At 48.5% G+C, this 143555-nt stretch overlaps 1 protein-coding gene across 1 annotated transcript; it reads right to left on the reverse strand.

Moving 5' to 3' along the window:
* Positions 1-944: 944 nt before the first annotated feature.
* LOC118700292 (netrin receptor UNC5B-like) lies at positions 945-62839 on the reverse strand. Its single transcript, XM_036404681.2, has 17 exons — positions 62714-62839; positions 21767-21988; positions 15006-15149; positions 13066-13169; positions 12374-12554; positions 11271-11438; positions 10264-10428; positions 9547-9579; positions 8855-9049; positions 7589-7984; positions 6930-7017; positions 6677-6845; positions 5942-6175; positions 4575-4724; positions 3591-3755; positions 3316-3503; positions 945-2194 (listed from the first exon to the last, which is right to left on the reverse strand). The coding sequence occupies exons 1-17, from the start codon at positions 62793-62795 to the stop codon at positions 2029-2031; spliced, it is 2850 nt and encodes a 949-aa protein (XP_036260574.1). The 5' UTR covers positions 62796-62839; the 3' UTR covers positions 945-2028.
* Positions 62840-143555: the final 80716 nt, after the last annotated feature.

The raw sequence follows: 143555 nt of genomic DNA on the forward strand, positions 1-143555 counted from the left end.
GCTTCTCATCCCTCAGAGAGCCCCATGGAACTGAGACAGGAGCCCTCGAGACCACGGGCAGCTGGATTGATCCACTGAGTGTTTATTGCTCTCCAAATTTGCTTTTTCTTCCTTAGCCCAGAGGGTCTCAGAACTGGTCAAATGCAACCCAAAGGATGGATAAATCCCTTCCCATGTGACACAGGAGCTCTCCCAGCAGCAGTTTTCCCACCCAGCACAAGGGGAAAAGATCCCTTCTCTCCCACAGCCTTGAAAACCCAGCAAGAAGTGAACCCCAGGGACCCCGAGACACAGCAGGGAGCAGCTCAAAGCTTTCCAGCAGGGCCTCAGGAGCTGCCCACAGGGATCCTGTCATGTCCCAGCAATACTGAAAGCTCCTCCTGAGCTGCCCTGTGCAGGTGATGCTCTCCAGGCTCCCTGGGTGTGCTTCTGTGCCCAGCACTGTGTGGGATGGCACAGGCACTCCAGGACACTGCAGCCCAGAGCAGGACATGCTCCTAATACTTCCACAGATGGAGAATCCACAGCCTGGCCGTGTGACCTAGTCTAATCCTGAGCTTACCACCCCCTTCCTATTTTTGTATTTTTTTTTTTAACAGACAAATTTCTAAGATACAGCACTCAGTGAGTAACTATTTCTACCTGCAGGCAGCCTAAATTTTTTACCTTCATCAAGACACCGTATCTGTGTGAGAAACCTTGGTCCTGCCTACCACTGGATTACTTTCCTTTCACCCCACAGCTTCCCCATTGCAATAAAAACCCTGTTCCAGGGAAAAGCAGGAGCTGCAGTGAGGGGGAAAACCTGAGCACTCCTCATGTGAAAATGCCCAGCCTGGTTGGCAGCTTGGGAATACCAGAGTACCCCTCCCTGAATCTGGGCTGGAATACTGCATCAAAATCCAGGCAGGAGCGCAGGGACCTGAAGTGGAGGCAGCTTGAAGTGGCCACATCCCAGCCCACCAGCCCCTGCTCTCCCCTGACCCCTCCACACCCCCTCATCACCTCCCTCTGAGCCCCAAGCCCAGGTTTGGGGTGCTCACTGCAAAATCCTGCTGGCTTTACAACATCCTCCCCTTTAGCCTCGAGTCCAGAGGTTGGTGCAGGACTGAAATCTTTGGTTTGTACTGAACTTGTGTAAATGAAGGCGTAGCCATCCTAAAAAGCTCCCCCAAACCATGCCAGGGAAGAATTCATTAAAAATACCCAGATCTGGATGCACTCTGCCCACCCTGAACCCTAAATCCAGGGCAGCATCCCTCATCCCTCCTTGCAGGTGGAGTGGGACCCGTCATTCCCACTGCTAGGGAAAAGGGAGTTTGCAAGGACAAAAGCCCTGGGAAGGGTCTGAGCTGGCCCTGAAGCAGAGGGGTGGAGAGGCACTTCAACCTCTGGACTCCCTGGGGGTCCCAGGACATGTAAACATGCTTTCCTCCACTTGGATCACACGCTTTTCCCTACAAAAGTGTGTCCATTGAAATCTCTCTCTCTGCCACCCCGACCACAGCGACGCTCTTGCTCTCACACACCGAAAAAAAAATTTATAAATCTTTTTTTTCTTTTTTTTTTCTATTTTTTTTTAAAAAGGACACATCCAAAGATCTGGATAATAAATTATTTGCGTTTCCTAAGAAACTTTTTTTTTTCCTTTTTTTCTTTCCTATTTGCCTTGTTAAGCTGCCTAAAGCCTTTGACAGAAGTTAAGCCTGGATTGTATTCATCTCTTCCACGCAGAAATGCTATTAAAGGAGGAGGAAGGGAACCCAAAAAGAAGAAGGAAAAGGAAAGCCCCCATCCCAACTCGAGAAGCCCTAATTCCTCCCCGTGCCACGAGGAGGAGGAGGAGGAATGCTGTGTAACACTTGGATTGCTTGTAAACGCTGAGGATGGGTCTCTAAGGCTGCCAGTGGTGCGGGAGAAGCGCCCTCCCCGCTCAGGATGGATGTGCCTCCCCCTGCCATGGGGGGGGGAGGACCCTTCCTCAGCCCCTGTTTCATCCTCCTGGCCCCCCAGGCGTGGGGAGCCCCATCAGCAGTCCCCCTCTGTGGCCATGACCACCAGCATCTCGCTCTTGCCCATCTCCTCTAAGGCACTGGCCAGGGTGTTGAGGTCGCCATCATCCTGGTGCTCGGCTTCCCACAAGTCCAGGAGCACCCCCGTGGGGCTGGCTTTGGTGGCAAAGTAGTTCAGATACCTGAAAGGGAGAAGCAGAGGACAGGGTTGGGCTGCTGTGGTGCCCCTTTGGAGTGGCAGGAGGGAGGATGCTGCACTGTCACAGACATGTTTTATGAAAAATCCTTTCCTTAGGATTTTTCCTCCTGAGAAGCTGAGAGGCCTCAGGAACAAAATGTAACCAATGGTTATCTGCTGCTGTGGAATGCAACAGGTGCATCTGGGATTGGTCTCATACAGTTGTTTCTAATTAATAGCCAATTACAGTCCAGCTGTCTCAGACTCTCTTGAGAGACACAAGCTTTTGTTATACATTCCATTCTTTACCTTTCTCTTCAAGCCTTCTGATGAAATCCTTTCTTCTATTCTTTTAGTATAATTTTAATATAATATATATCATAAAATAATAAATCAAGCCTTCTAAGAAATAAGAGTCAGATTCTCATCTCTTCCCTCTTCCTGAGACCCCTGTGAACACCACCACAATGGACCTGTTTGGAACATGAACTTGGATGGAAATGCTGTAATGTAAATGCCAAAGCCCTCCAGAGAATGTCTGCAGTTTTTAGACAGAGCTGGTATTCGTGCAAAAGCAATGGAACGTTTGCTTTGGTGAAATGACCCCTTCTCCCTTTGGTCCTGGGGTGAAACCAAGTGGGAACGGCACAGCCACTGTCCCAGATAAACAAGGGCCATTCAAAGTGACAGGAGACACAGGACTGTGGCACAGATGGATGTCAGAATTGATTGGGTTGGAAGGGACCTTCAAGATCATCTAGTTCTAACCTTCCTGCCATGGGCAGGGACACCTTCCATTATCCCAGGGTGCTCCAAGCCCTCTCCAACCTGGATTTGAACACTTCCAGGGATGGGGCAGCTTCTCTGGGCACCTGTGCCAGGGCCTCACCACCCCCAGGGGAAGAATTTCTTCCCAATATCTCATCTAAACCTTGCCTCTTTTAAAATTTAAAATTGTGCCCAAGGATAGAGATGGATATAACTATGCAGAGCTATGTCCCCATTTATGGATGGACCTATACAGCAGGACACAACCCCATGGATGTCTACAGCTGGCAGGGAGCACAGAGTGAAGCCTCCCAGCTGGGGGCACAGGAGGGGATAGCAAAGCCTGGGGACACCCACCGGTCCATGGAAAGCTTCTGGGCAAGAAGTCTCCAGTCATTGCCCCTGGAGTTGGGAGCATCCAGGCTGTTGCAGATCTTCTGCCGGATGGAGAGGGGGATTTTGAAGGCGTAGGGTCCCACCTGGGTGGTGGAGGCGGTGGTGGCACCGCTGTGGTGGGAGCGGAGGGTGTCGGAGGAGCTGCCGTGCTGGAAGAGGAAGGACAGGGTGAGATGTTGGTGAAACGTCCCAGCGTGTCCCCAGCTGTCCCCTCACCTCCCCTCCCCTCTGCTCACCTCTCCCAGCGTGACGTGGAGCTGGAAGATCTGCCCTTCCCCTTCCACCTGCCGGACGCAGATCTTGCAGGTGAGCTCGGTGGAGGCCTGGCTGTACCTCTCCAGGGTGAAGGTGCAGTGCAGAGCTCGCTGGCTGCCACTCCAGATGTGGTAGAAGGGGATTTCCTGTGGGCCACCAAAGCAAGGGCTCAGCCAAGGCTCCAGCAGCTCCCACCTCCTGCAGCCACCCCGTGAGGGGTGAGGTGGGACAGCAGGACCTTGTGGGAATCCATAATATCAGAGGGTTTTGGGAAAGCTGCAAAATGCAGGCCCCAGAGACAGCAGAACTGTGACTGGAGCTAAGCAGCAGCCATGAGATTGGTCAGCAGAAAAATTATACAAGAAGTAGAAAAGTAAGGACTATATAAATATATAAATAGATCAATGGTCTGTGTATTAATGCTTGTCTAGAATAACTCTCTAAGCTACAGAAAAGTTTATCTAGCAAGATATTAGGAAGTTTGAAGCTTAATAATGGAGCTCTGTGCATTGTGTTTTAAGGCTTACAAGCAGGTATTGTATTTGAAATAAACAAGGTTGTTTTAAAGAAAGATTCGTGTGCTTACAGTGGTTGGATAGAACTACTGTCAATGTGCTTTTGCTTTGTGTGATTGGTCAAAAAACTTTTAAAGTGAGTTGTAACATTAAGTTCTTGGTCTGGTGCCAGGGATGTGAGCTGGTGGCATCTTCCTATTGTCATAACCATGGAATGAGAGTGATGCTGGAAAATGAAACAGCTCAAGGCACGTTCCACAGCAGCCCTGTCCCGTTTGTGATTTGTACATGGCCAGTGACAGACCTCACAGAGAGCATCCCACCAAAAAGAGCAGAAAACTGATCCCCTTCCTCCTCTGTCCTCTTGGGAGACAACTCAGCACCTCTAATGCCTGGCTGAGATGGAGCTCCCAGTCTGGGAGGCCAGCTGCCCCCAGGTCAGCCCCTCACCTGGTACTTGGCCAGCAGTTTGCTCCTCCACAGCGCGTGGGGGATGTCGTGGATGGAGAGGCGCAGGTTGTGGTAGCTGTCCTTGAAGGGCAGGGGCTTGGGCTCCTCCAGCAGGTACCCTCCCAGTGTCCTCTCCAGCTCCAGCACCTCCTGTGGGCACCAGGACAGGCAGGGTGAGAGCCAGGAGAAGGGCAGGGGCTGCTCCTCTGCCCAGCTCCATGCCCAAAGCCAGGATGGAGAGGGGAGAGGAGCTGCCAAGAAGAGCCAGCATGAAGAACAGCTTTTGCCACCCCAACAGAACTTGCCAGCTCATTTCATACACCAGCCTCACCTAAAACTTGAATTTCCTAATGTGAGCATCCATAAATGATTCCTTGGAGAACACAAAGCTCCAGCACAAGGCTCAGGCACTCCTGACCTGACTCCTGCCACTCTATCTGCTTTTAACACCATCCCTTCCAAACAGCAGCAGCTTTTAGGAGAAAAAGACAAAGCCAGGAGCCACAGCCCTGCCTACATCCCCACCTAGAGGCACCACATCAATCCCAACAGGATGCACTGGACAAGTCACAGGGAACCAAAGAGCCCCAGCACTGGTGGGTCCAGGCAGCCAAAGCACCCAAACTCCAGCCTCCCATGATGCACTCAATGCTATCTATGCCACAAAACCTGTCACAGACATCTTTTATGGAAAATCCTTTCCTTAGGATTTTTTCTCCTGAGAAGCTGAGAGGCCTCAGGAACAAAATGTAAACACTGATTATCTGCTGCTGTGGAATGCAACAGGTGCATCTGGGATTGGCTCATTTTAGTTGTTTCTAATTAATGGCCAATCACAACCCAGCTGTCTCAGACTCTCTGTCCAAGACACAAGCCTTTGTTATCATTTTTTCTTTTTCTATTCTTAGATAGCCTTGTGATGAAATCTTTTCTTCTATTCTTTTAGTATAGTTTTAATATAATATATATCATAAAATAATAAATCAAGCCTTCTGAAACATGGAGTCAACATTCTAGTCTCTTCCCTCATCCTTGGATCCCTGTGAACACAGTCACAAAAACCCTTCCAGGGCAGGGAGAGACATGGATCCCTGCAGGATCTATAAAAAACCTGCCCATCAGCAGCCAAACCTCTGGTGTAATGCCTGCAGGAGGGGTCCCAGCAGAGGAGCTACACAGCACCCTCCCTGTTTCCTTCAGAGAGGACAAGGAAGGACAGGCAAAGCAGTAAACACCTCATTATTTCACTGTGGTCACTTTGCAGGCAGTTGCATCAGGTTGGCTGCTCCCCAGGGCTAGGCCACCCTGAGAGGCACCAGGCAGCATTCTGCTGCCAGCACAAACAGCTTTGGGAAGGGGATATTTACCTTCAGGGCATCTGGCGTGTCCTCCAAGCAGTAGACCTTGAGGCTGTACTCCAGGGAGGTGCAGACAGTGGGGGCAAAGATGGCCAGCTGGAGCCTCTTGATGGCTGACCTGGAGTAGGACTCCCCCACAAAGACATAGGTGCCAAGCTGGTCCAGCAGAATGTGGCAGGACTTGGCTTCCAGCTGGCAGTAGCAGGGAGTGTTGAGGGTCTCCTCATCCAGGGTCACAACTTCCTACAGAGATGTCACAGACAGCTCTTATGAAAAATCTTTTTCTTAAGATTTTTCCTCCTGAGAAGCTGAGAGGCCTCAGGAACAAAATGTAACCAATGGTTATCTGCTGCTGTGGAATGCAACAGGTGCATCTTTGATTAGCCCATGTTAGATATTTGTAATTAATGGCCAATCACAACCCAGCTGGCTGACTCTCTGTCCAAGCCACAAGCCTTTGTTATCATTCCTTCCTATTCTATTCTTAACCAGCCTTCTGATGAAATCCTTTCTTCTATTTTTTCAGTATAGTTTTAATATAATATATATCATAAAATAATAAATCAGCCTTCTGAAACATGGAGTCAGATCCTCGTCTCTTCCCTCATCCAAGAACCCCTGTGAACACCATCACACAGAGACACCAAGACTGAGGGATGTTGAGGGATGTCAGCCCATCATCCAAGGGGTTGTGCCTGTCCCCCAGGGTCTCTGCTGGCTGCAGAGCCTGGCTTGCCCCCTTACCTCCCAGTTTCCCTGGTGGGACTGTGTTTTCAGGTGGTAGATCCAGTCCGAGGAGCCGACGTCGGCGCAGTGGGGAATGGTCAGGACAACGGGGCGGCACAGGAGCAGGCCCGTGGGCCCACAGGTCACTGCAGGGCTCAGCACGGTCTGTGTGCCCTCAGAGGGCAGCCTGGGGAGGGACAGGGGACACAGGTTGGACAGGGAGCTCCCTGGTGGCCAGCGAGGAGGGTGGGTGGCCAGCGGGGTGACTTACAGGGCGGTCTCAGCCTTGTTGAGCACCAGGTACATCTCATAGAACTTCCCCTGGGGGATGGCCCCGTGGGGCACCAGCAGGCTCACCCCTGGAATGACACACACAGGGCTCAGTCACAGGGAATGAGGGAGAAACCACCCTCCATCCCAGCCAGAGAGCACAAGGAGAGCAGGGAGCCAGGGCAGCACAGAGAGGAGCACCTCCAGGTCACAGAATCATGGAATGCTTTGGCTTGGAAGGGACCTTAAAGATCACCCGTTTCCACCCCCCCACTGCCTTGGGCAGGGACACCTTCCACTATGCCAGGCTGCTCCAAGTCTTGTCCATCTTGGCCTTTCACACTTCTGGGGATCCAGGGGCAGCCACAGCTTCTCTGGGCTGTCCCATGCTTGCAGGGATGAGCCAGGCCAAAGCTTTTTCTTCACTACGAAGGAAAATCCTAATCTTTGTGGTTTTTTTTGCAAGGTGCTAGCCCTTGGATCAATGGCAGGGAAAGACCAAGGCAAGCCCAAGGAGGCTGTAACCTCCAGCCTGAGATGCCTGGCTTGGGAATGGCTTTCTGCCTTCCTTCCCTGAGCCACGTTTGGGACAGCAAAGGGCTGCTCAAGCAGGGACAAGATGATGGTCCAGCAGCCACACAATCCCAGCCAGCAGCTTACCTGTGCCTGGCACGGTGAGCCTTCCCCCCAGGTAGCCAAATGTGCCACTGGCACTGTAGCCATGCTCCCGGGGCAGGCTGAGGAGGTGCTGGGAGCCCAGGCCTTTGCTCCTCACATTGGCAAAGTGGCCGTCCCTGGCCACATCCCCCGGGTAGGTGCCGGTGGCTGGGACCCCTCCCAGCAGGTCTGTGTCATCGTGCAGCCCTGGCGAGGAGGAGGAGGCGGTGGAGGAGTTGTAGACCTTGATCTTGAGGCTGGGCAGGGGGTCCAGCAGGGGGGAGTTGGTCATGGGGATCTTGTCAGAGGAGTCCTGCAGGGCGTACATGGGGCCGCGGTACACGCCCGCGCTGGCCGTCAGGTCCGGCTGCATGGACGGGTGCAGCAGCTGAGGGTTGTCTGCAGGAGCACCAAACACAGGTAGGGGATGAGGACAGAGGTGGAAACAAGGGCATGGAGAAGTACTGCTTGAGTGGGAGACATCCCAGAATGGTTTGGATTGGATGGGACCTCCAAAACCATCTCATTCCAAACCCCTGCCATGGGGCACCAGAGCAAGCTGGTGCAGCAGCTGAGGGTTGTCTGCAGGAGCACCAAACACAGGTAGGGGATGAGGACAGAGGTGGAAACAAGGGCATGGAGAAGTACTGCTTGAGTGGGAGACATCCCAGAATGGTTTGGATTGGATGGGACCTCCAAAACCATCTCATTCCAAACCCCTGCCATGGGGCACCAGAGCAAGCTGGTGCAGCAGCTGAGGGTTGTCTGCAGGGGCAGCAAACACAGGTAGGGGATGAGGACAGAGGTGGAAACAAGGGCATGGAGAAGTACTGCTTGAGTAGGAGACATCCCAGAATGGTTTGGGTTGGATGGGACCTTCTCATCTCATTCCAAACCCCTGCCATGGGGCACCAGAGCAAGCTGGTGCAGCAGCTGAGGGTTGTCTGCAGGAGCACCAAACACAGGTAGGGGATGAGGACAGCAGTGGAAATAAGGGCATGGAGAAGTACTGCTTGAGTGGGAGAGATCCCAGAATGGTTTGGATTGGATGGGACCTCCAAAACCATCTCATTCCAAACCCCTGCCATGGGGCACCAGACCAAGCTGCCCTGATTCCCACCATCAACACCTGACCACTTCCACTGCAGCCTTCAAAAATCAGTATATTCCCTCAGGAAAAAAGGACTGGGAGCCCAGTGAGGACCCACTCTCTCCTGTGACTTTGTTTCTGCTAACCCTAGGGCTGGTGAGGACCTCCATAGCTCTTACCATGCCGAGATGTCTTGAAGTTGACGGGGTGGAAGCCTCCGGTCAGCGCGGCCGAGGAGTCGGTGATGTCCGTGTCGAAATCACGGCGTCTCCTCCGGTACACCACCACCCCCACGGCCATGAGGATCACAATGAAGACAAAAATGGCCACCACCAGCCCGGCGTACAGGGCCACATCGCCCGTGGCCTCCAGCACTGAGGGGGATTAAAGACACGGAGGTGAGAAAAAGGGCAGCAGAAAAGCGCGTCAGGACCCACCATCGCTCCCCAGTCCTACCACTGACTCAGGCATGGGTGGAAGGACGTGCCCTGGGCCTGCTGGAAAGGCTGGCAAGAGGATGGAAAGTGTTTTCTAAGAGTAGGAAGTCAGGAGCAATGCCAGAGAATGAGATGGAGGTGAAGCCCTCAGACCTTTGGAGGACACCTGGCCACAGCTTGTGCAAACTTCATCTGAGCATCAAGGGTCCCAGAAACTTTGGGTTTGTGCAGCTCAGGTTCATGAAGCTGTGAGCAACCCTCAGATCCTAACAGAGACAACCCTGAGGAGCCCACAGGAGTTTTGGAGTGGGCTTTAGTTGTTCCATCTTCCCACCCTGTCCTCGCCCAGCTGCCAGGGAATCCCTGCCATGGATTAAACAGAACAAAAGCACAGGAACAAACAAAAAAAGAATGGCCATGAAATGAGCACTTACGGTGGCTTTTGGGCTCGTTTAGAATTCTTTTATCTGTTAGGAAAAACAAAGTTAGAAAAGAAAAAGGTGAAGGTGATGATGGGGATGAGATGAAACAGAAAGTGGGAGGTAAGCCAGCCCAGGGTGGGGGGTGTGGGAGATCAACATCATTCCCTGGGGCATTCCCAAACCCAGATAGAAGCATGGTGACAAGGACATCCCCCTGCCCAGGCAGTAAAGGGGACAGTGGTGTCACACAGCAGCAGGTGGCAGCATTGGCTGCCTGCAGCATGCCCACTCACAGGTAGCGGCATCATTACCATCATTATAGATTTATTTCTCAAAAACCACCTCCAGAACTCCCAGCTGTGAGCCAGGGGAGGTGTTTTCATGGTGCGGCTGAGAAACCCCTCCTGTTGCCCTGCCTACCCACAACCAGCTTTATTCCAGCAGAGACCCCACACCTACAGGGCTGGGACAGGGGCCTCAATGCCAGCAGCACATTTAGATCCCCCAAACTCCCTAGTATCTCTTCCTCCAAGTAAGAAATAACTCTGGAAGGGACAAATCTGCTTGTCAAAGGTGTTTTCAGTTACCACTTAAAACTCAGGCGGCAACGGCTGCTCCATCAGCTTGGAGGCACAGCCAACAAAGCATGGCCAATGTCAGAGCGCCACAGCCAGAGTGGCATCTCTGTGGCACGTCCCCATGGCCGTGGGCACCCTCCTGGGTACTCACTGTGCAGGCAGAGGCCGTCAGTGCAGTTTTTGGAGTCCAGCAGCACCCCGCTGCAGTCCTTGCCGCCGTTGCGGGGCGCGGGGGCCGCGCACTCGCGGCTGCGCCAGTGGGTGCACTCGGTGCTGCACGCTGACCACTTGCTCCACTCTGTCCAGGCACCATCCACTGCAGGCACAGACACAGCAGGGTCAGCAAAACCTTCTCACTTTGGGGAATGTTATCCCAGTGCTCCTAAAGAGCAGCTTGTGCCAACCCCCTGCCATTTGGCAGTGGCACCTTCCACTATCCCAGGGTGCTCCAAGCCCCATTCAACCACTGACCACTTGCTCCACTCTGTCCACATGACGTCCACTGCAGGCACCAGACACCGTGGGGTCAGTAAAACCTTCCCAATTTGGGGAGTGTTATCCCAGAGCTCCTAAAGACCAGCTTGTTTCAACCCCCTGCCATGGGCAGGGACACCTTCCACCATCTCAGGCTGCTCCAAGCCCCATTGAACCACTGACCACTTGCTCCATTCCGTCCACACGCCGTCCACTGCAGGGTCAGCAAAACCTTCCCACTTTGGGGAGTGTTATCCCAGTGCTCCTAAAGAGCAGCTTGTTCCAACCCCCTGCCCCCTTCCACTATCCCAGGCTGCTCCAAGCCCCATCCAACCTGGCCTTGGGCACTTCCAGGGATCCAGGAGAAGCCCCAGCTGCTCTGGGCAACCTCTGCCAGGGCCTCCCCACCCTCACAGGGAATTTCTTCCCAATATCCCATCTAATCCTGCCCTGTGAAGCCATTCTGAATCCTGTCTGTGTGAAGACATTCTGTGTTCTGCTGCCACTCCAGGCCCCTGTAAATAAACTCTCTCCATGTTCCTTGTAGGCTCCCTTGAGGTACTGGAAGGCTGCAATAAGGTCACCTCAGCGCCCTCTCTGGTCCAGGCTGAACAATCCCAACAATCCCAACCACAGCCTAGGGCACAGGCAGCGTGGGCATGGCAGTCTCTGAGCCCTGCTCACCTGGGCAGAGGGTGGTGCAGGTGATTTTCTGGAAGGGCTGCCCGTCGCAGAAGGAGCCGCCGTTGAGGGGCGCGGGGTTGGTGCAGGTCCGCGTGCGCTTCTGCCAGCCCCGGCCACAGCGGTTGTTGCACGGAGACCACTCGGACCAGGTGGACCAGCCACCATTCACTGCAGAGGAGAGGGGCAGAATCAAATCTGGAGCCCAATCCATCAGCTAAGCCTCGGGCTGGAGCTAAGCCTCAAGTTCTTACACCTTCTGTGACACCCTGTTACAGCTCAGCCTCGTGAACAGCAAACCACAAAACTCCCTCTTGTGTCACCACCCGGTGCCTGAGATGCTCAAGACTGCTTTGGTCCTTTTTCCACTTGGCAAATATTTTTTGTGTCTGGCCCTGAGGAGATCTTTGATTTCATAGCAAAGTGCAGCCAAATACAGCTTTCTAGCTGCTTTGAGAGTCAGAACAATCCATCTGGATCCAACCTCCATCCACCCTCCTACCTATCGCAGACAACTTTTATGAAAAATCCTTTCCTTAGGATTTTTCCTCCTGAGAAGCTGAGAGGCCTCAAGAACAAAATGTAAACATTAATTATCTGCTGCTGTGGAATGCAACAGGTAGATCTTTGATTGGCCCATGTTGGATATTAGTAATTAATGGCCAATCACAGCCCAGCTGGCTCACACAGAGAGCCTGAGCCACAAACCTTTGTTATCATTCCTTCCTATTCTATTCTTAGCCAGCCTTCTGATGAAATCCTTGCTTCTATTCTTTTAGTATAGTTTCAATGTAATATATACTATAAAATAATAAATCAAGCCTTCTGAAACATGGAGTCAGATCCTCATCTCTTCCCTCAACCTAAGACCCCTGTGAACACAGTCACACCCACCCAGTTGAGAATGCTCGGAAACACCTCCACCCCTCCACCTCAAACCTCTCCTTACTGCCTGTAGAAGCCACTAGAGGCTCCTGTTCTGCAGATATTGTTTATATCACCTAACACCATGTACTAATTGACTCCTACCCCTCCCAGGAAATGCCCATAATGCCCCTTGGCTTGGGGACACAGCCAGCACCACAGGTCCCCTTGCGGGCCGGTACCGTAGACGATGACAGCGGCCGTGGTGCTCCGGCGCTTGGCCACGATGTTCTTGGCCATGCAGGTGTAGTTGGCAGTGTCCAGCAGCCGGGCCTGCTTGATGATCAGGTTGTGATCAATGGTGATCAGGAAATTGGTGTCCTGGCTGGGATCAATGACGTCCTCGTTCCTCAGCCACTCCACCTGGCACGAAAAGAGGGGATGGGATTAAGCCATCACCAAGACCAAAGATGTCCTCAGCACTTCAACCACTGAGTGGACAACCCTGCCTCTGACTGGATTTATTTCTCCTGAAAAACTGGGCCAAACCAGGCCTGACTGGGGCACGTTACTGGTGATTTGGCCAAGGATGAGACACTGTGGCTCCCTCCAACACACAGCTCCCAGTGGCTGACAGAGCTGTGGGCAAGGAAAGCTCCACTACCATGGTAGGAAAACCAATCCAAACTGATCTTCCCAGCCCTCAGCTCCCACTGGTGACTGCTCCCATCCAGACAACTCCCTGGGTGCCTCCTTGTCAGATCTTCCCTCTGAGGCACCTCAGGAAGCGTGGGAGAGGGTGCTGCCCAAAATAAACCATTCTGCTGAATGAGAGCTGACAGGAGATGGGATGGGATGGGATGGGATGGGATGGGATGGGATGGGATGGGATGGGATGGGATACCCCACATGTATTCCTTCAGGAGCCACTCACCTCAGCCTGTGGGACTCCCTCAGGTGGGCGGCACTGCAGCAGCACCTCGTGCTCCAGTGGCACCTCCTTGCCCAGAGGCTCCTGATCAAAGTTCTTCCGTAGGTCTGGGAGGGGAAGGAGAAGCCAGGGGTTAGCAGCCTGCAGCAGGAACAGGGCAGCCTCCAAAACTTTGGTGAGCACCTCAGCACCAAGCACACGCTGCTACAACTAGCCCCAGCACCCCATAGTAAGGGGAGGGGTTAGATGCAACTGCCAACCCCCCTAGAACAAAACACAGCCCTAAAAATAAAACAAATTCTATCATAGTCGACTTCCTCGAGTCAGGAAGTCCCTCTGGCATAGACAGCCAGGGCAAAACGTGCCCAGGGAGGAAGGAGCTGAAGGACCATGTTTTCCAGGATGGATTTGGGGCAGCACATGGTGGATGATACACTTCCTCCTTCATGTGCATGAAAGCTTATACCCCATCCTGTGTTTTCCTTTTGGGGCTAAGCTCAGCTTATCCACTGTTTCTTCATCCCTCCCAGCAGAGCCCCTCAGGATGTGGGGGACACAGCAGTGTCCTGCTCCAGAGCCTGGGAAGGAGCAGGAGCATCACTAGATGGTGCTGCAATCCCCTGCTACAGCTCCCAGACCTCTCTCTCCACGTGGCTCCTGAACCCTCTACTCCAAAAAACAAGAGGGAAGTGTTCAAGGCCAGACTCGAGGGGGTTTGGAGCAAGCTGGTCTAGAGGACGGTGTCCCTCCCTATGGGATGGGGTTAAAATTAGGTCAGTTTTAAGCTCCCTTCCAACACAAAACTTTCTGTGATTCTATGATTCTGTTAGTCTCTGGTTTTCCCAGCATAACCCTTCAGCAGCACAGCTGATCTGTTTTGGGTAACATGTTGGATTATTACCCCTCTAATAGCCAAATCCATTTGGGATCGGGCAAGCCTGGCTGTCCCCCTGTAGCTCTGCCATCTCATCTGCTAATTGAGCAAATTCAGGTGTGCTCAGCCTGACTAACTGGCTCTTTGATCAGGCTGACACCCCCAGGAGCAGCTCAGGGCAGTGACATGTGACAGCAGGGACTGGGAGGACACGGAGTCGCTGAGCATGCAAGGTGCCATCCGTTGGGTTATTAAGGATAATAAACGTTGGGTTATTAAGGATAATAAAACCCTGGGAAGCGCTGAGCACGCTGCTGGGCACCGCAGCGTTAACCCTGCTAGTGCCACCACCCTGGCCAGTGGGCATGGTGACCCTCACAAAGCTACAGCTGGGGTGGGGTGAGAAAACCAGGGTCATCCAGCAGGGATGGGTCATCCTAAACTCATCAGAAAGTGGAAAAGGACATTTCGACCTGGCAAATGTGCCAGCTAGTGCCACCGCCCTGCAGGGAGGGATGGTGAGTCTCACAAACAAAGCTACAGCTGGGGTGGGGTGAGAAAACCAGGGTCATCCTGCAGGGATGGGTCATCCCAAACTCATCAGAAAGTGGAGAAGGACATTTGGAAAAGGGAGTGATGCCTTGTAAGGCTGACCTAGAATAGAGGCCAGACGGAGTTAAAGAAAAAAGCAGGGATTTATTAACAGGCCTCCATGGATCCACCTTGGGCTGCACCCAAGACGAACCAAAATGGCCACAAAATGCACGGGGGTGACTTTTGTAAGTTCTGCTCCATTTGCATATTAGAGTTAATTGTCCAATTACATCTTTAGCCCATGCAGTCCCATCCTTTCTTGTTTTTCTCTCTCCAACCCACGTTGTTTGTGCTCTTGGGCCTGAGATTTGGATCATTTGTCCTTGGTCCCCAGCTGGAGCAGGAATTGTTTTATCTCCCTGCTCTGTGCAGAGAGCTCACCATCCCCTCACAAGCAGCCCAGAATTACACACTGAAGCAGCACAGAAGGTGAGGAACACCGAAGCCCAGCCCTGAGGCCTGGGGCAGCACTTACAGGCGATGCGGACGTAGGCCCGGCGGCTCTTGGTGGTGCCGGCCGAGCTCCAGGCCACGCACTGGCACCAGTAATCCTCCAGGCCAAAGAGCTCCTCCACCTGCTGCCGGGACACCTCGATCTGCACCTCCCGCACCAGCAGCCCTGCAGGGACACAGAGGCATCCAGGAGCGGAGAAACTGAGGCAGCACCCCACCGTAATCCCTCCATCCCTAAAGATAACAGTCACTTGTAGCTGTTCTAATAAATCTCTTCCCAACAGAGCCGTTGGAGGATTGAGCAGATAAAAAAATTTGTGAGTGCCCCATTGTTTCCCAAAGGGGTTTCCAAAAATAAGCCTTTTCAGATTGGTCAGTAGCTCCTTGTACCATAATATAATCCTTTCCTCTCAGGAGTTTGCTGTTTATTGCAGCCCTGAGATATGTGAAAAGTCTCTGTTTCGGCCCGCACGTTCGAAGAACTCCGATTTCTTCAGTTTTTGGTCTCAGAGTTGTTTATTATATCTTATCTATAAAAATTTTTCTCCTGTCCAGCCGAGGTCTGCTCAGCAGGACAGACAGAGGCACTCTGCCTGCCCTGGGGCTGTGTTATCTCTTTATACTATAAACTACATATAACATGTTTACAATTACTTTCCAATACCTATCACCTATGTTACACTTCTATTCTAAACCAATCCCAAAGTGCCAACATCACAGCAGAAGATGGAGGTGGAGAAGAAGAAGAAGAAGAAGAAGAAGAAGAAGAAGAAGAAGAAGAAGAAAGGGTGGACACACCCAAATCCCTTCATCTTGTCCCCAAAACCCCTATTTTAAAAATCCCAAAATCTACCTTTTCACCTAGTGATAACTTTATTATTACACTACTTAAATTTCTGTGGCTTTCAGGTCTTCATCTAAGCTTGGTAATTTGCTCCACGGGTCATAATCAAACCCACAGGTGTTCTGGACTGTGTGCCAGGATCTCTGAACCCCTGACAGGGGTCCCAGCAACTCTGGACACCCAGAGGGATGTACTGAGTTCTGACACTTTCCCACGGGCACCAGGGTTTTATTCAATACTGCGTATGTTGGTCCTGTATCAACTAAAAATTTTACCCTCTTTACTTCCTCCCTCAGCCTCATTGTTATAACCAGGGGATCCTCTGGGGTAGGATCTCCTGGTCCCCTTCAATCCTCTTTGACACCATCCTTCTTCCCTTGTCCCTCCTCCATTTGAGACATTCATTTTTCCAGTGCCCAAACTCTACACAATGCACATTGATCTTTGCCCAGTCAGGATGGACCTCCCTGGTTTCACCAACTTTGTCTTCCTCCTCCTTTCTCTGCCTTTACTACTGCCATAAATTTCTTCATATTCTGCTTATATGCTCCCTCCCTATTACTATTTACTCTCAATGCCTCATCTACTAATTTTTCTAGGTTTCTTACATCAGGCCCTTTAAATTTCTCAAGTTTGCACCTAATATCCACTGTTGATTGACCCAAAAATAAATGTACTAGTTATTGAATTCCCACATTTTCTCTAGGATCCAGAGTTTTACAGGGGCGCATGGCGTCTCTCAATCATATGCAAAGCTGGAGGACAGAGGCTTGGAGGCTTCTCCTCTGGGCTTGGCACCTCACAAACCAGGGAGACTTCCCTCTGAAGGATGGTTTGGGAAGAAGCCAGGGCTATGGATCACATGGAAGTGCCTCATTTCCCCCCCCTGTCCAGTTGAGCAGGAGCAGAATCTCTTCAGCATTTCTCAGTACATCACCCTCCTCCACCAGCTCCCTCCCACATCTTCCCAATATTCCAACATCCAAGCACCCCTTCCCACCCACCAGGGTTTGAAGGATGCTTTGTTGTGGGGAGAAACCTCCCCTGTCTGTGCCAAATACAAATATAGCAAGACAAATACAAATATAACAAGACAAACACAAATATAACAAGACAAATAAAACCTTAAAGAAATCAGCCTGGCCATGGCAGGGGGGCCATGACAAAGGTGACACCACCACAACCAGGACATGTTCCCCTACACTGCAGGAGCACAAATGATCATCACCAAGGGCAGGAGGGACTTGGGCTTTATTTTCCTTATTTTAAGCAATACCTGCCCATATTTTTTTTCAGTTTCTATTTTAAAAAGGCCTCAATTTCACAGTGATAGAGAGCCGCACGCTCCCCAGCTGTAATTTTGTTACAGCTCGCTCCCAGTGCTGTGAGGAGCAATTACTGTCTCCCTGCCACCTTCCTGCAGAAGAGCTGACAAGGAAATACAATTTATTTTGTCACTATTCAGGAGGAACAAAAAAAAAAAAAAAAAAAAAGAAAGAACCACAACAAGAAAACCCCAAAAGCAAAGGTTTTGGGGCCAAGCAGTTTTGGGATTTTAAAAGGATTCAGAATGCAGATATGGCTGCAATCCATCTTGGGAAGCTCTGGTGGGATGAGCACCCTGGAAAAGTGGGAAGCATCCTGCAAATGCCCAACCTCTGTTCCCAAAATTGAAGACAGAGCTTGTGGCACACAGGAGTCACTTCCTAAGGGCTTCCAGGCACCCAAACAGAGCTGGCCTCCCCGCCCAGCCCTCCTCAGCCAGCTGAATTATCCTCTCTGACTTGGCCTATTTTTGCTTTCTTCCGCATTAAATGTTTTGGATCAGACACAGTCAGAGCATTACTGAGCTAGGCTCATTCAAGACACGTCATCTTAAAAGTTCCTTTTTTTTTTTTTTCTCCCTTCTTCTTCTTAAAGGTCCCTTTTTCCAAGCTTTTAAGCAAGGACAGTTAAAAAACTAACCATGTTAACCCGTGCCTTTGTGCCCAGCTCTCCCCTGTGCTCTTTCCAGCAGCTTTCCCCAACAATGTCAGGCACTGCAAATGCAGATTTTTTACCACCTTAAACCACTTTGGTTCCAGCTCCCTTTTCCTTAGGGAGGCTGCCAGGCAGAGATGCCCAAGCAGCTTTTAACATGCACCACATCACCTGCAGGCACTGCTGGTTCACTCCCTGATAGCAGCAATGCCATCTTTGAAGCCTGGATGAAGGAGGTGTGTGCTGCTTCCTCCCCACATTGCAGGCACACAGCAGGCTGGAATCCGAGAGGGAGATGCTGGACCAAAGCAAGTGAATTCTCACAGCAACAGATGGATGCCTCATCCCTGGGAGTGCTCCAGGCCAGGCTGGATGGAACTTGGAACCACCTGGGCTAGTGGAGAATGTCCTTGCCCATGGCAGGGGGTTGGACTAGATCATCTTTAAGGTCTCTTACAACCCAAACCATTCCACGAGTCTATGAAATAAAGTTATTTCTTTCCACTCTGCACATCACTAAGGCATCCTACAGGATGCTCCAGAGAAATGAGCCCTAACAACCACCTGTTGGAGAAACAATCTCCAAACACATTCCACATGTGAGCACAACACAGGAGAAGCAAACGAGATAAGAATTTGTTTTCCTTTTTCTCTGAGGCTTCTCAGGAGAAAATCCTGGGCCAAGGGATTTTTTCAGAAAATATCACTGCCACACTGCGATAAACTTAGAGGAAAAGACAATTAGACAAATTAACAAGGGGAGATTCCACCCAGGGCTGAGCCACACTGCTCAGATGTTGCCACCAGAGCTGGGAGTGCCTGGTGGTGAGTGGTTGAAAGCTGGGAGGGTGACAGGGCAGCTCCATTGCTCCCTCCTTGTCCTGGTTTTGTGATCTTCCCCTAAGCATCCTCCAGTGCCACGTGTGGGGCACACAGACCTTTGGCTGCACCCAGTGTGACCAGATGTTATAAATAAATTAAAAACCCCTTGGCAAAGGCTGCTCGGTCACTGACCGGCACTGACTCTGCCTCACAGTGGTGAGGGTTTCAAATCTGGCCTCTGCAAGAGCTGGGAGGTGGAGATGTACCCAGAAAGAGAGAAACAGTCTCCCCTGGTCCTGTCAGGCTCCAGAGAAGCAAAGGGACAGCCTGCCTAGGCATCTCTGTTTTATCTCTAGAGGAAAAACACCCCATGAATGGATAAAGCAGCTTTAGGAAGAAAGGCTCAAAAAGCTGCAGGGGAAAGGAAAGAAAGGATCTTCCCTTTCCAGAGCAAGCTCAGGGATGCACCTGAGCACAGATTGGCTCATGGCTACTACAGGGTGGAGAGCAAGAGATACCAGGGAAGGGCGAGGGTGGGAGAAATCACAGGGGCAAGAGGAGATTCTGTCAAAATACTGGTGGCTCCTCCAGGCTGGTGAAGTCTCTCCTCTAAGCCCAGCACCATTGCAGTTCAAAAGGCTGCCTTGATTTAAAGCCCTCAGGATGCCACATGTGCAGGGATTAGCAGAGGGCAGATCTTACAGGGGAAATGTGACTGTTTTCCTCCACCCCTGAGCAGCCCCAGGTACCAAAACTGGTGCAGAAAAGGTGGGTGCCAAGCTAAAGCATCCCAATTGTAGCAAATCTGCTTGATTACATGATATATCCAACCCCACATATCTTGTTCTCATGCCAAGATGTTTCAAGGCATGGACCGAGCAGCTCTGCAAAGCCCAACCCCATGGAGTAAGACACCCTCCCCTAAAATGTCTAAACCACCTTCTCACCCCTTTCCAGGCAGCCAGAGGCTGATTTATCCTCTGAGGCAGAAAAGAGCTCATTTGCCATCAACAGGCATTTCAAATCCTACCTGCAATTGCTCTCATTACCCATTAAACACTTAATCCCTCTGCGAACCTGCATAAGCTGCCAGCCTTTGCCACCCCTCCTGGCAATGACTCCTACATGTTGATTAGGTATTTTGTAGAAAAGCAGTCCCTTTTTTTTTTTTTTTCTTTTTAATCAGATTTAAACATGCTGCCTTCAAAATCCCTTGTAAGAACCCCAAGTCCTGCACAAGGGTAGGAGTGAAATCAGGCAGGGTGACTTCCCCAAGCCTGACTGTGGAAGGGGTGTGGTAGTAGGTTCCCAATCAAGTAATGATTAGTATTGACTTTATTATCCAGAAGGCATAAAAAGACACTTTATTATTAGAAATCTACAGTTCTTATAGGAACAGTGGTGGATCTAAGACCTGATTGGTCTTAAAGTCAAAACCTCTCATGTCACTGTCATATTTTCTGAAAAATCTTTTTGTCAGGATTTCTTCTCCTATGAAGCTGAGAAGCCTCAGAGAAAAAGGGAAACAATAATTATCTGATTGCTTCTCCTGTGTTTTGCTGCTTTGGAGTGGGGTTTGGAGATTGTTTATCCAACATGTGAATTGTTTTTATTTAATGACCAATCATGGTCCAGCTGTGTTGGGACTCTGGAAGGGTCACAAGTTTTTAATTAGTATCTTGTTAAACCTTCTCTAAGTATCCTTTCTCTATTCCTTAGTATAGCTTTAGGATAGCATTCTTTGATATAATATAATGCCATAAAATAATAAATTAACCTTTTAAGAACATGGAGTCAGATTCATCAATTCCTCCTTTGTCCTGGGGACCCAAATAGCAAATACCACACTCTCACACTACTGGTGTTTATCAATAGCACACTCTAGCAAACCATATCTATAAACAATGGTTACAGAAAGAGAAATAATAATTGTTTGAATTCTTTTCCTCTAAGTTTCCCACAGTGTGGCAGTCATATTTTCTGAAAAATCCCTTGGCCCAGGATTTTCTCCTAGGAAGCTGAGAGGCCTCAGAGAAAAGGAAAACAATTCTTATCTTATTTGCTTCTCCTGTGTTTTGCTCCTTTGGAATGTGGTTGGAGATTGTTTATCCAACAGGTGATTGTTTCATTGGTTTCATGTGAATTGTTTTCACTCTTTGGCCAATCAGTGCCAGGCTGTGTCGAGGCTCTGGAGAGAGTCACGAGTTTTCATTATTATCTTTTTAGCATTCTGTAAGTATCCTTTCTGTATTCTTTAGTATAGTTTTAGTATAGCATTTTTTAATATAATATAATACCATAAAATAATAATTAGCCTTCTGAGAACATGGAGTCAGATTCATCATTCCTTCCTTCATCTGCAAATACAACACCACAGCTTCTCCACAGCTTCCCAGGATTTTTCTGGGAAAGTCTGTGCCTGCTCTCTGATGCCACAATGGCCTGCCTGGAGGAGAACCACCAACAGTGTGTGTCACTGTCATGTTTTCTGAAAAATCCCTTCACCAGGATTTCTTCTCCTGGGAAGCTGAGAAGCCTCAGAGAAGACTGAAAACAATATTATCTCATTTGCTTCTCCTGTGTTTTGCTGCTTTGGACTGTGGTCTGGAGATTGTTTATCCAACAGATGATTGTTTGATTGGTTTCATGTGAATTGTTTTGACTTAATGACCAATCACCATCAGCTCTGTTGAGGCCCTGGAGAGAGTCACGAGTTTTCATTATTATCTTTTTAGATAATAATGAAATAACTCCTTTCTATATTCTTTAGTATAGTTTAGTTTAGCATTCTTTTATATAATATAGTATCATAAAACCTAAATTAGCCTTCTGAGAGCGTGGAGTCAGATTTACTCATTCCTCCTCTCATTAGGGTTACCTGCAAATACCACATTCTCACACTACCAGTAGCACACTCTAGCAAACAATGGTTACAGAAAGAGAGATAATAATTGTTTGAATTCTTTTTCTCTAAGTCTCCCTCAGCTTCTCCACAGCTTCCCAGGATTTTTCTGGGAAAGTCTGTGCCTGCTCTCTGTGGCCACAATGGCCTGCTTGGAGGAGAACCACCAACAGCGTGGATGCAGCAAGAGGGAAAAGGGCTCGGAAAGCAGCGGGACAAGGAGGGCTTTGCTCACCGGTGACCTCGTCCAGGCTCTCCTTGGTGACGTGGTCGTTCTGGTTGACCCACTCTCCGTTGCACTTGAAGTAGATCTGCGTGGCGGGGTTGGCGCGGCACACCAGCTCCACGGGCTTGTTCTTGACGATGTAGGCGTCCTGCGGCTCGCGCAGGAAGTGCGGCAGCGTCTCGGCCGGCGCCGACGGGAACGACTCGGGCAGCACATCGCTGTACTCCAGCCCTGCCGGGACACACAGAGCCTCAGCAGCTGCCCCACGGCCCCCTCCACGCTGCTCCCTCCCTGCCCTGCACGCACATGGGTGGCAACAGCAGACGTGGAGGAGTGGGAAAGCAAAACCGGCAAAGCAGCAGCTGGCAGGATGAGAAGACGCAATCTCAAGCTGCATGAAGGGAAATATAGGTTGGATATTAGGAATAATGATAAAAGGGTGATAAAGTACTGGAATTGTCTGCCCAGGGTGGAGTTGCCGTCCCTGGGTGTGTTTAACAAAGCCTGGATGTGGCACTGGGTGCCAGGGTTTAGTTGAGGTGTTGGGGCTGGGTTGGACTCGATCTTGGAGGTCTCTTCCAACCCAGTGATTCTGTGAAAGCAACCCAGAGCTGTGGGATCAATCCTGTTTCACCTGGGTACTAGGTCCCCATCCATACCCTGAACCCAAACCTGGATGATCTCACTAGAGGACACTGCAAGGGAAAAGCAAAACAAACCCAGGTATGGATAGTGACAGGGACACAGAGAGGCTCCAAAGGGGCTGGTGTCCCCCATCCTCTTCCTCACAGCCCTGAGGAATGCACGGGCATGCTCTGAGCAGAGAGCTGGCAGGGTTTGTCCTGGGAATGCTGACCATGTCCCCAGGACAAATCTCAGCCATCCACACCTTCAGTGGAGCTGCATTTGGGAACTCACCCCCTGCCAGCACTTGGATTTCAGCATCACCCAACAGGTGAGCAATGGCTTCCAGCCCAGGCACCTCCAGAGAACATCACGCAAAGGTGCCATCAGGATTCCCAATATCCCAGAAAACGGGGGGCTGTGCCCTGGGGAGCTCCATATTCCTGCTTGTTTGCTTTCAAAAGCCATCTAAATGCAAAAACAACTGGAGGTCGTGTCTGCTCAGGCCAGGCCAAGAAAAATCTTGTGCTCTTGAGCCTAAGGAATGTTATCCCTTAGGAGTGGGAGCTCCAGGGTGCCCCATTCCCAGCAGCAGCTTGGGAAGATGCTCTGACTGAAGCTGAGCATCATCTGCAGACCCGTTTCCAGCCCATTAAGATCAACCTCAAATATCACAGGAGTAATAAAAACCCCCACACAGGTGCACAGGGATGCTGCTGCTTAACCTGTTGTTCCTGGGAATCTCACTAGCAGTCAGGTCACATCTCGAGGCTTTTCTTTACCCTCAAAGGAGTTATGAGCTTTTCCTCCTCCTCTCTTTCCCCAGCCAGAGCTGTGATTCTCAACTTCAGGCACTGCAGCGTGCAGGAAAACAGTAAATATCCCCAGCCCCACGATAACATCTCCAGAGCTGGCAGGGAGAAGAAAGGATCCCACTGCCTCCATCACCCTTGGCAAGCAGTGGTGCTGCACGGAGAGAATCAGAATCCCAAGCTGTGAGGAGGAGGAGGAGGAAGGGAAAAAATATATAATCAGATGCACCAAGAAAACAAGATGACCAGGCTTCCTCCTGAGCAAAAATCAGTGAGGGGAAAAAAAAAAAAAAAAAAAAAAAAAGGCACGAGGTCAGTCGTTTAAAATCCATTTAGGAAAATTGACTTTCCATTTCCATTTAACACAGCACTAAGGGAGAGCAGTAGGACATTTGTCATAATCCATTAACTGCTCTTTTGGAAACAATGAATTAAACTCTGGGCTAATTTCTCTCTCTCTCTGGCTCTTCCCCACCTCTCTGCTGCTGGTTATTTCCTTCCCCATCTCATTTGCAGACCTGTAATTTTCCCAGGCCCCGTGGCAGGCAGGGAGACAGGGAATGCCAAGGTGTGTGACCCCCCCCCTCCACCCACCCTGAACAAAATCTTGGAAACAAAATCCCACACTGCTCCCTGTGACCACCTCAGGCCACTGCTCCTGCTGGGCAGCCTTTCACCTGTCACAGCAGCAAACATCCCTTTTTTCATCTGCTAATCAATTTTTCATCCACTGAGTTGTTGTGCTGTTGTTTGTGTGTTGTTTTTTTTGGTTAATTTCAAAAACCATTTTGATGCCATGGCTCTAAATTCCCTGGCAATGGGGGCTGGCAGGAGATAATCGAACTGGCAGCAGAGGCAGCCAACAAAACTTCACTCACAGGCTTGTGTGTAAACCTCCCTGATATGATGTTCCCTGCATCCCTGTGGCAAAGTAAGACCTGAGCTTGGCAGCTGGGAATGGGCACAGGTATCCTCACAAGGCAGTTTTTGGGAGGATCTTCCCCTGTGGAGGTGACACCCAAAGTGCTCATGGCCCTGATCTAAATCCACAGGCCAGGAGGAGAGATCCTTCTCCAACAGCCAGCAGCAAGGATATGTTTTCTCCCACCTCATCACCACTTTGGTGATGCTGAACAAGACTTTAGGTCATCCAAGAGGAGCTGGAAGGGGATGAATCACGGCCGGATAGGGATGAAAATCCGGATTTGTGACTCACCGGGATCATCTGCACGGGAAGGGTGAAGGCTGCAGTGGAGCCACTCGGGCCCCCAGAACAATGTTGGGGGCTGAGACATGCCTGGTACCAAAAATCCTATCCAGACCCTGCTCCAAGAGGGGCTCTGCCCAAATAAATGCTGAGGCTTTAAGGTTCTTCTCCACTTATGTGACTTTGGGGATTAAGTGACTTTGGGGATGAAGGTGGGAGAATAGGACGGTGTCACCAACCAGATCCAATATCTGCTTTTGGTGGCTACAAAAACCTGCTGGGTTTAAGGTTTCAACCCAAAACACCTGAACCTTTTAAGCCAGGAGCATGTTGGGAAAGTTTAAGTCCTGCAAACTCACGACAGCTGAGGGATTTTTTTGTTTCTGGCCAGGAAAGATCTGGGGCCAAAAAAGCAGCTCTAACAGGAGAAAAGGATGATGGGTTCTTCATGGCAGACTCACAACTGGGGTCATGCCATGGAGCCCCAACCCCACAGATTCCCCAGACTCGTGGATGGGAGCAAATCAAGGGGGAGGGTGATTTTTCCATTCAGAAATTAGCTGGGAAAAAAGCACTCCTGGTGGTACCAAAAATCCCATCCAGACCCTGCTCCAAGAGGGGCTCTGCCCAAATAAATGCTGAGGCTTTAAGGTTCTTCTCCATGTGGGCACAGTGACTTTGGAGATGAAGGTGGGGTGGGCACAGTGACTTTGGGGATGAAGGTGGGAGAACAGGATGGTGTCACCAACCAGATCCAACACCTGCTTTTGGTGGCTACAAAAACCTGCTGGGTTTAAGGTTTCAACCCAAAACACCTGAACCTTTTAAGCCAGGAGCATGTTGGGAAGGTTAAAATCTTGCAAACTCATGACAGCTGGGGGATCTTTTGTTTCTGGCCAGGAAAGATCTGGGGCCAAAAAAGCAGCTCTAACAGGAGACAGGAGAAAAGGATGATGGGTTCTTCATGGCAGACTCACAACTGGGGCCATGCCATGGAGCCCCAACCCCACAGATTCCCCAGACTCGTGGATGGGAGCAAATCAAGGGGGAGGGTGATTTTTCCATTCAGAAATTAGCTGGGAAAAAAGCATTTGCAGCTGGGCAGGGCGTTTTCCTCCAGCATGAAACGCTCACTGCTATTTAAACACACTGGGGAAGAATTAAGGCATAGGAACAAGGGGGACTTTGGATGAGAAAAGGGAGGAGAAGCATGCTGGGCACATTTATCACAAGCCATCAAGCCAGCCTTTCATCCCCGCTGCCACCCGCCGCATGGGAAACCTCTGCCTCTGCCGGCACTCATGGGGGCCCCCCAAAAAATCCACACTGGGGGGAGGAACACGCTGCTTCTGCAGGAACAACTGCTGCTGCTGTGAGCCCTGACTGCCTGGCAACAACTGCAAAACCCAGAAAAAGGAACTTTCCCAGTGCTGCAACTCCACCACCTGCAGAGGCCACCGCGGCTCCGGTGCCACCCCAGGTGACACTGTGGCCCAGTGACCCACAGGAGCAGCAGGCAGGGGAGATGTTTTTGCATGGGAGAGCAGGAAAGGAGCCCTGCACAGCCGGGATTTCCAGTCCTGCAATCACACCAGCAATAAAACTCCCAGCAGTGACAAACTAATAAATATTTGAGAGCGCGCTCCGCTGCCTGTAATCATCTCCCTGGCAGACGTCTGCAGGGGGTTCCCATCTGCTGGCTTCCCTCCTTCCTGCTGGAGGTGGGTGCCTGCTTCCCAGATCTCTTCTGGGGTTTTTTTTTGGGAAGTCCCAGGCTGTCACCATCCCACAATCTCACACGACTTGGGGCACGGTGTTCTGGGGTGTCTGGAGCTCTTTGTGGGCAGAGAGAGACAAAAAGGAGGGGGCAGCTCCCAGCTCAAGCCACGGGACCAACTCCTGAAGCCTGTAGTAGGAGCAATGAGAGGAAAAGGGAGGAGGGGAACAGGCATTTCTTTTCCTCTCCCCATCCCTCATCACACATTTTAATCTGCAGGGGCTGAGCTGGATTATCTGCAGCATCTGTTCCCTGGGGGGTGATTTGCAGATGTTTGCCGCCAGTCTTTGCAACTTTGTGGAGATCCACGACCCCAAACCCACCTCACCCACCAAAGGGAGCAGCACCGGGGTGGGATCCAGCCTTAACCCCCCCCTCCATCACCCCAAACACGTGGCACTGAGGATGGCAAGCCCGGGAAGCAACTCCCCCTGCAGCAATGGCCAAGCAAACCTCCCCAGGAAAGCGTTAAAATCCTCTCTCCTGCAATTGTTATCCCTCCAAATATTTGGAAGATTACAGGAGCATTAGTGGCTGCCCATCACCCACGGCCACCCCTCCCTCCTGCCGGTCCCAGGCAGGCAGGGAAGCCATGGAAGGATGCAGGGATTAGGCTGGGATGCCTGGGTTTCTCCAGCTAAATCTCAGTGGCTCTGGATGCTTAACCCCTTCTGCCTCCACCTCCCCACGTCCCTGCCTGCCTCAGGGCAGGTGCTGGCTCCTGGGAAGGCCTGGTAGGGAAGAGTTAAACCTGCCAGGTGGGTTAAAATCCTCCTGGAGAAATGAAAAAATACATGACAGCTTATCTGCAGCACCACAGGAGGAGTCATGTGCCTTCCCAATCTCCCTTCCCAATCCCCCAGCAGGGATGGGAATGGCTCTGGCTCCTGAGACAGAGATGGAGGGGATGCTTCAGCCACCAGCTGGGCTCCAGGAGGTGTCTGGAAAGCTGGAGTGGGGCTGTCCCCCCTCCCCAAATCCCCCCTCCTATTGCCTCCAGGGAGAATGTATGAACAGGCTCATTGAGAGATTAGTGCTGTTGCCATTTCAACTCCAGCAAATTTTGACACTGGAGCCATGGCATGGCTCCCTGCCATTCCAGAATCCCTGCCTGACTCAGGGCATCCCTGCTGGGACACAAATGCATCCCACCACATCCCACCACATCCCAGAGCTCAGGAGGAACTGGCATCACCAGTCCAGGCCTGTCCTGTTCCCATGGGCTTCCCATCACAGGCTGCCATTGGGACAACTTTGTGTCCAGTGGTGACACCCCTGCAAACTTCCCCTCCTAAAAGCACCCTGAGCATCTTCCTCCCCCACACATCATCCTCTCTTCCCCAAGCATCCCCTCCTCACCCTTGCTCTGCCAAGTTCAGCCTCCCACACAGCCAGGGGGTCCCCAACACACAGCCCCATCTCTGAGGAGGTGACAGCAGCAGGTGGCACCTTCAAAGCAAAGTCTCCATGAGGTGGAGCAGTGCCACACCAAGCCACAGCCCCTTCTCAGGAGTTACAGCCCACTGGAGACACAGCAGGGAGAAAGGAGGACTCTCAGGACTCTAGCTGCTCACAGTGACCCCAAGATGCATTAAAAAGTCTCTTTTTTCTGGTGGTTGAAGAAAGAGTCAGAGCTCTTCATTTCTCGGTTTCAAGGTTGTTTATTGTTTCTTATCTATAAAATTATTTCTCCTGCCCAGCTGAGGTCCACTCAACAAGGCAGTCCAGGCACTCTGCCTGCCCCTGAGGTGGTGTTATCATTTTATACTAAAAACTACCTGTACAATATTTACCATAACTTCCCAATACCCATCACCTATGTTAGACAGTGAGCTTCTTCTCTAAACCAATCTAAAAGTGCCACCATCACAGCAGAAGATGGAGGCCAAGAAGAAGGAGAAAGGCTGGACAGGCCCAGATTCCTCCATCTTGCCCCCTGAACCCCCATTCTAAAAACCCCAAAAATCTTTTTTTTCACCCTGTGATAACTTCACTATCATTCTACTTAATTTGTCATGGCTTGCAGATCTTCATACAAGGTTGGTCATTTGCTCCATGGGTCATAATCAAACCCACAGGTGTTTTGGGCTCTGTGCCAGGGTCCCTGAGCCTCCTGGCAGGGGTCTTGGCAGTCCAGGACTGTCCTGAATTCCAACAGAGGACAACCCAAGATGCAGGATGGAACTGAGCATGGTTTGGGAGATCTGAAGGCACCCACATCCAGCTCTCTCCCTGCTGTCTCCTCACACAGAGCCCACAAACCCCTGTGCCTTCAGCAGCCTGGGATTGCTCAGACACAGGCTGGGAAGTGCTGAGTGTGAGATGCAGGGAATGTAACAGGTCCCCAGGGCTGCAGCTGGCTGATGTAAGCCCCGGCCTCATTAACTCAGTGTGGCTCATTAACCTCTCCCTCCCGGGAGGGGACAGCCCCAAGCTGCCAGCAGAAGCCACAAAGCTGAGTGTGGAGCCTTCAGGATAACCTGTGGTACCCAGCACCCGGGTTCATTCGGGTTCAAAGTGAAAGGAAGGAAATTTCTGGAAGTTGTTCTTCCTTGTGAGGGTAGTGGCACCCTGGCTCAGGTTGCCTCGAGAAGCTGTGGCTGCCCCTGGATCCCTGGAAGTGTCAGGCCAGGCTGGATGGAGCTTGGAGCCCCCTGCTCTGGTGGAAAGTGTCCCTGCCAACAGTGGGGGTTGGAAACCCACAATCTCTAAAGGTCCCTTCCAACCCAAAAGATTCCATGAGTCTACCCCACCTCCAGGCTGGATTTTGAGCTGAGAAACCCATGGGGATGCTGTGCTTGTGGGGTGACCACCCTCATGCCCCCAGGCTTGGTAATTCTGCAGGGGCTGCACAGAATCCCAGCCCCCAGGGTGCTGCTGTGTCCAGGGGTGTGCAGAAGGTGTTGTTCTACCTCTCTGGCCCCCCAAAAACTGGAGCCCATCCCCTCCTGCTCCCACCAGGCAGGAAAAGCAGCTGCAATATCTGCATCTGGCCTCTCCATTCTCACCAGTCTTATTAATAACTAAACCTGGAAAGAACCACTTAACCTTTCCCCCAAGCATCTCTGCCTGACAACTCACTCCTTTTCCTCCACTGGCTGCCCTCTTCCAGCAGCCTCACAGTCCCTTCCTGCCAAACCTGGCATCATCCAGCCCCATCCCTCCATCCCAGGGCCTCCAGCTCCTCCCAGAGCCCACCCAGCCCGAGAGGGACGGACAGACAGGCATTTCCCAGGACAGACAGGCATTTCCCAGCGGGTTACAAGTCCCTCCTGTCCCTCCTGCCCAGCGACAGGCAAACTTTATAATTAGAGAGCATTCCTCCCCAGCCTGGGTAATGAGGGGGTGCACCCAGCCAGCCCTAATTACACCCTTGGAAAGAAAGAAAAAAAAAATAAGCAGATTCCTCCTCTCCCAGCTAAAGGAAGAGCCTGCAGCTGGCCTCCCTGACTGCATACCTTTATTAAACCAGGACTGGATGGGGACAGGGAAAGGAATAAAGAAAGCAAAGTCTGTGCTGAGAAAAGGGGTGGGAAGGAGGAGCTGGGCAGCCCCACAGATATTTCTGCACGTAACAAACAGCCTTGTTGATCAAAACCCACCTCATTTATATAAATAAATATAAAAATACATCGACTTTTTAGCTAAATCCTCAGGTCAGGTTTTTGCAAAGCAGCCTGAGAGGTAAACTAAGGCAGGGTGACTTCACATAGGGCATCCAACCTCAGCATCCCTGGGCATCCCACCAGAGCATCCCTACACATCCCACTGAGCATCCTGTGCATCCCAGCACTGCATCCCTGTGCCCCTGGCAGCCTCAGCTAAGAGTCCAACCCAAATTCCAACCATCCCCAATCCCCCAAGGGGAGAAACACCCAGGCTCTGGCAGCATTTCCCATCCTAGGAGCTGGAAAGAGAGAGATTTATCTTGTTGGTTATGCATTACACTGGAGTATTTATGGAGCCACTACTCTTTTGTTTATCTTTATGATTATGATAATCAAAGGAGAAGCCTCCTGAGAAGTGTAAACAGCTGAGATCCCTTATGGTAAAAATCTCTTCATTTTTCATTAAATGGATTTACAACATGACACAGGCAGATTGGTGTAAATTGTTCCTCATTTCTGCTTTTAGTGGCGTCGTGAGCCGCGCAGATCCCCGTAAATACCCACGGAAAACAGAGTGAATTCAAATCAAAATAAAATAAAGAAAGAAAGGAAAAAAGGAGGAGGAATTATGCAGCAAATCCCTGTTACACTCTATTGTGCTGGCTTCTTTTGTGCTGTTTTATACATTCCCTTCAGGGAAGCAGTTTTGTTGGAAAACTCTCTCCAAATTTCATCTCGCGCTGGTTCTTGTTACGGGCACAGACACTTCCCTTTGTGCTATTTTAATTCCATTGTCACGGTCCTCTTGTCGAGTTTGTTCTGTTTACTGAGCTACAACGTTGTTTTTAATGGATATAATAATTATATGAACTTTTTATTTATTTGCTTTGGCCCATGAAAGGAAAGCCCCAGCAGCGGAGAAGGCGGTAACGCGCTGTTTATTCACATGTACGGCGTGTGCTGGGCTCCTGTTGTGAAAAGAATAATCATTTCAACAAGAAAAGAGAGAAGGGAGAAGAAAACAAGGAACAAACAGGGACTTGTTGCCCTGGTTAACGCCAGAAAGTCCAAAGGATTATTAATTATCCTTCAAACTGCAGCAAACTCCAACTGGAAGCTGCGAGCTCTCCTTGGAAAACACAGAGAAGGAAATAAAGAAATAATTTAAGAAAAGGATCTCCTGTTCAACTGAGCACTGCAGTTTGGAAAAATGCTAACTCTGGGAGAAAGAAAGTCCACGGTTTTGCAGACAGAGAGCGATTTCCCCTTCACCCAAATTACATACATATTTCAAAATGTAAATTCCCCAGCGTTCCCCTTGAGAGTGCAACTTTCAGGAGGTTGTTTTGCAATGGGTGGGTTTGCTTTTTTCCCCTGAACGTGCAAATCTGGAGGCGACTTTGGGCACAAAAAGTGACTTTAAAACAGCAGCAGCAGCAGCAGCAGCAGCAGCAGTGAGGAAGGCTGTGAACCTCCCAGTGCTCCTTGGGAAGAGAGGGATGCTCTGCTGCCCACCGGGCATCCCTCCCTGGGCATGCACATCCCACAGGAGCACGGGCTGGAGGGGAGCAGCTTTCACCCTCTGAGCACCCCATCGAGGTGGGCACAGCCCAGCCAGGCCCTCTAAAGGTGGCTCACAAGGTTTGGTACTCCTGGGTGGTGGCACTTCAGTCCCAAAATCCAGGAGGTGGCTGAGCACAACCCACCCACCCCAAGGAAGCCAAACAAGGTAAAGCAAAAAGTTGAGGCAGCAAAGAAGGGAAGAGCAGTACAAAAGGAACAGAAAGCTGAGGGGGGATGGTTGTGTTTGGTTTTGGGAGGGTTTTTTTTTCCCCACCCATCCTTTTTGTCTTTCTCTCACCCACTCTCTCCTCCCGGGAAGCCAAGGCTGGCTGGAAGGACGCTCCCCGCCGCCTCCAGCCAGCCTCTCTCTCTCTCTCTCTCTCTCTCTCTCTCTCTGCAGCCCCTCACCAGCTGCTGCCCTACTTTTCCCGACGCTTTTCCCACTCTTCTCCCGCAGCTCGCTCGGTGGCAGGCGTGGGCTGGGAGCAGCATCCCTCTCCTGCAGCTCCCGGGGCTCCCTGTGCCACCGGAGCCACCCCAGCATCACCTCCTGCCCTCCAGCCCAGCCCAGGGAGGCACCGCCAGCAAAGCTGCCCTGGTTTGAAATCATTTGAATCATCGTGTTATTATTAATATTATTATTTAATCACCAACTAGAGAAAAGGTCCACTCCGTGCCTCAAATTCCCCATTAATTCAGCTGGGGGAGGAACATCACAGGAGAGGCTGATTAAGGTCCCTTTATTAAACAGTCTTTAAAGTTGCCCTTAATCTTTCAGATTTGTTGCTACGATAAAAAAAAAAAACAAACCCCGACAACAACAAAACAGCCACCACAAATGGAGGCTGGAAATATTTTGCTTTTTGTTGTCCTTTATCTGCCCTTTCCTTTCCTTCTCATTTTACTGTGGGGGAAAACAGAAGGAAAAAAATGGGGGGAGGGGGAGAAACAGGGATAGAAAAAGATTTAAGGGAAAAAAAAATAATCCCTGCTGATGCTGAATGTCAAATATTAAGATTTTTCTCTCTCTCCCCCCTCTTTCAGCAATATCCTTATTAAAGAATAAGCCCCCAAACCACCAGTGAGACCAGCTTAGATGACAAGGCTCCCCCATCCCCTTTTCTGTGCCAGGATTTGATCCCTGAAGCCAGGAGCAGGTGGGATGGGGGCAGGTACATCAAGCCCATCGTGGCTTCCCCTTTGTGGCACAAAGAGAGGTGTCCAGCCAGTGGCAAAAGGATTTTAGCCATTACCTTGATTAGTTTTATTTCTTTCCCTCTAAACCCTGCAGCCAGCTGGGCTCCTAGCACCTCACACCTGCTTTAACACAGAGAAAAAAACGCTGTGGTTTGATAAAAACCATGAGGTTTAGGGGTTTTTCTGGGGAGCACGGAAGGAAACCCCCACAAAAAACAAAGCCTTTTCCCCTCATGCTCCATTTCCAGGGAGGTGGAGAGCCTTCAGGAGCTTCCTAGTGTTGTTTGGCACCCTCCTCCCCTCTCAGGCATTTCAATTCCACTGGACCCTGTGTCGCCACAGGTTTCTTCCTTTCTCACCACTGGGAATTTCCACCTTTTCTTCTCTGGACAGAGCCCATGCTCCCACACCACCAAGCTTCTCTTTCCTCCTTTTGTCCTCTGGCACACACATTCCAAACTAAACTCCTAGGTGGCCCAAACTCCCAAAAGCATCCTTTTTGTCTCAGAATGGGTACCCCTTGCTGCTGGAGGTGCTCAGGCTGGAAATGCCCAAATTTTGAGGGTCTGTGCCACCCTGTATAGGTGGGACTCCACCTGGAAGCATCCCTGCTGATGCTGCAACAAGCCAATGCTTCCTCCCACATCATCCTCTCCTTCTGCTGATATTGATACCAATACCCTGAGACCCCAAGGTATTGATAAAAACTGACCTTCAAAATCCACAATGCTGACAAGCAAAATGGAGTTTGGCATGTTGAATTCAGTGACAAACACGCTGAGCATCTCCAAAAGTTGAGCATGGCCCTGGTGGGTGCAGGACATGCCAGGCACAGCAGTGGAATGGCTCCTGCAGGGCTCAGGGGCACCTCTGAGGGCAGAGACACTGGGCATCCCTCAGCAGCAGTTTTTTATTATCATCCTTTTTTAGCTTTCTGATGTTTCCTTTCTCTCTTTCTTTTATTGTAATTTTAATATATCATTTTCTTTTAATATAATATATATCATAAAATAATAAATCAGCCTTCTGAAACATAAGAGTCAAGATTCTCATCTCTTCCCTCATCCTGGGGACCCTCAAACACAACCACATTTAGTGACCTCAAGTGAGTGACATTGGGCATCCCACTGCAGCATCCTGGGTGTCACTGACATATTTTATGAAATTTTTTTTGCAAATATTTTTATCTTGAGAAGCTGAGAGGCTTCAGAAACGAAATGTAACTATCTGATAGTTGTAGAATGTAGTATAAAGATAGTTTGCTGACAAGTACATCTTTGATTGGTCTCATGTGAATTGTTTCTACTTGATGACCAATCAGTTTAGTTGTGTCGAAGCTCTGAGTAGTTACGAGTTTTTTATTATCATTATTTTTTTTGCTTTCTGATGTTTCCCTTCTTTCTTTTAGTATAGTTTTCATATATAATTTTCTTTTAATATCACATATATTATAAAATAATATAAAATAATAAACCAGCCTTCTGAAACATAAAAGTCAAGATTCTCATCTCTTCCCTCATCCTGGAGACCCTAAAACACAACCACATTTAGTGACCTCCAGTGAGTGACATTGGGCATCCCACTGCAGCATCCTGGGCATCCCGCTGCAGCATCCTGGGCATCCCTCTGCAGTATCCTGGGCATTCCTCTGCAGCATCCTGGGCATCCCTCTGCAGTATCCTGGGCATTCCTCTGCAGCTGGGCATTCCTCTGCAGCATCCTGGGCTTCCAGGTGATGCACAAACTCTCAAGGGAGCAAGGGCAAAGGGTCACCCATACTGAACGTCATGGAAAAAGCACGGAAAAATCCCGGTGCCCACCAGCCTGGTCCTTTTCCCCTGGCTGTCCCGCAGCGGCTGCATTTCCATAAACGATTGGCACTAATTGCTTTAACCACGGGGGCTGTGCTGCGGGTAATGGGAGTCATTGAGCGACCTCTGCTCCGGGCCAGCCCCGGGAGCTCCGGCGGGGGTAAAGCTCAGCTCCCATTTACTCCTGCCTGGATCCGTGAATGGTCCTTCTGCCCTGCCCTGCAGCCTGTGAAAAATGTGTATTTTGTGATTGGCTTTTCGCAAATATTCAAATGAATATTATATGTGTTGTGTTAGAAAGTGATGCTGTATTCATTCTCTTAAGTACTGTGTTAAATATAGTTTTAGGATATAACAAAATGTTAAAATAGAAACTATGCTATGTAGGATACTTTTTTTAAAGAGAGGACTCGCAGTGAGATAGCAGCCACAGGACACCCAAATCTTTCAGAGAAAGAGAATTTATTGCTCCATGATCGAGTTCTTCCCACCTTGATCAGCCCTGAAGACTCAGTCAGGATTCAGAGGAAGAAGCTGACACTGCCCAGACAGAATCCTGGGTTTGAATGGAATTTATGCATCATGGATGAGGTGTATGAATATGCAACAGGCTGTGGCTTTTAAGGGTTAATCCTCTGTTAACGTGGGTCCTTTTTCGGGCTTATTTTGCCCAGAAAAGGTAGCTGGACTGTCTGTAACTCTTTGTTTTTATTGTCTCCTATTGTCCTAAATCCTAATAGTCCAAATTTTTTATTACTCTAATTATATTACTATCTTTATAACCATTTTATTACTATTCAACTTCTAAAATTTTAAAACCAAGTGACAGGCAGTTTTCCACACTGCCCTTGATTCCTGACCCCTGCAGGGATGGATCCTGAGGAGTCCTGCTTGGACTGGCAATGCCACTGACAATGACTTGTCACCAGGACTGCCAGCTAGCCCAGTGCTGGTGGGGACTGGGTTGGGTTCAAACCAAACGTGTACAAGCACTTGGAAACCCCCAGATCCTCCCCAGACATTTTCTGCAAGCAGGAAAAAAGGTGCTGCCCCATCCCCATCCCGGGGGAAGAGCCAGCTGGCACTGGCCTCCAAGGCTAAGCCCATGCCTGGATCTGCTTCCAAGCATTCCCAAAGTCCCCACGGAGAGCTCTGCCAGGGGCTTGGCCTCAGGAAGCCCCCAAAGCTCCCCCTGTGCTGCACCTCCCAAATTAACCCTGTCCCTGCTCAGGGAGGTTCTTGTGTTCAGCCAGGCTGGGAGAGCTGGGGGTGTTTAGCCTGGAGAAGGCTCCAGGGAGAGCTCAGAGCCCCTTGCAGTGCCTGAAAGGGCTCCAAGAGGGCTGGAGAGGGACTTTGGAAAAAGGCATGGAGTGCCAGGACACTGCCAGAGGGCAGGGTGGGATACTGGAAGGAATTCTTGCCTGTGAGAGTAGAGAAGCTATGGCTGTCCCATCCCTGGAAGTGTCCCAGGCCAGGTTGGACAGGGCTTGGAGCAACTTGGGATAGTGGCAGGGGGGCTGGAAAATCCCTTGAAGGTCCCTTCCAATCCCAACCATTCCATGCTTCCACCAACACACAACACATGCAACCCCCTGCAAGCACAGTTAACACTGAAAAAACCCCAAAAATGCTCCTTTGAAACCCAAACACTTCCATCCCAAGGAGATGGGACCCCAGACCCCACAGCAGGGGTCCCTCTCACACGCTTGACATGCAGGCTGGGAGGTGTAAGGAAACATCCATGCTTCCAGGAAAATGCACTGCAGCCCCCCTGCTGCCAGTCCACAGGGACCCATTACACTAACAGTGTGTCCATTCAGCCTGATATATAAATTACTAATGTAAATTAATGGATAATTGAAGCCCTTTAGTCCTAAATATTTAAATTATTTAACAGGCAATTAAGAGCGAAGGAGAAAGAAAAGAGGAAAAGGGGCCTTAACCCCAACAGGCAGAAAAAAAAAGATATAAATGAAGTGTGAGGAGAGCAGAAAGAGCTGAGCACACACATTTGGAAGGGAAGCTGCCAGGTTCATTTTGTTTGAGCCAGGCTGGTGTTACAGTGGATGCCCCCAGATCCAGGGGGACAGGGAGAGGAGCATCCACCAAACAACCCCACAGAGCAGGGCACATTCTGATCCTCATTTTTCCAGAGAGAAAAACTCCATGGCTTTGTTATAGTGATTACCAGAACTTCCTGGCATGCCAAAACAATACTTTAAGATAATTCTTTTTCATCCTCCCTACCCCTAAGCTGACAGAATTCCCTTTTGTAATATCATTCCTGACTCCTTTTTTAACCTGACTCAAGTACAAACATATTATCTCAAATGTTTTCACTTTCTTTTTCCTTTTTCAGGTGGTCTACACGGCTGTTTCACTCTCCAAACATCCTTAGCAAGGCAAAGTGGTTACAATTCCTCAATAGGCAACCCAGCAAGATGCTGGTGTCACCACAGGTATTCTGCAGAGCCCTCCTAACACTACAGTGACAGGCTGGGGCTGAGAAATGTGGTGTTTTCTCCTCCAGCCTCCATGCCAAACTGCCCAGTGATATTCCCAGTGCTCCCCTGGGAGCTGGAAGGGGAATGGGAAAAAATAAAGGAAAAAATGAAAAAAAAAAAGGAAATAAATTTGAAACAAATAAATTTTAAAAATAAGGAAAAATGGTCTGTGGAGGGAAGATGTCATGTGGGAAAAATAGGATTTAAACAAAAGAAGAGTGTGAGGCTGTGTGAGCCCAAGGATGGCATCAAGGACTGTCACCAGTGCATAATTGCAAATATTCAGTGCAATGAGCTTCCCATCCTCAGGTATTCTGCAGAGCCCTCCTAACAACACATTGACAGGCTGGGGCTGAGAAATGTGGTGTTTCCTCCTCCAGCCTCCATGCCAAACTGCCCAGACATATTCCCAGAAGTCCCCTGGGAGCTGGAAATGGTCATAAGGAAAAATGGTCCACGGAGGGAAGACGTCATGTGGGAAAAATAGGATTTTAACAAAAGCAGAGCGTGAGGCTGTGTGAGGCTGTGCGTGCCCAGGGACGGCACTGAGGGCAAGGGGGGATCGAGACAATAGTGAATAGACTCCAGATTATATCCTGAACTCACAGCCCCACGGGAACAGGGTCATAAAAACCCTTTTTATTTTGTTTGTAGTCCAAAACAAACAAGTACATAAAAAGCTAAATGTGGAGAGGCCAGACAGGAAGTGAGTAACATCTGGGAAACATCTGGCCCCAGCTGCGCCGGCACAGCTCCGGGTACCTGCTCCCACAGCTCCCAGCCAGGACAGGGCCCCAAAACCTCTGCTCCAAAAGGGGAAAATGGACACCCCAAGCAGCACAGGACACCCTGGCACAGGGCTCTGAGCATGCCCTGAGCACCACAGGGACCTCTGAGAAGGGCTCGGAGCATTAAGGGTGCCCTAAACGATGCAAGAGTGATCCAGAATTCTGAATTTATTGCAGGGCTCCCTCCCCAAAAGGGCTCTGAGCATCTCAGGACATCCCCTGAGCATTACAGAACATCCCCTGAATAGGGCTTTGAGCATAAGGATGCCCTGAGAATTTCAGGACTCTCTGCTCCAGGGCTCTGAGCATTCCCTGAGCACCACAGAAACCTCTGAGAAGGGCTCTGAGCATTAAGGGTGCCCTAAACAGTGCAGGGATTATTGATCCAGGGCTGATCAATATTGATCCCTGATCCAGGGCTCTGAATTTATTGCAGGGCTCCCTCCAAAAAGGGCTCTGAGCATCTCAGGACACCCCCTGAGCATTGCAGAACATCCCCTGCATAGGGTTTTGAGCATAAAGGATGCCCTGAGCAGTGCAGGATACCCTGGTGCAGGGCTCTGAGCACCACAGGCCAGCCCTGAGAAAGGTTCTGGGCAATAAAGGATGCCCTGAGAATTTCAGAACTCTCTGGTCCAGGGCTCTGAGCATCCCCTGAGCACCACAGGAACCTCCAAGAACGGCTCTGAGCATTAAAGGTGTCTTAAACAGTGCAGGGATTATTGATCCAGGGCTGATCAATATTGATCCCTGATCCAAGGCTCTGAATATTGCAGGGTTCCCTCCCCAAAAAGGGCTCTGAGCATCTCAGGACACCTCCTGAGCATTGCAGAACATCCTCTGAATAGGGCTTTGAGCATAAAGGATGCCCTGAGCAGTGCAGGGTACCCTGGTGCAGGGCTCTGAGCACCACAGGCAGCCCTGAGAAAGGTTCTGGGCAATAAAGGATGCCCAGAGAATTTCAGGACTCTGTGGTGCAGGGCTCTGAGCAGTGCAGGAGGAAGGCAGGCTGGCCAGCAGGCACCAGGGCACTCTTTCCCAGCCCTGGAGATGCCCCACATCCTCCTCCACAGGACAAAGGAGGTGCTGCCAAGCAGTCAGAGAGGCTGGAAGTATGTTCTTCCTCCTGGTTCTCATCTCCTGCTCTTCCTCCTCCAAAAGCCCTGTGAAAGAGCCTCCCAGCACTGCCCCATGCACAGAGCTGGGGAGGCTGCAGGGCCTGATGTTTGGGAAGGCTCCAGCAGGGCTGTGAGGGAGGAGAGCTGGCTTGGCAGGATCACCCCCGGCTCTCCTCACTGGGAATTCCCCACAACTTCCCTCTGCACCCGCCCACAGCCAACAGGGTGCTCTGGGGCAAGGAAAGGGGGCTGCAAGAGACCCCACAGAGCCCTCAGACAGCAAGGGAAGTGTAGTGGAAAGAGCAGAGATGCTCAGGAGCAGTGTGGATCACAGCAGGAATCACTTCTGTCTCCTCTGTGCAACTCCAGCTGCATTTCCAGCCAGGAAATGCAAACAGGCACCTGGAGCAATGCCACTGCTCCTTCACTGCTGCACCAAACTCCTGGCAAGCCAACTTCCCTGAGCTCCTCAGACAGGCTGGGATCCCCCCAGCTCACCAGAGAACACCCAAAGCACCCTCCCAAGAACATTCCCTCTGCCATTCCCTCTGGCAGAGCCCAGGATTAGCACTTGGGGTATTCCAGGGGGGAGGATTAAAGCTGGTCCAAGGCTGGAGCACTCTGGAGAAGGAGCAGCAGCTGGCTGCACAACATCTGGCACTGCTGCTCATTTACTGCACGTGGGACTGCTGAGGGCCACCAAGCACACTGCTGGTGGCCCAGGTGTCCCACAAGGACAGGAAGGACAAGGACACATCATTTGGGCCATGCTGGCAGCTGGTCTGAGCGTGGAGCACGTCCCCTTGGAAGAGCCCAGACATGATGCAGGGGACTTGGGGAATCATTAGGGATAAGGATGGGAGAAAAACAGGGAGGAAAGAAAATAATAACAAAACAGTTTGGCTTGGAAGGGCCCTTAAAGATCATCTCATTCCACCCCCCTGCCAAGGGCAGGGACACCTTCCACTGAAATACCAGAGGAGGAAGGACACTGTTTGGAAAGGGAAACAAGCAAGGCACATTAAAGGAAAAAATTATCCAGCAGACTGGCAAGGTTAAAAAAGCAAACACACACTGGGACACGGAAGGATAGGGAGACCTAATTAAAGAAGCCTCACCCAGAACACGCCACCAGCAAAAAGCATCTGATGTGACAGGGACAGAGAGGGATGCTGCGTGTCCCATGCCGTGTCACTGCAGAGCCTGCAGCCAAGGGCACGGCTCCCAAACCCCTGAGCCACTGCAGCACAAGGGTGAGCATTGTGCCTCCTCTTTTCTCCTCATTTCTGCACCAGCTGATGCCCACCTGTAGCCTTTTTTTTTTATGCTGTCACTTCAAACCAGCTACATTAGAAAGCTCCAGCATCAGGAGCTGCCCAGAAGAGCCAGACCCCACTGCAGGATGAACCTATCCCCATCTTTGCAGCTGAATTTGGCCCAGCCCTGGGGCAGCCAGGGCTCCTGGAGGTGTCTGAACACATCCAGGCTGCCAGGGAGAGCAGGGTGATGCACAGGAACCCACCGGAGCCAGGCAGCCTGTTCCCACCATCCCTCACACGTGCTTTTTCTCTCAGATTCCCAGCCTAAATAAGGCTTTGGGGAGGAAATTAATGAACAGCAAAGCTGATTACAAAGAACAATACAATGACTCAATCTGTTTCTTTTACCTCAATTGTATAAAGCTTTTACATTTATGAAGGTTTCTCTCGGTACACAATGAAACAGCCCTCTGAGGGAAGCCGTAATGGCCCTGGAGACTTTTTGAACAAGACTGGACAAAACACCGCCGGAACAATCCCAAAGGAAGGACCAGATGATCTAACAGGTCTTTTGCATCTTTAATTCCTCACCCTTTTCTTTCTCCTCCCGGTTCAGGCAGTTCAGGCGTGGGGGTTTTTAAGCTGCTGCTAATTAGATGTTAATGCGGGAGCGGCTGCGTGCAGGAGAAACATCGGGGCCCTAAATGACAACCAGATCACAGGGCTGAGGGTCCTTATTCTCAGCATGGAAAATCTTCCTCTGGAAGCAAAACAGGCCCTAAAATGCTGGTAATCCTTTCCACACCAGGATGGATTGCTCCTGCACCCACCAGCAGCCTCCTGGCACTCGTGGGTCACATCTGTGCCAGCTCTGCATCTCCTCCCTCTCTGTCCCCACATCAGGATCCCCAAAATTGTTTTGCCTATCCAGGGACAAAGGGAAAACTCCACCAACAGAAGACACATGGAAAAAAACAGAGTTTGGTTTAGTCCAAATAGCAGCCAGCTCTCCTGGTTTCCCCATCTCCCAGGAGAAGGCAATGGGATGCTCTCCCCATCCCCTTCTCCTGCTGTTTGTGGGCTGTTTGGATCATCTCTAGCACCTGTCTCAGCGAGCTGAGCCGAGCTGTTTGTGCTGAAATCAATGAGGTGACACAGAGGCAGAAGTCTGAGCCCCTGCCCCTGGCGCCCAGGGGACAGTCACCGAGGCTGTCACTGCCTGAGCAGACTCACAGAATCATTTCAGTCAAAAAAGACCTCCAAAGACCTCCAAAACCATCGAGTGCAACCTGTGACACATCCTCACCGTGCCACCCAGAGCAGAGCACCGAGCGCCATGTCCATGGACACCTGCAGGGATGGGGACTCCACCACCCAACAGTGCTGAGAGATTTCTCCCAGCCCCATGTTGCCTCTTCCTTTCCCTGCTGGCTGAGGCACCAGGAAGGTACAGCCTGCCTGAGCAGCCCAGCACACATTTTCCCACTCCAACATGTCATATTCCCTCAAAAGTACAGAAGTTCAGGCTGTCTGTGTTCTGCAATAGCCTTTGCAGACCCATTTGCCTATCACCCTACAGCTCAGGAGTTCAAACTGCCTGGGTTCTGTAAGCTACAAACATAAACCCCATTTTGCAGACATCAGCACCCATTTCTCCTGAAGACCCTCACCCATCGAGTTGTTTGTAGAGACATCAGCACCCATCTTTCCTATTGTGAAAAATGAGTATTTTATGATTGGCTTTTCGCAAATATTCAAACGAATATTATATGTGTGGTGTTAGAAAGTGATGCTGTATTCATTCTCTCAAGTAGTGTGTAAATATAGTTTTAGGTTATAACAAAATGTTAAAATAGAAACTATGCTATGTAGGATACTTTTTTTAAAGAGAGGACTTGCACTGAGGTAGCAGCCAGAGGACACCCAAATCTTTCAGAGAAAGAGAATTTATTGCTCCATTATCAAGTTCTTCCCACCTTGATCAGCCCTGAAGACTCAGTCAGGATTCAGAGGAAGAAGCTGACACTGCCCAGACAGAATCCTGGGTTTGAATGGAATTTATGCATCATGGATGAGGTGTAGGAATATGCAACAGGCTGTTGCTTTTAAGGGTTAATCCTCTGTTAACGTGGGTCCTTTTTCAGGCTTATTTTGCCCAGAAAAGGTAGCTGGACTGTCTGTAACTCTTTGTTTCTATTGTCTCATATTGTCCTAATCCTAATTGTTCAAAGTATTATTACTCTAATTATATTATTATTTTTATAACCATTTTATTACTATTCAACTTTTAAATTTTTAAAAACAAGTGATTGGCAGTTTTCACACAATCCTGCTCCACTGGAGCACCTTCATACCTCGAGGTCCACAAGGAAGACCACAAGAAGGGCTGGGGAGCCTCAAATCAGCAGCAGTGGGATGTTAGTGGGGTCAGAGCCCCATCACCAGCACCCCTATGGGCAGGGACCTTCCCTCCCTCCCTGCCTCCAGCCCCAGTTCCTGAGCCCAGCCATGACAGGAACAAAAGCCACTGCTCAGAGACACATTTACAACCCTCCAAGAGGGAGCCCGCTGACAGCTTAACGAGCTTTTTGTTTTTCAAGTAGTGGTTTTATATTTACGACCTGAAAGGGAAAGATGCAAGTAGGCAGGGAGGATCTGGGGCTATCTGCTCCTTCTGCTCCTGACCCGATGCTGTCCAAGCCACATCCAAGCCCTTCCGGAAAGCCATAAAAAACGATTGCATTTCAGCTTTTCCCCCACTCCTTCTTTCTCTCTCCCCTCCACTAAAACCAAAAAAAGCACCTTTTTTTGGTGGTGCTCACTTCTTGTTAATGTTCACCCCGAGGAAAAGCATCAAATATTAATGCAGGAAGCTTCAGAGAGCTCACAGCGGAAACCAGAGGCCCCATGTGTTGTGGAGTATCCCAGTGGATGTGAGATCCCACCAGTTCATCCCCAAGGCCTGGCTCTTTAATGCCTGGGAAGGAAGGAGGAGGCCAGAAGCTGGGTTTTTACGAGCATCAGGGATCACATTCCTGGGATATCAGCCCAGAGTTACACTTAGAGGAGGAAAAAAACTTTAGGGAAAAAAAAAACCAAACCTCACCACCCTTCCCCAGGATGCTGCACTGTTATTTATAAGCTTAAGAGTGAAAAAAGAAGGCAAAACTCCATGGGCTTGTTGGGGGTTTTTTGGTGTTTTTTTTTTTTATCCCCAGAATTAGCACAGCAGAGAAATGCCTTTGGGCTGCAAGAGCATTCCAGCCACCAGCAGGAAGATAAGGCTCTTCCCTCGCCTCCAGATTCCTTGGCAGAGAGGAGACACATGGGGCTTAATTGCACACAGACAGAGATGCCACCGACACGATAAGAGCTTTTGTCCCGTGGAGGGCTCACCCAGCTGATAAAGACCCGGCCCTGAGCCCCTAAAACCCAGAAGGGACACTTTGGCTGAAGAGCTGCAAGGGACTGGTGGGGAAGGTGGGAGGCCCAGATGTGCAATGCAACATCTGGAAGGGGAAGGGACAGTGTCCCATGGACACAGTGCCTGCTGCAGGTGACTTTGGACATGCATGTCCACCCTCCCAGGGAGGAAAGCACCCCCATGTGCTTGGTGGTGACATCTTTGTGCCCAAATGCTGAGACTCAATGACCTCTGATGACTTTCCCAAGCTGCAGAGCTGTGTCCAGCTCTGGGGCCTCCAGCACAAGGAGGACTTGGAGCTGTTGGAGCCAGTCCAGAAGGGGCCAAGGAGATGCTCCAAGGGCTGGAGAGCCTCTGCAAGGAACCAGGCTGGGAGAGCTGGGGGGCCACCTGGAGAGGAGAAGGCTCCATGGAGATCACAGAGCCCCTTCCAGTGTCTAAAGGGGCTCCAGGAGAGCTGGAGAGAGATTTTGGACAAGGCTCTGGAGGAACAGGACAATGGGAAATGGCTTCCCACTGCCAGAGAGCAGGGTTAGATTGGGTATTAGGGAGAAATGCTTCCCTGTAGTGTGGTGAGGCCCTGGCACAGGCTACCCAGAGAAGCTTCCTGAACCCGTGGAAGTGTCCAAGACCAGGTTGGACAGGACTTGGAGCCACCTAGGATAGGGGAACTTGTCCTGCCCATGGTCTTTAAGCTTTAAGATCCCTTCTGACCCAAATTATTCAGTGATTCTGTGAACCTGTGAACCCAGCTGCTGAGCTTGGGACATCTTTCCCTCATCCCCCTCCATCCCCACACAAGCCCAGCGTGTGAGGCCCCAGCAGCCCTGGGTGGACAGGCAAAAAAAAAATTCAGAAAAAATAAAAAGAAAGGAAAGAAAAGGAAAATAAAGGAAAAGCCTTTTAAGTGGGCTGGAGCCTGTGCTGCCCAGAGCAGGGCAGCCCCCTCCCCGTTCCCTTTCCCCACTTATCGCTGCCCGGGGCTCTGCCCGGCGCCTGCCGATAATCAGGGAGCGCATTGAAACCCCGGCGCCAGACTGGATCCTTATCTCCTCCCGAGCAGGAATGCGGCATGGGGGCAGGAGGAGGAGGAGGAGGGGGAGGAAGAGCCCCCTCCCCTGGCCCCTGCCCACAGCGAGCAGATCTGGGGAGGGCCGGGGGGTCTGAGGGGTGCTCGGGGCCCAGCCCCGGCTCCCGGCAAGGCCTGAGGGGTCGGAAGCGCCCCCGCCTTGCGCAAGGGCCGGTAATTATCCCCGGGGATAATGACTCCGCTTCATTAGCCCACAGAGGACGGGAGCCCGGCTGGGAATGCCCCAGGCGTGAGCCGGGGGGACGCGGGGCGACAGCCGGGACAGCCTCGTCCTCTCCACCCAAAAAGAGTTCAGAGTGCTCATTGGGGACCCAGAAGTTTGCCCTCGGTGGCTGGGAAGCATCGCACCGTGTACCCCATGCGGACAGCCACCCTCAGCTTCATCCCGGCCAGGGGCAGCCCCTCAGGGAAGGACTCGGGATGATCTCGCCCCAAAACATCCCGGGTGGGAGCTGTGAGCCGTTCCCGAACCAGCCCGAGCCCTCAGGGCTCAGCTTGGGGACCCTCGCAGTCCCTCCTGTGGGATGGGACCCCAGAGCCTTCCTCCCTGGCGAGGAGGGCGGCGGGCTCTGCTCTGAGGAGGAGGAGGAGGAAGGCAGGCTCTGCTTAGCCCCCAGCTCTGGAGCTGCCCGGGGCTCATCCCCATCCCCAACAGGATCGACAGGAACTTCCAGCCAGCCCACAGCAGCGGCGAGGAGAGGAGCAGAGACACAGCCAAGCTCCCTCCAGGTGGGACAGGAGCCGCGGCTCCAGCCTGGCGCTCCCTCAGTCCCCCCCGGCATGAGGGCTGCGTGTTCTTATAACACCCAAAACCAGCTCGCAGTGCTCATTTTCACAATTAGGAACCCAAAAGTTGGCCCTCGTGGTTGGAAAGCATCGCACAGTGTAACCCCATGCCGGACAGCATCCCCCAGCTTCATCCCTGAGCCTCTCAGGGAAGGAGTCCTGATGCCATCAGAGCCTCAGGGAATTCGCAGCCAATTAAGGGGATATTTTAAAAAATCATAATGAGGGGCTAATGAAGTTTAGAAGCTGCCGACAGCAGCCATATGCCTCAAATATGCTGGGTACAGTCGGTGCCTAGGTAATGCAACTGCAGGTATCAGCTCGCCTAATTAGCTACCAGAAGAAAGTCTAATTTAAAACAAAGCTCTTATTTTATTTATTTGCTGACAGCAGCAGAGCAATTCCCTCCAGCATGAAGTGAAAGCAAACACACTGCCCTCAAAATAAACCACCACGGGCTTTTTAATTTTATCCTCCAACAAGTGTTCCCTGGTTAGTCCTCTGCAAGGGAGGGGCAGGGGGGAAATAAAAAAAACCCAAACAACAACAACAAAAAGCCAACCTGCACTTCCATTAGCATTACAGAGGGCTTGCAAAGACAGCTCCCCACTTGTCACCTTCCTGCCACAGAGAACAGCGACCACTGGGACTCCTCTGCTGTGCCCTGAAAACTGCCTTTAATAAAACATCCCTGAAGAAATGTGTGTACCCCCTCTCCTATCCTCATTTGGGTCCGGATTTGGGGTGATGATCCCTCATTTGGGTGGCACAATCTCCCTGATTTGTCCACGTTGGTATCTGGCTGCAGACCCACAGGTGAGAGGTGTAGGTCACCCACACAAGCCAAGACTCCTGACCCTTCCCATCCCTTCCCTTCCTTCACCTCCGGATGCATCCAGAAGCAAACGTAGGGAGGGGAAAGGGAAATCCTAGAAGCTCAGAGAGAGTGCAGGGCCACTGTGATTTTATTTAGTATCTTTATTTATTGAAGTGCTTTAAATAGATATGGATTGACTCTCCCAGGTCTGGCTATTACAGCTTGAAAGGGGAGCTGCAGGCAGCTCCTGGATTAATGCACATGAGGCTGCTTCCATGGATGCTCAGCATCCCACTCCATGTGGGACCTCCTCCTGTCTTCCAGACTTCACCTGGGGCCTCTGCATCCCCCTCCACAACGTCCTGGTGCCTCCACTGCTCCACATCCACATCAAACCCTCTTCACCACCAGCCTCAATCACCTCCACAGCCGGGATCGAGCCACCAGCTCCACCCTTGTCACCTCCCTGACAGGATCCGAGCCCATCTGAGCAATCAGGGATTCATTCTTTCCTATCAGCAGCCATTTGTGGGTTTATGAAAGCACAAAGAGGCATTGCAAGCCTTTATGGACAACACTGGCTGGGCCCTGCATTTTTCTTCCCACTGATTAAAGTAATAATGCTCAGTTAAGGAGCAAGTAAAAAAAAAAAATCACACCATTTTTAGGCAGCTGGGAAAGAAGAGGAAAATCTATTGCAGTGGCCCTGAACAAGCACTTCCCCAGGGCTTCAAGGCAGAAAACTTATCAGACACTGCTCTGATAACGTATTCAGGCTGAACCATTAGTCTTGGGCATAAAAAAGGTGTAATAAAAGGTGCCCCTAACTGCAGACTGAGTGAGGAGGGGGAAATGGAGTTAAAACCCCTCACAGGCTGGGAGCAGTCCCAGCTCCAGGGCTTGGTGGCATCCCCAGCACACACCTGTGATGCTGGCAGTGGGCACCCACCTCCTGCCACTCCAGTGTCCAGGGACAGTTTGTCTCCTGCATGTTTAAAGCTGCAGAGAAGTGGGGAAATCAGCATCCACAGCACCAGGAGGCTGGTGAAAGATTTCCCCAGGGCCAGCATCCTCAATCATCCTCAACAATGTATTTTCTCATTCTGGCCTCATCTGGCTCCCCCCAGTCCCAATACCCATCTTACAACACCTTTCCCTCCACAAACACAGCTCCTTTTCTTCCCTGTAACTCCAAACCAGCCCTTTGTCCCAGGCACAAAGAGCTGTCAGGTTTCTGCTGTGGGTTTTTCCCTGCACTGCTTTCCCATCCAGCTTTTTTGGGAAATGCCAGAGCCCAAAGCAAGCCAGCTGTGACCTGTGGCCACTTTAAAAAATTATCTCCAGCTGGAATTTTCTCCACACCTCCTGCAATGATGGGGGTGACAACAGGGCCTCAGAGGGGTCCCCTTTCTCCTTAGCAATCACCCACATAGATCACCCAACCTGGGGAAGCCAAGCAACACAAAATAAGCTGGGAACATCCCCCATGCTGCTTCCAAAATGCCTTAAAACCATCAAGTTAGTTATCCTTGAGGGAAAAAAAAATCAAATCCATGTTTTTGATGGCTTAGCCCCCCTCATACGTGGGTAAGAAGCTCATGGCAGGAGCAAGCACAAAGCTGATTTTGTGAGTTCCTATTCCATAGCCTCAGGCTCAGCCTCCCAAGGCACCCCTCATTCCTAGGGCTGGTGACCCAAAAACCAACAGCCCACCAGCTCCACAGCTCCACTGCTGTCCCCACAGATGTTGAAGGCCACCACCTTCCCCTTCCTCCATTGCTGTCCCCACAGATGCTGAAGGTCCCAAAGGTCCCCACAGAGACAAGGTCCACCCACAGCTGGGCACTTGATCCCAGCATCACCCAGCCCAAGCCATTGCTTCCTCCCTCCTTCCTTCCTTCCCTCCCAGGCTGGTTTTCCAGGCAAAACAAGGATGGGAGTTACTCAGGCAGCATGTGACATGACCACCAGAAGGAGGGCATTGCATTACTGCAGCTAAAACTGGATCCTGCTTTCTATTGTCTATTCTTTTGTAGTGATGGGAAGAAAGAGCTGCTGCTCTGTAATCAGGCCTCTTCTGGCTGCTTCCCTGCTTTTAGGGCCAAGCAGGATAATGCCACGTTGCTTTCATGTGGCAAGAGAAGCTTATAAACAACACTATTACACTGCTGCACCGCTGAAATTAAAGCCCTGCTCTGAGCCTCGGTCCCTCCCACAGGCAGCCTGCTTTGCCTCAGACTTAATTTCTTCTCCCAAAGTCTGCAGTCCAGGGAACAAGACTGAATCTGGGCCTGAATAAGCACTGCTGAAATTCAGTGTCTCCCAAAATGATGTGAATTACCTATTTCTGAAAAGAGGAGTAATTCCTTCCAGCTTTTGCTAATGTGCTCTCAGCAAACGCTCGTTTCTTGTTTTCCCTCAGAGCACAGCAGCTCCTGATCACAGTTCACCCCAAAAGTGGATGAAAGTCTTCTCTTCACTGATGCATCTTTTGGTCCAAAGTGATAGAGATTTACCCCTACCCCACACCCCATAAAAATTCAGATTCTGAGCTCACCCATACACATCGAGCCTAAAACCTCCAGAGTGGATTCACTCAGCCAGAAATGATCTCAGCTGTGAAAAATCACAAGGGGCAGTCACTTTCTCAGCAGTCTCAAAATAGAGGTTGTTTTTCTTTTTTTTTTTTTAATCAAAAGAGATGCCATCTCTCTGAATTATCTGCAATAAACATCCTGGTGCTGGAAGAAAGCACACTTCAGCTTTCCTAGCTCCAGGTTCTCATTTCCACCAGCTCCTTGAGAACCTCCTCCTGCTTTTCCAAGCCTTCTCCTGCACTGCATTAAGAGCCTGTCTCTGCAAAGAATGTGCTTTAAAACCCAAGGGACTCTGCAATATTGTCTGCAATAGGACAAGGACTCCTTTCATCACCCAGTCCTCCCTCAGGTTCAGCTCCTCTTGGATTACAGCATCTCCTGGGCAGCTGGAGTGTCCCAAACCCAATGAGGCAAGAGCCAGGTTTATTGTGGCACTGCCCAAGGGACAAACACCAGCCAGATCAAACCCTGGGGACACCCTGAGCACCTGGAGAAGCAGCTGAAACCATCTCAGTGGAGGATGCTCTTCCCCCCACCATCCTTCTCCTTGGTGCTCCATTTTTGGAGGGGCCAGGAGCTGCTGCTCCCCAAAACCATGGAAAACCAAAGCTTCAGGATAATCCTGGCCTAGAAGTCTGTGATAACCCAAACTCCTTCAACCTTTGGGCCCTGTGGTTGCCATCAGTGCCCCACATCCCCCGTGCCAGGTGATTTCTTGCAGAGCTGGAAGGAAGCCTCCCCACCTCTCCCTGCTAACCCAGGCGTGGGATGCTCCTCTCCTGCTCCCCCTTCCATCTCAAACATCATTAGCAAAGGATCATTTCCTTCAAATTAAGGTCACCTGCCAACAAGTGCCTCTTGCCATGCCCTGAGAGCAGCCCACAGCGCTTCCCTCACCTTGCCTAAGGTTTTTCCAGCATTTTCCTCAATCCTTCATTAATTTCCAGGTGCCCCATCTCTGATCATACACCGTGGTCCCCCAAGCAGCAAAGCAAAGCCAGATTTCCCATGGATCTGCTGCTCCAAATCCTCCCTCCCACATGGCATTTGTGTTCCCCAATAGTAGGTGGCAAGTGTTATGCTGTTGATGTTTTGGGGTTGTTTTTTTTTTGTTGTTGTTTTTAAGTGGGATATTAATAGATCCCTCTCACTGGCCGACCACCCTAGATAAAAACTTTATTGCTAATTTCCTAATCAGACAGGCACTTAATTACGAGACATCTTCTTCTGAATCAGAGGGAGAGGGATGCAGACGTACAAACAGCACGGCAGCTAAGGAAAAAAAAAAGTCTGTTTTTTTTTTTTTTTTAGGAAATGAAGCTAAAAAAAGAAACAGCCCCCCCTTCCCAAACAAACAAGCAACAAAAAATAATCCAGCAGGCCCAAAGATAAATCCATGGGGATTTTTGGGCGTTTTAGGCACAGGAGCTCCTCTTGGGGCAGAGGACAAGGTGGTGCAGAGGGGCTGGATCCCACGGGGGTCACGGCAGAGCCTCCCTCCCCCTGTGTCCCACATACAGCACAGTCCCCACGGGCTGTGAGCAGATGGTTTCCAAGCTGACAGGTTGCAAACAGCTCCGTGGAGCCGGCTGGGGAATCAGATATTGTCTCCATGCCTTTAGTCTGGGGAACAAAAGAGATCTCCCAGCTCAAAAAGTTTGCTGGGAGACCTCGGTGCTTCTCCTGCTTCTGGGTTTCTTTTTCAAAGCACTTTCACCCAGCTCAGATCGCTCAGGTCTGATGCCTCCACAACTCTACAAGCTGCCTGCACATAACTTTTTCCACTTTGACTTTCCTCTCTGTAGCTGGAAAGAGAGCACAAGGGCAGCCTTGGTGCTGGGCACATCACCCTTGCTTTTCCAGCGAGCTGCAGGCACTCCCTTTCTGGCAGAAATTTCTTCCTTTGACTTCCCATCAAACTTGCAAACAGCACGAACTCAGGACAACCCAGACAAGCTTCTTCCCCCCCAGCATTATTTAGAGCAACCCCAAGGCTTGGAAACAGCCCTGAAGACCCCAGTTCTAAAAGCACAGGACAGCAGAGTGCCAGGCATTGCGACCCAAATCATCTTTTAGGGAGGGTTTAGGCACGGGACCCAAATCATCTTTTAGGGAGGGTTTATTTTATAAAACCATCCTTGCGCAGGCCATACTGGATTCCCCCCCCACACCTACAGGGATGCAAAGCCCAGCCAAGCTGCAGGATTCCGGCTCCTTTGGCTTCCCTGCTGGTTTTAGCTCTGCAACTCGACCCTGGGCGGAACATATGGTTTGAATTCTCCCCCCTAAACTTTCCACAGGCTCCTTCCCCCGCCTCCCCGTGGCACACAAACCCCAGCCCTTGTTCTCTGCGAGGCAGGAATGGTGCTGGCAGTCCTTCCCATCCATCCATCTCCGAGGGAAGGAGAGAGGCTGCACTAAAACCCCTCGGCCGAGACTGCTAAGTGGGCTTTGCTGTTCCGTGCAGGGGTCATTAACAACCCGGCTGGAGCGTCCCCTTCCTTCCAGCCAGGCCATAAATACTGAGGAAAACACAGCCAGTGGAGAGGGAAAGGCAGGGGGGAGCAGCACAGCAAGAACTTGCTCTACAAGGGAAGATTTTCCTTCCCCAGCCAGCCTGGGACCACTGAGGTCCTGTTGGTTTTCCCAGCTCTTACAGAGATGGAGCAACTGAGAGGTGTTTTAAAAGGTTTTATTGAAGATTTGATTTTACCACACCACTATTACTTCTAACACCAATCACCTATATTTTTACCCCACATCATCCTACTACAACCCATCTTTCACAATTCTAATTCTCTAAAATATCTAATTGTCCTGGTTTAGTATTCAGTTTAATATTTTAGCTTAGTATTTAGTATTTAGTTTAATATTTTTACAAAGCCATATTTTAAAACTCATTAAAACATATTTCTAATTCAATCCCTTGCTTAACAATATCGTCTTTATTCCATAACCTTCCTAAGTCAACACACTTTATCTCAATGCTTACATACAACTGTACAAGACTGTGTAAGCTTTCTACAAAATTTTAAAAATTCTTTACAAGTCCATTTCTCACAGGGCCCCACATCCAACCTCATCCCTCTGTACAAGCCAGAAACAGCATCCTTTAGGATGCAGGAATGGTGAATGGGTCCAGCAGTGCTCAGAGGATGTTCAGGGTTAAGCAGCAACTTCACCTCCTCTTTTCCCCTCCCTGCATGCAAAAAATCATCTTTTATTTTCCTGTAAGGCAGTTTTCATCTAATTTTCTGCTCCATCCAGCAGCCAGGCTTTTCTCCCTCAAAATGACTACAGCAGCCTAAGCTGATCTTTGCTGAGCCAGAAGCCTGATCCAGCAGGAAGCAGCAAGTGGGATTCTTATGGAGCATTACCCTGCCTCTCCAAAAAGCCAGGCATCACCTTCTCCCAGCCCACAGGGCTGGGTGGAGTTGAAAATTCACCCAAAGGGGTCTTGTACCCCCTTCTTGATCCCAGTGTCCTCAAAGCACCGCGCTGGAGAGGAGCCCTGGGAGGGCTGTGGGACGGACAGACAAACGGATGGGTGGGTGGGTGGGTGGGTGGATGGATGGATGGATGGATGGATGGATGGATGGATGGATGGATGGATGGATGGATGGATGGATGGATGGATGGATGGATGCCCCTGGCCAAAATAGCGGCTGCTGTGATGGAAACCAGAAGCCTTGTGGTCTGTGAGCCTGAGAGCCTTCCCAAGGCATGCTGAGCATTGCTGGCATGCCTGCATGTCCCAGGCAAAAAAACAACCCCAAATCCTCTGAATTGCTGAATTTCAGCAGCACAGGACCAGCAAGCCCGACAGCTCCTTGGAGCCGAGCACAGCACGGATTCCTCTGAGCAGGTATTAAAAACCACCCTTCAAAAAGGCAGAAAAGCCATCTATTTTTGACCTGTTCTGTGCTTAGGATCGGTGCTACTCAAGGTTTTAGCTGAACAGAGCTGAACCTGTGGCTTCCCCTGCTCCTTATCCCTGAGGATGCCTCCCCGTCGGCTGCGACCCCATCGGCAAAGCCGGCATGTGGGTTTTTCCATCCCCGGCAGGACCGGCCCCAACACGCCCCAGACTCCTGGAGTTTTGCTATAAACTACAAAGGAACCTGCCCAATTCGCCCCAGTTTGCATAACCAGTTTATCCCAAGCATTTGTTTTAAAAGCTCAGCTCTGGTTAGTCACTGCTCAGCCCAAGCAAAACCCAACCCTCTTCCCAGCTTTTGGATCTTGCTTTTCCAGCTTTGGGCACAGCCAGCATTTTTTATCTTGGTGTATAAATTTTAGAAATATGAAATAAGTGCCTTGATGCCTTGTTTTATATATACACACACATATATATCATATGTATTTTATGTATATCAAGGTATCCAAAGGATCCACAAGCCAGGATAGGGATTAGCCACGAGGCTCTAAGTCCTTAAATCCAAACCGAGTCATTCACCAGTAGCAAACCATAAAGCAGAGACACACATGGAAAAAAAAAAAAGAAAAGAGGGAATGAAAAGGGGGAGGAAAAGAGTTTTATAGCCCTTGGCAGCCCACACCCCACTTCATCACACTCAGGATCCCAGTCACCCGAGCAGCTCCCCAGCCAAATCCCCTCTCCTGTAACAAATCCCGTTAGCACCGACGCCGGAGCGCGGAAGGAGGCGCTTGCAAGGCTTTGGCTGCAGAAAAGCAGCCAAAATGATGTGCAGGGGAATCAGACATCCTGCAGGAAAACCTGCTTCCACAACTGAGTCAGCATCTCCTCCTAAAGACAGGGGAGGATGGCAGGAACTGCAGGCCTGGGGGACGTGCTTGGATGGAGCTGGCAGGGGAGCCCCAAGTGCCACCTCCTCTTCCTCCTTCCAGCCCAGAGTGGCCCCAGGAATGACAATGTGCACCCAGCAGTGACACCACATCACCAAATGCCCCAAAACAGACTGATGGAACTCAGGGGAGAGCCCAGGGAGCAGGGTAGGGATGCCACAGCCCCAGCGAGGAGCTGGGAGCACTGGGAACAGCTTAATCCCAGCCTAATTCAGATTTCCAGCAATGCTCAACCTACTCTGTGAAGATGCCCCCCAGCCAGGGCCCAGACAGCAGAAGAGACAGGACATTTAAGCTTCTCCAAGATAAGCTGGCAGAGAAAACCCTTCCATGAACCCCTTCTCCAGCTCAGCGACCCAGACCGCTGATTACTTTTAATTGCTGTGTAATTGGACTCTGGGAGCCATGCTTTCATTTTAAGCCTGTCTCTACATTTCACATCTGTCAAAGGGGGAAAGAAAAACCTTCAAAAGTAATATTCCAGTGCAGGAATACCGTAGCACCCTCCAGCAACTGCCAAACCAGCCGTGGCAGCGAGGAGGCAAAGGCTGCACCCCTTGTTTGGGATAAACAGGGGTGGAGGGAGGTGCTGGGATCCCACACCTGGGCAGTGGCCACCCCAAAGGCAGCAGCAGCCCCAGGGCAGACAGCACGGCCACATTGCAGGATCCTCCCTGACACCAGCACTAATTACTGCCCTGGCTTGCAGGGCCCTGCAAAGCCCTCAGAGATGAGATGCCCCTCCAGGTGAGGGTGGGGATGCTTGTTTGGTTCCACGGACAAAAAGCAGGCAGCAGACGGCATTTTTCTCTCTCTCTCTTTTTTTTTTTTTTTTTTTTGGTTGTTTTAAATAGCAACCACATTCTAGCTGCTGGAAAACACCCTCCCTTCTGTTCTCCAGGCCAACCCAAACAGATGGAGCCAATAAGGCAGCTGGGTGATGGTGTGGGATGGTGACAGCCCATGGGGGAGAGCAGCCCCTGCTCACAGACCCCAAAAGGGGCAGCCAGACCCCCTGAAGATGGCAGGGAGGCACAGCCCATCAACCCAGTGGAAGAACTTTGCTTCACCCATCTCCATGAAACCCTCCAAAGCTCTGCTATGAATCATGGAAGTTAAAAAACACCTCCAGAATCACCGAGTCCAACCTTTGACCCAACACCACCTTGTCAGCCATGGCATTGTTCTCCATCCCAATTGCTCCAGTCCTCCAGCTAGCAGTCAGCAGGAATTACAGTTCCTAGACACCATGGGAGTCTACTGGAAGGTCAGTGAAACAAAGTCTTCACTCACTTTGGTGCCTTCAGCCACTGCTGTGGATGCCCTCGCATGTGGCCCAAACCTCACAGCCTGGAAAGCTCTGAGGACACTGCTGCCAGCACTGCTGCATCCCAGGCATGTCCCTCCTCCCAGGAATCTGTCCTGAGGAATTCCTGGGCTCTGCAACCTCCTGCCTAAGGAGAACTCCCACGCTGCACAGTGCAACACAACCCTTTTAATAGCCTCACACCTCTGCAAGCCACCTGGCAGGGAAGCCTGCATTTGGCTGGAAATGTCCCACCCCTCCATCCTGCCACTGCCCCAGGAGGAGCAGGTACACCTGGGAGTAAACCCAGCCCAAACTGCCCCGTTTTAGTGGCTAAATGGGACCTGTAGAGGTGCTGATGTGGCAAAGGGGGCAAACAGGGGTCAGTTCCATGCCAGTGGCAGCGCCCAGGGAGGAGAGGAGCTTCACAAAGGAACAGCAGGACAAAGTCTGGGTGCAAAGAGCCTTGCTCTCACCTCCCATCACTGAAGAGCCACCACATCTCTCTCCATACAGCTCCAGAAGGGAGGGATGCCTGGTGGGGAGGAGCACCATGGTGCCTTCCAGGAAGGAGCACTCCCCACCTCCCACCCACATTTTACCTGCACAGCCTTTGGCTCAACACATCCAAGGTGTGCTGCACCTCATCCCTAGCACAAGACAAAGCACCCAAAAATGATGTCACATGCAGCAACATCACCTCCAAGAGTATTTCCCCACCTCCACAAAAGCTTTTTTCCACTCCCCACACCTAGCATTCTGTACCTGCAGGGATGCTCAGATGATGCCCCCAGCATCATTCCCACAGAGTCCCCAAGCCCACCCATCTCGAAAGTCCTGGGCTCTCCTTCCACTGGAGAGGGAGGCAGATGGATCTAACTGGCATTAAACATCCCAAAATGAGATTTTGCACGCTCTTTCAAAGGGAAACAATCCCTCAGCTCTCACACTGGGTGCAGGCTTGTGAAGGAGGGGAGCAAAGGTTATTCATAGGGTCTTGAAGGAAACCACACTGGCAGGACCCCCCAGAAGCGGGAGAGGTGCTGGGATGTGACTTTTGTGTCTGGCTCCACCACAACTGGGCTGACAGCCTGTGCTTACAGCCCTGGGGAATCCAGCTGGGAAGGGATCACTCGTGGTACAAACCAGCCCTTTTCCTCCTCCTCTGTCATTCCCAAAAGATGTGGGAATAATTTGGGGAGAGAAGCGAGGGCAGCTTGTGCTGTATGTGTGTGTGTGTGTGTACAGGTATTACACAAAATGCTCCCCAAATCCATAAGGTTTTCCTCCTTTCCTGAAGGGACTTGCTTCCCTGGAGAAAGGGACAGCCCAGACCTTGAATTCCAGGACAGAAAAGCTCTGCTCGCTTTTCTTCTTCAGGTATATTACTGCTCTTCAGTAATAATATAAGTAGTGAGTGTCTCAATTCACACCCTTCACCGCCCAGGGTATAAAAAACCGACAACAAACAACACAACACACCAGCACTGCCTTGAACTTACACAGCAAGCAAGGCCAAACAGGAAAAATAGCTCAAAAACATTTTATTTTTAAATGCTGGGGGACTCTGTCAGCCACATCCACCCAGATCAAGCAGTGGGATGCAGCTCCTGATTTATATTTCTCTTGGATAAACTCGAGTGCCAGGGTCACAGGCCAATTTTGGGCCTCCAGTGCCACTGCCATCCCCATGCTCATACCCCACATGGCTTCACAGCCATTCCCAAGGCTTGGGACCTGGTAATTCCTCCTCCTTACAGCAAGGAATTAGCCGAAAAGGGGATGTTTCACTAAACAAATGAGAATTTGGCCATCAATCCCCAGCAGAGAGAGGCTGAAACAGGAGGAGAGAAGACACCAAGGATGCTCCAGCCAGGCAGGCAGGGGAAGGGGCCTGGCAAAGCCCATGGGAAGGTGGCAAGCAGAGCTCACACACCACACAAACACATTTTATTCCTCTCAGGCTGTAGGACACCCTGCCTGTGCTGAGCATGGTGGTGACACGGGGCTTGCTTTGCTTCTATGCTTCTTCCCTTTCTCCATGGAGAAAGATTGGGCTGGCTGCAAAAACACAAACTTGTCACTGCTGTCCCTTGACCAGGACACCTCCCCAGCCATCAGCAGTTTGGTTTCAAGCTTACAGCTCCAACACCCCCAGTTACAGCAGTTAGGGGAGGAGGCCCAGGTGTTCCCCACCAGCCCAGGTGTTTCACTACACACCTGACCCAGCTACACCCCACCTGTGTGGGTCTGGGGGAGCCCTCTGGAACTGGGATCAGCCTCCCTAAGAGTGGGAGAAGCCACCCCAGGCAGAAGGGAGCAGAGGAGACCCGGGCTGAGGCAGGGAGGGACTCGCAGGAGATTAAAGGCAGAGTGCAGGACACGCTGGAGCAAGCCCCGTGCTAAATAATTCCTGCTTCCCTTCCCTTTCCTCGTTTTCCAGCGTGGCTTCACCCAGCTTTTCCCAGCCTGGCTGGCGTTTGATCTCTGCCTTTCCCTCAGCAGAGGTGCTGAGCCCAATAAAAATTAAAAAAAATTTTTAAAAAGAGGTTGAGCCCCTTTAAAAAAAAAAAAAAGGCAAATAGGAGAGGGATGGAAAAAAAAAATCCCCTAAAAATCCAAGCTCAGCAAACACGTGGCTGCTACCAGCCCAGCCCAGCGGTTTGGGAAGGGGAACGGGCTCCAGAGGAGGAGGAGGAGGAGGAGGAGGAGGAGGAGGAGGAGGAGACGGCAGCTCTTCCCCTGGCTGAGGAGCAGGTCTGGGGCTGCCAGCCCAGCGCATTCCTGTGCCGTGAGTCAGGCCTCCGAAAAACCAGGAGGCTTCAAAAATAATTCCCGGTGCAGCAGCCTTTGGGATGCTTTGCTCTGCAGGCTGCCCCGTCCGAGGGCAGGAATGCTTTACTGGGACCCTGAGCAGCAGCATCAGGCCCCATGCAGGGAGAAGAACACAGTGAGCCCACACTCCTAAATTTTTTTAGGTTTTTATTGAGAGTAAAAATGCAGCCAAGCCTGCAGGGATGGAGAGGGAGGATTCATGGAGGGTTCCCGAGGGGGTTCAGCCGGCCAGGCCTCCAGGATGCCACCGAGACAGGTCCTGGGGAGGGACCTCACCATCATGCTCAGCACAGGCAGGGTGTCCTACAGCCTGAGAGGAATAAAATGTGTTTGTGTGCTGTGTGAGCTCTGCTTCCCACCTTCCCATGGGCTGTGCCAGGCCTCCTTCCCTTGCCTGCCTGGCTGGAGCATCTGTGGAGGCCTCGGTGTCTTCTCTCCTCCTGTTTCAGCCCGTCTCTGCTGGGGATTGATGGCCAAATTCTTATTTGTTTAATGAATGTCTGCTGTGAAACCAGACATCAGAGCAGCTTTCTGGGCTTTTCTCTGGGTTTTCTCTACCTCTCCCAAGCCAGAGCTGCTCAATTCCCAGCCCTAGTGCAGGTCACAGGATTTGCTCTGGCCTAGTCTGAGGGGAGAAATCACTCAGAAGTCTCTGGTTAACCACAAAGGCTCTGCTTTTGGGAGATACAGGTCACAAAATGTTTCTTTAAGCTCTGGCAGAGCCAGGGAAGGATCACCCAGGCTCTTTTCAGCCCAAGGGGAATTCCCAGCCCCAGTGCAGGTCACACAGGATTTTCTCCGGCCTAATGTGAGGGGAGACATCACTTGGAAGCTGCTGGTTCACTGATTCTGGAACACCACAAGGGCTCTGCTTTTTGGAGATACAGCTGACACAACATTTCCTTAAGGCCCTCATCTCTGGCAGAGCCAGGGAATGATCACCCAGGCTCCCCTCAGCCCAAGGTGAATTCCCGGCCCCAGTGCAGGTCACACAGGATTTTCTCCAGCCTAATGTGAGGGGAGACATCCCTCAGAAGCTGCTGGTTCACCACAAGGGCTCTGCTTTTTGGAGACACAGCCCACACAATGCTTCCTTAAGGCTCTGGCACAGCCAGGGAAGGATCACCCAGGCTCCCCTCAGCCCAAGGTGAACAGAAGTGAGTCACAGACTGGTTTGGGTTGGAGGGACCTTAAAGTTTATCTCATTCCAGCCTCACTGCCAAGGGCAGGGACACTTTGCACTGGACCAGGACCCAATCCCACCTGGCCTTGAGCACTTTCAGGAGGGTTAAGACTCCTGGAAGTGTTCAGCAGACCCAGATCCCCTGCACAGAGCCCAGCATCCCAAGGGCCAGGGCTGTGTCAGCTCGGTGCCACCGTGCTCTGACTCACCGGCAGGGGTGGCTTGCACAATACAACTGATTACAGCAAATTACAGCTTTGCAGATTATGGAAAACCATAAAATTGGTTTTCCATAATCTGCAAAGCTGTAATTTGGAAAAAAATTGAAGCCAGTGGGCCTCCAACTGCCACGGAGGAGCTGATGGCAGCCACTGAGCAGCTCAGGCATCCCTTGCACCCCTGTTAATCCCCCCTTCCCATGCGTGGGATGGCAGGAAGGGGGCAGAGGGAATGGGCTGATGATTTATCTCCCTATCTCCCCCCCCCCAGCCCCCCCAGGAAATGTTTTCATTCACATTAGCATTGCTAAAGCTGGGAAGATATAAATGAATAGGAAACAGCAGGAACCTGTGGCTTTATGGCACCAACATCTGCTGTAATGAACTCCTCAGACTCCACACAGCCCCTCTGTCCTCACCTCACAGCATTCCTGGCCTGGCACTGGCCTGCCAGCCTGGCTTTGCCCAGCAAAGCCCAGCTCAGGACTCTCCCAAAACCCCACAGGGCTGCCAGGATTATGCCAATGGGAGGGAGAAAGCCATGGGGATGCCACTGCTGGAAATGGAAGGGAAGCAGAGCTCCTTGCAGCATCTTGGCTCACTTAACTGACCCAAAATACAGATCTGGTTTTTACATATTTATATATATATATATATATAATTCCTATTGGACTAGGACAGGGATGGAAAGGGAACCAGCACCCCAGGGACCCGGGGGACCATACAGAGATGAAGGACACAGCTGAACCCTCCAAGCTCCTTACAGGGTCAGCTTTTTCTTTCTAAGCAGAGTAAATGCAAGCTGGATTTCCTCCCTGCCCCCTACAACTACCATTTCCAAGTGATTCTGCCCCCTCCAAAGCAGTCTTTTTCCATTTCACTCCTTTTTTTGTTGTTGTTTCAGTATTTCCCTCTGCTGCTACCAGGCACAGAGAGCACCAGCTTCTGAGAGAGAGAGAGAGGGCTCCACAACAAAGCAGCTGAAGGAGAAGGAGACAAAAAAACCCCAAGCAGATCCTTCTACACACCCCTGTCCTCAAGCCTCCACCTCCAAAGGGCAGGATTTGATAGGCAACAGGTCCAGGAGCATTTTTTCCCCAGCCATCTGCTCAGGCTGGCAGCAGCAGGCAGGCAGCCTCCTGCCACCCATGTCCTCATGCTGCTGGGGGACAGCAGTGCTGCTATCCCCCCTCCACCCCCCAGCCCTGGGTGTTTTCCTGCTGCTGGCAGGGCAGAAGGATGGAAGGACGTTCCTGAAGCAGGATGACAGCTGTCCAAAAACACCTTTGTCAGCCGAGTCCCCAGCTCCAGCGTCACCCTCTGGATTTCAGCTGCTCTCCTACAGCCTCTGTGCAGCCCCTTGGGAAAGACCTTCAAGCAAGCTCCAAATCCTCCCCCCAAATTGTTTTCTTACACCCTCTGTGCAGCCCCACAGGGAAAGACCTTCAAGCAAGCTCCAAATCCTCCCCCCAAATTGTTTTCCTACCCAGAGGAGCAGGATGAAGCCCCAGGCTAAGGGACACGCTGGGAGCTGGGTTCCCCCACCCAGCAGCGCTCCTGGGGATGGATGAGTGGACCAGATGCTTTCTGGGTTTCAAACCCCCTTCCAAAACCACACTTCTACCCCCACACACTGCAAAACCCGACACAAACAGCATGTGCATTCTTTGGTATTGAAAGAGAAAATTGTTTTCTGGGTGAAAACATATCTGGGTGAAAACAACTCTGGGTGAAAACAATTCTGCCTCTTCTAAATGCCAGGCAAGGATGGGGAAGGGAGTGGATGATCACCCAGACTGAGCACCCATCTCAGCTCCCTCCTCTGCACCATCACATGCCACCACTACACAACTCTCCTGGAGAAACCCTAATTATAGCTCTCCAGCTAAAAACTTTATTATACACACACGTACATATGCCAGATTAGCAGCATAGTGCCTTGAGAGAGCTCCCCAGACTCAAACTGAGCCAGGTGGGTCAGGTTTAACTTGTTTTTTTCCTTCTTCATTCCCTCCCTTCCTCCTGCCCAGTTTTATTTCAACCCCTGCATGAACTTGGCTCACACAAAAACAAGAGGACAGAGCCAGGCACAAACACAGTGATATCCCCCCCAACTCCCCTCAGCATCCACGGAAAGCTTGGCTAAACCCTGACCAACAGCAGCCTGGCTAATCCAGCCTGGTTAATCCAGCCTGGTTAATCCAGTCTGGCTAATCCAGGTTTCCCAAAGCCCCGGTGCTGTGCAGAGCCCCCGAGCCCCTCGCTGCCCATCCCCACAGCACCTCTCCCAGGCAAGCAGGAGCTGCCAGCTCTCAAACCTCTCCCTTCCCACCGAGGGAGAGAGTTCCTTCTGGCTGGAGGACGCTGCTGCAGCAAGGTCCGGGCCCCTAGATAAATCAATAGTGCCATTCCTGTTCCCCATTTGCCGAAATATACTGGATCTTTGTGCGGCGGAGGCGGAAAAAATATTAATCTAATTAGACTCCCTCCCTAAAAATTCCTCGTCACCTTAATTACGCTTCAGAAAAGAAGGCTTGGTTCATTTTCCTAGAAAATCAGCTCGTCAGGAGACGCTTTCAACTCCTTAACAAGAACGATCTGTGCTTCGCGACGCGTCCTCAAACCCTCGCCGGGAGCTGCGGGGAGCGACAGATCCCGAATTCCCGCCGGGATAACGACCTTGCCCAACACGCTCACGGTCTCTGCCAGCCTCCAAAAAACCATCAAACTTTACAGGGCTGCCCTGCTGAGCTCTACACTCGAGCACATTTTTCTACACGCGGAGAAGAAACGCGAGCGGCTGTGCTCTGCCACCGCCGGAGGATGACAAAGGACAAAGTGCTGAGGATGTCCAGGAGTTGTGGAGTGGATGTGGGGGGGAATATACGGAGGAAAGGCTGAGTTTGATCGCAGGAGTCTTAACGAGAGAGGGCAGCAGGAGAGACGTGCCTCTGTTTCTTGTCTGTGGCAGGGATTGCTAACGGAAGGGCTGGATTTTAAGTGCATCTCAATCACAAGATTGGGCTGCGCACAGGAAACTTTGAACAGCCATAGGAAAAGACCACTCGGCTGCCCGGCCATCAATCGCTCAGCTTATAAAAATGCAGATTTAATAATAATAATCAGTAAAAAAAAAAAATTTAAAAAAACCAGGCTGAATAGTTACTTCTTTGACCTGCCGGGGAATCACAGCCGGCGCTACTACAAACAGGGCTGGGTTTGTTTTGCTTTTGCCAAGAAAAATAAATATATATATATATATGTACACAGAGAGAGAGAAATATAAGGAAGCGGCACGGCGAGGCGGGCAGGGAGCGGCGCTGGCAGCTCGCATCCCCCGGAGCATCCCCCCCGGAGCGGGGAGCGCTGCCAGCCCCGTATCCCCGCGGAGCATCCCCCGAGGAGCAGGGAGCGCTGCCACCCAGCGCATCATCCTCCCCGGGAGCATGCCAACCTCGCCACCTTTATATCAAAAAAAAAAAAAAAAGAAATAAAAACACCAAGTCGGCGTCCCAAGGCCGAGCACCTCAACCGCAGTGAACTTTTTTAGGGGAGATGCCGCCCACCCCACAGCCCCCCAAAGTTGTGCCCCCCCCCCCCCTTACCTGCGGCGGCCAGCGCCCGGCGGAGCAGCAGCGCGGGGAGGAAGAAGGAGAGGAGGAGGAGGAGGAGGGAGGGCGGCGGCATGGCGGCAGCGGGATCGGCAGCGGCACCGGGAGCGGAGCGCTGCCCGCCCGCCTCGCCACACTGCCGGGCTGCCCGGCGCCGGGCGGGGCGGGCCGGGGCGGGCCGGGGCGGGCCCGGGGCGGGCTCTGCCAGCAGCGGAGCCCCGGCTCAGCCGCGCCCCGCCCGGCCCAGCCCGGGATGCGCGGGGCCAGCGCAGGCATCCCGGGGGATGAATGGAGGGATGGAGGGATGGATGGGTGGATGGATGGGAGCTGCTGTGCAGCGGGGCTGGCGGGCACCAGGGGGAGCCGCGCAACGCCAGCGGAGCCGGGACCCCCCCGAGCCCCCCGCGGAAATTCTGTAAGGCGTGAGAGCAGCGTCCTGCTGCGCTCTTGGCACAGCGCCGGGAACGGGCTGGGTTGGAAGGCACTGCGAGATCATCTCCTTCCTCCAAGCCCCGTCCAACCCGGCCTTGGGCACTTCCAGGGATAGGGCAGGCACAGCTTCTCTGGGCAACCTGTGCCAGGGCCTCACCTCCCTCCCTCACACGGAACAATTCCTTTGTAATACCCCCATCTAACCCTGCCCTGTTTCAGTTTGAAGCCATCCCCCTTTGTCTTTTACCACACACTCTTTTTAAAAGTCTCTCTCCACCTTTCTCGTACCCCTCCTCTCACCTCCCCCCCCAAAAATGGGCATTAAAATCCAGGCTGCAGGATGTACCTGCAGGAGCATAAAAATAACAGATGCAGACACACACGAGTAATAAAAGATGAAATTCACACTCTGAGGGAGGTATCCTGCAACTGCTTCTTGATATGTGGCCTTTGGGGTTTAAGGGGGGGCTAATAAAAAGGAAGAAGAGTGACTTTTTACTGGGGCAGATAGTACAAGGACAAGGGAATGGTGTTCAGCTGAAAGAGGAGAGATTTAGAGGAGATGTGAGAAGGAATTTTTTCCCTGTGAGGGTGGGCAGGCCCTGGCACAGGGTGCCCAGAGCAGCTGTGGCTGCCCCTGGATCCCTGGCAGTGCCCAAGGCCAGGTTGGACAGGGCTTGGAGCAGCCTGGGACAGTGGAAGGTGTCCCTGCCCATGGCAGGGGGTTGCAACTAAATGATCTTTAAGGTCCTTTTCAACTCAAACCATTCCATGATATGCCCAAATCTCTGTCCTTATAAAGAATTGTAAACAACCTCCCAGCTTTGCTGGGGCTGCAATTTTCCAGCTACTGAGTCCCTCCTCAGAATGGGTTTAAACCCCATCCTGGCTCAGTGGAGGAAGGGGGGGAGGCCAAAAGGACTCAGAAATGCTTTCTTGAGGGAGAGAGAGCCCCCCAAACTCAGCAAAGCCACACACTCAGCAGTGTCTGTGCCATCAGAGTGCCAACCAGAGCCGCTCTTTTCTGCTGAGGAAGGAGGGGCTGCCACGGCCGCCTAGAAATGGTTAAAACATCCTGGGAACTGCTAACTAGTTTTAATTGCTGGCAGCTGCTCAGCTCCTCGGGCTAGGGCAGTGGGGGGAAGGCGCCCTGGCAGTAATTACAGCCTGTGCCTCGCTGCCAGCCCGCTGCAGCCGCGGCCGCGCGTTTGGCGCCGGAGCTCTCCGGGCTCGGCAAGCTGCTCCAGCCACAGGCTGGATCCCAGGGCTCGGCCTGCCCCGAGCCCTCAGAGCGAGGGCAAACCCTTGGCAGGGTGCAGAGGCTGCTCAGTTGGGGTGTTGCATGCAAGCTGCCACCCAAAAAAATGAAAATCCTGCTGCTCAGTTGGGGTGTTGCATGAAATCCTGCCACCCTGGCAGGATACAGGGCTGTTCCATTGGGGTGTTGCATGCAAGCTGCTACCCAAAAAAATGAGAACCCACCTTGCAGTGGAAACCCTGGCAGGATGCAGAAGCTGTTCCATCAGGGTGCTACATGCAAGCTGCCACCCAAAAATGAAAACCCACCTTGCAGTGCAAACCCTGGCAGGATACAGGGCTGTTCCATCAGGGTGTTGCATGCAAGCTGCGTCCCAAAATTAAAAATCCACCTTGTAGTGCAAACCCTGGTGGGATGCAGAAGCTGTTCAATCAGGGTGCTACATGCAAGCTGCCACCCAAAAATGAAAACCCACCTTGCAGTGCAAACCCTGGCAGGAGGCACAGGTTGTTCAGTCAGGGTGTTGCATGCAAGCTGTCACCCAAAAGAATGAAAATCCACCTTGGAGAACCTTGCAGAGCTGTCATGAGCTCTTGCGAGTTTGCCAACCTAAAAGAAATGTTTGGGTGACTTTAGTTAATGCTTCAGGTTTGGGTATCATATGTTTGTCCAACACGACCCCCAAGAAACCATTTTCCACTGCTTGGTTGGTGTACCAGTGGATGTTTGGCCAACCCCAAAGATACTCAAAAAGCTATACCAGGCACATTTATGGGATCATCCTCAAATAATCCTTGGAACAGTGGGAACAGTGGGTTCCTCACCTTCCCAAGGCATCTTCTGAGCCTCAAGAATTAGAAATCCTTGGCTCTATGTATATGACTTATTGTGTCAAAATTAATTACACAAGGAAAGATTGATCTTTAGTTAAGGATGCTACTTCCTTTCACAGTTTATTTAAAAATCAAACCTGCCACTGTCCAAGCTGCTTCTCCCACCCTCTCCCTCAGCCAGAGGCATCCCCAAAAACCAGGAAGAACTCAGGCCACCTGCACATCCGTGGTGGTGCAGCTGCCTTGAGTGCTACCTCAAGCATCCACACTCGGCTGCACTTCAGCCAGTATTTACAGAGCAGTGGGATGTGCCGGAAAAGGCTGAAGAGCAGGAAAAAAAATAATTTAAAAATCTCATTTCCAGTTGCTGTCGAGGGAGTGAAGCCTGGAGAAGGGATGCACCTGATGCAAACCCAGCAGTGCTGGCACTGGGGGGTAAGAGCTCTGGGAAAATAAAGCAGGACAAAAAAGGTATTTTCCAGCTGGATCAGGCCAGATGAGAGCAATTTCAAAGTGCCTGCTTTGGGAAGCAGAGTGTGGAAAACGAGCGAGAGCGGGTGGGTTAAACTGGGCAGCGTTTAAGGCGGTCTGGTATTCAAAATACGAATTAAAGCCATGCAAATGAAGGGTTCACTTACCCCCGTTGCGCCATTTGAGAAAAATATGACATGATAAACTATCATTAAGGCAAAGGGCTGTTTTTCCTCCCAGGTGTTTACGTACTAGCCCTCGTTTTCCCTCTAATGGCCAGGCGTGAAGGTGTCAATCCAATTCCCGGCGCGGCAGGACCGCTCCCAGCAGCCGACCCGGGGTGTGAGGACTGCACCGGGCGGGCTCCAGCCCAGAGGGGCTGGGTGCAGCCAAGGGGAAGGGGATGGTGTTGCAGTGTGATGCCATTTCCTGTTTCACCTATCCCAACCCCTCAGGTGTGCCAACCTCTCCTTTCCCCTTTGCCCTCCTGCTAAGAGCTGTCCATCAATCTTAACATTCCAGCAAGGGCGTCATGTGGTTGGCAGAAGTTCAAAAGGTGCCCCTCAGGTCCAGGCTCATTGGCCTGTCCAAGCATCTATCAGTCTAACAGTCTCAAGCTGCACCAAGGGAGATACAGGCTAGAATTAAGGAGGAAGTTTTTCACAGAAAGAGTGGTCAAATACTGGAATCATCTACCCAGGGAGGTGGTGGAGTCACCATCCCTTGATGCGTTTAGAAAAAGACTGGATGTGGCATTTGGTGCCATGATCTAGCTGAGGTGTTAGAACATGGGATGGACTCGATGATCTTGAAGGTCTCTTCCAACCTAGAAATTCTGTGATTCTGTGATTCTGTGATTCTATATCCCTTGAGCCTTCTCCTCCTCCCACCTGGTTGGCCCTCACCTGTCCCTTCCCCTCCCCCTGTCCCCGGGGCTTAAAAGAAGATGAGACCATGCGGTTGGGATTCTGTTGGGAGCTGTTACCAGATTCAGAGGTCTACCATCCTGGAATAAACTCTGGATTAAAACTCTACAATAGAATCCTCTCTTTTCTCTTCACCGTCGCCTGAACCTTTTCCACCAGAGGTAAACTGAGTTCCTACTATGCCTGGATTTGTTCAGAGTGCCAGCTACAGCATCCAGCCTGCCAAAGGTATCTCTGAGGTGAAACACCACAGCTGCCGCCTTTGGTCCAGCAGCAAGGGCCAGATGAGGCCAGGCATGTCCCACCTGGAAATATTGGGATTAATACTCTATAGGATGGCACGTGGGAAAGGGTTCCAGGCAAAGGGAGGCACTGCTCCCAGCTCAGGGGTGCTGCAGGACCAGCACATCCCACTGGCGGGATGGGACCTCACCTGGCTGGACACTGGGGTCTCAGGCAGTGGCAGGAGGAAGGGGGTGCATGAAAGCGTTAAAAAAAGATGGCAATCAGATGAATAATAAACAGAGGGAACTCCCAAAGCTTCATCAGGAGGTGAGACAAAGACTCACTTGTTCAGGATTCAAGGTCATGGTGCCCTTCAGCTCTGACCACACCGTCATGGGAGGGGTGGGTCCTTTCCCCACCCAAACTTCCTTTGGAGGCAGAGCAGACCTGAGGCGGGCTGGAACATCCTCTGTTGATTCCTTTCAGACCTTGCTCCTCACTAAATATCTCAGTGATCTGGGATAAGGCTGAGCTTGCTGGCACCAACTTATCAAAACATCTTTACAGTACAAAGAAAATTTCAATCAGTGGGAAGAAGGACAAAAATTATTTTTTTTTTTAAGAGCTTGTTCTTTCAAGCCCTCAGATGTTATTTGCAGCTGTGGTCAGCTGGAAAGGCTGCAGCCAGGGGTAGCCAGAGGTGCTATTTTATTTGGGAGTTCAGGGGTCTTGGAGGCAATTTGCATGGCATTATCCATAGCTGTGCTATCAGGACAAACAGTCCTGCCAACTTAATCAGGCATTAGGAAGGAGAAAGTGCCTGAAGACCAGCACACAGGGGAAAAAGAGGAGATACACAGCAAAGCTGCTGATAACGTGGGGTCAAAGCACTGGGAAGGGCTTTCCCAGCATGGAAAAGCCTTGCAGAGAGCTCTGATTTCCCTGGGATGCTGCTGCCCAGATGCCCTGGCACTCCCTCCCCACCAGCTCACCCTGCCATGTCTCCTCTTGCCCCACAAAAATCCTCTTCCTTCCTCTGGGAATGCAGCCAGGCTGAAATCCCTCTGCTTTTTGTAAAGAGGGAATTTTAACAGGGAGTTTGTTGTTACCAGGCACGAAGTAAACACTGAGTTAGCCGTGGTTCATTTCATTTTTTTCCCCTACTGCTGATGATTTCCTCACCTGAGAGCTCTGGGAGCACCAGAGGAGGCTGCAGAAATTCCTGCTGACAGACCTGCTGCAAGGATGCAGCTCCTGCCACGGAGAAGTCCTGGATGCTGCCTGAAAAGGACAAGGAATTTACTTCTCTACACAGGGCAGAAAAAGGGTGGGAGGGCAGAGCAGGTTTTCCTGCAAAACAGGAAAAAACAGGTGGAGCAGTGTATTTTGACAGGTAGGTTGTTGCTGGGGGACACCTGGATCACCTGGGCATGTCCCCTCAGTTTGCCATGGGCCAGCTTCACTGGGCAAGTAGTGATAGGACATGGGGGAACTGTTTGAACCTGAAAGAAGGGAGATTCAGAGGAGATGCAAGATTTAAATTCTTCCCTGTGAGGATGGGGAGGCCCTGGCAAAGGGTGCCCAGAGAAGCTGTGGCTGCCCCATCCCTGGAAGTGTCCAAGGCCAGGTTGGACAGGGCTTGGAGCCACCTGGTCCAGTGCAAGCTGTCCCTGCCCATTTAGAACAAGGTGATCCTTAGAGTCCCTTCCAACCCAAACCATCCCATGATTCTGTGATTCCCTGCTGATTTCCTCCCATGCTCCCTGAGGGTGGAACAGCCAGCACCTTCCCTTCCTTCCCCCTCTCCATGGGCTCCCCCAGCCCACACTGGGGCTCCCCAGGTTAAGCTCAGGGCAGGGAGGTGAAGGCAAGGGACTGTCCTGCCCCTCACCTCCAAACAGGAGGCACATTCCATGCTTGGGGACTCAGGAGAAGATGCAGCACCTTCATGGGAGCTGAGGATGGAGGAGACCCCCTCAATTAGCAGGACATCATGCATCCCCTGTCAGGGACATGACCAGAGAGGGCAGAACACCCCAAGATGAACACCCCAAGGCGATGGAGACACCATTTCCATATCCCCAAATCCTCCAGCCTGTGGGATACCTGGTGTGGGGAACCAGGTGGGGTCTCTGAGTCCTGGCTCCCTCCCAGGCTGAGCTCATGGAGAAGAGAGGCAGGATCTCCACAAGGCACTGGGGAGGGAGCAGGAGTTTGTGGTTCAGTGGCTGCCAAGTCCTTTCTGCTTTGTAGAGCTTTACAAGTGACGCTGGCGTGTGATTCGATTAGGGAAAGCGCTTCACTTTCCCCCCACTCCAGAGTCTCCTTGGCTTCAGCTTGAGATGAGATGGAAATCCTGCTGGGCATGGGGAGGGGCAGACACAAACCCAACCACCCTGTGTCCTCTTGGACCTTCCTGTCACCTCTCTCCTCCACCTTGGTGGTGCTTCACAGCATCTGTGTCCCACAGGAGGCTGGAGGTGAAAGCTGCACCCCCAGGGCCAGGAAAGGCTGGTCAGGAGATGGTGATTCCCAAGGTGGCCACAACCCACATCAGGAACCCTTTCCCATGGCAGGGGCTGGGCTGGGTGATGAGGAACAGCTCCACACATCCACAGGGAATCAACAGGGTGGCTGGGAACAGCTTCCACAGGGAACCAACAGGGTGGCTGGAAACAGCTCCACACATCCACAGGGAACCAACAGGATGGCTGGGAACAGCTCCCATAGGGAACAAAAAGGGTGGCTGGGAACAGCTCCACATGTCCTCAGGGAACAAAAAGGGTGGCGGAAAACAGCTCCACATGTCCACAGGGAACCAACAGGGTGACTGGGAACAGCTCCACATGTCCACAGGGAGCCAAGGGGAAGGAGTGAGCACCCCAAACCACCAGGACACACCTTGGGGGTGTCCACTGAGACCAGGGTTTCTCCAGAGGGAGTTGTCAGCACCTGGACTGGTGTCAGTGGTGCCTCCTGAGCATCTGGAAGAGAAGAGGGAGATCAGCACAGCCACAAAGCAAAGCAGGGACATTCCCATCTCCATCGTCCGTGTGAAGCAGAGCTGGCAGGAGACTTGGAAATTGCCAGGAGGGATGAATAAAGGAAAGGGAAAGAAAAGCCACAGCAGGACAGTATAAAAGCAGCAGTGCTGTGGAGCAGGTGCAGAGACAGTGATAATTCCCCATTTCTTCCAAGAGAGGAACTAGGAGTGTCCAAATCGAGTTATCAGGCAGCAGATTTAGGGACAAACAAAAGACAGCGCTTTTTCCACGCCACCCACGATTAAATTATGGAACTCATTGCCACAGGGTGCTATGGAGACCTGCAGCCTAAGTGGCCCCCAGAAAGCATTTAGGCAAACTCACAGGGCACACGGGTCTGTCAAGGTCTGTTAAACATGATAGAACAGCCACCTCAGGGAGTCCCTAAAGCCCAAGGCTGCCGGCAGCACGTGTTGGACAAGGGCTCAGCAGACCTTGCCAGGATTGCTGGACCAGCACAGCCTGGGAGATAAATAGCACCTAATCAGCTGAATAAACCATGCCCAACACCCCCCTGAGGGCAAGGAGAGGTTACTGAGCTCAGAAGTGCCCATGATGATGCTGCAGGATAGGCAGAGAGAGGACCCTGGAGTTTCTGTCCATGTCCCAGTGCAGGGATTGTCCAGGATCCCTCACCAGGGATTTGTGGCTGGGGCTGCCCTCACAGTTGGCTGGGTGAGACAGGTTGAGCAGGGCTAAGCTGTGGAAACAGCTTCCTCTTGCTCAGGAAGGAAAAGGGGAAAAACCATCTCCCACTCCCCATGAAGACACCACATTCCAGACCCGCCTGCCGTGAGCAGGGCCCCTGCTCCTCACTCTCCATCCAGCATGTCAGCTCAATAATTTATTGTCCAGGAGGTGCAATAACCATCCATAATTCAGCAGCAATAATGTTCTACAAGTCAGAACTGGCAATTTGGCTCCATGGACCATGTTCCACCTTCCCAGGGCTGCCTCATGCCACGTCCAAGGACTCGATTCTTCTTGCCAAAAGGCACGAAGGCAGCAGCAGCCCTGAGGGGCATCCTGATAACAGCAGGTTCTGGAGCAGCATCCCTCTTCAGGTTTCCGAGCCCTTCCTCACATGCTGGTCTGAAAATGATGAAGAAATCTTGGATTTTGGTCTGCAAGGCTGCCAAAACCCATAGGTTATGAGTGGAGCAGTGGTGGAGGTGCTTGGGAGGAGCAGGACGAGGTGTGCCAGCCCTGCAGAGCCCTGGCATTCACCAGCAGCTCATGGTGGTTTTGGTGATGAGGGGAATCCAGTGCCATGGGAGCAAGATGAACCCTGCTATCTCAAGTCCCGAGGCTGATAAATGGCTCCAAGGCGCAGGATCCAAGTGATGACGTGGGATTGGGGGTGGCAGAAAGGAGAGGGGGGGCTGCAGCCAAGGGATGCCCTCCAGGAGATAACAGCAGCCTCACAGCAGCAGCAGGGAAGCGCAGCAGCTCCGGGGAGAGGTGGGAAACGTGAGTTCTCAGATTAGAAAAACACCTCTTGCCCGGCAAACTCTGTTAGTCAAGACGTAAAACACGGGTGAAGCAGAGCAGGCTGGAGCTGCCTCGCTCCTGGGGGAGATGTTTATTAACTCGTCAAAACACAACTGCTGTTGTTGCCAGCAAGAACCTGGAACGGCAGGAGAAAAAAAAAATAAAGAGAAAGAGAAGATGAAATAGAAAAATGGGAGAAAAAAAATAAAGATCCCGTGTGAAAATCAAAGTTTGCTTCCCTGTGCTTGGCTGTAGGGAGTGCCTGAGCCTGGGCCATGCAGGGATTTGGGAGCATCCTCCTGGAGAGGCTGGGCCAGAGGCTGCTGCACTGCCTGGCTCTGGCTCTCACTCTTTCCACAGGAGCCACTCCCTGACCTTGCTGTAATTGGGCCACTTGGCCCGACATCAATTACAGCTCCTAAAATAAACAAGGTGATAGCTGGCAATGAGACAGGCAATTAGTGCTGGGACAGTGCAGGGCTGCAGTCATTCCATCCCAGGGACACTGGAGCAGGGGATGGCAGAGCAGCCACCCAGCTGCTGCAATCATTGGAATCGTATTTGGCTGAAGTGCTGCAGATCAGGGACTAAGTTTCTCCACCAGTTATTTGCTGTTGCTTTACTTGCCTTGAAAGGGAGACAGAGGATTAGCTGAGGGGTGGTCTCATCATCCTGGTTTTTGTCAGGAGTATCCCTCTGAAGTGAAGCCTTGTTGCTCTGAATAACCATGGTCCCCCAAAAGTTACACATCACAGGCAGCATTGTCAGTTCATTATTATAAACCCAAGGGGTCTTTTTGGGGTCTTGATTCATAGAATCCTACAAGGTTTGGGTTGCAAGGGACCTTAAGGAGTCATTCCAACCCCCTGTCCATGGGCAGGGACACCTTTCCCAGGCTGCTCCAAGCCCTGTCCAACTCAACCTTGGACAATTCCAGGGATCCAGGGGCAGCCACAGCTCCTCTGGGCACGCTGTGGCAAGGCCTCCCTCACAGAAAACCATCCCTTCCCAACATGCCATCAAACCATGCAGTGCCCCCACAGTGAGAGTGGCCATTACAGCCCAGGGCCGTGGTACTTCCTGTAGGGTTTTTCCAGCCTCTCCAGCCTCCAGCACTGTCAATATGTACTTTAAAGAACAATTTACACCTAAAAACGCTCCCCTCCTGTGAAAGCACCGCCGTGCAAAACAGCAGATGGTGTTTGAACACTGCAAAATGGAAAATATAGCTTTAAAAGAGAGATCCCAGAGTTGTCTTGGCGCCGCACGGGCGCCTCGGGGTCTCGATTTGCAGCTTTCTGCATGGGGGAGAAAAAAAGATGGCAAGTGCTGTGAGATTATATTGGTGGAAAGAGAATGCTTTTCCTGAGGGGTCCTTGGAAATTGTGGCATGGGAAGAACCCAAAAGGATTCTGCAGGAAGGGCTCTGACACCAGTAGCCCTCACGGGCCACCACATGCGCCCAGCCCAGGAAGCAGAGAAGGCTTTTTCCTCCCTTTCTTCCCTCACTGGTGTTCATCCAGTGAGGTGTTCATCTTCTTCAGCTGAAATGCTGTTTATGGAGAGACAAGGTGGGGTGGGAGAAGCATAAATCACCCTGCTCCCACTTGAGGATGCTGGGAGAAGTCAATTGGGATCAGCATCCCAATCCTGTTGGGATGCTGATCCTCCCCAGGTCCCAGCCCCAGGCTGGCCTTCCAGGATTGATGCAGCAGGAGGTCCTGCTGCCAGAACCACACACCCAGTGCTACACTAACACTGCTTTTCTACATGAAACATCAAAACTACTCCTTAAAAATCCCTCTTCTCTCTCCCTATCCTGGAAGAAAAATCTCTGTCCTGCAGGCGATCCTCCCTCCACGTGAAAAAAACCCCTTTTTCTTAGAGGCTTTCTCAATCAAAAAGCTCCAAGGCTGCTGATTTCCAAAATAAACAAGCAAATCTTTGGAGCAGCAAATGCAAAGGGCCCTGAAGGCATCTTCTAAATGTCAGGGAAAAGCATCAGCCCTGACAGTGCCCGGCTGGCGCTGCCTGCCCGGGCACAGGGGACATCTTTGGCAAGTTTGGCTTTGGTGGGAGCAAAGAAACCCCCAAACCTGGGCCCCCTTACAGCTGCTTTGAAGCTCTGCAACAGGAAGAAAATATCATAAATTGGGCTCGGCTTCACTCCTAGCAACGACGTTTTGACAGCTTCTATTTCGGGGATGGCTTTATTGTTTTCCCCCTGGTCCTCAATTAATGCTTTCCCTCAAAATAGCTACCAGCCAGCAGGACTTTTCCACTCACCAGGCTGTGAGCTGCTCCCTGCTTCCCCCATGGTGCAAAAGCTCATGGATTGGGCTGGCTGTTCCCAGCCTGGCCCCAAACCTCCAGTGGAGATCCCTCCAACAAAGACAAGCTCCCTGCTGAAGCCAGGTGCTAATGCTGAAAAGTCAATGTGGAGGGGAAAAAAGCTTTGCAAACCTGCTCTCTGTCCTTCTGAGAGGGCTGTGCTCAAGCATGTGAGGCTCAGGAAGTGCATTTAGGCAGTGCCCAGGAGAAACACAGGCTGGGAATGCTCTGAAGGGTGCAGGGAGGAAGATGGAGCCAGGGCTGATCTTCACATTCTGCACTTGGTTTTGGAGGGAAAAACCCTCCAGGGAAAGCTCACCATATGGAGGGCCTTAAGGATATTTGGGTTGGAAGTAGATGTTCTCTGAGGGCCCTTCTGAGCCATTATATGATTCCAAAGCCATTATATGATTCCAAAGCCATTACAGGATTCCATGACATTCCCTGTGGTGCTGGCTGAGCTGGACAGCCCCATCCCAAGGGAAGACCTGAGCCTCACACAAGGACATCACAGCCCAGACCCCCTTGGGCTCCCTGCTCCCACTGCTGCTGAATAAACTCCTAAACAACCCTCTGGAAGATTTAAGATTTGGTTAAAGATTTAAGAAAAGCCCTGTACAATGTATGTGGCTCCTCTTGAAATATTCAGCGATGTTTTGACAATTTTCTATCACAGATCACCCCTTCAATCATGGTGGTGCAGCTGAGGAAAACCACATATATTTACACAAAAAACCACCTGCAGTTGCCTCTTTTCCCACATAATTTAGTAGCCATCAATTAGCCTGTGCAGACATCCCCCTCCCTCTGCCCCAGGTGAGCCAGCAGTGCTCCCAGCTTCCCTCTGGAGCAGGTGACATGGGAGTGGCTCCAGGGGACAATCCACACGGAGCATGGGATGCTGGGCACTCAGTTCCCAGGGATCTGGAGCCATCCCAGAGCTCAGCAGCCATTCCAAAGGTTCCCATTTATAATTTACCTACAAGAGCACCCCTGCTCCCAGTGCAGGATGCCAGCTGCCCTTTCCCCCTCACCCAGAACTCCCATTTTCCCACATTCCTGAGCCCACACCAGACACCATCTTCCACTACACACTAGCTCCAGGAGCTTTTTAAAAATATTTTACATTTTAATCCCTATAAACAGTTCCACCTGGGCGGAGCACTTGCTTGTGCCTCTCCTGGCCCCACTAAAGGACCAACAGGTTACCCCTATCTGCCCATCAGTTGCCACAAAATGAGGGAGGGAAAGAGCTCCTGCCTCAGTCAGCTTCTGATTTCAGTGCAGCTAATAAAGGAGACTTTCCTTTCCTTTCCTTTCCTTTCCTTTCCTTTCCTTTCCTTTCCTTTCCTTTCCTTTCCTTTCCTTTCCTTTCCTTTCCTTTCCTTTCCTTTCCTTTCCTTTCCTTTCCTTTCCTTTTTCCTTTCCTTTTTCCTTTTTCCTTTCCTTTTTCCTTTCCTTTCCTTTCCTTTCCTTTCCTTTCCTTTCCTTTCCTTTCCTTTCCTTTCCTTTCCTTTCCTTTCCTTTCCTTTCCTTTCCTTTCCTTTCCTTTCCTTTCCTTTCCTTTCCCCTCTCCTTTCCCCCCAGCCTGAGCTGAAGCAGTCAGAACATTTTAGCTGTTATCTAATTTGAAGTGCAAAAAAACAGAGGGAGAGGGGAGAAGAAAAGCCCCCCCAGCTCACTGCTGGCTCCTTCTCACCTTTAATTGAGGATACAAATGCCAGGCTGATTCTTGCTCTCCTTCAAATTCCCTCTGTCAGTGCAGGGCTCCCTCTGGTTCAGGACAAAAATTGACTTTGTGTCATGAATGAAGTAATTATTTCCCTCCACAAATGAATATGGCAATTATTTCCCTTTTGGGGAGGGTGTGTGTGAGGTTTGAGCTGCTGAGCAGAGCCCTGGTCCCTTCCCAGAGCAGGGACAAGCTCAGGATTTGCTCAGTGCTTGTCCCCTGCTCACACCCAGCCACCTCTTCCCTTTGCCAGCTGGAAAAGGGGGGATCCCAGCTGGATCCCCACCACACACAGGCACTTTCCTGGATCAGGAGCTGTGCTGGGGGGGGCAATACTCTCCCTTTCAGATCAGGTTTAGCTTTTATATTTTTCACATTCTGTGCTGCTTTGGTGTGTGGGTCTGGGTTTCACATTAGGGGATGGTGATCTCTGTGCACAGAGCAGGGAGACAAAACAATTCCTGCTCCAGCTGGGGACCAAGGACAAATGATCCAAATCTCAGCCCCAAGAGCACAAACACCGTGGGCTGGAGAGGGAAAAACAAGGATGGGACTGCAGGGGCTAAAGCTGGAATGGGACAATGAACTGCAAGATGCAAATGGAGCAGAACTTACAAAAATGAGAGACCCCTTGACTGGTTGCCCATTTTTTGTGACCATTTTGGTTCATCTTGGGTGTAGCCCTGGCTGGGCTCTTGTGCTGCCCAAGGTGGATCCATGGAGGAGATCCTTTTAATAAATCTCTGCTTTATTCTTTAACTCTGTCTGGCCACTGTTCTAGCTCAGCTTTCACAAAACATCACCTGGAAGTATCCAAGGCCATTTTGGATGGGGCTTGCAGCACCCTGGGACAGTGGAAGGTGTCCCTGCCCATGGGAGGGTGTTGGAATTAGATGATCTTTAAGGTCTCTTCCAATCCAAACCATTCAGTGATTCTATGATTTAGAAGCAGACAAAAAAAAAATCCTATTTGAGTTATTTACCTGCACAAAATTATGTGTTTATTTTACTGCTGACATTTCACAGCCCATCATCACGTGGGCCAGCACTCCCATCTCTTCACTCCAGGAGCTAAAACCACAGGACACAAGCGCTGGAAAGTCACTTGAAGGTTGTGGGTGACCTTGAAGGGAGCTGGACATTGCCTTGTTGGCAAGGAGCGTGAAAATGTATTGCAGCCCTTGGGCAGCCTTCAGTTCTCATATCAGCTGTTAATCAGAGGGGGAGAAGGAGCAGAGCAGCAGCAGCCACAGCTTTTCCCCACCAGGCTGACTGGAAAAGTGTGAGTGGCACTGGAAGGGCCTGCAGGACATGGGTGTGGGGCAGGGGGGGAGCAGCTCTGCCTTCTGCAAGGAGAAACAGCTCTGGGAGCTGAATATTCCCTTTTTCTTCTTCTCAGTCCTTTCACAGGTGGAGTTATCCCTGGGTTTTTCTCCCATGGTTTGTTTGGTGTGCACAGCAGCTCTGTGGGTCTCTGCTGAGGGTGGCATCAGCCCATTGCTGTGCCTGGCAGTTTGGGGCAGCTTTGTGACCAGGGGGATTTTGTGAGCCAGGGGGATTTTGTGAGCCAGGGGACCAACATTAAGGTGCAGGTGCCCCAGAGGATCCTGCCCTCTCTCTGTGCCATGGCAGTGGGACCTTGCTGCTTTCAGCCTTCGTGTCACCGTGTCACATCCACTGAGGAACAGTGAAGGAACCTGGCACAGCATGCCCTGAGCAGCTGTGGCTACCCCTAGATCCCTGGAAGTGTCCCAGGCCAGGCTTGGAGCAGCCTGGGATGGGGGAAGGTGTCCCTGCCCATGGCAGGGAGCTGGAATAAGATGATTCCTAAAGTCCCTTGCAACCCAAACCCTTCTGGGGTTGTGTGACCTTGGGCCACGAAGCTGTGGGAGAAGGACAGAGAGGGACACAGGAGGAATGTGTTCCTTCTTCCTCCTTGCTGGAACAATGTGACCTGGCCACTGAGAGGACTCAGATACAGCTGGGATGCTCTAAGGGAGAGCAGAATTTGAGCAGAGAAGCCACCTCCCCCCTCACCTGCAGCACTGCCCCTCCTCCGGCAGCACAAGGGTTAAGATGAGTCTATTACTGTTTGCTTGTCACTTTGTCGCTGATCTAATGACCATCGATAATGGCTGAATAAGAATTGATGGAGAGATGGATTTAATTAACCCCGGTGTCAGCAGCTCCCGTTGCTGTCTGTTTGTGTTAATGGAGCAGCTCAGGAAAAAAACTCTCCTGAGCTTTCTGTGGCTCAGCCTGAGGCAAGTGAAACACTCCTATTCATCAGCTGCACCCTCCAGGTAAAGCCAGGCAGTGCCACATGGCAGTTTCTTCCTCCAAAAGAAAATAATCACCCTCCAAGTAAAGCCAGGCAGTGCCACATGGTAATTCCTTCCTCCTGACCCGAAAATAATAAAATAATCACCTTCTAGGTAAAGCCAGGCAGTGCCACATGGCAATTGCTTCCTCCAAAAGAATAAAATAACCACCTTTCAGGTAAAGCCAGGCAGTGCCACATGGCAATTGCTTCCTCCTGCCCCCAAAATAATAAAATAATCACGCTTCAGGTAAAGCCAGGAAGTGCAATTTCTTCCTCCAAAAGAATGGCAATTTCTTCCTCCAAAAGAATTAAATAATCACCTTCTAGGTAAAGCCAGGCAGTGCCACATGGCAATTGCTTCCTCCTGCCCCAAAATAATAAAATTATCACCTTCCAGGTAAAGCCAGGCAGTGCCACATGGCAATTGCTTCCTCCTGACTCAAGAAGAATAAAATAATCACATTCCAGGTAAAGCCAGGCAGTGCCACAAGGTAATTCCTTCCTCCTGACCCAAAAAGAATAAAATAATCACCTTTCAGGTAAAGCCAGGCAGTGCCACATGGCAATTTCTTCCTCCAAAAGAATAAAGTAATCACCTTTCAGGTAAAGCCAGGCAGTGCCACATGGCAATTTCTTCCTCCAAAAGAATAAAATAATCACCTTCTAGGTAAAGCCAGGCAGTGCCACATGGCAATTGCTTCCTCCTGCCCCCAAAATAATAAAATAATCATGCTTCAGGTAAAGCCAGGCATTGCCACATGGCAATTGCTTCCTCCAAAAGAATAAAATAATCACCTGTTCCAGCACTCTCTGGGTCCCAAATCTGTCCTCCACCCCATCTCCACTCCCTGTCCTGGCTGCTTCTGCCTTGGGGAGCACAGCCAAGGGCTCTGCAGGGTGGTTGGGAGGCTGGGAGTGCTGATTTTAGGGGGCTGGGAGTGCTGATTTGGGGAGGCTGAAGGTCTTTATTCAGCAGGGGATTTGATAACAGACCAGCACAAAGGCAGCACCCTCTCTGTGTGCCCTGACAGTGCAGAGGTGCAGGCAGAGAGGTTTGCCCAGCCAGCCACACATCCTCTGTCATCCTCCACACTCCCCTAAAATCCTAAAATCCAGGTGTTGCACTCACTCCACTGGGATTTATCCTCCTCTTCTGGGTTTCAAGCTAGTTTGAGAGACAGCTTCAGGTGAGCAGGCACAGAAGCACAGCCCAGGCCATCCCAGCCCCACTAACCAGGCTGGTGCTGCCCTCTCCTTGATTGCAGCTGGTAATTAGTGTCTGCTGACCTTCAGATAACAGCTGAGGTTGCTCCTCATCCTCCTGCCCCTGGATTACCAGGAGGGTCACAGGGAAATGCCAGCCTGGAGGAAGGGTGGGTGCATGGCCCTCCTCAGCTGTGCCTACTGTTGGGAAGGGTGCAAGTTTGACAAGAAAGTCTCACAGAAATGTGTGCTTAGCAAAAAGATATTTAAATGTAGAGCCTGAAGAAGGAATAGAAATGAAAGCAAGTTTTGATACAGAGAAGAATTGCTGAGCCAGTGTTACTGGATAACCAAGGAGGCAAAGGGTGTGTTAGTTAGAAGGGGTTTTTATGGCTTAGAGCAAAGGATAAACCCACCCCAAACAAGAAGATGTTTTTACCAAGCACAAAGAGAGCACAGGCAGACAAGGCAGCAAACGTGGCAAGTAGAAAAAAGGTCTCAGAATTTTCCACTGCAAGAAAACTGAATAACAACTTCTAGCTGAAACTGTAATGCACTAACTTTGAGTGATTGGAGAATAGTAACATGAATATGGTAATTATAGTAGCTATGATGGGCTATAGGTAATAGTTAATGTTTAGATTGGTCCTACTGTATTAAGATGCTAAGCAGAGAAAAGTTTATAATGCATTGTAACCAAAAGAAAAGTTTATAATGCATTGTAACCAAAAGAAAAGTCCATAATGCAGTGTAACCAAAAGAAAAGTCTATAATGCATTGTGACCAAAAGAAAAGTCCATAATGCATTGTAACCAAAAGTCTATAATGCATTGTGACCAAAAGAAAAGTCTATAATGCATTGTAACCAAAAGAAAAGTTTATAATGCATTGTAACCAAAAGAAAAGTCTATAATGCATTGTGACCAAACCCAAAGGGTCTCCAGGCCTGCCTGCAGCTGGAGCTGACAGCTGTGGGCACAGCTCTGTCACCCACCACCCTGGACTGCTGTAACCTCTTGGATGGAATAAACTGCATTTTGGAGAGCTGCTGGGAGTCCCACATCCCTCATTGAGGCTCTTCCAGCCTAGCCCATCCCAGGGAGGGGTTCTGGGGAGCAGTGGCAGCATCACCCAGCCCCCCCAGCTCACCTCCCTTCAGCATTTCCCAGGGCAGCACTCCAAGGGTGCACCCTCCCTGGAATTTGGGAGATCTCTCAGGGCAGGTTCAGGGGGGCTCATCTGACACCCACCAGCTTTTTTCACACCTCCCCTTCCTCTCATTTTCAGCTCTGATTGATTTTCCTGTCCCAACACGTGTCCAGCCCTGACCTAGGTCTGGATCCATCTGGGATGGTGCTGGTGCCATCCCTGTGCTCGCTGTGACAGACCAAGGCACGACTGTCTGAAGGAATAAACTTCTTTTTTTAAAATTTTTTTAACCTTGCCAGGCTAAAAATATTCCTTCCAGTAAAAACCCCAGCTCTGCCTCGTGGTTGCCACTTTCAGGTAGCACAGGATGCAGAATTTCCATGGCATGAGGGCACTGAAAAATTCCAGTTGTTGGCAAAAGACAACAGGGAATTTTTTCCCTGTTTTCCTGCAGGGAAACAATGAGGTCAACTCTTGGCCTCTTGTTTGTGGGGGATTGATAAAGAATTTAACAGAAATTTTTAATGTAATAGAAAATTTATATTTAGTGTATATTTGTATGTAAAGTACATATTTGTGTGTATATATAAAGTATATATATATACACTTTATATAGAGATATATACATTTATATATGTATATAAAATATATATAAAGAATATATGTATTTATACTTTTATATATACACAAGCATATATTTGTATGTATGTTTATATATATTATATATATTTGTATATAAAATATGTACTAATATTATATATAATAATATATACGTATGTATATATATGTATAATATAACATATGTATATGATATATATTATATTATATTATATTATATTATATTATATTATATTATATTGTATTTTTATATATACATATAAACATATATATACATTTGTATATATGTATATATAAAGCATATATTCGTATGTAAATTTTAAGATAAGAAATATTGACTTAGAGATATTATAGAATAAGCTAAATATTATTAATAGAGGAATAGAATTAGAAGTAAATTTTAAAAAATAACCTTATAAATAGGATTAGATGTTTTAGAGAAGTAAAATTATGAAAAATATATTGTAGCAAAATTTATGAGAAGTGATTTTAAAGGATTAGTTTAAAAATATTTATAATATAGTGTAACAAAAATTAATAAGTTAAGAAATACTTATAATGTAATAAAATTTAAAAGGAGTTAATTAAATATATAATCATTTTATTATTTTATTAAATTATTAAATTATTTTATTATGTAGTAATTTCTGTAGTTAATTAAAAATAACCAGCTTCTGATTCTGATGATGTGAATGATAACATCTGTATTGTCTCACTCTTCACACAAGACTGAAAATAGAACAAAAGTTTTTAAAACACCTCTCAATTGCCCCTTCTCTAGGTCAGAAAAATCTTATTCCAACATTTGTTCAGCAGCTGCAGGCAGGGAGCAAACATCTCTGCCAGGATTCCCAGGAAAAACCAGGAGTGGAAAAGGGGCAGAGAATACTGCCAGGGAGGTGGAAGCTGCAGTCAGCAGCCAACCACCCCAAAAAGGGACAATCTCCCAAAAAGGGACTGTCCCCTGTGTCCCACCCCAAAATGGGGACAATCCCCCAAAAATGGACTGTCCCCCATGTCCCACCTCAAAATGGGGACAATCTCCCCTAAAAGGGACTGTTCCACCTGATCCCACCCCAAAATGGGGACAATCTCCCCAAAAAAGCAACTGTTCCCTCTGTGTCCACCCCAAAATGGGGACAATCCCCCTAAAAGGGACTGTTCCACCTGGTCCCACCCCAAAATGGGGATGATCCCCCCAAAAAGGGACTGTTCTATCTGTGTCCCACCCCAAAATAAGGACAATCCCCCAAAATGGGACTGTTCCATGTGTCCCACCCCAAAATAGGGACAATCCCCCAAAAAGGGACTGTCCCCTGTGTCCCACCCAAAATGGGGACAATCCCCCTGTGTCCCACCCCAAAACGGGGACAATCCCCCAAAAATGGACTGTTCCCTGTGTCACACCCCAAAATGAGGACAATTCCCCAAAATGGGACTGTTCTCCCTGTGTCCCACCCCAAAATGGGGACAATCTCCTCAAAAAGGGACAGTTTCTCTTTGTCACACCCCAAAATGGGGACAATCCCCCCAAAAAGGGACTGTTCCATGTGTCCCACCCCAAAATGGGGACAATCCCCCTAAAAGGGACTGTTCCCCCCATGTCCCACCCCAAAATGGGGACAATCCCCCCAAAAAGGGACTGTTCCATGTGTCCCACCCCAAAATGGGGACAATCCCCCTAAAAGGGACTGTTCTCCCTGTGTCCCACCCCAAAATAGGGACAATCCCCCAAAAAGGGACTGTTCCCCCTGGTCCCCCCTAAAAATGGGACTGTCCCCCTGTGTCCCACCCCAAAATGGGTACAATTCCCCTAAAAAGGGACTGTTCCTCTTTGTCCCACCCCAAAATTGGGACAATCCCACTCTTCCCTCTGTGTTCCACCCCAAAATGGGGACAATCTCCCCTAAAAGGCACTGTCTCCCTGTGTCCCACCCCAAAATGGGGACAATCCCCCTAAAAGGGACTGTTCTCCTGTGTCCCACCCCAAAATGGGGACAATCCCCCAAAAAGGGACTGTTCCCCTGTGTCCCACCCCAAAATGGGGACAATCCCCCTGTGTTCCACCCCAAAAAGGGGACAATCCCCCAAAAAGGGAATGTTCCCTGGGTCTCACCCCAAAATGGGGACAATCCCCCTAAAAGGGACTGTTCCCCTGTGTCCCACCCTAAATTCCCTGCTGACTCTGCTGCTGCCCTCCCAGGATGGAGATCACATCACCTGCCCCAGGAAAGGTGAGGGGTTCCATCCAGCAGAGCCTGATCTGCAGTTTCTAAATCCTTCACCCAGCTCTCCAAGCTGCCCTCAGAGCATTTTGGGGCTGGATGGGTGTGGGAAATGGATTTGCAGAAAATTCAGCCTTCAAGTGAGACTGTAAATGGAATAAAAGCTTTTAAAATGTTTTTTAGTTGTTTTATTTTTGAGGTAGAAAAGGGCTTCATTTGATAATTTTTTGGGGGGTATTTAAAAACTTTATTCCATTTTCAGTCTCATGTGAAGGGTGAGACATTACAGATGTTATAATTCAATCAGAAGTCAATTATTTCCTACTATAAATATTTCTTAATCTGTCAACTTTTCCCAACCATACTACAAATACTTTAAAGCCAATCATCTAAAATTACTCTTCCCAAGTCCTACTACAATGCATCTTTCATAGTTCTATTTCTCCAAAATATCTAGATTTTTTTATAAAGCCATCCTTTAAAACTTATTTCTGTTTTTCCATTTCTCCCTCAACAATGTCTGTCCTATTCTATAACATTTCTGAGTCAGCATTTCTTATCTTAAAGTTTGCATACAAATACTTATGTGAACCTTCTATCAAGTTTATAAAATTTTCTACAAATCCATTTCCCACAGATGGAGAGAGCCTGTCCCAGTGATGCAATGGGACACATGGATTTCTCCCTTCCTATCCCAAAATCTTTTCCCTCTCTTTGCTAAAATAAGCAAAGCTGGCAGTGGAATGCAGAACTTCTGGTCTCCACACAGTCCCTGAAGCAGCAAAATTCATCCTGCCCTGGCAGGAATTGGGGAACCTGGGAAGAAACCCAAGACCAAGAACCATCCCAAGTCCTGCCTGGCCTGGCAGAGCTCCCAGTGATGCCTTGAAAAAGCTGCCCTGGAATAGAGGATGGATGGAGCTAATGAATAAAGTAAGGATTTCTTAAAAGGATCTCCTCCATGGATCCACCTTGGGCAGCACAAGAGCCCAGCCAGGGCTACACCCAAGATGAACCAAAATGGGCACAAAATGAACCCAAGATCAACCAAAATGGTGACAAAATGCACGACCACTCCCGGGGTCTCTCACTTTGATCAGTTCTGCTCCATTTGCAACTTGCAGTTCATTGTCCCATTCCAGCTTTAGCCCATGCAGTCCCATCCTTGTTTTTCTCTCTCCAGCCCACGGTGTTTGTGCTCTTGGGGCTGAGATTTGGATCATTTGTCCTTGGTCCCCAGCTGGAGCAGGAATTGTTTTGTCTCCCTGCTCTGTGCAGAGAGCTCACCATCCCCTAATGTGAAACCCAGACCCACACACTAAAGCAGCACAGAATGTGAAAAAATATAAATATTATTTATATAAAATAAAAATATAAAAGCTAAAACCTGAGGTATCACCAGCTTCTGAGCTGAAGGTGAGCTGCAGCTTTCCTCCCCTCAAAAAACCCTCAAAGTATCCCACATTTTTCTCTTTTAGCCTCATTTTCCCAACAGAACATCAGTGGCTGCCCACAGCCCCACTTCATCCCCAGGAAAAGATGGGCAGGGCACAAGCAAGGTGTGGAACAGGCTGAGCCTTTGCAAAGATACTGATTTAGAGAGAAACAGGCTTCCTGTTTTGCTCATCCCTGTCCCAGACAGAAAGCACCTTTGCCAAATACGTCTTCAATTCCCTGCCAGTAACCTGCAGTCATGGAATACGTGAGGCTGGGGAAAAGAAAAAAAATTAAATAAAATAAAAAAATCCAGCAGAATTTAATTTTGAAGACCCAGCCAGTCTTATAGCTTTTCAACTGCTGGAGCAGGTGAGCCAATAATAAAATCAACTGCCCAGAGAGGAAATGAATATTGGGTTTTGTTCCAAAAGGATGAGTTCAGCCAGCGTCAGAAAGAAAGGAAAAAATAATAATCACAGAAAATAAAAGAAAAGTAGGAATTGTTCTGTGACAAACATATTTTGACAATGCAGCTGAAAGGGCTGACAGAGTTATGAGTGAGGGGGAGGAATTACTGATCTCTGAGTGTCATCTCACTTGTTTTTCTTGATTCAGCCTGGCCCTGCTAACAATGTGTGTCACTGCCCAGCTCTGGGAACATCCTTTGGTGAGTGACACGTGGGGTTCCCCAGGGCACAGCCTGGCTGCATTTTACCTGCAGGGCACCCACCAGGCAGGCTGGCTTTGGGAAGGTCACAGGTGGAGGTCTCCAGCCACACATCCCAGGGCATTCCTGTTTGTGGTGAGCCTGCACTTGCATTTCCTGGTCTTCTTCCTGGCTGTGGAATCACAGCATGGCTTGGGTTGGAAGGATGAACTTGTTGAAGATGAACTTGTTCCCGTGGCAGGGACACCTTCCACCATCCCAGGTTGCTCCAAGTTCCAACCAGCCTGGCCTTGAGCACTTCCAAGGATGGGGCGGCCACAGCTTCTGTGGGAATTCAATACCAGTTCCTCACCACCCTCACAGGGAAGAGTTTCTTCCAAAGACCCCAGCTAACCCTGCCCTCTGTCCATGTGAATCATCCCCCCTCATCCTGTCCCTCCATGTCCATGTCCAAAGAGCTTCTCCAGCGCTCTCCTTGTCCAAGGAGCCTCTCCTTGTCCAAAGAGCTTCTCCAGCCCTCTCCTTGTCCAAAGAGCCTCTCCAGCTCTGTTTAATGCTTTAATTTCCCTCCTCACACACTGAAATTGGGCTCAAGGTCTCTGTTTGCACCCACAACCCCATGATGGGTACAGGGGAGAAGTCTAGGTGGGTGGCAGCTGCTGGAATTCTGATCAGGCGGTGAGAGCAAGAGCCACTGGGGAGTTTTGGAGATCCTGACATCCCTGTGGGGGCTGGAGGTGCCTGGTTTGGAATTGAGTTTGGGACTGTGGGGCAGGTGGGTGTTGCTGAGGGGTCTCTAGTGCCTATTGAGCCATTCACATTCCCTGAAAATATCCCTTGGCCCAGGATTTTTCTCCTGGGAAGCTGAGAAGCCTCTGGGGAAAAAAAGGAAAACAATTCTTATCTCATTTGCTTCTCCTGTGTTGTGCTCACATGTGGAATGTGTTTGGAGATTGTTCACCCACAGGTGATTGTTCAATTGGATTCTGCTGTGAGTTATTTTCACTCTTTGGCCAATCAGGGCCAAGTTGGGACTCTGGAAAGAGTCAGGAGTTTTCATTATTATCTTTTTAGCATTCAGTAAGTATCCTTTCTGTATTCTTTAGTATAGTATAGTATTCTTTAATATAATATATTATCATAAAGGAATAAATTCGCCTTCTGAGAACATGGAGTCAGATCCATCATTCCTGCCTTCATCAGGACATTCCCAGTGAATACAACAGCCCATCACCACCCCTGCTCCTTGGCTGAAACCTGCATCTGCTCTGGACACCTCAGGGATTTCAAAAACCCCTTCTCAACCTGAGCTCCTGGAGCAGCCACTTCTCCTGTGAAACCTGAACCCTGAATGGAGCCAGGCTGTCTAATTAATTTTAATTAGCTTTAGAGCAGGGCTCAGCACCAAGGTGGGCAAACCTGATGGCATTCAGAGAGGTCTCCTCTGGTTAAAGGACACCTGTGAGAGGCTGCTCCAAGCCATGCTGTGGCCAGGCTCTGGGACAGGGATGCTCCCTGTGAGTCACCTCCTTCCACGCACTGCTGCTAATTAACTACCCACACTAATTGTGAGAATTGGGCATCAGCAGCTTCTTATTCAGATTTCCCCCTTCCAATGTGGAAAATACCCATCTTGAGGGGTCCTGTGGCAGAATTGGTCCTACAGCAGCTTTCTCCATGGCTCCCCACTTCTTTAAGGACTGTTTGGGACCTTCCTGAGGCTCAATTCCTCAGCTTCATTCTGCAGCTTTCCAGACAAGGCCATTCCTGCTCCCCCAGCCAATGAGATCTTTCAGAATGTGTTTGCTGAGGGTCAAAGCAGAGGGCAAGCTTCCAGAGAGCAGTGTGATGCTCCTGAGATAAATAAAGCTCTTGGAATGAAGCCTCCTCGGAGGCACAAGGGCGGGCAGCATGAATGTCTCTCAAGGCTTGGGGGATGGCTCAGTGTTTCCAGGAACAGCCCCCTTGTGTTTGCACTGACAGCTGCTAAAACTGGGGGAGGGAGTTCAGCCAGTTGAAGGTCAGGTTGTCTGGCATGGGAAATGCTCCAGAAATTTCCAGTGATTTTTTGGCTTTTTTTATCTTTTAGATTTTTAAGCTTGCTCCTGTGACTCTCTTGTGCAAATCTTGATGTCTGTGCCCAGCCTGGCCTTGGGAGAAGGAAACCCATCCATTCAGGCTGCCTTGGATGGATAGAAGTGCAAAATAAACAGCTCCAGACATATTTTCAGTTGTTCCTTATTTCAAGACAGACACTGAGGGGCTGGAGCATGTCCAGGGAAGGGAACAGAGCTGGAAAACCAGGAATGGTTGAGGGAGCTGAGAAAGGGGCTCAGCCTGGAGAAAAGGAGGCTCAGGGGGCTCTGATGGGAAGGGGCAGCCAGGAGGGGGTCAGGCTCTGCTGCCAGTTACAAAACAACAAGAGGAAACAGCCTCAAGCTGTGCCAGGGGAGGTTTATATTGGATATTAGGAAGAAATTGTTCATGGAAAGGGTCACCAAGTACCAGCACAGGCTGCCAGAGGAGCCCTGGAGGGATGTGAAAGTCACCTGGATGTGGCAGCAGCTTTTACACAACTTTTTTCCCAGAAAAATCCTGAGAAGTTGTGTAAAAGCTGTGAAAAACTCAGAAGAAAAGAATTCAAACAATGATCATCTCTCTTTTTGTAACCATTGTTTCTAGATATGGTTCTCTAGAGTGTGTTATTGATAACCACAAATTGTATGTGAGAGGTTTTTACCTTGAGACCAATCAGGTCTTAGATCCACCACTGTTTCTATAAGAACTGTAGATTTCTAATAATAAAGTGTCTTTTCATGCCTTCTGGATAATAAAGTCAATACTAATTATTACCCAGCTAGAGACCCACTACCACACCTGGGGACAAGGTTTAGTGGTGGGTTTGGCAGTGCTGGAGGAATTGTTGGGCTTGAGGGTCTTAAAGGTCCTTTTTTCAACCTAAAAGGTTCTTTGATTCTGCTCCCACTACCCTGCTTTGTGCTGACATTGCTCAAAGGCAGGGGAAAAGGCAAAATAAACTCCTTTTATTCACTCTGATGGCAGTTCCACACCAACACCCCCTCATTCGTCTCCCTGCTGCTGGGTGTTCTCTGCTCCTGAGGAACACCAAAGCTGCCCAAGCTCCTCAAGAGCTACATTCTGCTCCAAAAACATGTGTGAGCATGCTGAGGAGGAGCCCAGCTCCCCAGGGGCTGCAGGATGGCAGCAGTGACCCCCAGAACAAGAGGAAGTGGTTTAATCAGGTTTAATCACCCCCCAGCCCCTCCCTGGGATGCAGGCCCTGTCAACATGCAAAATAATGGGAAGATGCAGGTGGGGTTCTGGCTGGTTAACCAGGAGATGCTCCAGTGAGAATTATCCAATTAAATCTCCATCTCTGCCTGGCTCCTGTGGCTTTGCCCCCCTCCCACTGTGGTGGCATTGTCACCCAGAGCCATGAGCAGGCTCCTGATGGACTCTGGCCACATTGAGCTGGCACTGGGGACCCTGCAGGGCTCTCTGGGCTGCAGAGAAAGCCCAGAAATTAATCTCAGCCTAAATATATACTCTGGCACACAGCAAATCACCTCAGGAGGGGGTAACCAGTGGTTTTCTCCCTTTTTTGAGAACCCATCCTTTCTCCTTTGCCATCACCCCATGAACAAGCCCAAGAAGGGGCTGGTGCTTTTCTTAAGGGAGGATGCCAAACCCTACTCTTGCAAAAAAAAAAACCACAAAAAAGCATTAAAAAAAAAACCACCAAAAAACCAAACAAAAACCAAAACAAACAGAAGGAAAAAAAAATAGAATAAATAAAAAAAAAAAAAAAACAAACCAAACTAATGCCTTTCCAGCTTTCCAGTCCTGTCACTGCTTGGTTGCTCCATGAGTTCTGGGTCAGCTCCATATATTCCCAAGAAATTCTTGTCTTGCTGCTTTTCCCCTGGTGTTTCCAGTGTATTTTTGAGGTGGTATTTCTGGTTAAATCAGAGCAAAAAAGAAAAAAAGGGATAAGTAATTTTTAAAAATCACTTAAAATAATTAAAAAAAAAAAACTGGAGGTAAAACCCAAAAACACAAAAAAAAAAAACCAGAAAGCAAAACCAAAACAAAACAAAACAAACAAACAAAAAAACCCAACAAAACAAAACAAAAAAAAAACAACAAAAAAAAACCAGAAACACAACTCAAAAAACCAGAGAAACTCCAAACCACAGAAAACATCCCTACTTTGGGGTTAAGATTTGGTTAATTTTATTAGAGCTGGGGGACTGCTGCTGGAGCCTTTTCCATGGAGGAAAGCTGGAGGCCAGGTGGGAGAGGGGTCTCTGCAGCCCCCATGTCCCACTGGAAGGGACCCAGCTCTGCCTGGGCACCCCATGCAAGGGATTCCCTCCCCTCCCTCTGTCTGCAGCTGTGACTGACACAAACCCCTCACTGCAGGAGCTGTGAGAGTGCCTAAAATTGAGGAGAACTGTGGCATTCACGTTTTCTGAAAAATCCCTTGGCCCAGGATTTTTCTCCTGGGAAGCTGAGAAGCCTCAGAGAAAAGGAAAACAATAATTATCTGATTTGCTTCTCCTGTGTTTTGCTGCTTTGGAATGTGTTTGGAGATTGTTTATCCACAGGTGGTTGTTTCATTGGATTCCTGTGAATTGTTTTCATTCATTGACCAATCAGGGCCAAGAGTCACGAGTTTTCATTATTATCTTTTTAGCCTTCTGTAAGTATCCTTTCTGTATTCTTTAGTACAGTATTCTTTAATATAATATAGTATAATAAAATAATAAATTAGCCTTCTGAGAACATGGAGTCAGCCTCACTCATTCTTTCCTGCCATCAGGGCACACCACAAATGCAATAGAGAGCAGCCCCTCCCGTGCCCTCCCACCCCCCCAGTGCCACAGCAGCCGTGGTGCTGGCACCTGCTGCCTCCAAGAGCCTCTGATAAGAGCAGCAGGAGCTGAGATCACAGCAGCCTCCCTGCCAGGGTGAGAATTCCTCTCAGGGAGTCCACCTGAGAGCCAGCAAGTGCCTCTTCAGGGTCTGCAGAGGTGGAGATTGCCATGCTGCTGGGGGCTCTGCCCTCTGTGCCAGCTGCTGAGCCCCCAGCCAGGCTGGCATGGCTGTGTGCCACCAGGAATGCCTGTGGGTGCTGTTATGGCATGTCAAAATATTGTATTTGTAGGGTGCCCAATGAAGGCAGGAATGATGAATCTGACTCCATCTTCTCAGAGGCTAATTTATTATTTTATTATACTATGTTATATTAAAGAACACTATAATTAACTATACTAAAGAATACAGAAAGGATACTTACAGAAGGCTAAAAGATAATAATGAAACTTGTGACTCCTTCCAGAGTCCTGACACAGCTTGGCCCTGATTGGCCAAAGAGTGAAAACAACTCACAGCAGAATCCAATGGAACAATCTCCAAACACATTCCACATGTGAGCAAAACACAGAAGAAGCAAATGAGATAAGAATTGTTTTCCTTTTTCTCTGAGGCTTCTCAGCTTCCCAGGAGAAGAATCCCGGGCAAGGGATTTTTCACAGAATGTGAATGCCAAATCAAAGCCCCCCAGCAGATCAGCCCAGGCCTCTTTTCCTCCTCTCCATGAGCTCCTCCAGGATGGTGGCAGTGGATGGGGACATCTCCCTCACTCCAAGACCCTTTCCTATCTCAGCTGATGATGAGGATGAGGGAAGGAGCTCACCCAGGCTGATAACAAAGCTTTATTGGTACAAGATTCTCCCCAAGGGCTGCACAGGAGGGCAAACTGGGACTTTAGGGGCAGAGAGCTCCTTCTGAAGAGCTCATGTGGCCACGAGGAATTCCCAACACCACTGGGCACAGAGTTCCTGCCAGGGAAATGGAATTGAAGGCAGCAAACTCAGCCCAAGGGCAGAGGAACTGGAAGGAGGAAGCAGAATTCCCAAGTACAGCCACCTTTGGTGTACAGCTCTCCCCTACTCCTGGATTTGGGATGGGAGGAATCCTGCTCCCCTCCCCTCAGTCAGAGCAGAACTTTGCTTTCTTCTCTGCTGCCCTTGGAATTGCTCTTCCAGAGGAGCTCTGGTTTGGTTTTGAGTAGGAAATGGGATGATATTTGCTGGGTGGCCCTCAAAGAGAGGCCCCATTACACACAGGTGTTTACCTTCCTTCAGGCTCCTCATTTCTCCATCCTCAGCAGGTAAGCCCTGGAAATGTCACCTCCCCATGCCTGTAATTAAACCCTGTGCCTTTTGTCCCAGCATGCACACACACCTAGACACAGCTCCCCTCTCTCCTCTCCAAAAACTGCCCAAAACTTTGGTTTTGCTCCAAATCAGCCATGCAGATGTGCAGCCATGGCAACAGGGTTTGTCCTGCTCCTCCCCTCCCTGACTCCTTCCCCCAGATGAAGAAAAGGGGGAAAAAAAAAAAAAGAAAAATAAGCAATTTTAATAATGTCACAAAACCAGACAGGGATATAAAAATCCATTAAGAGCTGGAGTGGCCCTCGCAATGGGAAGTGCTCCAGCTCCTTCCCCTTCTGTTGCTCTCTCTCCAACCCCCTGAAAGGTAACCTTTAAAACACACTCAGTACTTAAACCTCTGGCATTTACCTTCATTTCACTCTGGCTTTTATTTCTTTCCAGGGGAGGAGGGTTTCATGCTGTAAGAGGACAAGTTGGGTTGGTTTTTTCCTTCCCCTTGGCTTGATTATTTTCCCCTCCTGTGCAGGTGGTTTATTTTTTTTTCCCCCTCTTGTTTTGCTGTCACTATCACCAGGCACAGAGCCCCCATGGGTGAAGGAGCAGGGGGGGCCAGCACAGCACCCAGATCCCCCCAAATTTTTTTAGCCATCCAGCAATTGGCTCATTTATGAGCAAGGATCTCCTCAGAGCCAGGCAGAAGGCTGGAATTTGTTGGAATCCCAATGGAACTGGAGGACCTTTAGGGTCCCTTGCATCCCAAAGCATTTGGTGATCCTGTGAATTCCAGCCAAGGGAAAGGCCAGCAGTAGCACCTATCCGAAACTGAGATTTGGGTGATGCTGGACAGGGAACAGAGGCCTGAGGTGGGTGGTAAGAAGGTTGTGATGCTCAAGCCCCAGCAGCTTTTGAGGGGCTTTTCCTTTTTACATTTTACATCCCTCAAGGTCCCCTAGGGAAGGAAAACTTCCAAACTCCCCTTAATAAATATTTGTCTGCTCACAAAGGAATCCTCCCTGACCTGGTGCCTGCCAAACACCCCTCTTCAATGGGGTCTCACAGAAATGCCACTTCCCCTGCTCCTCTCCTCCACCTGTAACACAAAACTCGGGGTTCTGAGCCACTTTCACCTCTCTGCCTCACCATCAGGGCCTTGCTTCAGCCTCCTTGGGACAGCCTCCCACTTTTTGGCCCATTAAGACCTGCATCAGGCAGCCAATGCTTTGGGATGACTTCACTACACCCCTGTGAATGCTGGTGTGGAGTTTCATGCCTTTCAGAGATGGAGATGCACATCCCCACTCACACCAGTCTCATCACAGGTTGCTCACTGCATTTGCTTTCCCCCCACCCTGCTTCAGAAGTCATGGGATGAGCAGAACATCTCATTACAAAATAAAACCTTGTCTTCTCCAGGCTGGAAGAGAGCTTGAAAGGATGACCTGATTGTGTTCAGACACCCATGGGCAAAGAAAGAGTCCAAACCATATTAATCAAAGGAAAAGTGGCCAATTTTTGCAAAGCCACTCATTAATTTCAAGTGTGACCTGGGAACAGGGACATGAATTATTATTTCTTTCTAAGCCAGCAGTGATCCCAGGCTGACTCTGTGCCATGTCCTGCACAGAGGGACCCCTGAGCACTCCAAGTTCCCAGAGGGACACCCCAAATACCTGGGAGTGATGGGGGAAGCTCATCCCCCTGCCAGAGCTGCACCTGGGGGAGGCAGGAGCACACTGAGACCCAAAAGCTGCTCACAATTCCCATCATCCATTTTTCATCCCAGATGGTTTTTGGGAGTTTTTTCCCTGCCAATTTTTCTGAGAGCAAGTTTTCTTTTACACCACAAGTCTTTTCTGAGCTGGCAGGGGTCAGGTAATGAAAGCAGGAGTTCTCAGTGATGCCTCCTCCTGTCCTGATGTCCTGCCAACATCCTCGTAGAGCAGCCCCAAAATCTCCCTCTCCTGTGGCCCACCATCCAGTATAAACCCTCAACTCATACTGAACATTTATTCAGTACTTTTTCAGCATGAACAGGACCTGGACAAGGAGCCAAACATTTGGGTCAGTGAGCAGAGCTTGGTTTTTTTGGTGGAGTTTGTGGATTTGGTGTTGTGGGATTTTTCTAAGGGGAGTCTGGTAAAGGCCAAACCTTCACCTCTTCATGGCTCAGGATCAAAACCAGTCATGACAAAATAATCTGTGCATCAACCCAATGCTCTGCCCAGCTCAGGTACCAGCTGGCAAACACACTGCTTCTCTCCCTGGCTCAGGCCCAAATTTTCATGGCAAATAATCAGCACAACAAATGAAAGGTCAGAAAGGGGAGCAAGGCCTGAGAGTCGATTGCATTGGACTAAAACACCCAGAAACAAGAAAAGAAACCACAAAATGCTGCAGATCAGCCACCTCCCAGCTGCTGCAGGTGGGCTCCCTGCAGCTGAGCAGCTTGGAGAGGGCAGAGAAGCCTCCTAGAGGATGAGATTTCCTGTCACAATGCTGCATCCAAGGGCTGGGCCACATCTGGGTGTCAGTGTCATATTTTCTAAAAAATCACTTTGCCCAGGATTTTGCTCCTGAGAAGCTGAGAAGCCTCAGGGAAAAAGGAAAACAATAATTATCTGTTTTGCTTCTCCTGTGTTCTGCTGCTTTGGAATGTGGTTGGAAATTGTTTATCCAACTGGTGATTGTTTCGTTGGTTTCATGTGAATTGTTTCGACTCAATGGCCAATCAGGGTCAGGCTGTGTTGGACTCTGGAAGCATCACAAGTTTTTAATTAGTATCTTGTTAAACCTTCTGTCTATATCCTTTCTATATTCTTTAGTATAGTTTTAGTATAGCATAATATAATATAATATAATATAATATAATATAATATAATATAATATAATATAATATAATATAATATAATATAATATAATAATAAATTAGCCTTCTAAGAACATGGAGTCAGATCCATCAATTCCTCCTTCATCCAACAAATACCACACTCTCACACTATTGGTGAGCTATCAATAGCACACTCTAGGAAACCATATCTATAAACAATGGTTGCAGAAAGAGAGATAATAATTGTTTGAATTCTTTTCCTCTAAGTTTCCCACAGTGTGGCAGTCATATTTTCTGAAAAATCCCTTGGCCCAGGATTTTGTCCTGGAAAGCTGAGAAGCCTCAGAGAAAAAGGAAAACAATTCTTAGTCATTTGCTTCTCCTGTGTTTTGCTGCTTTGGGATGTGTTTAGAGATTGTTTACCCACAGGTGATTGTTTCATTGGTTTCATATGAATTGTTTTGACTTTTTTGCCAAGTGGGGCCAAGCTGTGTCAGACTCTGGAGTCACGAGTTTTCATTATTATCTTTTAGCCTTCTGTAACTATCCTTTCTGTATTCTTTAGTATAGTTTAGTATAGCATTCTTTAATATAATATAGTATCATAAAATAGTAAATCAACCTTCTGAGAGCATGGAGTCAGATTCCTTCCTTCCTTCCTTCCTTCCTTCCTTCCTTCCTTCCTTCCTTCCTTCCTTCCTCTGGGAACCCCACAAATACAATAGGGCAGATTGGCAGCTCCTGGTGACAAGGACCACGGGGTGTCCCCTTCCCAAACATGCCAGCAGTCAGTGGGATGGGATGAGTCCTAGAATTACCACATTACATAGGATTACCAGATTTTGGAGCTTTTCAAACTCTTTGCCTCCCTGAGCAGTTAAACTGTGGTATTTACATTCTCTGAAAAAATCCCTTTGCTCAGGATTTTTTTCTTGGGAAGCTGAGAAGCTTCAGTAAAAAAAACTACAAAAATTCTTTTATTTTGCTCATGTAGAATGTGTTTAAAAATTGTTTCTTCACAAGCAATTGTTTTATTAGCTTCTAGTGTGAATTGTTTTAACTTTTTGGCCAATCAGGGCCAAGCTGTGTCAGGACTCTGGAAAGAGTCACAAGTTTTTCATTATTATATTTTTAACATTAAGTAAGTATCCTTTCTGTATTCTTTATATAGTATACTATTCTTTAATATAATATAGTATTATTAGGTAAGAAATTAACCTTCTAAAAACATAGAGTCAAATTCATCATTCCTGCCTTTGTCAGGACATTCCCAACAAATACAAGATTAAACTTTGTGGCTCTGAGGGAGAAGGGACCCAGGCAGAGAACATAGCTCAGATTTAATCTCCCGGTATTGAGTTCACACATAAATAATTACCTGGGAACTTGCTGCTTCGATCTGCCCCACTGACCAACCTCAGCCACAGCCTGGGAAATTCTCCTCACTGAGGTGATTTGCATAGGATGAGCCAGAGGAGAGGTGCCAAGGAAAAGAAGGATTTTATTTATCATTTTTTAAACTCATCAGGCAGCATTTGCCCAGAGGATATTCAGTTCTGGTATCGCTATTTTCGTGGTGGCTTCTTTGCAGTGATTAATTGAAAGTGCCAGCATCAGGAATCATGGGAACATATGAGAAACCCAGTTTCTCTTTTAAAATAGAAGTTTTCTTCCCAGTGCAACAGCAAAAAAAACTTGGAAAAAGGTCATTATTAAAGAGATGCAAAACTCCCCTCTGCTTCTCATCTAATCTCATCCTTTTTCTTAAATTGGAGGAGAAGAAAGCCTGTCTCTTGAAGTGCACCAGATGGCTGCATATCACCAAAATGGAAAAGCTGGTATCATCCAACCTTTGGGAGCAGATGCCCTGATTTTCCACATGGGCATGGCAGCCACCACCTCTCCTGTGTCTCTGGAGAGCTTTCCTGGCAAAGTTGGGCTGGTGGCTCCCAAAGCTGGAAGTGAGGAGTGAGGATTGTGGGGAGGATGTCTGCGCCCATCCCTTCCCTGGATATAAATGGAATTTTCCCCCTTCCCACCCAGCAGTCTGGTTTGGAAACCCAGGGCATTGGGAATATTCCTCTGTCTGCTCTGGGGTGCCCTGACCCCCAGGGGAGCACTGACTTTGATCCTCATTCACGGAGAAAGTTTCCTAAACTCCAGAATAAACTAGAATCCACAAAAGTGTGCAATAGATTATAGAGAGCAGTGTAGGTGTATCACTTGGTGAGAAATTGAGGTTTTGGGATTTTTAGTGTGCTGTGGATGGCAGCAAGATGGAGGGCACAGGGTGTCACCCTGGGTTTCTTCTTCATGCTTCTTCTTCCTCCTTCTCCATGGGTTTGGGTGGCATTTTGTAATTGGGCAGAAAGTCCTCACTGGGGGCTCTGTGGGATCAGTTATTGGGTTAAAAGGGAAAATAATCCAGGTGTCAGCTCTTAATTGGATAGTTTAGTCTGAAAAGACCTTGGAACAAGAGATTGTTGCCATTTTGTGCCTTCTAATGAAAAGCTGCCCAACTCACAGTAGTGAGAGTGTTTTACTGATAAGAAATAATAAACACCTGAGTCTGAACATGAACTACTGTCTGAAGTGCCTTCAATCCAGACCCAGAGAAACCCACAACTGTGACCCCCACAGTCTGGCACTGAGCTGCTCCTGGTCAGGCTGGAGAAAGCCAAGATTTTTCCAAATCAGTCCCAGACAGGGACTAACATAGGATTAAAACCACTCAGGTGTTGAACCAGCTCAGATTTGGTCCAGCAGGTCCATTGTGCTGGGGGTCATGCCCACCACACTTTCCTTTATCCACTCGCTTAGGATCACGGAATTCTGGAATTGTTTGGGTTGGGAAAGAGCAGAGCCTCTCACCTGGCTGCATCCTCCTGTCAGGGGGTTGTGGAGAGCAAGAAGGTCCCACCTGAGCCTCCTTTTCTCCAGGCTGAGCCCCCTCAGCTGCTCCTGGAGCTCCAGACCCTTCCCTAAATCAATTCCCTTGTCTGGACAGGCTCCAGCCCCTCAGTGTCCTTCCTGAATGGACAGACCTGAGGGCTTGAGGTGCCTCAGCAGTGCCCAGGCATCAGCTTGGAGCTGGGATTTCTGGAGAGTTTCTGCCACATCCTTCAATTCAAACCCCTCCACTTTCATGGCTGTGTCCACACACACGCTCTGCTTCGTTCCCAGGGATCCATCCCTGCCTCAACAAGTCACATCCTCATGTCCCCATGCCTGTCCCAAGGCTTTTCCATTCTCTTCTGTGCATCCCTCCCCTCTCATTCCTCCCATTGTTTCATCCACCCTGGGCTGAATGCTATCCCTGATGGCAAACCCTTCGGAAGCTGAGGGTTTGTGGTTATTTACCAGGGAAAGGATAACAAAAAAACATCATTCTGCCCTTCCCCACCACATTTACCAAATTGATTTCTGAGCTGCTCGCAGTCAGATTGCAATAAATACACTTGAAACCCCCTGCACGTAATGGTTGATAAATTGTGGATCATAATTCTGCTTGGGTTTGGTTTGCTGGCTGCTGCTGGGCCCTGTTTTCCTTTCTCCAGCCCCTCATCCTGCACAACTCTCTGGTGGAGGAATAAATTGGGAATAATGGAAGCTCTGCTCACTAAATTTCACTTGGCAGTCAGAAAATTCCATGCTGGGCGTGAAGTTCTTGCAAATAGCACAAGGTAAAAAGAAATAGAATATTGGCCTGGGTGGGAGCAGCTCTGCTATCCCCCAGGAGTTTGAGCCTTGGGAAGGAACAGCAGCTTGGGAAGAAGGAGCAGGGCAGCATCTCTTGGATGGGTGTCACAGACAGGAAGAAGAATTTTATAAAAGAATATGAAATCAGGCCTTGCTCTGCTGAAATTGCCAAAGCTGGCCTGTCATTTCTTCTAAGTGCAGCTAACAAGCTTCCCATGTGAAGCTGTTTTGAGAATGAGAAGTTCATTTAACACAATAATCCATTCAGGGGGTGAAAAACAAATGTACCTGTATAAGCAATGAAGTTTGTCCCATGAGAACTCAAAAAGGGAAAATGTAAACATTTCTAGAGAGAGAAAATCTGATAGACATGTACAACAGGAATGAACTGAGTCTCACTGCATTGCTGACCAATTAGGTTTAACACAGTGCCTTCTGATATTTCCTACAAATACCAGCTTTGTAATAAAGAATTTCTGCATGAGGAAATTGGCTGATTTATTCCAGCAGATGGGGATGGGAATGATTCCAGCCCATCCCTGCAGCCCCATCCCCAAAACCACAGTGAAAAAGGCAGTGGGAGGGCTTTGAGCAGACAGGGAGCTCCCCTGGGATGAAAACCTGGGACTCTCTGCAGCACCCAGGCAGGAAAATCCATACCTGCCTCAGACTCCTGATCTGTCGGGGGAAATGGAGCACAGATATTTTTAAAACCTGGGGCCATTAAGCTCTCCAAATGGGCCAGCTCACCTGCTATTTTAACAACACCTTGTGACAACATCTTATTTTATAAATGGTCCTTTCGGACTTATTAACTCTGAGCTGTCTCATCCCATTTGGAGCCAGCAAAATGCCGTCCAGATGACCCCTGAAACTGCTTAATGAGCTTTTATGGGGCACAGGAAGTTTAAGCACCAGCCCAGGACTTCAGGGAGTCAAAAAATAAAAAAAAAAAAAAAGTGTCAGGAGAGCTGGTGTTTACATTGCTTTTTTGTTTTCCTGCTCTTCCCTCTGCGTGACTTTGTGTTCATTGTGGGATGGGTGTCTGTGAATTTCACCTGGAATCAGGGACTGTAACATGATGAAAAGGATGGGAATATTTAAAGTGCCATCCTGGCAACGTGAAGTGTCTGTAATAGTGGCACATCCTCCCTTTTTTTTTTTTTTTTTTTTGTTGCCAAAACCCCTTTTCCTTGTAAAACACAGCCCCTGGGAGTGTGCCCGTGGGCAGGGGGAGAGGCAGTGCCAAGAGAAACGAGGGTGAGGTCATGGAAAAGGGAAAACCAGCTCAGCCTCACATCTGGGAATTGGCTGCCAGCGTGGAAGAAGGGTGGAAAAAGGGACTTTGGGGCTTCCCAGCCCATTGCTGGTGGTGGAGGCAGCCCAAGGATGGGGAGGGATTGGAAACTCAGCTCTGCACTGGGTTTTTTTTCCTAAACAAGATAATAATAATAATAATAATAATAATAATAATAATAATAATAATAATAATAATAATAATAATAATAATAATAATAATGTATTATTATAAATAAGGTTATATACATAGGGTTATTATAAACTCAGCTCTGTGCTGGGTTTTTTCCCCCAAACAAAATAATACTAATACTAACACTAATACTTATACTAATACTAATAAAGAAAAGAAACAATAACAGGCTTTGGAAAAAAAAATCATGTCTTGTAATAAGACTCTGGGAAGCAGGAGAATTTTCCCAGAGGATCCTGTGATGCTCCATGCACCTGCAGAGACTTCAGCCATGCCAGGGCTGGGATTCCTTCACCTGTGTCCTGCTCTCAGCTCCAAAGGAGGCTTTGAGGGGAGCTGATGGTGCTCAGAGCCTCTCCTGGCCCCTGTGGGATGCACAGGTTGGAGATCCAGCAGTTCTGGAACATCTGTGAGGGTTGAGTGTCTGTCACAGAGAGGTTTTTTTTTTTACATGTAGTCCTTAGTAATAACAATTTGCTGAGGTCTCTGCTCTGCTTCTAAGGGTTTATATTTTCCTGTGGTGAGCACCTTCTATTTTTCACCCTCAGGAATGAAAAAGGAAACCTTGCTCCTAATTCTTGGCAGAGCATTCTCCAAAGTGCTCATGCTCTGCCTTGCTCCCCTTTTATTTATGTTACAATCACAGCAGAGCTTTGCCTGGAAAAACTCAGAAAGTAGCCAAGAAGAATACACACAACTGCCCAGGAGAGATAATCAGCTGTTAAAACAAGCCTGCTGCTCTAATTAGAAAGGAAATGGAATTGGGTTTAAAGTGGAATTAACTGAATGCTCCCTTATCTTGTCCATCTCCTCTGCCTGCCCAGCCCTTCTGGACAAATATGATGGAAATGAAAAAAGAAAGCTGATCTCTGAAACCCCCTTCCCTTGGGCCTGAGCCAGGGAGAGACATCCCTTCCAGTCTGCTCCTCCCAAATGTCCCTTCAGCTTGGGCACCACCAGCTACAGAGGTTCTTGCACAGCTCGTGCTGCTCCACTGCCCTGTACCAATTTTTGGCCTCCAGGGAACAGGCAGAAGTGGATGGATTGTGCCTAGAAATGGATGGATTGTGCCTAACAGGTGCTTTAAGCTGTTAGAAATGATTTTTTTTGTTTATTAAATCTGAGTTGATCCCATTGGATGTTGTCTCCTGCTCCCAGGGAAGGGTTAAAAGGGTCATTGCTGCTGATACAATGGGAATAAACACACCATTGCTCTGGCCCTCAAACCTGTCCCCTGGAGGGGGAAAGGCTGGGGTGGGTGCCACTGCTGGTGTTACCCTTGGCTGGAATTCATAGGATCACCACATGGGTTGGGATGGAAGGGACTATTGGGGAAGTTGAAATAGGAAAGCCTTACAAACATGATTGCCTGGCAAAAGATTTTGAGAATATAGAAACTGTAAGCAAGATTGAAATGAAAGCAAGCTTTGAGATCCCTCAGTTACTGAACAACGGGAAAACAATGGCATGGCCAGCTGAAGGTAATCCTCTATTGATGGAACGATTCCTTCTGCTTGCAGACAGGCCCAAGGGTCAGAGCAGACCCTGCCAGCTTGGCAGAGGGGCCCAAAGAGGAGTTTTTAGGGCTTAAAATGTAGCACAGTATGGTGATGTAATGATTCTTATAGGCTGTATGTAAATGCGATAGGATTTGTATCTTGTACTAGATTGGTTAATGAGAATCAGAATATTCAACATAGAAGAAGATTTATTGTATTGTAACGGGAACTTGCTCTCTTAGCTCTTGCCCCTCTTAGCTCTTACCCCGTTTACCCTCTTGCCTCTCTTAGCTCTTGTCTCTTAGCTCTTGCCTTTTACTCTCTTGCCCTTTTCCTCTCTTACCCCCTCATCCTCTCTGCCCCTCTCTTCTCTCGGTCCTGCTCTGAGCTGTGCCTGGCAGCTCCCAGCAGGGCCCTGCCCCCAGGCCCTTTGCAATAAACCCCAAGTTCCTGACCTGGCTGCAGAGATCTCTCGTCTCCGTCCATCCCGACCATCCTACCCTCCGATGCTCTTACAAAGGACCCCAAAGATCCTCCAGTTCCATTGGGATTCCAACAGATCCCAGCCTTCTGCCTGGCTTTAGGGAGATCCTCACCTATAAATGAGCCAATTGCTGGATGGCTAAAAAAAAAATGTACTGTCCACAAGCTCTGCAATTTGTACTTCCACAAAACTGTCAGGGAAGCGAAATGCGATCGATGGCTCAGAGCTGAAGGCTTCAATTTAATCTCGGCAAAGATTAATCTCTGAAGAGTCAAAGTTTTCTCTTGTTATCTCTTTTCTTCAGTGCCACCAGAGCCCCATCCCGTCACGCTCAGACAAAATCCTCAGGTAATTTCATACCTTTGCACTTGTTTCCTTTCCTTAAATAAACCCCCCTGCTCATGCAGAGTATCAGCTGTACCAACAAATTCTGACTGAAATCCTGTTCTCTGCTCCAGGCATTGGAAAAATGAACAAGGGGGATGATGATGGGTTGCCCAGAGGAGCTGTGGCTGCCCCTGGATCCCTGGAAGTGTCCAAGGCTGGGTTGGACAGGGTTTGGAGCAGCCTGGGACAGTGGAAGATGCCCATGGCATCTTGTTTGGTGAAGGCCAGATATTGTATTTGTGGAGTGCCCTCGTGGCAGGAAGGAATGATCAATCTGACTCCATGTTCTCAGAAGGCTAATTTATTATTTTATGATCCTATATTATATTAAAGAATGCTATACTAAACTATAACTAAAGAATACAGAAAGGATACTTACAGAAGGCTAAAAAGATAATAATGAAAACTCTGGAAAGAGTCCCAACACAACTTGACCCTGATTGGCCAATAAGTCAAAATAATTCACACCAGAATCCAATGAAACAACCACCTTTGGGTAAACAATCTCCAGACACATTTCAAAGCAGCAAAACACAGGAGAAGCAAATGAGATAAGAATTGTTTTCCTTTTTCTCGGAGGCTTCTCAGCTTCCCAGGAGAAAAATCCTGGGCAAAGGGATTTTTCCAGAAAATGTGAATGTGACCCTACACAGTTCAGCCATTGAGCAGAACGAGCCCAAGAAGGAGTTCTGAGGCAGGGAAGGATTTCCAAAATCTGGTTTACCCCAGGACATCGTGGGTCACAGCAAGTTTGGGAGTGCTTTTCCAGAGCTGAGGGGAGCTCAGCTCACTTAGCAAGGGATTTGCATGGAATTATGTGTCCCCAGCAGAGTTTGGTGGTGGAGCTCTACCTGCATGACCCAAAGGCCGCCTGGATTCAGCAGAATTTGTGCTTTTCTCCCTGGGGTGAACTGAGAGCAGAAATACCAGGACAGGCCTTGCCCAGCAGGTGTTTTGGCAGAGCCCATGGCTTGGGGATGCTGTTGGAAAGGGATAAATGTTTCTGCACAGAGTAATTTAGGTTGGAAAAGCCCTCCAAGATCATGTCCAACCATTCCCCCAGCACTGCCCAATCCAGCACCAGCCCATATCTTTGAGAGCCACATCCATTCAGCTTTTAAATTCTTCCAGGGATGGTGACTCCACCACTTCCCATGGCACAGAGGACTCTGGAGTGAGAAATCACTTCCTACAGGATGCCAAGAGGTGGCCTGACCTCCAGGAGAGACTGGACAAGATCATGGGTAAGGCTGTTAAATACACAGAAAAGGTTTTGGTGCCAGGTACCCCCAAAGAAATGTCTGAATGAGCTGAGCAGAGAATCACCTTCCCTTGCCCTGTCAAGGGACCCAGAGCAGCAAGAACCAGGGTTTCAGGGAAGAGGAGACCCATCATTTTATCTCCCATCAGGGCAGGGGAGGCTCACTCAAATCAGAATTTGGCTCCCAGGACACGCACCTATCTCTTGGGATGAACATCCCCATCCCTGCCTGCTCCTGCCCAGCCCAGCACTGAAATTATTTCCTTGCCTTTGGGGACTGGAATTAACTGATTTGCAGGAATTGTTCCTCACCATTAGCTTTAAACTACCTGGGAGCTGGCTGAGAAGCAGTTCCACATCCCCTCCCCTTGCACTGACCCTTTCCAGCACACTCCCTTTCTCCCCACCTTGCTGGGATAACATTTGGAGAGGGTTTTTTTTATTTTATTTTGCACCCATTCATCTCCCTGCTTTGGCTGCCTGGAGTGGTCCCACGCCTCGTTTCCCCCAGCTTTACTCCCATTTTTCTACCAGCACTGACAGAGCCACCCAAGGGACAGTAGGAGTTCAGGATTCTCAGCTCCCCTTCGCCCTCCCCCTGCTTTCCCTCCTCCCTCCAGAGCAGCTCCAGCTCAGCACCAGGGAGAGAAAAATGTGCCTAGCACAAGCTGTGACAGCTGATGACTGATGACATTTATCTTCCCTCTGAGGAGGATGGCAGAAGTCACTTCTGGCTGGTTTCACCTGGGCTGGCAGCTTCCTCAGGGCTGCCTTTAACCCAGGGCTGGCACATCCTCACAGGTCACTGCAGCACTGCAAGGCTTTAACCTGGGCCTCCCCAAAATTTGGCCCCACACCTTTTCCTCCCCCCTTAAAAGCACAAACATTGCCTGTAAATGCTCACTGAGGGACACAGGCTGCTGGTTTTCCACTAAAACAGTTGCCATTTAATAAAGAACCCCTGTCTGTGGAATTTTCAGGGTCCCCTGGAAGAAGGGCAGAAATGATGAATGTTACTCCATGTTCTTAGAAGGCTAATTTATTATTATATTATATTATATTATATTATATTATATTATATTATATTATATTATATTATATTATATTATATTAATTATATTATATTAATTATATTATATTAATTATGCTATGCTAAAACTATACTAAAGAATACAGAAAGGATACTTACAGAAGGCTAAAAGATAATAATGAAAACTTGTGACTCTTTCCAGAGTCTGACACAGCTTGACCCTGATTGGCCAAAGAGTGAAAACAACTCACCTGAAAACACTGAAACAATCACCTGTGGGTAAACAATCTCCAAACACATCCCAAAGCAGCAAAACACAGGAGAAGCAAATGAGATAAGAATTGTTTTCCTTTTTCTCGGAGGCTTCTCAGCTTCCCAGGAGAAAAAATCCTGGGCCAAGGGACTTTTCTGAAAATATGACAGTGACACACTGTGGGAAACTTTGAGGAAAAGAATTCAAACATTCAAATTCTCTCTTTCTGTAACCATTGTTTATAAATATGGTTTGCTAGAGTGTGCTACTGATAACCACCAATAGTGTGAGAGTGTGGTATTTGCTGAATAAAGGAGGAATTGATGGATCTGACTCCATGTTCTTAGAAGGCTAATTTATTATTACATTATTTATTATTTATTATTACATATTACATTACATTATATTATATTATATTATGCTATACTAAAACTATTCAATTCACTTGTTGGATAAACAACCTCCAACCACATTCCAAAGCAGCAAAACACAGGAGAAGCAAATGAGATAATATTGTTTTCATTTTTCTCTGAGGCTTCTCGGCTTCCCAGGAGAAGAATCCTGGGCAAAGAGGATTTTTCAGAAAATATGATGGCCACATCTGTCCAGAGCATTTTTTTTTAATCTGCCCCTTCCTGGAAGGTGTGAGAGCACATAGTTGGGAAGATGGATGGTGCACACCCTGTAGGACACCATCCATGGGCTGGAATGAGAGGAAAGGACAGCAAGGCACATTCCAAGAGAAAAATCACATCCCTGGAAGTGCCCAAGTTTGGTGTTTGAAAAGCTCCCAGGATGAGGGAAAAGATGAATCTGACTCCATATTCTCAGAAGGCTGATATGTTATGTTATGTTATATTGAAATGCTATACTAAAACTATACTAAACTGTAGAGAAAGGACACATCAGAAGGCTAAACAAGAATAATAATAAAAACCCATGACTCCTCAGAGAGTCACTCACAGCTGGCTTTGACTGGTCATTAAGTAAAAACAATTCACATGGAACCAATCAAGCATTCACCTGTTGGTAAACAATGTCCAAGCCACATTCCAAAGCAGCAAACGCAAGAGCAGAAATCAGATAATTATTGTTTTCATTCCTCTCTGAGGCTTCTCAGCTTCCCAGGACAAAATCCTGGGCAAAGAGGAGTTTTCAGAAAAGATCATGGTGACACCCAAGGCCAGGCTGGGCAGGGCTTGGAGCAACCTGGGATAGCAGAAGGTGTCCCTGCCTGGGCAGTAAATAAAACCAGATCCTCTTTAAGGTTCTTTCCAACCAAAACCCATCTGATTTTTTAAAAGGAAATTTGATCCTTGAAGAGGTTTTGACTCCCTCCCCCCAGCCACACCTCATGCTTCATCTGCAAATCTCAACAGCATTGCTCTGCACATTTCACCTCCTGGGAAGAAGGGATTTGTGTGGGCTCACAGAGGGATGCAGGCAGGAAAATCTGCTGGGTGTTACTAGGCAGAGAAATCACATCAGACTCCAGGATTCCCTGGAGAGGAAAGCAGTTGGAGGTCAGGACAGCCTTTGGGGTGAGCACAGAACCAGAAAAGCCTTTCAGCTGAACCAGAAAAGCCTTTCTTGTGTCCTGACAGGCTCTTCCCTGCTGCCAAGTGCACAGGCTCTGGGAATCTGCTTTTTAGGGGGTTGCTGGTAATGTGATTTGTCACTATAAACTCCCTTCACTGAGTATTTAGGTACCTCTGGCCTTCTCCTAAAGCTGTTTACTGGCTGTTTCCCCTCCCCATTTCTGAAAACACTGAAAATTTAAGCCAAGCAAGCTCACCAGCCTTTCCTGACTGATTTTTTTCGAGGCTTTCACTGGAATAATTCTCCTCCAGCTTCCCATCAGTGGCTGCACCAACAGCCACCAGCAGTATTGATCAAGCACTGAGTCACTTGTGAGCCAGCACAGGCACTTAAAAAGAGAATAAAAAATAAAGTCCTTCACAGAAATATCAATCAAAGTCCAAAAAAATCAGGGAAGAAAGGGCTAAAAGCACATGTAGTAAATGCAGTACAATCTAGCTTTATGGGGACCACTTTGGAGGTAATTCCAAGCTGCCTTAGACAAATCTAAAAATTATCCAAGCAGATACCTCCTGAAAAGAGCTAGACCACTCAGGGATTATTATTTTTATTTGTGACATTAATGCAGTGTCAAAAGGCCCTGTTACAGCTTTTAGAGGTGAAGTTGGTACAAGAAGCTTCCAGAACTTCCCTTTACCTCCTGCACCTTACCATCCTCCCTCAGTTGCATGAGATTCTCTAGATTTGCAGTTGTGCTAGTAAAAAATTCAGGTGTGAATGCTAAAACACACTCCTGATGAAAAGGCTCCAGAAAAAAATCGCAATTTCCCAATTTAAAAATTTCCCAATTGCTGGGCTCTCAGCTCATCCCCAGGAAGCAGTGGGGTCATCAAACCCTGGGCAGAGCCATTGGGAAGGAGATGCCAAACAAGAACTGACCCAGGCACCCTAAAAATCAGGGGATGCATTCATTCAGGTGTGAGAAATAGAAATTTTGGGTGGTGGGAGATGCTTGGGTTTATGCCTTTTTATTTTTTTAAACAAACCCCCCAGAAAAAAGATCAATACTTAATTCAGCTCTAGGGGTAACACACCTTAGAAATGGGTTTGGTGAACTATTAAATATTGCCTTTCCATAGCTCTGCCTGGGTTTATCTCTGCTGCCTGCAGTTTTTCTCCCCTCTGTTCCCCTCCTGAAAGCATAACAGTGATTTTTGTGCTTTTATTACACAGTGCATCTGTTGCCACTTCTGTTCAAACCTCCCAAACAAACAAACGTGATTCCCCCGGATCACTCCCAAAAAGGACCCATTAGAGGCCATTAGATGTCCCAAAAAGAAGGAGGTGTCACCTGAGCAGCTGTCACCTCCCTGTCCCCCTGCTTGGGGTGGGCTGGCACCTTCAGCCCATCCCCTGGCATTTCAGTGATGTTGAAACACATTCCAGGCAAGGAAAAAGACATGGAGGTGACGCCCAGCTGCCACAAGTCCAGGATGTGGAGGTGAATCCCACTGCTGGGGCAAAGATCAAATTTTTGTTCCTCTTTTATGCCTCAGCCAGCATTAATTCCTGTGATTAGTGAAGGGAAATATTATTTTACTACCTGGGCTGGTGTTTCCCATGCAGGGAAAACCAGGATGCTGAAAAATGGGCAGGGTGAGCTGCTCCCCTGGCTGTGGTACAAAAGAAATAATAATAAAAAAGCCAGTAATGGGATTTTGGATTGGTGTGGCACTTCCAATTTTCAAAGCAAAATGTTCAGTGTGGTGTTCACTCGCTGAGGTGGTATCAAGCAGCTCAACACAGCATCTTCACCAATCTCTTAAATCTCACTACAGCTCCAACAGGAGCAGCTTTGTTAGACAGGAATTGGGGGGTGCTGGCTGTGAACTCAGAGGGGTTCTCTGAGGTCCTTCTTCTTCCTTTCCCCCAAGGAATAGCAGCCTGGAGCTCTCCCCTGCCCTGGCTGGAGTTTGAAGGTGATTTTCATCCCAAAGTTAGGTGAGCCCCAGCACTGGGGCTGCTTTTCCTCTGTGCAGTGATCAACTCACAGCATCCTCCTCTGCACTGCCCAGAGCTGCCCTGTGGAAATGGGACCTCTACAGCTCCCAATCCTCCTTTTGTGACGTCCCAAGGCAAGTGTTCCAGATTGCAATGCAAGATGTTTTTCATTCCCATCTATATGGCAGATTATCTTTGTCAAGTGGGCAGTTTGCCTGATCTCTCTCTTTGAGTGACCACATTCACACCTCCCTGGGAGGGGACATCTGCTGATAGCAGCTATTGAATGTCACTGCATGACTGATAAGAACTGTAACATCCCATTGGGAGATGCTCTGCCCAGAGGGAGGAGCCAAGCATTGCTACCCAGATATAATCCAGAGGTTTTGAGACACCAGCACGGCTTTCTCCACGGGATTCCCCAGAGGAACAGCAGCTGTCTCTCCTTCCACTGGATCTTCAGAGAAAGAATCCATCCTTCTCTACAGGACCCCCTGCTCCAGCAGAACCACCCCTGACACAGCAGGAGGGCTGCAGCCACATTTCCAATGGGACTGCCACCAACACCCTGACCCACAGGGTGTCAGGCTGGGTTCTGACTCTGGCAGTGTTGTTCTAGTGTTCTGCATTGTTTATTTTATCCTTTTATTTTTTTCCCTTTCCCTATGAAAGAACTGGTTTTTTCTGCTCCAATATTTTTGCCTGAGAGCCCCTTAATTTAAAATTCATAGCAATTCGGAGGGGTGGGGAGGGTTTACATTCTCCATTTCAGGGGAGGCTCCTGCCTTCCTTAGCAGACTCCTGCCTTTCCAAACCAAGACAGCAAGTTTAGTCAGATTTTCAGGTGGCAGAAGTGCCAGACCTCAGTGTGTTCTCCAAACCAAGAGACTCTGTGGGTGCTGGAGCCCCATCACTCACTGCACAAAAAAAAGGATGAGTACAGGCAGTTATCAGATCTGGGCTCCTCACTCATTTCTCAGAGCAGGAAGCACTATTTATTACATCTTTTTGCTGCTTCTAAACACAATTAACCATTTCTTGGCATTTCATCAAAGATAAATAGCCTGATCCTGCTTTCATCCACACGGAAGGAAAAATTCCCCTCGGCTTCTTCTGCTGAAAGCTCAAAGAATATCAGCTGATGGCTTTAAAGCTCTTCCTACCTTTTTCCCCTGTTCTTTCTCTGCCAGGAGACCAAGTTTCAGGTACAGGCTCCCCTCTGGAGTTAGCCCTTCCTCCCATCTCCCAGAGGATCATCTTTCCCAAACCATTGTGCTCCACTGCCTTGGCTGTGAAGGAGGAAGGAGCTGCTGTGTCTCACAGCACAGCCCTGAAATATTCAGAGCTTTGAGTGTTAAATCCAAGACCATGGGGTAATGGCATGAATGATGGGGGGAAAACCATGGCATGAAGGTGCCAAGGATGGCACCGCCACCAGGATTTCAACTTCAAGACCCATTCATGCAGCATTTTTCAACAACTCCAAAATGACACACACACAAACCAAACAAGGAGAGAGCAGTGGTGGGGCTTCTTTTCCCTTTCAAAATTTGTAAGCATGTGTGTTCAGTGCTCGTGGAAATGTCAAATCTGAAGCAGAGGGAACTGGTACATCATCTGTCAAAACTGCAGCTGGCTTCAGCAGCTCAGCGTGACATTATCAGGGAGCAACATGGGAAGGGGGAAAACAAATCTGGGAGCAACAGGAGAAATGAAGGCCTGCCTGCTGGATCAGAGGTCATCAGGAATAAAAGTGACACTAAAACAGAGTTCAATGCTCTTTAAGTTTGCAGCAAGGTTGTTTTAAAGGCTGTTTCTGTCCCTGCCTTCTACAAACAGGACACAGAGCTGTGCTTGCCCTTCTCTATCTCCCTCCTGTCTGGGGCTCCTCTTCCCTGTATCATCCTGTAGCCTTTCTCCTGATAACCATGTGGATCTACCCATGGATCTCAAAGAGCTCCCAGAGCCTTGTTTCCCCATCTTCAGGGAGCAGAGAAAAGCAAATTAAGTGACTCAAGGTGACATTATCAGGTAGCAACACGGGAAGGGAGAAAAACAAACCCAGGAGCAACAGGAGAAAATGAAGGCCTGCCTGCTGGATCAGAGGTCATCAGGAATAAAAGTGACTCTAAAACAGGGTTAAATGCACTTTGAGTTTGCAGCAAGGTTGTTTTAAAGGCTATTTCTGTCCTTGCCTTCTGCTACAAACAGCCTGAGGACATGGAGTTGTGCTTGCCCTTCTCCCTCTCTCTCCTGTCTGGGGTTCTTCTTCCCTGTATCTTCCTGTAGCCTTTCTCCTGATAACCATGTGGTTCTACCCAAAGAGCTCCCAGAGCCCTGTTTTCCCCATCTTCAGGGAAAGGGCAGCAGAGAAAAGCAAATGATGTGACTCAGGGTCATGTGGGGGACCCCAAAACCATGGTGCTCCATCAGTGAGCTTCCACCAGACCCACATTTGTCCCCCTTTTCTCCCCCAAGAACCCCCCAAGCCTTGCTTGGTCCTGTCCCCAGCAGCCTTCTCAGCTGGCTGTGCCCTTGGAACTCCTCATCTCCTTGCCACTTCCCCAAATTTGCTTTCCCTGGATGTTTCCAGGCACTCTGGGGAGCAGGACCTTGCATTTTCAGCGCGGAGTGCTGAGCAAATTCCCAATGACAGATTATCAATAGTCAGCACTATTAAAAATTTCCTCCAACTCCAGAGAAAGCCAACCAAGTACCCAGCAAAAAGGAGTCGATTTTGAGTCATTCCAGTCCCTGTTCCTCTGGTGCTTGAGGGGATGCTTCCATGCAGAGGCAAACAGGGATGAGTGCCTGTCCTGATGGGTTTCCTGGAAGATTTTGCCCTGGCAGTGAGCAAGAATTTGTGTGAAAAATGTGTATTTTATTATTGGCTTTTCACAAATATTCAAATGAATATTATATGGGTTGTGTTAGAAAGTGATGCTGTATTGGTTTCCTTGAGTAGTGTGTAAAATACAGTTTTAGGTTATGACATAATGTTGGAGTGGAGACTATGCTGTGTGGGATACCTTTTTTTAAAGAAAGGACTTGTAGTAAGAGAGCAGCCACAGGACACCTGAATCTCTCAGAGAAAGAGAATTTATTGCTCCATTATCGAGTTCTTCCTGCCTCACTCAGCCCTGAAGACTCAGTCAGGATTCAGAGGAAGAAGCTGACACTGCCCAGACAGAATCCTGTGTTTGAATGGAATTTATGCATCATGGATGAGGTGTAGGAATATGCAACAGGCTGTTGCTTTTAAGGGTTAATCCTCTGTTAACGTGGGTCCTTTTTCGGGCTTATTTTGCCCAGAAAGAGGTACCTGGACTGTCCATAATTCTTTGTTTTTATTGTCTCATACTGTCCTAATCCAAATTGTCCAAATTATTACTACTCTAATTATATTACTATTTTTATAACCATTTTATTACTATTCAACTTTTAAAATTTACAACCAAGTGATTGGCGTTTTTCACAATTTGGGCTGGAGTGCTTGGAGAAAAGCTCAAGATCCAGAGCAGGCTGGCAAGAGGTGGAGAGGCAGCAGAGACCCCTTTGCTCTGCAGGGATGGAGGAATTTGCTGTAAATCTGCTCCAGTTCCAGGCAGGTGCCCTCGGGGACAGCCACGCTCCTGCAGGGAATGCTGGATGCCAGAGGTGGATCTTGGCTTGGCCAAGGAAGGGTGAGCGTGTCTGGCTGCTGGCTCAGAGCTGTCCCTTGGACAGATTTAGGGAGTGCAATCCTATCTTCTGGAGCAGGTAAAGCTGCCTGATGATGAGGAGGGGAGGGAGGAATCAGGAGCCAAGGCAAAGACAGGGCTGGTTAATGGACCCATTAGAGGGCATTGGCTGGCAAGGAGGGGACATGGCTGGAATTGAAAGGGGAGCACCAACACAGCCGGAGCCTGGGGCTTGGGGTGTGCTGTGCTCTCCATCTGCCACTCTGGCCAGTGCTTCCCTGAGATCCCAGTTGTTGCATCTGCAGGGAATGCCCCAACCAAGGCAGGCATGATGAATCTGTCTCTGTGTTCTCAGAAGGTTAATTTATTATTTTATTACATTAAAGAATACTATACTATACTAAAGAATACAGAAAAATACTTACTGCATGCTCAAAAGATAATAATGAAAAAAAAATAAAGTCATACTCTCCAAAATTCACTGCAAAGCCCATTTTGGGAGGGTTTTAGTGGTCAACAAATATCTGTAGGGCTTTGGTGGCGCTCTGACATCAAATGGAGCCTTGGAAGGTAATGTCAGAACCTCCAAAAATCACTGCAAATTCCATTTTTGGGAGTGTTTTAGTGGTCAACAAACCTCCAGAGGGCTTTGGTGATGTTCTGATATCAAATGGAGCCTTGGGAGCTAATGTCAGACCCTCCAAAAATCACTGTAACGCCCATTTTGGGAGGGTTTTAGTGGTCAACAAACCTCCAGAGGGCTTTGGGGCTGCTCCCACATAAATGGAGCCCTGGAAGCTGATGTCAGAACTTCCAAAAATCACTGCAAATCCCATTTTGGGAGGCTTTTAGCGGTCAACAATTGTCTATAGGGCTTTGGTGGTGCTCCAACATCAAATGGAGCATTAGAAGGTAATGTCAGACCCTCCAAAATTCACTGCAAAGCCCATTTTGGGAAGACTTTAGTGGTCAACAAAAGTCTATAGGGCTTTGATGGTGCTCCAAAAATCAAATGGAGCTTTGGAAGGTAATGTCAGACCCTCCAAAATTCACTGCAAATTCCATTTTTGAGTGGGTTTTAGTGGTCAACAAACCTCCAAAGGGCTTTGGGGCTGCTCCCACATAAATGGAGCCCTGGAAGCTGATGTCAGAACTTCCAAAAATCACTTTAAAGCCCATTTTGGGAGGCTTTTAGTGGTCCAAAGCTCAGGGCAAGCCTGGTTTTAGCCACCTTGATCCTCAGTGCCTTGCTCTGGGTTGTCACCCGTGCCACACACAGCACTGAGGCTGCCAGGCAGAGGACTCTCCATGGAACCTGCCTTTATTTTCATTTGTAAGAGCCTTCAGGACAGGTTTAACTGCTGGGCTATGGACCAGACATTTTCAGTTCTTACTACAAGAGAATCAAAGTGCTTTAATTAAAAGACAAGATAGCTCTGCCTACCCAGAGTGCAATGGCAACAAAAGCAGGTTATCAGGAGAAGTAATACCCATCTAATCCAATCTGATCTGTGTAGTTATTAGGCCCAGCTAATATTGGTATTGATTTTATTACTAATATCACTGCTACAATTGGAAACCAACCACAGCTCAGAGTTTTGCATCCTTCATCATTTTGTTCATTTTTTTGGCCTCGGAACAGATGATTTCTTTTTTTCTCCATCGCTCAAAATACACATCCAGGCCTCCTTTTTGGGGTTTTACCTCTTGTTCCTTCATCTTCACCTCTTCCTCACTACATCTTCTGCTTGGTTTGCCCTTCACCCTCTACAAAACAACTTCATGCAGGATCAAACCCAGTGCTTGCATTTTTGTTAGTCTGAACTCAGCCAGAGAAGCTTCCAGCCGTTGATGAGTCAGAAACACAAGATAGAGCTGATGGTCACTGAGAGAAATTGCCAGGAATTTGGGGAGGGTGAATCACCCTCAAAGATAGCTGAGAAGAGAAACAGAGAGACAACCTCTTGTCCTTTTCCTCTCCGTCTCTCAGCTCATTTTTTTTACCCAGCTGTGAGTAAGGAGCCCAACGGGGGAATTTTCTTGAATCTTTTTATAGGAAGGAGCTTGGTTCTTGCATTTTCCCATAAGGACAACCTGGGAGATGAACAAACCTGGTGCTGGACGAGCTTCCCAGTGAGCTGGGAAGTGCTCAGCACACGGAGCTTGTGATGCTCCCAGGGAGTTCGATTTGACTCTGGGTTAACTGCAGCTCCCTACCAAAGCTGTCTGCCACCTCTCAGCCTCTTCCCTGCTCAGTCCAGAAAATAACAGCTCCCACACTCTGAAAAATCCCACATAATTGGTGCAGCCCCCACAGAGTGCCTCTCAACCAGCAGCAGGACCATTTGGAGCTCCAAAGGTGGCCATGTCTTTTCAGAAGGGTCATGGGTTGACAACCTTGTTTATTTTCCTCGGTGTCTGTCCAAGAATAAAAACCACAAACCAACCAAAAACCACAAACCAACCAAAAAACACCAGCCCAGCTCCCCCAAGCTGGCAGCACCAATTTGGGGCACAGCTGGAGGAAGAGGCCAGGTTTCCATCCCACAGCTGTGCAAAAGCCTCAGACTTAGCCTTGGCCATCTGGTGATCAACAAGTCCTCAGCTTTCCTTTCTTTTTGCCCCACATCTTGGTAGGATGAAGGATTCTGACACTGGAAAATGTGGAGCCTGTTCCAGTCATCCTGCACATCCTTGGTCCTCTCTCCAATCCCACTTGAGCACAGAAAGCTGCCACATCATCAATTTGGGGTGAATTTAGGTATCCTGAGGACCAAACCCCATTTGTTTTGCTGTTTTACTTCGGCCAGGTCCTCATTAGCACCTCTCCCTCACACAACAGACAAATAGCAGTACCCAGAGCCACACACACACCTATAAATAAATAGAAAAGGAGCATCAATTCAGCCATGAATACAAAGCTTAAGGATGCTGCATCTCATTCCTGTCTGCTGCCTCAGGCACCACAAGCTGACAATCAAAATTCACCCAGTGCCAGAAATATTAGTTTAGTTGAATATTTGTGTTTGCTCAGCTCCTTCTCGTGCCTGGATGACAAAGTGCCCTGAGAAGGCATTGCCAGAGGCACTCACACTCCCATCCTCTCTCTCTCACTGATTCTGGCACACAGAGGGATCTTTTCAAACCAATAAACACTTTCATTTTTGTCTTGGCTGAAAGGACTTCCTCTGTGGGGTGATGTTTTGCTGGAGGAAATGATTTAAGAGCAGAGATAGGGTTGTGATTCAATATGGTTGTGATTCAATATCGTGCTCAGGAATTCCTTGTAAAATCAAGGGGGAGACAAATTCTGACATTACCTGAGCCTCGTTGAGCTTATCAGAGTATTTTTGGAGCAGGAACCCAGCCACAAAGGCGGTGACACTTTTTTATGTGGTGGCTGGGAGCTCTTGTTCTCAGGTGGAACAGCAGCAACACTGCCTCTCTCGTGTTAAGCTGTGTCCTGACACGTGTGAGAACACGCAGCAGGAAGGGAAGAAGAGGAAAGGAGGAGAGAGAGCTTTTCCAAGTTCTCTCTTGGGGCTGGATAAAGAGGATGGAGCTCAGAGCAGCAGCAGCAGTGTCAGAGCTGGTCCCTCCCTCCCCTACCTGGGATGCACCAACCCTTGAGGCAGAACTGATCCAGCAGGAGGGAAGTCAGACCAACCATGAGGGACAGATTTCCTCTTTGCTTTGCCTCCTTCTCATTGCTGAAAGGGTGCCCTGAGCTCGTCAGGGAACCATGGAACAGCCTGGGTTGGTCTCAGGTTGCTGTTGTTAATTGCTGCCCCAAGATGTGCAGGATGTCTCTGCTTCAGCCTGCACAACTGAAGAATGAGTCTGGACTCTTCAGTTTTTGGTCTTGAGGTTGTTTATTAATTCTTATCTATAAAATTTTCTTTCTGCCCAGCTGAGATCTGCTCAGCAGGGCAGCCACAGGCACTCTGACCGCCCCCGAAGTGGTGTTGTCCTTTTATACTACAAACTACGTATAACATATTTACACTTAATTCCCAATACCTATCACCCATGTTAGACAGTGCACTTCTATTCTAAACCAATCCCAAAGTGCCAGCATCACTGCAGAAAATGGAGAACAAGAAGAAGAAGAAAGGCTGGACACGCCCAAGTTCCTCCATCTTGTCCCCATAACCCCCATACCAAAAATCCTAAAATCTACATTTTCACCCTGTGATAATTTTGTTATCACACTATTCAAACCTGTGTGACTTTCAGGTCCTCATACAAAGCTGGCAACTTGCTCCAGGGGTCAAAACCAAATCCCCAGGTGCTCTGGGCTGTGTGCCAGGGTCTCTGAGCCCCCTGGTGGGGTCCTCAGCAACTCTGGACACCCAGAAGGATGCACTGAGCTCCAACAGGTTGGAAAGGAGCTTTAAAACCACCCAGCTCCAATGCCTTGCTGTAGGCAGGGAACACCTCCTGCTCCCCCAAGTTTCTCCAAGCCTGGCTTTGATGCACACCAGAACCTCAGACAAAGCAGAAAACCCTACAGAAACACCTCTGTGAGCTGGAGCACAGCAGTCTGACCCACCTGCCTGGAAGGTACGGGCTCTCAGCCCCTCCTGCTGCCCTGGGGATACCCCAGTTTCCCCCATGTAAAGCCCAGCCTGTTCCATCCCATCTATCCCATCCCATCCCATCCCATCCCATCCCACCCCATCCCATCCATCCCATCCATCCCATCCCACCCATCCCACCCCATCCTATCCCACCCCATCCTATCCATTCCATCTCATCGATCCCATCCCATCCCATCCCACCCCACCCCATCCATCTCATCCATCCCATCCCACCCATCCCATCTCATCCCATCCATCCCATCCCATCCCACCCCATCCCATCCATCCCATCCCATCCCATCCCACCCATCCATCCCATCCCATCCCATCCCATCCCATCCCATCCCATCCCATCCCATCCCATCCCATCCCATCCCATTGATCCCACTGAGCCTGGGGAGCAGCTCCCTCCCATGAGCCTGTCCTCCTCCCTGGCCCCAGGAGGTGTTTGCTGGGGGCTGCAGACAAGAGCAAGGCTGGCTCTCTGCTCATCAAGGTGGGCAGAGTCCTGCTTTCACTCCAGCACTACCCTGAAACACAAAGCTTTGTCTTTGCTTGTCAATATCCCAGCTGGATTCTGCTTCTCTGTATTTAATTCGAGATGAGTACTGCAGGACCTCTTTTGGTAGCTGGATACCTCATGCACATTGTTATTATTTCTTTCATAAAAATCAATAAAGACTTAGGAACAACAACCACCAATAATAACAGTACATCTCTCTTTGTGTCTTTGTGTTGTAACTTGCTGAATAACTCAGAAAAGCAGCAGACAACAGAGAAGAGAGAAGATTAAAAAAGATGTTGTTCCCAAACTGGACCTGCTCTTCCTTTGGAAAAAGTTTCCAGCCACTTCAAACTGCAGCACCACCTCAGCACACAAGAATTCAGCAGCAGAGGCTCAGGATGGGAAGAAATGCTCAGAGGATGAGGCACCAGACAGAGCTCCTCTGATTTGGTGTCCTGCTTCTCTTGCCTGTGAAACACAGGCAAAAAAAAAAATAATGGAAATGCAAAGATGGAAATGTGAAAGCCACAGGCAAATCATTCCTACTGCAGTCACTTCCTGGGCACCAACAAAGCTCAGGGAGACACATTCCCTGCTGGTTTCCATGCTGCAGAAAGAAAGGACCTGGAGCTGATGGAGAAAGTCCAGAGGAGGCCATGGAGATGCTCCAAGGGCTGGAGCCAGGCTGGGAGAGCTGGGGGTGCTCACCTGGAGAGGAGAAGGCTCCAGGAGAGCTCAGAGCCCCTGGCAGAGCCTGAAGGGGCACCAGGAGAGCTGGAGAGGGACTGGGGACAAGGGATGGAGGGACAGGACACAGGGAATGGCTCCCACTGCCAGAGGGCAGGGCTGGATGGGACATTGGGAATGAGGAATTGTTCCCTGGCAGGGTGGGCAGGCCCTGGCACAGGGTGCCCAGAGCAGCTGGGGCTGCCCCTGGATCCCTGGCAGTGCCCAAGGCCAGGCTGGGCAGGGCTTGGAGCAGCCTGGGACAGTGGAAGGTGTCCCTGCCATGGCAGGGGGTGGAATTAGCTGCTCTTCCAGGTCCCTTCCAACCCAAACCATTCCATGATTTCCCTGCCATCCAACCCCAGGAAACAGCCACAGGAACAGGAGTGGAGATCCCACAGGAGCTCTGCAGAGTGCCCTAAAAATTACCCTACATGAGAGGTTAAAAAACCACCAGGTGCCCCGAGGCAACACTTCCTCCCCTCCCTGCACTGCCATGAGCTGCTCCCACAGCTCAGCTGGGATTCCCAGGGACACACCAGGCAGCAGGACCATGCAAGCACAGCACTGCTGTCACAGGCACCCCACTGGCTTGGCCTGGGCTTCCATGGTGGCCAAAAAGCTCCTGGAAGGACAGAGCCCAGTCCCCTGCCCAGGTCAGCCCAGGTCAGCACCACCTCCAAGGGAATTCCAACATGCTGAGTGCTCCTTCACGAATAAAGCCCCCAAAATCCAATTTCCTGGGGAACCACTCACTCAATGTGACCTGCCCTTCACATTTACCAGGTTTCCAGCCTTGTGGTTAAAGAAAATATATAAAAATCTGATAGTGTTGTTTTAAAGGTTAATGTATTCCCAGCCACAACTCAGAGCAGAGATTTGAGTCCAGGAACAATCATCTGGTGGCAGGAAAGTATTGAGTAGATGACCTAGGTCTTATCCAGCTCTGGTTTTTTTATGCATGTATGGCTCTTTTTTCATTTCTTTCCTTTTCCGGTTCAGCCATCCAAAGCAACATAAAACCAAAGTTAAACACAGCTGGGGTTTTATCCACATTGCACACACACAGCATCAGCACACAGCACAGCACCAGGGCTAGTTTTTCCCTCCCATATCAAGGGTTGCTGCTGTTCCAAGATGTTTTTCAGCAGGCATTTTTCCTGGCCTCCCATCAGACACCTTTTGTGGCTTCCCAGCCATTCCCACGTGCAGCTTTCACCAAAAAAAACCAAAAAAACCCCAAAAACCCAAAGGCTGCTCCAAGTGCCATGAGATGAGGGAATTCAGGCACCACAGAGAAGGAAAAGCTGGTGCTTTTGACTCTCTTGACAACTGGTGAGAAGATGACCTCTACTTCCCCAAAATCTTCTCCTGTACCATGAAAGAAAAGCTGCAGAAAGCCAGCAAGTCCTGTGGCTCTTAAAAAAAAGGGAAAGTTACTAAATGCTGTCCTTGATTGCAGACCTGGAGCTCTTCCCGCAGCCAAGAGGAGCTCCTGCCATGCCAGCAGCTCCCAACTCACCCAGAGCTGCTCAGGGGGTTCCTTCTTGTCCCCCACAGCTGGGTCCATCCCACAGAACAGCCTCAGCAGGGATTGTGCCTCACCCATCCCATCCCATCCCATCCCATCCCATCCCATCCCATCCCATCCCATCCCATCCCATCCCATCCCATCCCATCCCATCCCACCCACCTCATCCCATCCCATCCCACCCACCTCATCCCATCCCATCCCATCCCATCCCATCCCATCCCATCCCATCCCATCCCATCCCATCCCATCCCATCCCATCCCATCCCATCCATTCCACTCCATGCCATCCCATCCCATTGATCCCATCCCACCCCATTGATCCCATCCCATTGATCCCATCCCATCCCATCCCACCCATCCATCCCATCCATTCCACTCCATCCATTGATCCCATCCCACCCCATTGATCCCATCCCATTGATCACATCCCATCCATCCCACTCATCCCATCCCATCCCATCCCATCCCATCCCACTCCATCCCATTGATCCCATCCATTTTTACTTCTATTATAAAAATATATTACTAATGTATTGTTCTATTAAAAAAACATATTTGTTTATATACGTATATTTATATATAATATACATAATAACTTCTATTATACAAATCTATTATTAATATATTATTCTAGTAAAAAATATATATATTAAACTTCTCTTGAGTTTTAAGACAGAAACTAGTTCTTCTTCTTTACCTTCTTCTTCACCTTCTTCTTCATGAGTTTAAGTAATATTGTGTAATTAAATTATAAAATTTACCAGAATTTCCAGCAGAGGCTGATTTATGAAGGAAAGTCCTTTGTTTTAATGACACCTACCAGGAATGGTATTGGGCTTAATTTTTAATTTGAAAGCTAAGTTTTAGTTTTCCTACAAGCCTGATAAGACTGAGAAAAAAAAAAAAAAAAAAGGAAAAGCTCCTAAATCTTACACCTCAGGCAATCCAGGGTGGATCCTTGTTGCAACCCTGGCTGCTGAGAAATTCGGAATTTCTGTGCTGACAGGCACTGACCCCCAAGAGAACCTCAGACTATATAGAAAGCTTCCAAAATTGAACGAGAGAACTGAGATTATGAGTGTGTAGTTTGAATAAAAGTGTGTAATATCATGTAGTAGAAAACTTAAAGTTTTAGAATATAGTAATATATATAAATATATACTATATATAAATATATATACATATAAATATATAAAAATCTAGAAATATAAAATATAAAAAATCTAAAATATAAAAATATATAAATATATACATATAAAATATATAAAATATATTAAAACTTCTATTATACAAATATATTATATTTATTATATAATATATTACATCATATATATAACATATATATTATATATGTATATATTTGTTTAATAGAATAATGTATTATTCTATTAAACAATATATATATAAAAATTTCTATTTAGAAGTTTTAAGTCAGAAACTAGTCCTTCTTTACCTTCTTCTTCATGATTGTAAGTAATATTGTGTAATTAAATAATAAAATCCACACTGCGAGTCACAAGTAGTTCATTATTGAGTTAAAAACGAAAATAATTTAAATATAATTTTTAATGAGACACTTTATCCTTAAAAAACTTTTTAAAAGGAGAGATGAACTTCATTTTCACCTTATTAAAAAGAAGTACTGCAGAACTCACAGTTTGTGAGACTGTAACATAAATAAGGACTAATAAACAACAAAAAAAAAAAAAAAAAAAAAAAAAGAAACAAAGAATCCAGAGCTGCTCCTCTGCTGAGGAGCACAGGGAGGGGCAGGGAATGCTGGCACGGGGCACAGACCACCCTGGAGGAGAAGGTCCCTCAAGAGCCCTCGGAGAGGGCGTGAGCCACTCCCACGAGCTCCACATCGCATCACAAATTTCAGCAAATTCCAAATTTGTGTCATTGGTTACGAAGTTTAGCAAAAACATCCCCCTCCTTTTCATGCTCTGCTTTGCCTGATCCCATCCCACAGAGATCCCCCAGCTTTTTAAATCCCAGGTCAGCACAAATCCAGGGGTAAAACTCACCCCTGTGCCAGACCCAACAAAATCCTCAGTGCTCAGCCCAAGGCTGAGGGACAGAAACACAGAAACAGGGAACACACATTTCAGCAGTGACAATGGGAGACACAGGAACAGGGACACACGAATTTCAACAATTTCCAAATTTGTGTCATTGGTAACAAAGTTTAGCAAAAACATCCTCCTCCTTTTCATGTTCTGCCTTGCCTGACCTCATCCCATCCCATCCCATCCCATCCCATCCCATCCCATCCCATCCCATCCCATCCCATCCCATCCCATCCCATCCCATCCCATCCCATCCCATCCCATCCCATCCCATCCCATCCCATCCCACAGAAATCTCCCAGGTCAGCACAACCCAGGGGTAAAAGTCACCCCTGTGCCAGACCCAACAAACTCCTCAATGCTCAGCCCGAGGCTGAGCGACAATGGGAGACACAGAAAAAGGGAACACAAATTTCAGCAGTGACAATGGGAGACACAGAAACAGGGAACACAACAAACCCAGAGCCAATTAAAGAGGAGAAAGGCACTGCTGAGGTGACTCAGAAGAAATTTAGGCCATCAAAACAGTGCCCTGCTGTTTCCTGCTGGGCCAGTGGCTTTGAGAGCTCAAAGTGTGCCAGGGGGAGGGAGGGGAGGTAAAGGATGGAGGATGTGTCACCATGGCCTAAATCCTACAGGCCAATTGTGCCTCCTGGCATGCACTGGGGTGTGGTGCTTTCCTGCTGGAGAAGGAAACACAGGCACCAGAAGAAGCAGAATTAGTCAAATACATATATATTTAAAATATATATATATATAAACAAACAAACAAATAAATAAATAAATAAATACATAAATAAATATTTTTAAATTATATATAAATAATATATAACTAAAGATAAATATAACTAAGATAAATTATAACTAAAAATAAATAAAAATAAGATGTATATAAATATATACAAATAAGATAAATTTATAAAAATGTAACATATAAATATATTCTTACTATATATTATATGATATTATATTTTATACATATTTATTTGTATTTATAAAATATATTAATATATTATATGAGCATATATAAGTATAAAATAAATAAAGTATAAAATAAATATAAGTCTATATAAATATATTATTCATATTTTTATATATTAAATCTATTGATTGTATACATTTATATATATTTATATATAGTTAGTCAAATATATAAATATATATTAATATACATTTTATAAGTATATATTTTATATAAATATATAAGATATATAGATATAAACTATATAAATATATAAATATATTTTATATGAATATATAAATATATAAATATATAAATATATAAATATATAAATATATAAATATATAAATATATAAATATATAAAATGTAAATATACATTATATTAAGTATATAAATATTTACTATATTTATATATTAAATATATAAATATAAATACATATATTTTTACATTTTTAAATTAAAACTAACATTCTAAGGAGAGATTTTTCTCCATTCAAATGCCATTTTCCAAGGGAATTACAGAATCTGGATGTTTTCTGCTCTTGCTCATTGGTGGTGCTGAAGAACTGACATGCACAATTTTTTTTTCCTACAAAAAAAGAAAAAAAAAATGAAAAGGGGTATTTTTATGTTGCAGAGCTGGGAGATGAACAGTTTTGATTGACTGGATGAAAGCACTGAGGAATGTTCCAGATGAAACGTGGTAAATTGTCCAAGTGAAACGGTGCTTTTTGGCACCTCTAAATCAAAATGTTGATGCCAGGAGGAAAGGCAGAAGGGAAGCAAAGCTGTCCTAGCAAACTTCACCTCTAATTCCCCTTAAAACTGAATAAAATTTTTTTTAAAAAAATGAAAAAAAAATCCATTTTTTTCCAGTGGTAAATTGGTTTTACCAGATTACCACAAGCAACTGTGGGGGGATGAAAACTCTTGTGCTAATAGCTAATTATTGAAGAATAGAAATTAGAAATGTAGCTAATCAGAGGGGAGAAAAGGTCTCTGGAGCTGTGTTGGGTGGGCAGTGCTCCTGCTCTGGGTCTGCCACCTCTGTGCACTCAGTGGGCAGCTCAGTCCCTCCCACCTCCCTGGGATTAAGGGATTAATTACCATTAATTACAGAGCCCTGCCTGCCTTGCCTGTGATACACTATCTCTGCATCAGAAAGAAGCAGATGGAGCCCAATTTCCAAACTCTGCGAGATGGAAAGAGCAGGTATGAGATAAGAGATAAGAGCTGGGGGTACTGGGCGAGGCAGGAGGCTGTGGATCACCAGACAGGAAACCTAAATCTCAGTAATTGACTTTTTTTTTCTCATTTCCTAAGGAGAATAGGCAGGTGGGATCCCTCCCTGCTGTTGGATTTTCCCTCTGTTTTCTTTTAAAGGAAATCAGTGCAGAGGCCACAACAAATCCCCATAACAGGTGGAACAGAGAAACTGTGGGTGCCTCACCCCTGGAAATGCTCAAGGCCAGGCTGGAAGGAGCCCTGAGCAACCTGGGAGTGTCCCTGTCCTTTCAGGGGGTTGGAACAAGAAGATTTCTGATGGAACAAGAGGATTTTCCATGTCCCTTCCAAGCCAAACCATTCCATGGTTCTGATCCTCTGGATTTGGGACAAACACTGCGAGGGGCTGTTCCTGTCCCTGCAAAACCAAGGGAGCTCCAAGGGACAGGATCTTCCTGGAAAGAGGATTGAAGTGGCTCAGCTAAGTGATACACTATCTCTGCCTCAGAAAGAAGCAGATGGAGCCCAATTTCCAAATTCTGTGGGATGGAATGGGCAGGTTTGAGATAAGAGATAAGAGCTGGGGGTACTGAGCGAGGCAGGAGGCTGTGGGTCACCAGACAGGAAACCTAAATCTCGGTAATTGACTTTTTTCCTCCTTTCCTAAGGAGAACAGGCAGGTGGGTTCCCCCCCTGTTGTTGGATTTTCTGTTTTCTTCTGAAGGAAATCAGTGCAGAGGCCACAACAAATCCCCATAACAGGTGGAAGAGAGAAATTGTGGTTGCCTCATTCCTGGAAATGCTCAAGGCAGCCCTGAGCAACCTGGGGGTGTCCCTGTCCTTTCAGGGGGTTGGGACAAGATGATTTCTGATGGAACAAGAGGATTTTCCATGTCCCTTCCAAGCCAAACCATTCCATGGTTCTGATCCTCTGGATTTGGGACAAACACTGCGAGGGGCTGTTCCTGTCCCTGCAAAACCAAGGGAGCTCCAAGGGACAGGATCTTCCTGGAAAGAGGATTGAAATGGCTCAGCTAAGTGATACACTATCTCTGCCTCAGAAAGAAGCAGATGGAGCCCAATTTCCAAATTCTGTGGGATGGAATGGGCAGGTTTGAGATAAGAGATAAGAGCTGGGGGTACTGAGCGAGGCAGGAGGCTGTGGGTCACCAGACAGGAAACCTAAATCTCAGTAATTGACTTTTTTCCTCCTTTCCTAAGGAGGAGAACAGGCAGGTGGGTTCCCCCCCTGTTGTTGGATTTTCTGTTTTCTTCTGAAGGAAATCAGTGCAGAGGCCACAACAAATCCCCATAACAGGTGGAAGAGAGAAACTGTGGGTGCCTCATTCCTGGAAATGCTCAAGGCAGCCCTGAGCAACCTGGGGGTGTCCCTGCCCTTTTAGGGGGTTGGAACATGATGATTTTTCTATGGAACAAGATGATTTCTCATGGAATAAGATTATTTTTTATGGAACAAGATGCTGTCCCTTCCAAGCCAAACCAATCCATGGTTCTGACCCTCTGAATTTGGGGCAAACTCTGTGAGGGGCTGTTCCTGTGAGCGTCCCTGCAAAGAAAAGGAGTTCCAAGGGACAGGATCTTCCTGGAAAGAGGATTGAAGTGGCTCAGCTAAATGAGGAGATGTCTCCTTGGATCCAGTTTTCACCTGGAATAAGGGGTTTGCTGTCAGTGTAGGTGTCTCAGTGGGTCTGTCCCCTCCCTGTGCTCATCATCCCTTGTCCCTGCCCATCTAGAGAAGGAAACATCAAACACGTTCCCCAGACAGCCTGGCCAAGAGCTTCCCCAGGAGGGGAAGATGAAGGTGTCAGACATAGCAGGAGCCCAGCTGATGTTGTGTTCTCACTCTGGTTTTTTTTTCCTCCTCTGTGTTAATTAAAACCCCACAGTTTTCTGAGGATAAACTGGTTAAATTCCCTTTGGAATCAAAGTGCCAGCAGCAAACTGTATCCAAATCCAAGTTCCTTGGGGTCTGTCTTTGAGAAGATCCTGCCCACAGAGGAGGCAGGGAATGAGGTCCCAGGAGAACATGGCACCACCATGGCAGGAGAATTTCCCTGGGACATTCCTTCTCCAGGGTTTTCTGACTGAGAGAGGCTCCTCACCCACACCCTTCTGTCACTATGGGACACGAAACAACACGAGTGCACACACTGCAGCTCTCAAGGTGAAGAAAAGGGATTTTTTCATTTCTGACTCCAACATTTATAGATTTCCAAAAGTGACAGTGGATTGGAGGGTGACAGTGACACCTCTCCAATGACACTGGACAGACCAGCAGTCCATCAAATTTCTCTTCTTCCATAAAAGAATGCAAAACAATGAGTTATTTACTGAAAGTGTGTGAGAAAGTTCATTGCAAGAATGTAAGCATCAGAAGGCTTAGAAAATCTTAAAAAACCAGGGCGACACCCTTCCTGTCTAAATGACCTTTGCATTGCCTCTCTGTCCTGTTGAGCCTTTCCCAGTGGCACCTCCAGGTGTCAGAGCCCACCCCACAGCAGGATCTGCTGGCTGGACACCCCCAATCCCTGCCCTGGCCTTTTGTGTGGACACAATTGTGACAGAATTTGGGAGCACAGATGATGTGAGAGCAAGGAGAGCTCCTGTCCCTCCCCATTCCCACATCCCCACCACCATTCCCACATCCCCACCACCATTCCCACATCCCCACCACCATTCCCACATCCCCACCACCATTCCCACATCCCCACCACCTTTCTCTATCCCCACCACCATTCCCACATCCCCACCACCTTTCTCTATCCCCACCACCATTCTCCATCCCCACCACCATTCTCCATCCCTACCACCATTCCCACATCCCCACCACCATTCCCACATCCCCACCACCTTTCTCCATCCCTACCACCATTCCCACATCCCCACCACCATTCCCACATCCCCACCACCATTCTCCATCCCCACCACCATTCCCACATCCCCACCACCATTCCCACATCCCCACCACCATTCCCACATCCCCACCACCATTCCCACATCCCCACCACCATTCTCCATCCCCACCACCATTCCCACATCCCCACCACAATTCCCACATCCCCACCACCATTCCCACATCCCCACCACCATTCCCACATCCCCACCACCATTCTCCATCCCCACCACCATTCCCACATCCCCACCACCATTCCCACATCCCCACCACCATTCCCACATCCCCACCACCTTTCTCCATCCCCACCACCTTTCTCCACCCCCACCACCTTGTGAAGACATCTGGAGCAGGGAGTGCAGCAGCTCCCAGTCCCATCCCAACTTTGGCTCTTTGCCTTGCTGTTTTTTCCCTAAAAAATCAACTAGGCAGGGAGTGGCTGGTTAAAAGCTAATTCCCCAACCCTCTTAAATCACCAAGATTAAAAGCTTTTTTTTCCTGGTGGCTGCTTTGTGAAAGACTCAAAAGGTTTCTACCCCTTTATTCCTTTAAAAAGGAATGCTTCATCTATTTTAAACCATTTGGGTTTATGGGTAAAATATGCAGTGACGCTCCACCTCCAGAACCTGCACTCTGCTGATTTTCCAGAAATGAATGAGCTCCTGAAAGGAAAAAACCCCAAAAACAGAAAAGAATGAGCTCCTGGAAAAAAAAAAAAACACCAAAAAAAAAAAAGCAATAAAACCCCAAAACAAAACAAAACAAAACAAAAAACAAAAAAACAAACAAACAAACAAACCAGAAAAGAATGAGCTCCTGGGGAAAAATAACAAAAACAAAAACCCAAAGAATTTTCCCAAAACGAATGAGTTCCTGGGAAAAAAAAAAAAACAAAAAAAAAAAAAAAAAAAAAAAAAACAGAAAAAAACCTACCCAAAACCAGAAAAGAATGAGCTCCTGGGCAAAACAAAAACAAAAAACCCAAAGAATTTTCCCAAAAAGAATGAGCTCCTGAAAACAAGAAAAACAGAAAAGAGGGAGCTCCTAAAAAACCCCAGAAAATCATTTTCCAGAAAAGAATGAGCTCCTGAAAAAATAAAAAGAGAAAAGAATTTTCCAGAAAAAGAATGAGTGCCTGAAGAAAAAACCCCAAAACATAAAAAGAATGAACTCCTGAAAAAAAATCTAGAAAATAATTTTCCAGAAAAGAATGAGCTCCCAAAATAAAAAAAAAGAAGAAAAGAATGATCTCCTGAAAAAAAATCCCAAAGAATTTTCTAGAAACCAATGATCTCCTGAAAACTAAAAAATCAGGAAAGAATGAGCTCCTGAAAAAAATCACCAGAAAATAATGAGCTTCTGAAAAAAAGGGAAAAGAATGAGCTCCTGAAAAAAAAACCAAACCAGAAAATAATAAGCTCCTGAAAAAAAAACAGAGAATACTTTTCCAGAAAAGAATGAGGTCCTGGGGAAAAAAAAAAATGGAAAAGAATGAGCTCCTGAATTACAAAAAAAAAGGAAAAAAAAAAAGAGCTCCTGAAAAAAGAAGTTTTGACCAACTCCAGCCTCACCGTGCAGGCTCCTGAGATGTGTAAAACCCCTTGAAAACATGAAAATCCCCTGAAAAAATGTGATTTCTGCTGGTGGGATGCTTTCAGCCAGGTGAGATGGTCCTGTCCTCCTTGGGAGGGTTACAGCTGCTCAGAATCCAGCACTTCTGGAGCTTCACACCCAAGGATTCTGGGCTAGGAAAGGAAACAGAGCAGGCCCCAGCCCTCTTAATGCCTGTTAACCAAATAAAAATGTTCCTGTTTCAGGGCAGGTGGAGCAATAATAAATACCAGGTAGGAGAAGAGAGCCCTGCCACCCCTTCTCATCTGTATGCACAGCGTTATTTCTTTTATTAAACCCAAATTCCCTCTCCAGAAATGCAGCCTGGCCCTGCTGGCTCAGGCCAGCTCCTGGTAAAATGATTATTAATGGTGCTGCACCTCTCCCTAATGGGAATGAATGGTCCAGGCACCCTTCAGCTCCACACATATTCCTGACTTATTCCTTCCTGTTCCTCTCGGCCACAAAATTCCCCCCAGCCTCCTTCCCCTGCAGCCCTGCTAGAGCTGCACGTGGGTGATCCATCTTGGAACTTTTAAGGCTTATTTTTCTAGAGAGATAAAAATAAACCCTTCCATTTGGATGAAAAATAGGAGATGGAGGCCCAAGCCCACCAAGGGAGATGGAGGAGGAGGGGGGAAGAAGAAGGAAGAGTATTTTCTCCCTTTTCCCTGTGTTTAAAGCACAGATGCAGAATCCATCTCTCTTAACAGCCCCTCCTTTGCTAAATAAATAATTTCCTCACTGTTTGGAGCAGGGGGATGACAGGAGGAGGATCATAAGTCATGGAAAGGAGGTAAAGGCAGGGATCTCTCAGGGTGCACCACCCAATTCAAGTATCTGCCCTAGCAAGGGCACTCTGGCCATGGAGAATTCCTGCAAAAATGATTTTTAAAGCAAGGACAACCATGAAAAACCATGCTTTGCATGGCTCTTCCCATATGAGCCTGCAGGGCCAGCAGGAATTGCATCCCCTTGGAGAGCCAGGAGAGCAGGGGGAAAGCTGGGAAGAAGGGTGGGATACAAGGATCTTCCCCCACCAGCTGCTCCAGTGTGGATCTGGGCGTTTCCAAAATGTCACAAGCTCCTTCAGACCTTCCAAAATATCCCAAACCCCATCCAAATCCCCTGAGCACCACAAGCCTGCCCTCCATATCCCACAAATATCCCCAATATCACTGACTCTTCACCCCATACTCCAGAAAAATTACCACTGTCATGAAGCATCTTCAAAATCCCTCAACCCCACCAGTCCCCTGACATGTTCCCCCAGAGGCTGTCCCCAAAATATCACCAAAGATGTCCCCAAAATGTCACCAAAGAGGTCCCCAAATAGGGTTTAAGGACTGGCTACAGGTGACCATCCTGCTCATGGGGCTGGCACCATCCCCACTGTTAACAAGCAGATATCAAAGAGCCATTTGGCTGTTGCCTCTTTGTCCTGATACACCAAAATTTAAAATATATGGGTTAAAACCACAAGAATTATGGATTTTAGCACAGGACCACTCCTGGAAAAAGTGGGCTGAAGGAACATAGCCCCAAGCAATGCTTGCAGGGACCAAGCACTGGAGCAGCTCCACGGTCCTGCTGCAACAGCCACAGGAAACATAGGATAACCTCAAACCTGCTGAGAATTTCAGCTGAATTTTAAAAAGCTGGTTGCTTTACGTCTGCTCTTTAGTTGCTTTTCTTAAAAACAAAACAAAACAAACAAAAAAAAAAAAAAAAAAAACCAAAAAAAAAAAAAAAAAAAAAAAAACCCAAACTCAGCAAACCAAGAAAAAGGCCAACAAACCCAATGTCCACCAGTTTTCAGGGAAACCAAACCTGATTCCAACCCAGTTTTGGTTGAAATTTGACCAGTGGTCAGTGCTGCTGGTTTCCAGTTGGGGTTGTGGCCACATCCCTGCTCCCATTTCTCACATGGCTCCTTCTCCATCCCCACCTGGAGGGATATTTGCCCACACGTATGCAAAAGTGATTACAGGCAGAAGCCTGGGGGATTTGTTTGGGAACAATGTTGTAATGAGCCTGAGGATAATCTGCTGCCCAGAGACAGGGATTTTTCCCTGCAGGGATGGCAGCCACAAATTAGACAGTCACATCCAGTTATTTCCAGCAAGTTAACTCCCAAGGCTGCACCTCCTGCCCAGCAAGAGGGGACAGCACAAATCCACCCAGCCCCACAGATGTGCCCCAAATCCGAGATGTTCCAGGTGGGGAAAGGGGCTGGTGTGAGGGTTTTTAATGGCCCAAAGTGGTGGAAATTCATTACTCTGATAAGGCTCAGGGAGTTGGTGGTTTGAGCTTCAAACATGGCCAGTCCCTGGAGAAATTACATCGTGTTCAAGCTAATCTTCTTATAAACATTGTTGTGGGTTTTTTTTTTTATTTTATCCGACATGTGTCAAGCAGGACCACTAAGCCTATTACATCTCCAGGGAGGTTGAGGCTTTCTCTTCTTCCTATCCCCCCCATCTGAATGCTGCTTGGCTCCTTTTTGGCTCCTCTGGACATTTCTCCATCACTACCAACTCATTTTTTATAACTAGCACTGATAAATAAAAAAGGTCTCAGTGGGTTTGGAGGCTCAGGTGAGATAAGTAGCCAGGTTCCAGCTAGACATCCAAAATTTTTGGAGCTTGTAGGTTTCTGAAATGCACAAAAAAACTTGCTGGACTATCCCTTCTTCCTGTGTTCATTTATTTTTCTTTCCAACAAACCCTCAAAATAAATAGATAGAGTCAACTGGATATTTTTGTGTTCTCCAGGACAAAATAGTTTAAGTTATTGGGAAATCCCTGGCTGGGCACTGCCTTTATTTGTGCTATTCCCTCTGTCTGAGTTTGCAGGCAGAAACAGGCAGGGATTCAGACCACTGGAACAGAGGGTTTTAAAGGAGAGGGTGAATATGAAGCTGCTTCAGGTTGAGGGACACACCTTGGTGAAGGGACATTTTCTCCTGAGACATCTCTCCCCATCCTGGAGGGAAGTTCATAGGAAGCCAACAGAAAGGGTGAAAAGGAGGTGTAAAAAACCCCCAAACCCTAAAAAATTAGTGCTGCAAATGGTAATTTACTGGAGGAAGCATCAAGTTCTCTCCATGAGAAATAGGAAACAGAGAATTAGGAATACCCAAGGAGTGAGAAACCTTCATGCACTCACCTACACGAACATCACCCACGTTCACTCTGGAGACTTGGCTACAGAAAATCAATGGGAGCTTATCAGCCTGCAGCAGAGTGGGGACAATTAAACCTTTCCCTCTCTGCCTTTCTATGTTGGATTTAAGTTTTGAAGTTATTCTCACCTGTGGATGGAGAGAAAGAAACATCCCAGCCAGCATCTCTCATGGAGAGTTATCTCCAACACAGGCAGCAGCCCAAATTATTTCCGTGCCTAATTGATGCCTTCTTTGTCCTTAAAAAAAATTAAAATTAAAAAATCCTATCTTGGACTAAAAAAGGGGATTTTGTGCATTTGACTACAACTTCTTTGCTCTCCCTGCACACCAACTTCTGCACTGATGGGAAAACTCCTTTCCAAAAAGCTGAGCTTTTGTCATCGGGTTTTTCTCTGGCACAGAGCAAAATTTTGCAGAATGAGAGCAGAAGAAACCCAAAATGGGGCATAAGTGACAAAACTGAGCCTGGATTTGGAGCTGTCCCCCAGATCCATGCTGGGCTGGGGACAAGGTGAAGGAGCTGCTACAAACCCAATCAGTTGGAGCACTCAATTCCACAGGAGCCAAAGGGTGTTGGAAGCCCCAAAGCAGCATCCAAACACATCTCTCTTTGCTTGCCTTGTTTGTACTGAAAACCAGCTGCTCCAACCCCAAGCCCTTGGAGGAATGGAAAAACACTGAGATAAACCAAATAATTAACAAGCTCAAAAACTAAAATTGCTGTTCCTAGTTCCTGCTCCATGTGTGGGTTTGGGTGGACCACAGGGCTTTCTGCAGCCCCTGGCTGGTCCTACGAGAATTTTCCATCTTCTGGGCACTCAGGTTGGAAGCAGCAGCTTCCTTTTTATTTATTTCATTCTTTATCTCCCCCAGTCAAGGCAGACAGTGCAGATAATCTGGGTTTACAGCCCTTTGAAGTCAGCCAGAAAAGACTTTTAACTCGAGCAAGCGGGACCCCAGGCCTCCATCTACCTGATCCCCAGGCACTGGCAGGGATTTGGGCAAGGCAGGCTCCATCCACATGGACCTGGCTTTAAAGCCATCAGGTCCAAGCCCTGCCTTGGCCAGAGATCAAGCAGAGCAGATTTCCTCCAGCCCTCCTGTCTTATCACACATTAGCCCCGTCCAGATGTCAGGCGCTCTCCCTCTGCTCACAATCCCCCTTTCCCATCTTCTTTTATCTCCCCATTAAATTGCTGACAAGACCTTCCTGGTGGCCTTTTCTAAAGGAAAGGGGATCAAAAAAAATCAACAGAATATTTCTAAAGTCCTTAGGGAAAATAAGAAGGTGGGGGGAGAAATCAAATTGGAGGAAGAAGGAGCTGGCAGTGCTGTTACCATGCACAGAGCAAGACACTAGTGTGGCATTTTCTGGGTTCCCCAGATGGAGGAGGAATTGAGAATCTGACTCCATGTTCTTAGAATGCTAATTTATTATTTTATATTCTAATACATATAAATATATTATATATATAATATATTATATATATAATATCTATTATATGTATTAATATCTCTATTATTATAATATAATAATATAATATATAATTCTATATTAGAGTATAATATATATTATATTCTAATATATAATTTTATATTATATTCCAATATCTATATTATATTAAAGAATGCTATTCTAAAACTATACTAAAGAATATAGAAAGGATGTTACAGGAGGCTAAAAAAGATAATTATGAAAAACTTGTGACTCTGTCCTCAGAGTCTGACACAGCCTGACTGTGATTGGTCATTAAGGTAAAACAATTCACATGTTGGATAAACAATCTCCAACCACATTCCAAAGCAGCAAAACACAGGAGAAGCAAATGAGATAATTATTGGGGTTTTTTTGTTTTGTTTTGTTTTTTTTTCCTAAGGCTTTTCAGCTTCTCAGGAGAAGAATCCTGGGCAAAGAGATTTTTTTCAGAAAATATGACAGTGACACACTGGGGTTTGCAAAGGCTTTTAACTCCCTTCTGGTAGGGAAGGGGCTGGGAATGCTTTGGGCTCCCTCACAAGCATCACTGGAACCTCCAGCATTGCCCTTGCAAATGCAGAACAGCCTTAAAAAAAGGCAAACCTGATTGCAGCCCCCCCAAAACTGCAGCGTGGCATCACATCCCCAACACAGCTAGCTGGCATCCTGGGGACCAGATTTCTACTTTTTTCTTTTCTTTTTTTTTTTTTTTCTTTGATGGGCAGGAAAATGCAATTTATCTCCCATATCCTTCCTGCCCTTTTCCCCCAGCATTTCAGCAAAGCTGTAGAAGAGTTCCAGCTTTACACTCACTTTTGAAAAGGTGACACTGCCAGCTTCCAAAGGACATCAGAGCAGGGGTGACACAGGAGGTGACTCCATCCCAGCAGCTGAAAGCAGCAGGGAGAAGAAAAAACAACCCAGCACCTTCCCAGTCTTTGCTGACACGGCCAGAGCTATGTCAGCAGTGGATTCTGTGTGCACAGGGAGAAAAGCCCAGCCAAAAAACCAGCAAACCCTGATCCTAATTTCATTTTGCTACCTGGCTGATCATATTTGGTTCTTTATTTAAAAGTTTTAGGGTCAGGTTCCTCCCCTCCCCCAGGGTTTATTGTATGTTATTTTCCTTTGCCTAAAGGCTCTACAGTGGATTCTGAGCTGGATGAGTCCTAGAATGGTTTGGGCTGGAAGGGACCTTAAAGATCATTTTGTTCCACCTTCCACTGCTGAAAGCTCCATCCTTGAACAGTCCCAGGATGGGTCACCCACAACCTCTCTGTCCAAAATGCTGCCAGCTCTCCTGGTTTATGCACATCCAAACATCTCCAGGGGAACAACACCCCAAACCATCACACCAACAAAAAGTCACAGGCAGAGGAGAGTAAGAGCAGATAACTCCTCGTTTTGGCATGCAAAGAAGGACCCCTTGTCAGAGGCAGAGGCACTTGTTATTCAGTGCTCAGGATTTGTTCTTTGTTATCCCACTTCTCCCAAAATTGCAGGAATTTAACCAGAGTGCAGAAGCCAGAGTGGTTAATGCCAGTGATCAGTCCCAGGCTCCAAAAAGGAACAACAAACAGCTGGAGTGACCACTCCAGGTGATCCATGGGCTGCTGCTGGATCAGTGCTCACCTGTGTTGGGAGTTTGTTTTTGTGAGCAGGACAGGACTGCTGGGGTACAATCCTTGAGCTTTTATTGCAGCATCAGCCTCATTACGTGGTTGAGACAATAGAAAGATGGCAAAAGCTCATGTACAGCCAGCAGCAGCCAAAGATTTCTTTGTTACAGAACATTTTAAAACTTTCTAGCCAATAGCTAATAATAGCTAAAGCTCACAGACAATTGTTCTAGCCAATTACTAAAAGCACATGTACACCTGCTTCACACAGTGCTTACTTTTCTTCTTTCTATTAACAAGACACAATCATTCATTATTAAGCTTAAAACCTTCTACTACCTTGCTAAGCATATTTTCCTGCATTCTTAAGGTCTCTCTTAGCCAAGCCTAAAACTCAAGCTATTGTTTAAGGTCCTTGCTTGGTATATCAGTGTAACTTTACTTTCAGCCTTTGCAGGCTGCTTTTACAGCTTTCTGGAAATCTTCTTACCTCTGCTATTTCCCACGTTCACTGAGCAGGATCTCAGGCCAAACACCCCTCAAGGCCAAGCCTTGGCCATCCCATCAGTGCTTGGATTATTTATTCACACACTCAGGGTGTGAGCACGAGCCCCTGGATGGGGGCTGAGCTCCCTCCTCTGCCTGCCAGCACCTCGCTCAGGGGATGAGAATTGATAAATATTAAAAGAATGACAGATAAAAGTTATCATGAAGATAAAGTTTCCTGGTCTGAGAATGAGGTAGAGAACTACGCCCCAAGACAATATTTAATTTTACTGCAGACTTTTGCATTCAGCTGTCTGGAGCAACCTGGCCTAGTGGAAAGTGTCCCTGTCCATGGCAGGGGGTTGGAATGGGATGGTCTTTCAGGTCCCTCCCAACACAAACCACTTGAGGATTCCATGCTCTAAATGCCTGTCTGGTCCTCATCTTTAGGAACATATTCCAGCTGAACTCTTCATGATGGTCATGCCCCTAAAAATACAGCATTGCATTTGCCTTGCTTTTCCTGTCGAGTGTGCTCTAGGCTTCTTTCCCCTTTGAAAAATAAGGGGACCACAGTTTTGGCAGAGCTGCTGGATTGTATCTGTACACATAAATAAAAAAATAAAAATAAAAATAAAAATTAAAATAAATATAAATATAAATTAGAAATAGAAATACAATATAAATATAATAATAGAAATATAAATATATAAAATGGAAATATAAATATGAAATTATAATAGAGATATAATAATATAAATAGAAATGTAAATTTTTAAATAAATATAAATATAAGTAAAGAATTAGAATAGAGTTATAATAATATACATATAGATATAAGTAGAAATATAAATATAGTTATGTTTATATTTATATTTAAATGTAAATATGATATAACTACAACTATAACTATGTATTTCCTCCGTTCAGTTGGAATTTTGCCAAATTCTTCCACATGTTGCCTTTAAAAAAAAAAAAATCCTTTTTAAAGACTACCTGAGCTCTTGGTGACCCACTTTATACTCCCAGCTGCCTTGGAATGCTCTCCCATGGTGCTACCTCTGCCCCGGGTTATGTCCTGGTGCCTTCCAGGGCTGAAGGGATTATTGCTGCCTCAGAATTTGGCTGTTTCTCCCTTCTAGTTTCCCCCTGGACCATCTCTCACACCCTCAAAGACCCTTGTCTTATACCTCTGCTCACTCTGCTTCAAAATCTAAACCTTTCTCCCAGAACAGGGAAAACCCTGGCTTTGCCCCCCTTGGAAAAGCTGAAAAAAAAGCCTGAAATGTTTTCTCCAGGAAGCCCTGCCTGAGTCAGGGTTTGTACCACAATCCTTGAGACACACACATTTCTCCAGGGTTATCCTCCCACCACTTCCATCCTGGGCCACGTTTCTGGAAAACCTTCCTTGGAAAAGTTGGGACAACACAAAGCAGAGACTCCTGTGCTTGGATCAATAACGCAGGACCAAAGAAACTTGGCACTTGCAGCTGGCACCAACCCAAAGAAATCCCCACAACAGCCTTGCTGTGGGACCAGCAGGGCTCTCCTGGCTCCACAGGGACAAATTTCTTGTGGGACAATCTCCTCTGTGTGGGAATCAGCTCTTTGGGTGTCCTTGGGGCAGCCCAGAGGCAGAAATTTTGCGGAAAGAAGGCTGGGACGCCTTGAGAGTTCCCCCTTGCTGCTGTGCCAGCTCAGAGCAAGCAGCAAAGCAGCAGGAAAAGTGTTTTATCTGCAAATGAAAGGATGTTTCCACCTCTAATTAACCTGAGGTCCACCCAAGCACTGCAGTCAGGCTCTCATCAGCCAAGCCACAGCAGGAATTCCTGCTCCAGCTGCTTGGCACTGGGATCTCCTCCAGGAGCTCTCCTCTCCTGGATGCTCACCTGCCTTGGTTTGAACAGACAGGTGTCTGCTAAGGAAGGCAGGAGCCTCCCTTGAAATGGAAAATGTAAACCCACTCCCTCTGAGTCATTATAATTCTGAAATTAAGGGGCTCTCGGACAAAGATATAGGAATAACAGTTCTTTAACAGGAAAATTTTAAAAATACAAATGCAATAGCACAAACCAACCCTGCCAGAGTCATCATAGGCCCTGTCCCCTGTGTGTCAGGGGGTGGCACAGCCCCATCCCATGGGGGCTCAGCCCTCCTGCAGTGCCAGCTGTGGCTCTGCTGGAGCAGGGATCCTGCACAAGGGGGGAGTTTTCCTCTGCAGCTCCAGGGCTGCTGGAGATGGGCCTGGGCTCCCTCTGGCCATGCAGGGCAGCAGAAGCTGCTCCTCTGGCAATGCACTGGGCAAAGGCTGCTGGGGTGTCCCAAACCTCAGATTGGATCCAGGTAGGAATGCTTGGCTCCTCCCCTGGGCGGAGCATCTCCCCATGGGATGATGGAATTGGATCAGCCCTGCAGGGACACTCACTGGCCATGGACAGGAGATAATTAATAATTAATAGCTCATTAACAGCAGAGATCTCCTGGAGGGAGGATTGGCTGTGGGAGAGATAAAGAAAACTGCCCCATGACCAGAAGAGAACTGCCCCACCTCTATCAGATAGCAAATAGAATACACATTTATTTTACAATCCAGGACACCTCCCTGAGAAAACTCCTTGGCTGCCTCCTGGGGTACCATCATCTCCTGTTAGAGTCCATGAAACAATCCAGACTAAAAAGGTGCAGGAAATTCAGGGACCAAACCAGCAATTAAGAAAATCCATAATCATTGCAGGGGAAAGGAGGTTGGCTATCCTGACACAAGAGACACAGCACAGCATCATTTCAAGGTCTTGAATAAAGATCTTAAAATATTGTCTTCCCTATCTAGATTTGGGGATGTTTCTCCTGGATTTTTAAACAGAAATGGTTAAAACCAGCAAGGTTTTTTTGCTTCAGTAGGACCAAAACACCCAGCTATGGGCTAAAGGGAAGAAATGCAGAGAGAAAGTTAATCAGGTTGAGATCAAAGTGAAAAACCCAAACAAACCAGCAAACAAATCTCATTCAAACCCATAGAAGCAAGGAGTGTGCTGTGACACCTTCCCCCCACTGCTGCTCACTTTCATCCTCCTGACCTTCTCTGTTCCAGCCAGGAGGGAATAGGAATGCTCGAAGAAAGCCATTCCTGAGTTATTTTTAGCAGAGCCAGAAGAAAAGTGACTGGAAATAATCCATGAAAGCAAGCTTTCACCTTGATTTTCAGCCTCTGGAGATTTCCTCAGCCTTGATAGCAATCACAACTTAACCACGGGCGTAGAAAATGCTGAGTGATACCAAGAGCATAAATTGAGCTCTTTCTTTCTTTCTTTCTTTTTCCCTGCTCCACATTAAAAACCTGGTGAACCATTGAAGGGAGACTGAGGGAAGAACTTTCCCCCACCCAGCCAGTGAATTGGTGGCAGGAGAAGGGAGAGCCAGGTCGGGCTGTGTTTCAGCCCAGTTATGCAGCCAGCAAGAGAATTCCACATTGCAACTGAATTTGTAGTCAGCATTTAAATGGATACTGATTTTGGGATCTTCCACAAGTGCCTTGTGGGAAAAGCCACTCTTTCCCAGCCAGGATTAAGAAGATCTCTTCTGAACAACTTGGTCTAGTGGGAGCTGTCCCTGCCCTTGGGATGAGGTGAGATTTAATGTCCCTTCCAACCCAAACCATTTTGGGATTCTGGCACAGGAGCCTCGGTGGCCTGTCCTGGCCCACAGTATGGGACACAGGCCTCAGCTGCATGTCTGAGAGACCAAAGGAATTAATTAAGAGAAGCTGCACTCCCAAGGTGCTGATAATAAGAACAAAATGAGGGCTGATCCCATTAAGTCAATCTCCTCTGCTGGTTGCTGCCATCTGATGTCTCCTACCTCCCCTTGCTCCGTGCTGCCTGTTCCCCCTGCAGACCTCAACCCACTTTATTTGTTTCTGCTGATCCATTTTCAAGTCACCACAACCATGAGACTGATTCAGGGGCTGGGTTTGAAAAATCCATCACTTCCCCATCAGCAGCTTTTCTTCTGCCACCAAAATCCTCCTTTTCCCTCTGTGGCCAGGGCTACTCTGGGCATTTCTGCCTGGGGTGCCTGTCCCAAGGCTCTCACCCAGATCAGAGGGAGCAAAGGCCCCTGGTGCTGCCTCATCCTCATCTCCTCCTGGTGCTGCCTCAATCCCATCTCCTCCTGGTGCTGCCTCATCCCCATCTCCTCCTGCTGCTGCCTCATCCCCATCTCCTCCTGGTGCTGCCTCAATCCCATCTCCCCCTGGTGCTGCCTTATCCCCATCTCCTCCTGCTGCTGCCTTATCCCCATCTCCTCCTGCTGCTGCCTCATCCCCATCTCCTCCTGCTGCTGCCTCATCCCCATCTCCTCCTGGTGCTGCCTCATCCCCATCTCCTCCTGGTGCTGCCTTATCCCCATCTCCTCCTGGTGCTGCCTCATCCCCATCTCCTCCTGGTGCTGCCTCATCCCCATCTCCTCCTGCTGCTGCCTCATCCCCATCTCCTCCTGCTGCTGCCTCATCCTCATCTCCTCCTGGTGCTGCCTCATCCCCATCTCCTCCTGCTGCTGCCTCATCCCCATCTCCTCCTGCTGCTGCCTCATCCCCATCTCCTCCTGCTGCTGCCTCATCCCCATCTCCTCCTGGTGTTGCCTCAATCCCATCTCCTCCTGGTGTTGCCTCATTCCCATCTCCCCCTGGTGCTGCCTTATCCCATCTCCTCCTGGTGCTGCCTCAATCCCATCTCCTCCTGGTGCTGCCTTATCCCCATCTCCTCCTGGTGCTGCCTCATCCTCATCTCCTCCTGGTGCTGCCTCATCCTCATCTCCTCCTGGTGCTGCCTCATTCCCGTCTCCCCCTGGTTTCAGCCTGTGCATTGGGTTCAGCCCCCATGCCTGGGCTCCAGGCTGGTTTTCCTCAGAGCAGGAGAGGCAGGATGAGTCCCTGGCACTCTCCTGGCTGTGGAAATTCTGATTTTGTGCAGTGAGGCAAGCCCAGCCCTCTGGGGAAACCAGCACAGAATGGTTTGCATCCAGTACAGTCAGACCTGCTGCTGCATAAACAGGACTTGACCACATTTGGCTGGGCCCAGAGACCCTCAGAGAGAATTTTTGTCCCAAAAAAAAATTTTTTTTTTCTTTTTGATGGCTTTTCTTTGCAATCTGCATCATCCCACCAACCAAGAGGCCAGGCTGAGCTGAAAAAGTGTCCTGGGGCAAAGGAGCCAAGCTGGCTGTGTCGAAAGCACACTGTGGTGCCATCACCTCCTCAAGGTGAGAAAGAGCTGCTCTGGACCAGGACAAACCCCTTGGAAGGGGACAGCAGCTGCAAACCTGTCCCCTTTCCATCAGGCTGGGGAGAAGGAGTTTTCCTCAGTCATCCTCTGCCTTACAGGGCCAGTGTTGGAATTCCCCAGGGGGCCACAAACCCCATCCATGCTCCCCTCACCCAGCTGCAACCAGCAAGTAGAGAGGCATTAAAAAAAAATCCCACTTTGCTGAGTTTTAAAGCATTTCCCTGGATCGAAGAGGCTCTGGTGAGTGCTGCCATGGCAGGGGATATTTATTGCCACCTCAGGAAATGTTTCATTATTCTTTGGTAAGCGGTGGCTGTGAATCTCAGCTTGTCTGCCTGGCCATAAAGGGGACCATTGGGCAGATGATATCCAGCAGCCAGGCTCTGCTGAGGAGTGAAGCATCAGCTCCAGGCTCCCAGGATGCTGTGCCTGCAAATCCCTGCCTGGGGAAGATCCCACAGATCCCCTGGGGAGAGGATGCCAAGCAGGATGAGGGGATGTTCCCAATGGATTTGCAAGAGGGAAAACACCACGAGCACCTTCAGCACACAGTTTAAATACTCACAGGAAAATTAATGAGTAGAATTCCATGCTTGGCTAACAAAGCTGTTGCAGAGGCTGTTGCTGTCCACTCAGAATGCCCAGAAAGCTGCTCAGCAGCTCTGGATGGAGGTGGAAAAGGCAGAGATTCCAAGACACCATCGGAATAGGACACAAGGCAGGTCCTAGTGAGCCTCTGTCTTCTCATTCCAACTGCTCTGGAACTGGATGGGGAGAAAAAAACATTTAATCCCTTTTTTTTGGTCCCCATGTGAAAATATCTAGCCACTTTCCAAGTCTAAGTAAGCCTCCAGTGCCTAAAATTTCCTGTGGAAACAAGTCCTCCTTTTTAACAGGCTGCTGGGTAAAGAGTCTGCCTTCATTTCTTGAAGCTTCTCGAGCTCTTTCCTGTATCCAGGACAGAAGGATGGCATCCAGAGGGACAGGTGGACAGCTGGGACTGTGTGAACCTCATGGAGTTCAGCAAGTGAAGTGTCCCAGGCCAGGCTGGACAGGGCTTGGAGCAGCCTGAGACAGTGGAAAGTGTCTCTGCCCATGGCAGGGGTTGGAGTTGGATCATCCCTGAGTTTCCTTCCATCCCAAACCATTCTGGAACTCAGAGATTCTCCTGATTCCAAGTGTATCTTGAGCTGAGCCATCATTGCTGATTAATTCTTCAGCTTTACAACTCACACAATTTCATGCCTGGCCCTTCCTTTATCAATCCTTGCCTTCTGTGGATAATTTTCTAGGCCTCTTCCCATCCATTTTTGTGGGCTACTCACAAATTGCTCAAGGCAGGAGATACCAGACATTCATTAAGCAGCACAATAACATTGCCCATTTTGGCCTCTGTTTCCTCCCTGATTTTTTTTGGGCTACTATGGACCAGCAGTGTCATTTTGACAGATATTTCTAGCATAACTCTCAGATCTCCTTCCCAAGCAGTAACAGCCAGTTCAGAGCCCAGTGATTTCCCCCCTGTGCATTGTTTTTCATTTAGCAGCCTTGAATTTCATCTGCTGTTTTATTATCTGCTCACTAAATATCACGAGGTCCTTTTCCCACTCTTGGAGGTTGGCTGTGTTTTCATCTTTTTGGTATTAACTAAGCATGGCCATCCAATGTTCTTACTTCTATTTTTATTTCCTCCCAGACTCACCTGGGCTCCCCAAATTCAGGGGACTGATGCACAAGAAAAGGCCTGTCAATATTAAAATGTCACTAAGTGCAAAAGCATCTTCTCAAGGCTCCACAGGGCAGAGGATTCAGATGACAAAAGTCACATCCACCACCAGGCACAGTGGCTTTATAGACAACAAGGTTGTTGAATTTTAGCATAGCTAACACCAGCTGAAATGAGAAAAAGGCTCTCTAAAACAAGTAGTTGTGGTATTTTCAGGGTTCCCAGGATGAAGGAGGAATTGAGAATCTGACTCCATGTTCTTAGAAGGCTATATTATATTATATTATATTATATTATATTATATTATATTATATTATATTATATTATATTATGCTATACTAAAACTATACTAAAGAATAGAGAAAGGATACAGACAGGTTTAACAAGATACTAATTAAAAACTCCTGACTCTTTCCATAGTCCAACACAGCCTGACAGTGATTGGTCATGAAGTAAAAACAATTCACATGTTGCATAAATAATCTCCAAAGCACATTCCAGAGCAGCAAAACACAGGAGAAGCAAATCAGATAATTATTGTTTTCATTTTTCCTCTGAGGCTTCTCAGCTTTCCAGGAGAAGAAATTCTGGTAAAGGAATTTTTCAGAAAATGTGACAGTGACAAGTAGTCTTTCCCAATTCCTTGTAACTTCTCCTCTGGAATTCTAACTGCTGTGTTTACCAGCACCTCTGTGGAAGTGGGTGATGTCAGAGCCTGGGGACAGTGAGAGGTCTCAGTTTCCCACCCCAGGGCAGGGAATGAGCAGAGTCAATGAGAGCAGCAGGCAGCAAACAGAGACTCAGGATTTAAAGGGCTTCCCAGTATTCATCATCTAAAATCAGGTTTGGGTGAGCTTTTTTTTGTTGTTGTTATGAAATATCAATCCAGTGGCAATGGATTCTTCAAAGTGTCATGCCTCAGCAGGAAAAGGCTGTCCCTGATGAAGGCTCCTGTTGTCTCACTGGAGGGATGGACGGGGGAAAATCCTTTTTTCCCAGTGACAGAACAGAGAATGGAAGCACTGGAAATGGAAAGAGCCAAATGGAAAATGCTCCAGAAAAGGCTCTGCCTTTGTTTACAGCCCTGCCAAGCTCTCTGGCTCCCTGGCTTTCAGAAACAGCTGTTTTCTAAACCCTTTTAGCCAATGGGCCATGGACACCTTGGAGAAGTGCCCATTAAAATGAGCCATGGGCCCTCTGTTAGCCATCCCTCAAAGCCAGGAGGGAGCAAATAGTTTATTAACTGCTAAAGGATGCCTTTCCTCTATAATGAACCTTTCTGCAGCATTGAAGAAAAGCCATGTCTTACTTCCCTTTCCTAATAAATGGCTTCTTCAGAGTTTAATTAACTTCTCCCTGCTCTTCTTTTGTGGCAAAGTGTCACCCTGACCAGGAGACAATCTCTGTTTGTTCCTTTATCTGGGAGAGCTCTGGCCTGTCAGATAAACTGCTCTGCCTAATTTTCTGGAGCTTTTTCTCTTCCCACTTTGCATATCCCAGGGAGGGAGGCAGTGATAACAGAAAGTGATGCTTTTGGGCAGCTGGATACCTTTGAGGATTGGGAAGGAGCACCTCCTTAAAATACAACCTGGACCATGCTCCTGAGTGCTGGGAATGGGGACTCATCTCACAGACCCACCAGAAATTGGGTCAGGCTCTCTGCCTGCTCCTTTGTTTCCTTAGGCTTGAAAACAGAGCTGGAGGAAACAATTTTGCCCTTCCAGGAGTACAGGATTTTGTATTTTCAGCAGCACTTGTCTGTCCCCATGTGTGTGTACAAATATAGCTCAAAATCAATAGGAGTGAGATTAGGTCAGTGTATTTCTGAGAAATGGGCTCCTGATAGCTCATAAACCCAAGCAGCTCCTGCTCCTTCGCACTTCCTGAGGTGCTCCAGGACCAGTTATGTGTGCCAAGGCTGGAGAAGGCGAGGGCTGTTCTCTTGCAAAAAAGGCTGAATTTGGGCCAAGTCAAGAGGGACCAGCACCAACTTCTGCTTTGCCTTTTCAGGTCAGCTCTCACAGCTGAAGGCAGGAGCTCCCATTTTGGGGTGGGAGGGAGGTAGGAACTCCAGAGAACCACCTGGAGAAGGAAGTGGCCTTTTCCATGCAATGCCTGGGCTCCTTTTTGGGAAAAGCTCCCTTGTTAGCTATGGGGCTGAGCGGCGCCACTTGATTGATTGTGCCAGGTCAGGAGCAGCCAGGGACTTCAGTGACA

This window comes from Molothrus ater, chromosome 8 (assembly GCF_012460135.2).
Source record: "Molothrus ater isolate BHLD 08-10-18 breed brown headed cowbird chromosome 8, BPBGC_Mater_1.1, whole genome shotgun sequence".
In the NCBI taxonomy this organism is placed as follows: domain Eukaryota; kingdom Metazoa; phylum Chordata; class Aves; order Passeriformes; family Icteridae; genus Molothrus; species Molothrus ater.

Excerpts from the sequence above, each read along its gene's own strand:
- LOC118700292 (XM_036404681.2), bottom strand. The coding sequence starts at position 62,795 with ATGCCGCCGCCCTCCCTCCTCCTCCTCCTCCTCTCCTTCTTCCTCCCC. Across the intron at positions 21,989-62,713 it reads CCGGGCGCTGGCCGCCGCAG|GGCTGGAGTACAGCGATGTG; the intron begins GTAAGGGGGGGG and ends GTGTCCCGGCAG. Across the intron at positions 11,439-12,373 it reads GGCCGCTGTCATCGTCTACG|TGAATGGTGGCTGGTCCACC; the intron begins GTACCGGCCCGC and ends TCTCCTCTGCAG.